The 138717-nt window shown below is 49.7% G+C and overlaps 5 protein-coding genes and 3 long non-coding RNA genes across 20 annotated transcripts in view; 4 read left to right on the top strand and 4 right to left on the bottom strand.

The window, feature by feature from the left end:
- The first annotated feature begins 3300 nt into the window (after window positions 1-3300).
- Window positions 3301-6119, top strand: PLA2G3 (phospholipase A2 group III). Of its 2 annotated transcripts, none has more exons than XM_066200094.1 (7): window positions 3301-3733; window positions 3807-3939; window positions 4015-4149; window positions 4254-4714; window positions 4826-4955; window positions 5066-5200; window positions 5363-6119. In XM_066200094.1, the coding sequence occupies exons 1-7, from the start codon at window positions 3301-3303 to the stop codon at window positions 5565-5567; spliced, it is 1632 nt and encodes a 543-aa protein (XP_066056191.1). In that variant the 3' UTR covers window positions 5568-6119. The 2 variants fall into 2 exon arrangements, with proteins under 2 accessions (XP_066056191.1, XP_066056190.1); XM_066200093.1 differs by having other exon boundaries at window positions 5360-6119.
- On the bottom strand, window positions 6115-14329 carry INPP5J (inositol polyphosphate-5-phosphatase J). 4 transcript variants are annotated; one of them, XM_066200089.1, is made up of 12 exons: window positions 13557-14324; window positions 12634-12744; window positions 11041-11149; window positions 10336-10452; window positions 10086-10261; window positions 9434-9545; window positions 8944-9053; window positions 8458-8647; window positions 8110-8247; window positions 7657-7749; window positions 7325-7429; window positions 6115-7191 (listed from the first exon to the last, which is right to left on the bottom strand). In XM_066200089.1, exons 1-12 carry the CDS (start codon window positions 14162-14164, stop codon window positions 6571-6573), a joined length of 2490 nt encoding a protein of 829 aa, XP_066056186.1. In that variant the 5' UTR covers window positions 14165-14324; the 3' UTR covers window positions 6115-6570. The 4 variants fall into 4 exon arrangements, with proteins under 4 accessions (XP_066056186.1, XP_066056187.1, XP_066056189.1 ...); XM_066200092.1 differs by having other exon boundaries at window positions 7026-7177; window positions 13557-14329; XM_066200091.1 differs by having other exon boundaries at window positions 7065-7217; window positions 13557-14328.
- A 3906-nt stretch (window positions 14330-18235) lies between these two features.
- On the top strand, window positions 18236-20039 carry SELENOM (selenoprotein M). The gene is made up of 5 exons (XM_066200095.1): window positions 18236-18509; window positions 18591-18626; window positions 18705-18739; window positions 19160-19238; window positions 19328-20039. Exons 1-5 carry the CDS (start codon window positions 18267-18269, stop codon window positions 19538-19540), a joined length of 606 nt encoding a protein of 201 aa, XP_066056192.1. The 5' UTR covers window positions 18236-18266; the 3' UTR covers window positions 19541-20039.
- A 647-nt stretch (window positions 20040-20686) lies between these two features.
- On the bottom strand, window positions 20687-42475 carry SMTN (smoothelin). 5 transcript variants are annotated; one of them, XM_066200085.1, is made up of 22 exons: window positions 42369-42475; window positions 37269-37429; window positions 36941-37034; window positions 36769-36847; window positions 36392-36675; window positions 34811-34913; window positions 34376-34605; window positions 34198-34249; window positions 32916-33014; window positions 32075-32398; window positions 31010-31113; window positions 28846-28962; window positions 27682-27840; window positions 27522-27597; window positions 27094-27258; window positions 26521-26583; window positions 26285-26348; window positions 25784-25954; window positions 25565-25685; window positions 25342-25493; window positions 23848-24019; window positions 21515-21604 (listed from the first exon to the last, which is right to left on the bottom strand). In XM_066200085.1, the coding sequence occupies exons 1-21, from the start codon at window positions 42417-42419 to the stop codon at window positions 23875-23877; spliced, it is 2814 nt and encodes a 937-aa protein (XP_066056182.1). In that variant the 5' UTR covers window positions 42420-42475; the 3' UTR covers window positions 21515-21604; window positions 23848-23874. The 5 variants fall into 5 exon arrangements, with proteins under 5 accessions (XP_066056181.1, XP_066056183.1, XP_066056185.1 ...); XM_066200084.1 differs by lacking the exon at window positions 23848-24019 and having other exon boundaries at window positions 20687-21604; window positions 42369-42471; XM_066200087.1 differs by lacking the exon at window positions 28846-28962.
- On the top strand, window positions 32383-55406 carry LOC136298935 (uncharacterized). The gene is made up of 2 exons (XR_010723415.1): window positions 32383-32961; window positions 53558-55406. It is a non-coding gene; the product is annotated as an uncharacterized lncRNA (long non-coding RNA).
- On the bottom strand, window positions 54663-59537 carry LOC136298936 (uncharacterized). Of its 2 annotated transcripts, none has more exons than XR_010723417.1 (2): window positions 59477-59537; window positions 54663-56031 (listed from the first exon to the last, which is right to left on the bottom strand). It is a non-coding gene; the product is annotated as an uncharacterized lncRNA (long non-coding RNA). The 2 variants fall into 2 exon arrangements; XR_010723416.1 differs by lacking the exon at window positions 59477-59537 and adding an exon at window positions 58979-59171.
- A 243-nt stretch (window positions 59538-59780) lies between these two features.
- Window positions 59781-110762, top strand: MORC2 (MORC family CW-type zinc finger 2). 4 transcript variants are annotated; one of them, XR_010723345.1, is made up of 26 exons: window positions 59781-59938; window positions 66138-66191; window positions 67622-67656; window positions 68625-68693; window positions 77333-77423; window positions 78968-79076; window positions 80296-80455; window positions 80537-80648; window positions 82408-82533; window positions 86758-86837; window positions 91596-91678; window positions 92558-92643; window positions 95534-95674; window positions 96093-96247; window positions 96375-96503; window positions 97750-97855; window positions 102925-103057; window positions 103368-103442; window positions 103557-103931; window positions 104336-104473; window positions 104567-104621; window positions 105394-105535; window positions 105861-106052; window positions 106147-106263; window positions 107618-107806; window positions 108659-110762. XR_010723345.1 is itself a non-coding variant. In XM_066199546.1 (26 exons), exons 1-26 carry the CDS (start codon window positions 59853-59855, stop codon window positions 108725-108727), a joined length of 3084 nt encoding a protein of 1027 aa, XP_066055643.1. In that variant the 5' UTR covers window positions 59782-59852; the 3' UTR covers window positions 108728-110758. The 4 variants fall into 4 exon arrangements, 3 of the variants coding, with proteins under 3 accessions (XP_066055643.1, XP_066055645.1, XP_066055644.1); XM_066199546.1 differs by having other exon boundaries at window positions 59782-59938; window positions 106147-106240; window positions 108659-110758; XM_066199548.1 differs by lacking the exon at window positions 59781-59938 and adding an exon at window positions 64684-64702 and having other exon boundaries at window positions 106147-106240; window positions 108659-110758.
- A 27562-nt stretch (window positions 110763-138324) lies between these two features.
- The window catches only part of LOC136298576 (uncharacterized), a 1196-nt gene continuing 803 nt past the window's right edge, over window positions 138325-138717 (bottom strand). Inside the window, exon 3 of the long non-coding RNA XR_010723338.1 lies at window positions 138325-138604. This is a non-coding gene — a long non-coding RNA (uncharacterized lncRNA). The remainder of the gene's footprint in view (window positions 138605-138717) is intronic.

Genomic DNA, 138717 nt, shown 5'->3' with positions numbered 1-138717 from the left:
CCTAAAGCCCAGACTCACACTGAAAATACCTGATGGAGCCAGCTGTGCTTCTGCAATGAGACTGTGGCAAGAGAGAAGAAAATTCTGCCTCTGTAGTCCCTTCCTCCTATAAAATTGTATTAAACACTATATCCTAGAGGGATGGCTCTTGAAGAACTCTGGGCAGATGCTACATGATGACAACCAGCACAGCCTTCCCAGAGCCTGGGGCCAGGCATGTGGGCTGTCCTTGCCCAGGGTGGCCTGAGCACCCATGGGCACCAGTGCCACCCCAGCCTGAACCAGTGCTCTCTCTAAAGCCAGGACTGCAGGGTGCAGGTGAGTTAAGCCCACCACCCTGGCCTCTGGCCCAACAGGGTAGCCAGGGAGCAGGCAAATGCCACAAAAGCAGCAGAAGAGCCTGACTCCCACCACATCACAGTGCCACCATCTCCATCAGGCTGATGGAAAGCCTGAGCAGCCTGATGCAGCAGGCTGGGGCACTCCTGGCTGCTATGTGTTTAGGGTCCCCACGCAAGTGTGATAGGGTGGTACTGGCGTGGGGTCTTGGTGCCAAAGGATGGGATCCAGATGTGACAAAGATGTCACATGGGGCCACAGCTTGACCCAGGCTCTCCTAGGCAGTGACTGGGGAGCCTCAAATGGAACATGGCATGCAGAAGAAGGAGGGAAAAAATTGCTTCACCAGCCCACTTCTGCACTCGTGCTGACCCAGTCTGGGACCCACTCCCCGCCCTTGCTGCATGGACCATGACTGCTGGCATCTTCACCAGAGCTGAGTGCTCCCCCACTGCAGGCTCAGCCCTGAGTCCTTGGCAGCTTAGCCCTGCACTGGCCTTGTTTGTGGCCTTGAGCCACGTCAGCGGAGCCGGGTGCAGGGCTGGCAATGCTGCCTTTGGAGTGGGTAGCCCAGGGCACAGCCTTATGTCCTCACTGTCCAGCCAGACACCAGCCTTGTGCCAGCAGCTGGCAGCAGGGCAGTAGCTGCATGGTTACACAGCAGGGAGCTCTGCTGCAGAGCCAGTCCTGTAACCCACTGGCTGCTTGGGCGGTGAAGGCCAGAGCATTGGACATCCCTCCTTACCCCGTGTTATCTTCTAGACAAACCCAAACTGGGTTTGTGTCTCTGACACAGTCGTGCACTTGTCAGCCAAGGCTGTCCTGTGCTGCCCCATGAATCCCTCCTTGTGGGGCCCCACGGGACTGCCAATACAGCCCAGGCACAGGGCAGCCCTAGGGGCACTGGGACAGGAACACAGCACAGTGTGGCAGAGCCCATGGCAGCAGGGCTCTGTGGATCCCTATGGGTGAAAGGCTGGTTCTGCCACATCTGGGCTACCCTGGAGCAGAGCCCTTCCCCAGCCTTGGCATGCCAGTCCCAACCTGCCAGCCCTCACCCAGCTTCACAGACACAGCTCCCAGGACAGGGGAGACCTTTGTGACACCTGGGGCGATGTCGTGCATGGCATAGGGCAGCCCTATCACAGCCGTAGGGTGGACTCTGCCCTGTCTGCAGTGCAATGATGTCAGGGAAAGCCTGATAAGGTGAGATAAGCCTACACTGCCAAGCCCCATCCATCAGCCCCCAGTGCCCCTGAGTTAGGGTTAAGGCATATGGGACTCCACAGACTGCCACCCCTGGCACCCCCAGGACATCAGTAGGGCAGAGCATCAGCCTGGACACAGACATGACTCCAGAGTTGCCCTGGAAGAGAGCCACACCAGAGGAACCATGGCTCCCTCCCTCCCTCCCTCCCTCCCTCCCTCCCTCCCTCCCTCCCTCCCTCCCTCCCTCCCTCCCTCCCTCCCTCCCTCCCTCCCTCCCTCCCTCCCTCCCTCCCTTCCTCCCTTCCTTCCTTCCTTCCTTCCTTCCTTCCTTCCTTCCTTCCTTCCTTCCTTCCTTCCTTCCTTCCTTCCTTCCTTCCTTCCTTCCTTCCTTCCTTCCTTCCTTCCTTCCTTCCTTCCTTCCTTCCTTCCCTCCCTCCCTCCCTCCCTCCCTCCCTCCCTTTTCAGGCCCTTCAGGCAGAGAGGTGCATCTGGACTTCAGTGGGCCAGTTCTCCAGAGCAGGGCCAGCATCTTTTTGGGATGCAGCAGGATTCCCACACCCACTGGCCACCCTACGCAATGCTTCCCTGGGGCACTGGGGCCCTTGGATAGGTGCAGGGGTGAGCTCTGCCCCACAGCCCACCTATCCTCCCAGGATATTTCCAGGGTAGAGGGATCCTGATTCCCAGGGGGATATTGTACCAGCATAAGTTGGGCCACCAGCTGGAAAACAGCTCTGCAGGGATGGACCTTGGGATCCTGCTGGGCACCAGCTAAGCAGTAGCCAGAGATGTGTCCTTGTGGCAGCAGCCCAAGCTGCACCAGGCAAAGCTGAGCAAGGAGCACGAGGGGGACGCCATGCTGCTCCAGCTGGGATCACCTGAGCAAGGCACAGACATGCTGAGATGAGTCCCGCAAAGAGCTGTGATGGTAGTGGAGTGACTGGAGCACCTGTATTGTGTGGAGTGGATGCAGGAGTGGGGTCTGCTGAGGCTGGAGCAGAGGAGTTTTGAGGGGTCCTGTTAATACACAAGTAGGGAGGGCGCAAAGACACAAGAGTTTGTCTTTTCCCAGTGATGTCCAGTAATGGAACAAAATGCAATAAGCACAAACTGGGACATGGGAGGTTCCTTCGAATATCAACTTTGTACAGTGAGGGTCAGGCAGTAGTAGGAGTTGCCCTGGGGGGCTGTGGTGGCTCCATCCTCAGGGATTCTCAGCACTCGAACAGGTGTGGTCCTGGGCTATGGGCAGCTTCTGCAGGGGCTGGGCAGAACACTGCTCTGTGTCCTGACTGCACACACGGCGGATACTTGAGCAGGGACATGGCTACAGCCTGTGCGGGGCACACACATGGTTGGGCATGCACGGCACATGGGCATACACTCACACACGCGTGTATACGTGTGCTTAAGGTGAGTGTGCAGGCAGCTGTCCACCCCTGCACACACACCTGTATCCAGAGTCGTGAACGTGAGAGCACACTCATGAGCGCCCAGGGAGAGAGTAGGGTGGGGCGCGGGTAGTAGGGGGTGCCCAGGATGGGGGAGTGCCCGGAAATGGAGAGTGCCCTAGATGGGAGCGGTACCCGGCATGAGGAGGTGCCAGAACTGGGAACCCTGTCTGCATCCCGCCGCTCTACCGGGCGGCGGGGCGGGGCCTGCGCGGCACGGGCCAATCAGCGCCGGGCCCGCCGCCGGGCGCGGGATTAAAACCGGGCGGGAGGGGGGGGGGGGGGCGGGGCGGCGCGCGCGATGTGGGCGCGCGCGGTTCTGGCCTGCGCGGCGCTCTGCGCATGCGCGCGCGCTTGGCTCGGCGGGGCAGTGTGCGCGCGGGAGGCGGCGGGCGCGGGCGGCGCGCGGTACGTGGCGTTCCTGAGCGCGGGCGCCGGCACCGGACCCGCGCTGGTCGAGAGCGTCTGGGCTGCGCCCGGCCGCCTCCGCGCCTGCTGGGCCCGCCGCGATCCGCGCCTCGCCCGCGCCTTCCGCGCCGCCTGCGCGCAGCGCCCGCCCGCCGGGCCCGGGGCCGCGCTGCGCCGTGCTCTGTCTGCGCTGTGGCGGCGCCGCGCCGCCTGCACAGACCCCCTGCCGCCGGGACCGCAACGCCGCCGCCGCCGCCGGGGCTGGACGCTGCCAGGAACGCTGTGGTGCGGCGCGGGGGACTCGGCGGGGAACTGGAGCGAGCTGGGTACGGAGCGGCGGGGGGCAGCGCGAGCGCCCGGTCTCCCTCCGCGGGGCCGCGCTCATCGGCGCCTCCGCAGGGCTGTTCCGCGGCCCCGACCGGTGCTGTCGGGAGCACGACCAGTGCTGGGCGCAGATCATGGCGCTGCAGTTCAACTACGGCATCCGCAACTATCGCCTGCACACCGTGTCTCACTGCGATTGCGACGCCAGGTGAGCCCCGGTGCCGGGGCCGTGAGGAAACGGGGGGCCTGGGGATCCGCCCTCCTCACCGGTCCCTGCCCGCAGGTTCCGGCGGTGCCTGCTCGCCATCAACGACACCGTCTCCAACATCATCGGCGTCACATTCTTCAACCTGTTGGAGGTGCCATGCTTTGTGCTGGAAGAGAGCGAGGAGTGCGTCCAGTGGCACTGGTGGGGCGGGTGAGTGCCCGGGGGTGTCCCGGCTCTCAGCATGCCCTGCCCAGCTGCCTCCTCGGGCACGGCTTGGTTGGTGTGCGGGACCTCACGGCACGTGGTGTCCGCAGGTGTGAGCGTTATGGTGTAGTGCCTCTGGCCAGGATGGTGCAGCAGAATCAGTACCACCCCAGCCTACCGGCGGAGGAGAGGGGCGCTCCCACTGTGCAGCCCCCGGGCAAGGGAAGGAATTTCTCTAGAACAGGGCGGAAGCGGCTTCAACAGGAAGTGAGGGCAAAGCCTGAGCGCCACCAGGCACGGAGACCTAAGACAGCCCAGCAGCCACAGGACCCAGGTACCCCTGCATCGGCCAGGGACAAGGCTGAGCTCACAACCAGGCACCTAGCAGTGCACTGGGGGCTAGAGCCTGGCCCTGCAACAGCAATGACAGTGTCAAGACAGGATCTGGTTGGAGCAGAGCAAGGAGCTGGAATCTTAGGACGCTCTTGGTATGGCAGCATTGGACCCAGCCCAGCCACAGCAAAGTGCGGAGCCACCCCCGTGCCAGCTGTGAAGGGACACAGGCAGCAGGGTGAGCTGGTACTGTGGGCAGCATGAGCACACTGCAGCTGGCGTGGCCCAAGGCCTCAGGCCGGTGGCGGTCATATACTGGGGGTGCCCCTTACCTCCCTGCTCTCCTCAGGCCCGGGCAGGGCGTGCAGGTGCAAGAAGCACCTGCATAAGTGTGAGCACCAGATTGCACCCCATGAGGCAAGGTACCAGCTGCACAACGTGAACAACAAGGCACTCCTCCACTGCAACTGCACATGCAGGTGTGAGGCCAGGAGGAAAAGGGCACTGTGTGCATACAGTTGGGGAGCACAGGAGGTGGGATGCCTTCCCTGGCTGGCACCTGCTAACATATGCCTTCCTGTGCCTGCAGGCTTGCACAGTGCCTCCACAGGGCGAGGGACTGCAGTGACATGGACATGGCTGTCCTGGCTGACCACATTGCCATGGACTGTTTTGTTCTCAAGCTGCCTGCTGCCTGCAGCCCAGGCAAGGGGTCACAGCACAGGTAAGTGGGGAGGTCAAGAGGCCAGGGCCTGGGTGGGGCAGGAAACTGGTATCACAAGCATTGGCCCCTGCTCTGCTGTTCACAACTAGGCTGCAGAGCAGGGGCAGTGGATATTGGTGCTGCAGGATTGCAGTGATGTGCACAGTTTTGCTTCTCCAGCAGCTGTAGCACGGTGGCCAGGGCTGTGCTTGTACCTGCACGGCAGCTCAAAAAGATTCTAAGACGCTGGAGCCCTCTGCGTGCAAGCTCCAAGGCCAGGCATCCACACTGGAAGACACGGGCCAGGGGAGGCACCCTCTGGGGGCAGTGCCAGCATCTGGTCATAGAGCAGACACCAGGTGCTTGGCCCCACACAGTGCTTCAGTGACACCAAAGCAGCACTGCCTTGGGAAGGAAAGGGAGGGAGGAAGATATGCTGTGCAGCAGCTGCAACCTGGAGCTGCTTGGGGTCTGGTCCTCAGGTCAAAGGATGGCACTGCGCATGGCTGTTGGCATGACAGCATTGAGCTGGGGACCACAGCCAGAGCAGGCAGAGGGACTGAGAAGCCTCTCGAGCTGTGGCTGCTATCCATGAGTATCAAAAGCTAGGGGAAAGAAATAGGATGGCTCAGGAAGGGGAAAACTCATTGTCCTTCTTCCCTGGTGTGCTCTGGGGCAGGGGGGATGGCAGGGCACCCCACCCCTAGATTGATGACCCTTCAACTGGGGGGCCTGAGCAATGAGGTGTGATCCTAACCCTTTTGCCCAGGCAGGTTAGGAGGGCTGGAGTCAGTACCTGCATGTGGCAGAAGAAATAAAGGGTGATCAGAGCATGGTGTATAGTGGAAGTGTTGAGCCTGCTGTCCCCCTCTTGATGCTGTGGCCCCCACACCAGGGCTGATCCTGCCCCCAGCAGTGAGCACAGTGCAGCTGGGGTGGGCAGGATCATTTATTTTGTCACTTGCACTATGTTCAGGCTGGGCACAGTGGTAGAGCAGGGAAGGAGCAAGCTTTGATTTCCAGGGTACCCTGTAGTGGTCCTTGCTCTGTGCCCATCACCATTCCTGCCAGAGCCCTGCCCTGGTCTCTAGTGCCACCTCAGGTGTGAGGCCAACACTCCACCCATGGGACAAGAGTTCTGCACTTTGAAGTTCATGAGGGGTTCCCCAAACTGCATTAGACCAGTTTTTCCCACCCTCCCCGTGTCACCTCACAGCCCTGCCCAGGGCAGGAGCTTGGACTGGAGGCAGCGAGGGGGGGCCTGTACCTGGAGGCACACAACAGGGGTGAGGAGTCACTGCAATAAATAAGGGAGGAGTGTCTCAGCAGGGAAGTGGCAGAGGAAAGCACACAGCAAGCACGCTATGGGGAGGAGGAAGGGAGTCACTGCATCAGCGGCCCATGGCACAGCTAGGTCTATCCAGTTCCTGGGGGCTGTACCCCTCCTTTGGGGAGGTGCCACAGCCTGCAGGGCTGGTGGGACTCATTCTCTGGCAGGGGTAATAGCCCTGGTCTACACCCTCCCGCCGCCAGCCCAGGGCCTGGTCAATCATCTCCAGGCGCAGTGCAGGCAGCAGGCCCAGGCTCCGGGGGTCAGCCCTGGCCAGGGAGCTGTCAGCAGAGACACACCGGAGGCCACCTTGTTCCTGTGCAGTCTGGTAGAACAGGCTGCCCTCTGGGCTCTCTGCTGGCTGTCCCAGCTCCTTGCTTTTGACTCCGTGGTGCCCCAGCTCCTCCTGGGACAGATGGATGGTTGGGATATTCTTGGGGAGGCTGCGACGGCCCTGGGGTGAGGGACTGCGGCTTGTACCCCTGTCCCGGCTTGATGGCCGCAGGATGAGGCCCTGGAACTTGGCCAGGCTAGGACTTCGGCTCCGGTGACGTTTCATCTTGCCCGGGCTGGGGCTACGGGATTTGGGGGCCAGGAGGACAAGTGTACTGTCATCCTCTTCTGAGCTGCTGCCTGAGCTGTCCGTAGAGCTGCTGCCCTCCTCTGACCTGGGTAGGGAAATCTGCACCCCTGCATCAGCACTGCCAGCTGACCATCACAGGGGACTGTTGGATTCCACACCAGCTGGCCTCCCTCATCCAGAGACCGACCCCCATACCCATCCCCCCTCCCCATCACCTCTTGGCTGTGCTCACCTGGAAGGGCTCAGTCACACCAGCGATGCTACTGGAGGTGTTGCTGTAATATCCAAGGATGTACTCGCCATTCCCCTTGGGCAGTGCTTCCTCAGAGAACATCACCTGCAGTCCAGAGACACCTGATGGGCACTGGGGTTGGCACAAGGGTGCCTCCTCCAACCCCAGCCAAAAGCACAAGTCTCTGCTGCCAACACCATGAGCCTGCCCCAGGCTCAGCAAAAAGTAGTAACGAGGTGCCTGCCTCCTCCATCCAGGGGCTCAAAGAGGCCATTGTGCCCCTACTGTGGGGCAGAAGTGCCAGCAAGACAGCAGAGCTGGCCCCACCTCACCTGTGCACACAGCTGCTTCTCCAGGCAGCGATCCCCATCATCACTCCTGGCCCAGACATAGGACACGTAGTCTTTGGGGTGCCGAAAGCCCACCTGTGCACAATAAATGGGAGAACACGAGTGAGTGGGACAATACGACCCCACTCGGTATTATCACTTCAAGTCTCCTGTTGCTCAGCCCCCTCTGCTCACACAGGGTGTGCGGTGACCCAAAGCTGCCTTGTACCCCCCCAGGTGTGCCCTGGGGTCCTGTGGGGCCCACAGAGCAGGAGGAAGAGGGAACTGCTGGACCTGAGGCTCCTGAAGCAGGACCACATCATGATGCCAGGGTAAGGGAGGGCGCAGCTCCATGCCCTCACCATGTTTGCTGGTGGGGGGTAACTCAGAAGGGACCCCACAGTGCTGTGCAGTGCTCCCCACTCCCTCCAGCCCCAGCAGCTCCCAAGCCCCTACCCGGTAGAGTCCTATCCAGTCCCAGGAGCTCCGGTGGAAGCCAACAGCCATCTTGTACCTGACAACTGCTTGCTGAGGCCTGCTCCACTCGTCAGCCACATAAATCTCAACCAGGGGCTTGTCCACCTTAGAAGCAAACTGTCAGAGACAGAGGTACATGGTGAGCAAGGGCATGGCAAAGAGCTGCCTCTGCTGCTCAGGGCCCCCATGCATACACCCACAGCAGCCGCCAGTAAGGGACAAGGCAGCTGAGCCTGCCAAACAGAAGTAAGCCCCCTACACATAAGGCTGGGTATTCCACTCCTGCAGCTCCTACCTGCATTCCCAGCAGCGCTGGACAGTGCTCACCTGCACAGCAAAGATGGCAGCTACTGGCTTGTGGTCGCTGACAGTGTATTCCATGTGACTGCAGTAGCACAGCTGGCTCACTGATAGCACACCCTGGCTGGGCTGGTGCCCATCTGTGCCCAGCCCCTTCCTGGGAGGTTTTATCTTCCACAGGATGCGGTCGGTCCAGGCAGGTTTTCGCTTCTTGGCACTGCAGGGCACAGAGGGGCATCTCTTGCCTGGCAGAGGCAGTGGGCTCTGACCCAAACTGCGTCCGCCTGGCACTACAGCACATGTGGACAGGGGAAGCGCTCATCTTGGCACTCAGCACAGTTGCAGGGACAGACCTGCACTGGCACCAGCACCGCTATTGCATCCTAGTCCAGCCTGTACCTGCCCCCACATGGCTGCTCTCCCCACCCATCCACACCAGCACCTACACTGGCTCTGAGCCCCATGGTTCCTGCATCTCTCAGCCCCACCTCATGCCCAGCTCTGCTCTCCTACCTGCTGTCATACTTGTTGGTGCCCACATCAAACTTGAAAGTGGGTGGGAAGTTCAGGGGTCCCTCCTGGAAGCCTCTGAGAACAGGCCACGTGCTTTTGGCAATGTTCAGCTGTGGGGAAGAGGGCACATCAAGGAGCACAGCAGCCCCCTCCGCAAATCCCACCAAAATCTCTCTACCTTCACACACTGTGACAACTCAGCCCTTCCTGCCAGCTCCCACAGCTCTGTCCATTTATGCCATCAGCTAGTCTGTAGACTCAATGCCTCAGCTCTTCTTCACACACTGATGAGGGAAGTGTGCCCAGCTCCATCCAGACTGACCTGGGACTCTACTATCCCTTCCTCCCCCAGAGATATGAGAGCCAGGGCCCTTTCACATCCTACAGGCTGCAAGAGGACACGCTCTGTCCCACAGCTCATGGGCAGTTTTAGGGAGAGTCAATGACTGCTTGGGATCCATTGTAGGCTGGCAGCATGCCCATCCCTCACCTGATCCTTCTCCCAGAGCTGGCTCAGGACATTGCTGTCAATGGCATACTTCACAAAACAGATGTCCAGGCTCTCGATGCGGAAATTGAGGTCCCCAAACCAGAACACGAGGCTGTGGATGGCAGCAAGGATAATGGGCTAAAAGGGCTGAGGCTACCAGAGCCAGGGACAGCAGGGTAAGATGTCCCCAGCCTGGGGCCAGCCTTAGCCCACAGCACAGATACTCTTGGGAACACTGGCACAGGTCAGTGCTCAGCCAGCATCCTGGCCAGCTGCTGGGATTCTGTAGGTACGACCAAGCACCACTAGCCAAATGGGCCAGAATTCCCCAAGCTGAAACCAAGGGTAGTGAGGCACCCACTGGATTCAGATCGCACAGCCAGGATACCAGGTCAGAGCTGGCCCCTCTGCCTGACTGGTCCCAAATCCCAACAGTGCTAGTTAGGCAGGAGCTGAATGTGGTGAGACCAAGAACCCTCTGAACACCTACCCCACCATGCTGAGTCGATGCTGGGCCAGCTCTGCAGGCAAGACCTGATCTCCAAGCTGTGCTGGGACGCAGGGGACAGACCCCAGACCCTACATGGAGGTGGTCAAGGACTGGGACTGGCACTAGAGCCCAGACGGGGGAGCAAAGTGGTGGGGTACGCACTCATGGTCCAGGATGCCGTTGGCCGCAGGCCCCTCAAACTGCTGCATGTGCAGTATGGTGGCAAAGTCCTCCTTGCGCTGCTCTGTCTTCTCCAGGTGTGCTGGCAGGTGGCAGTTCAGGAAGCAGATCATGTGGCCGAAGACGGACAGACGAACACTCACCCCACCTTTGTTGCCCTGCACCAAGAGGATCCCATGACTCCTTGGGAAGCCAGCCCCTTGCAATCTCCCCCCCCCAGAGCCACACTCACCCAGTATCCCCCCAGCCCTGTCCTGGTGCAGTCTGTCTGGATGTCCTGTAGGAAGGGCAGGTGGTAGTATTTGGCAAACACCAGTAGGATCACACCTTGCATCCGCACTGTGCTGACCTGGAATGGGAGCAAGAGCTGGAGTAGGATGATAGAGAGCCTGGGGACAGGAGGACAATTTCCCCTGCTCCAGGCCATGGGGCAGCACCTCCACCCTTCATGTGCTCCTCCATCCCACAGGTGACTAACAGCACATTTTGTTCAGAGATCTGTGCATACCCTCCTGAACACTGACAGCCAAACCTGAGCCTCAGTGATGCTGGGCTTATGTATGCCCTGAGGCAAATGCCTTTGGAGAGCTGAACCTGTCTGGGGGTGCTGAGCCTGCCCTGAGTCTCACAGGCTGCAGCCAGCAGCACCAGCAGGTTCCCACATTCACCTCCTCACCCTGGTTCAGTACAGGGGGCAACACAAACTCACCCAAAGGACCAGAAGGGAAGCATTAGTGCAGGAAAGGCAGCTGGGTGGACAAGCCAAACAACTTGCTGCGTGAGATGCAGCAGCGGTCCCTGCTGCTTGGATGGCTGCAGACAGCCAGCTCTCCCACCACACCTCCCTCCATCCTGCAATCCAGCTTTCTTTCCTTGTGTCCCAGCTGTCTGGCAGGCAGGGAGAACACCAGCTGCCAACTCCTTCAGGACTCCTTACCAGGATGAAGTGGAAGGGGCTCAGCACATCCATGAAGAGTTCACTCCACTGATCCGTGAAGAGGGCATCCTTCAAGCGCTTATTTATCTTGGAGTTTACCTCCTGCAGCCTGGGAGGAAATTTACAGGTCCTTCAGCCACACCAGGAAGGCATCTTCAGCACCAGGAAAGTGTCCCAGTTAGAGAGAACTTGGGAGAGGTGCCAAAGCACAATGCTGGGTAGCAGGACAGGATGGGAAGGGCAGTTCAAGGGAAGGCACTGATTTTAAGAGCACAAACCAGCCATGTCCTTGGTCCAGTGATTCTGGGCCATGTGCTGGCAGGAGGCACAAGTGGCCCTGAATCCAGGAGGCCTTGGCCCTTTCTAAAGCAGAAGCAGTTATGCTGCACAGGGTTGAGCAGAAGCCTGAAGCCCATCTCGGTGTGCAAGAGGGGCTTACAGGGCCTCTCAGTCTCTACAGAGAAGTCACATCCCGACAGCATGAAGTGTCCAGATGTACTGAGCTGCATAGTTCGGAGCAGCAGCAACCAGGAAATTAGTAGTGCTCCTCCCAGCTTGGCAATTAATGAAGAGAGGGAAAAATATCCATAGAGGACAGTGCAATCAGGAAACATCTTGCCCAAATATATCAAGTGCTTAGAGCACAGAGACACAGGTCAGAGGAAGGACACCAGGCAGAGATACCAGGAAATGAGGAGTAGCAGGATACCCTGCCCAGACCTGGAACATGGTCCCAGCAGGTCTCTTACTGTCAGCTACACCCCTCACCCCATCCATCCAGCTCAGGTTGACCTCTGCCACCCACCCAGACCCATTGCACTGGCCTGCAAGGCTGAGGGGACTGAGAGGCCAGCTCAAACACAGCATCATGGCTCCAGCAGCACCAGCCCTTACACCACTATGCCCCCACAGCTGGGAGCTCAGGGGCAGTCCGGGAGGCAGATCCAGCTCTTCTACCTCATACCTATAAGCAGAGGCTGCTTCCTGCTCCCTGTGCAAAGACAGCATATCCCTGGCCTTTGCAGGAATTCACACACCACTGCAGTCCTCAAGGGACAGCTGCCCTCACCTCATCAGCCTCACCACAATGCTGTGGCACTGCCCTGCCAGCAGGTCTGTGTAGCAGGGGCATGAAGCCAATCCAGCCTCAGGAGGACAGCAGATCTACGCCCTTGCGGCCTGCATACCACATGCAAAAGCAGAGGAGGAGAATGTTCCCAGAGGATTTGGCCAGGTGAGTCAAATACCTTGACAGACCTGGCCCAAGGACTGCCACAGCTCACAGCAAGAGCAGGGCTAACTTGGCCCAGCACAGCCAGCCTTAGGCTCAATGAAGATTCAAGTCTAATCAGTACTCAAGGATTTCAGTTCCTCTCAGCACTCCCATTTTACCAGGAGCTGATTCTCCATCACCTTTTCTGACATGCTGTCATTTGTGATGCACACCCCTCCCTGCACCCCATGCCCCAGGGGAGGCTGAGGCTGCAGCTCTTCCATTCCTTGTCTCCCAGGGCTTTGGGGATTCCTCCAAAAGGGGATTCGCCAGAGGAGGGGAGGGGAAGGAAAAGGGGGAGCCGCACCTCATCCTCTTACCCAATGGCGATCATGTCCACATCGTTTGTCTCGCCTGTGTTGAGGTGCAGCAGGGACGTCACATCATTTGGGGGCATGGCTGTACCTACATTCCAGGTGACCACTGTGATGCTTGGGAGGACAAAGGAAGAACAAGCTAACACAGGAGCTCAGAAGGGTTCCTTGTAACCCTGTTCAGCCCCCAGATCCACCAAGGAAGCTTTTTGATGGCAACAGAAGTAGCCAAGTCATGGCATATACACCAGGTCCTTAACTCCCGTATTAGGCAGACAGGTCCTTGCCTCCAAGATCCCCCAGGATCTGCACCTGAAATTTTAGAAACCAGCACAAAGAACCCTCGTCTTCATCACTACCAGCTGACACAGACAGGCTGCCAGACAGGGTGTCTCTAGAAGACTGCTTCCCCAGCTTTCCCCAGGAAGGCTCAGGCCTCTGGGGAAAAGGACCTGGATCTCAGTTCCCATTCCCAGCCCCTGCCAGCCACAAAGGCCAGGGCAGCGCATGTGACAGCAATGCTGCAGGCCCGCAGCAGTGTCCTTCACCAACGCAAAGCCACATCCGTCACAACATATTAATGCCAGTGCGCAACGGGCACCAGCAAAGGGCCCGCAGGCTCTTTTGGTAGCGACAGGAGGAGCCTCAGTCACAGGGGACACGTTCCAATAGGCAAGAAGAGCAGAGCCACACTAGCCGCAGCGCTCGGGGACAGTCGGGGCAGGTGGCACTCACTTCACAGTCGGTGTCTCTATCACGATATCCCGCACGAACAGTGGGCACCAGGCATCCTCCCCGCCGGGAGTTTGCCTGCAGCCCTACACCCTAATCCTGCTGAACCCGCCACAGCGGGAAGAAGAGGCAGAGCGGGTGCTGCTCCCGCGGCACTGCAAGCCCCGTCCCCGTGAGCGCCCCGCAGCTCCACTCACCGGAAAGCGCCGTCCTCCGGGGCTCGTCTCGGGCAGTCCGGCAGCGGATCGCAGACGTCGCCGGGGCCGAGCCGGTCGAGGGGCCGGGCGAGGACGGGCAGCTCAGCCGGCTCCGCTCGGGGGGTCAGGCCCGCCCACCCGCCGGCGAGGAACTCGCTGGACAGGGCCTTGGGCAGCGTGGAGGCGCGGGGCACGGCGGGGCCCGCCCAGGCCGCGATGTGGTCGCTGGATTCCGCTTTGGGCAGCATCTCCCGCCGCTCCGGCGGGGCCGGCGCGGGGAAGGTGGCCCGACCGGAAACTGCCGGGGACGGGGGGCCGCCAGGGACAGGGGGCAGCAGGGCCGGCAGCGGGAGACCCTCGCGGGGGGTCCGGGCCGGGGGCCGCTCCTCGGTTCCTGCGCGCCGCAAACAGCCGTGCCCGAAGCCATGCCCGTCCGGTCGGGAGCTCCTACGGCCACCCGGGACGCCGCCGCCGAGGAAAGGCACCGTCGAAGCCCCAGCGTCGGGCGGGAGCCGAGCCGCGCTCTCGGGGCCGCGTAGGGGGCCGGGTCGGGACCCCGCGTCTGCGGCCGAACCCCGGTCTGCGCTGCCGGGCCGGGCCGGGTCCATCAGCGGGAGGAGACCGGAGCGGCTCCGACCCAGCCCCGCACACCTTGCGGCCCCGACCCGTGACGTACCCGCACAGTGACGTCAACACCCGCCACCTGCGCGGCGCCTTAAAGGCGCAGGAGCGGCCCCGCCCCTTGCTCACCTGCCGCCCCGCCCCGCTCACGTGACGGCCTGTGCCTCGCCCCCTCCCTCTGCCCCCCGAAAATCTTTTCCTGCGTGCGCACCTGCCCCTTCACACCACACCTGTCCTTGCGTGTGCGCACCTGTCCTTGCACATCTGTCCTTGCATGTACACACCTGTTCTTGTGCATGAACACCTGTCCTTGCACACCTGTCCTTGCAAGTGCACGTCTGTCACTGCACGTGCACACCTGCCCTTGCAAATGAATGCCTGCCCTGGTGCATTACTGTGTATATGACTGTGTTCACCACTGTAGCTGTTGTGTCAGCTTGTGCCAGATATGTCTGTGATCTGCTGCAGAGTGTTTGCACTGTTGGTGAGCACACACACTCTCGTGGCAGCTGTGTGTGAGTGTGTGTGTGTGTGTGTGTCTGGCTGTGTGTCTATTTACATGTGGGCTGTGTGTGCTTCATGCGCACCTCTGTGAGTGTACTGCTCTATGTGTGCAGCTGTGTGCAGCACTGTGTGTGTGCAGCTGTGTGTATGTGGCTTTGTGTGTAGGTGCTGCTGCATCTGTGTGTGGCAGTGCCCATGTACTCTAGTGAAGCACTTTGTATGGGCAGGTTTGAACACCTGCACTCAGGGTGCACACAGACACAGGGGTGCAGGTGACAGGTCCACCCTCAGCCTGTACCTGCCAGTGTCTGGGAAAGGCTGGAGCTTGAGGAGGAGGAGTACCCTGGTGAATTAAGGAGCGACGTGGAGGAGAATACTGGTCAGAGAGTACAAGATCCCTGGGACCCCGTGGGACTGAGTCAGGAGTCAAGGGACTGTGGGAAGTACCTCCTGCCATCGTGAGGGGGCACTTGCAATAATTTGTGATCAATGGTGGCAACTGGGAAAGGACTGACGAGAGTTGATGTCACTGCTAGTTTCTGGAAGGGTGTGAAGGGAGACTTGAAGCCAGTTTGCTTCACCTTCATCCTGGGAAGATGACAGAGCAGTAAGTTCTGGTAACCATCGCTGGGCACACGAACGACAACTTCTTGAGGGGTCAGTTTAGCTTCTCCAAGGGGCGGTCTTGCTTGGCCACCTGACCACCTTCCATGATGGAGTGAGCAGATGGCAGGCGTGAACAGCAGGGGACAGTGTTCACCTGCAGTGCTTGGAGGCGTCAGGCTCACCTGTTTCTCCTAGGGAAGCTTTTGGCATGTGGGCTGGATAAACAATTTGAGGCAGGATGACTGGATCCAGGGATGGAAGTCCTGTGGGAAGCCAGTCACTCGTGGTGTCCCCAGGTGTCAGTGCTGGGCTTTGGCCTGTTTAACATCTTCATCCCACCTGGACAGAATGACAGGGCACTCTCAGCAGCTGTACAGGTAACAGCAAACTAGGAGAGGCGGCTGAAAACCCAGAGGGTCTTGTGTCCATCCAGAGGGACCTGGATATGCAGGAGAAATGGACCACTGGAAATTTCCTGTGGCTCAACCAGGGAGCATGCAGGGTCCTGCCTCTGGGGAGGAACAACCCCAGCACTGGGACATGCTGGGGACCACCCTGCTGGAAAGCAGCTTTGCAGAGGGATATGAGGGGCAGCATCACATTGGCCATGAGCTCACTGTCTCCTCAGGGCAAAGCAGGTGAATGACATCCTGGGCTGCACTGGGGGTGTTGTCATCAGGTCAAAGGAGGTCATGGAAGCACCTGTGAGGCCACCCCTGGAGTGCTGTGTCCAGTGCAGAGGTCCAAACAGCAAGTCCTGGAGACATGGACATAGTGGAGGGAGTCCAGTGAAGGGCCCCAAAGAGGAATGGCTGGAGCATCTTTTATATAAAGATAAGCTGTGAGACCTGGGACTGTGCCTCCCAGAGCAGAGGAAGGTCAGGGGGATTTTCATCCGTGTATATAAATATCTGAGGGGAAGTGTAGAGAACAAAGACTATCGCTTCCCAGTGGTGCCCAGGGGCAGGACCAGAGGTCATGGGCACAAACTAGAATGCAGGAGAGTCCCTCTGCATGTCAGGAAACACTTTTCCCTGGACCCAAGCTGCTCAGGAAGGCGTGCAGTTTCCATCCTTGGATATTCACAAAAGTCAAATGGAGACTGTCCTGGGCCCCTGGCTCTGGGTCACCTTGCCTGAACAGGTGATGGGACAAGAGACCCCAGAGCTGTCTCCATCCTCAGTCAACCCAAAACCCCATGACCTGTGTCCAGGATGTGCTTGTGCATGGGTGTTTATGTGCAGCTGCAGTGGGGGGTGGGGTGGGGGGGTGTGTAGGGATTTGAGGTGGGTGTGTGCAGGTGTACATGATGGTTTGCACATGCATGTGCCTCAGACGTGTGTGTGTGCAGTGTATGCATACAGCTGGGTGCATATGTAGATCAGCATGTGTGCACACACTATCGCATTTGTGGGGTGCTGGTTGTGTCCCTGTGCACTGCAGTGTAGGCTGATATGTGCAGCTGTAGGCATGGCTGGGAGAAACTGGAAGGTGGGTAGCAGTGTGTGTACACATGTGTTGTTGCACAGACTGCATTTAAACATATATAGGGCTGTGTGCACACAGATGCATGTGTGTGTGTGTACAGTTGTGTGTGCAGGAGGGTGTGTGAGTGTGCACAGCTGTGTGTGAATGCACACACCCTGACCTGGGTGTCTGCATGTCTTTGTATATGTGATGCCAGTGTGCATAGTGTGGATGTGTGCAGTGTGGGTGTCATGGGGGTGTGTGCAGTGCACATGTGTGCGTGTGTGTGGTGTTGGAGTGTGCAGAGTTGTTGTTGTTGAGTGTTGGTCTGTGCATGTGTTGTGTGATGTTGGGGTGTGTGTGTTGGTGTGTGCAGAGTTGGTGTATGGGGGGTGTGTCTGTACTGGAGTGTGCTGTTGGTATGTATGTGCTGGCATGTGGTGTTGGGCTGTGTTGCTCTTGTTGATGTGTGTTGTTTCTGTGTCTGTCTGTGCACGGTGTGTGACTGTTCTGTGTGTGTATGTGTAGTTGTTGTTTCTGTGTGTTCTCTGTGTTGGTGTTGTTGGTGTGTATTGCTCTGTATGTGTTCTTGTTCTTGGTCTCCGTGTGTCGATCTGGGCACAGTTGGTGTGTGTTGCTGTGTGTGTACTCCTGGTGTTGGTGCTGTTGGTCTCTGTGATGCCAGTTTGTGCAAGGTGTGTGTATATTGCTGGCTGTGTTGGTGCTGCTGCTCTGTGTGGTGTTGACCTGTGCACAGTTGCTGTGTGCAGCTGGTGGTGGTGCTGTTGGTCTGTGTGGTGCCGGTCTGTGCACACTGTGTGTGTGTATTGCTCTGTGTGTGGTGGTGCTGTTGGTTTCTGTGGTGTCGGTCAGTGCACAGTGTAAGTTGCTGTATGTGTTGGTATTTTTGGTCTCTGTGTGTCGATCTGTGCACAGTCTTGTGTGTATTGCTGAGTGTGTGGTGATGCTGTTGGTCTGTGGGTGGCGCTTCGTGCACAGTTGGTGTGTGTGTGGTCGTGCTGTCGGTCTGTGTGGTGCAGGTCTGTGCACGGTTGGTGTGTGTTGCTCTGGTGGTCTTGTTGGTTTGTGTGGTACCGGTCTATGCACGTTGTGCGTATTGCTGTGTGTGTTGGTGCTGTTGGTCTCTGTGTGTCGATCTGTGTACGGGTTGCTGTGTGTGTTTTGGTGCTGTTGGTCTATGTGGTGCCGGTCTGTGCATGCTGTGTGTATTACTCTGTGTGTATTCGTGTTGCTGGTCTTTGTGGTGCCAGTCTATGCACGGTTGGTGTGTGTTGCTGTGTGTGTACTGCTGGTGGCGATGCTGTTGGTCTGTGCGGTGCTCATGCGTGCAGAGTCTGCGTCGCTGTCTGTGTGTAGTGTTGCTGGTCTGTGTGGTGCCGGTCTGTGCACAGTGCGCACTCGCGGGACTTACGCGCCACTCACCCAGTGGGCACGCCTTTGCGCATGTCCGTGCACGTGAGTGCGTGCGTGTCTCTGCGCGCACATGCGCGCATGTCTGTTTTTGCGTTTTTGTGCGCACGTATTTGTAAGCGCGAGTCCCTGCGCATGCGTGGTGCCGCGCGTGTGCGAGCCGCGCCGTACGTGGCAGCGTGGGGAGCGATGCGGGCGTTGCCGTCGTGGCCGTGTTCAGGGCTGTGGCTGCTGCTGACGGCGGTGCTCGCGGCGGGCGGCGGCTCGGAGCATCCCCGGCTTTCCGAGGCCGTGCTGCGGAACCTGGCCCGCGGCAAGGTGGAGGTGAGCGCGGGCGAGGGCCGCGGGGCGTGCCGGGGTCAACCAGTGCCCGCCGGGTGCCTGACGGGGTGTCCTCTCCTGCAGACCTGCGGCGGGTGACGGCTGAATCGCCTCAGGGAGGTACGTACCGGACTGGGCCGGGGCGGGGAGTCGGGGCTTCCCAACGCTGAGCCGGTCCTGACCGGCCATTCTCTGCAGGTGAAGGCGTTCGTCACCCAGGACATCCCGCTCTAGTACCCACCGGCGGCGGCTGCAGCGCTGGGGATGAGATGGGATGGGATGCAATGCAATGCAATGCAAAGGAATGAAGTATGGGAGGGGATGGGCTGAGGGAGGATGGGGTTTTGTTAGGAATGAAGGACAAGGTTTGGTGAGGAGTGGAGGATGGGTGGGTGGGGGATGTGATGGGGAATCGGATGGTATTACATGGGAAACAGGATGGGATGGTGTGCAGTGAATGATGGGGTGGGGGACAGAACAGATGGGATGGAAGTCAATGGGAGGTGAGAGAAGATGGGCTGGGATGGAGAATGGTACAGGATAGGTAGTAATGGGATGTGACAGAAGATAGAAGGGGATGTGATAAAAGATGGGATGGGATAAGTGTTGCATGGGCCTGACCAAAGCAGCCCACTCCTTGACACATTGCCCAGCCATAACCTGGAGATGAAACACCTGCCTGGTGCCGACCCTGAGCTTGTGCTCCTTAGCCTGCGATATGAGGAGCTAGAGGTGAGTGGGCAGTGTGGCACCTGCAGCCACAGGGCATGGGGTGGTCAGTGCTCCACAGGTGCCAGGCTACAGCCCCTGTCTGGGTGCAGAGAATTCCCCTGAGCGACATGACCCGGGAGGAGATCAACCAGCTGGTGCAGGATTTGGGCTTCTACCGCAAGGAGACGCCTGATGCCCCTGTGCCAGAGGAGTTCCAGTTTGCCCCTGCCAAGCCTCTGCCAATACTGCTGCCCCGCCAAGCACCCACCACTGATGGCAAGACCCCACCCAAATGGGACAAGGAAGAACGCCCAGACCTCTAGCAAGGAGTGCCACACTTGGGACAGGGTCCTGCAGCCAGTCCCCAGTGTAGGGAGTGAGAGTGTTACGGCAGCTGGGGATGGTGTCACAGGGTGGCAAAGGTTTTTCCTCCCACTATTGCTTGGTGCTGTGTAGCCTCTGTCCTGAAGATGCCTTAGGCAGATCCAGCCTCACGCAGGGGCTTGCTGGGCACTTGTGGGCATTCCGAGGGTCCTGTGTGCTGGTTGATGCCTTTCTGTCCTTGGAGCGCATTATCCCTGGCCAGTCGGAAGGAGCAGCATTCCTTGCAGTCCCTTGCCATGCCCAGTGGTTTGGGTGCTCCCAGCACTGGGCAGCAGTATCCTGCCTGCGTGGGACAGGATGATACCCTCAGCAGAAAGCACCAGGTGCTAAGGGTAGATGTGCTGAGTCCCAAAGGTGGGAGAGCTGCCCTAAGAAGGGGGCTTTACCCCCTAGCAGGGTTATGTCATATCCAGTTCCTAGTAAAGGCTTTTATTTGCAGTCATCTGCACTGTGTCATCTTTTCAGAGGGAGCTCGGTGGCACGTATCCCACCACACTGCTCTGTTCCAAGGACAGCTGGGTGCCCCACAGGTTCTCACAGAGGCAGGAGAGGATGGCACAGTCATAGTCACTGCTGGTGAGCCACAAACCAGCCTACAGACCAACTGTGCTGTTCCTGTGCCATCCCTCCCCAGCATGAAGGAAGAGCGAGGGTGGTGGGCACCATGGCATGGGATGAGCTGCTCTCAACACAAGGGTGCTGGGGGATGGGCACGAGCCCATCAGCGAGTCCTGCAGTGTTGAACCGAAGCCCCATGGCTGCACTGGCCCAGTGGGGACATCTGGCCCTCAGCTAGGGAAGGAAGTGGGGCTTCCACAGCTGCACTTGACCACAGCCTTGCCGGCCATGTGGGGGCTTTTCCCTGTGCCAGGCCTGGGGCGATGGGGGACAGTGAACCCTGGTCAGGGTGGCTCAGCTGTGGACATCATCATTGAGGCAAGGAGTAGTACATGCCTCAGTGTCCCTCCAGGCTGGGTGAGCAGCTGAGTTGCAGGTAGAGGGGCCAGCAGCAGCTGGACTGCCAGCGTTTCCCAAGCACTGTGGTGTGCAATATGCCAGTAGCAGAAGGACCTGAGCCAGAGGCATTGCCCTAGATAAACCTTTATTATCTGGCTGGTGTTGGTACACGTGTCAGCATGGGTGTAGAGATGTGATAGAGGGCCGAGCGGCACTGAGCACGCGGGTACCCTGAGCTGGAGAGGAGAGTGGGGGCAGTTGTCGCAGCTTGCTCTGTTTGCCTTGCACTCCCCTGGGACCCTTTGCTGCTGCCCCCTCCCTAGCCCACAGGTGCCCCCAATGTGGAAGTGCTCCAGGTGCACGTGGAGGTGGGAAGCAGGGTGTTGGCACGTTGTGGAGCTGTCCCCAGGGAGGTGACACCAAGCTGGGCCTACAGTGGGCAGAGAGGCTTCCTTGCAGGGGGCCAAGGGAACCACTGACAGGTGCTGCTTGCAGGATGTACCATGACCCTGGCTGGACTGTACAGCCCTGCTCAGCCACCGACCCATGAGGTGGCACAAGTCTGAGGGTACAGCTGTGCCTGGGCCACCCCAGGGACACAGGGATGGTGCCTGCAGGGCAAATAACTCCTGGAGAACAAATAACTTAAAAGGCTGGAGCATGGGTGGCAAGCCAAGGTGAGAACATCCACAGCAGTGGCCACCTGGCTCAGCCCACAGGGTCAGCCCAGAGCAGAAGCAGCTCTACCAAGGCACAGGTGTGGGGCATGCCCTGGGGGAAGAGTTCTGTCCCCAGTGCCACACCCATGGCTCCCCAGATCCTCCCAGGCAAGCAGCTCCCTTGCCTGCAGGCAGCTCTGGGATGAGGGCAGCAGTGGGGGTGGGCAGGGCAGGCTCTAGCACTCTTTCTGCCGCATGCGCAACTCGTGGCGACGCAGGTGGTTATAGAGGGACTGCACGTAGGTGAAGACGCACTTGGCGTCAGGCTTCTTCCCCATGATCATCATGTCTTCGACCTCCACCAGCGGCACGCAGTCCACCAGCATCCTGCAGAGATGAATCCTTCAGCGTGGCCTCAAGCAGGCTGCCCCATGTGGGGGCTGGGATGGGCACCCCACACTGCCCAGGGCCTGCTGGTATGGGCACTGTTGCCCTCAGACCTCCTCAGCTCCTTTCACAAACCTCCCATCCCACCCTAGTACCTACAGTCCTTCTGCTCCTGACACTGGGAAGAGCATGCGCTGTCTGCCCTGGGAGGTGCCTTCCTCAGGGCAGGGGTTTCCCAACTGTCTGCACCCTTTGCTCCCCTGGGTGCTCTTTATCCCACTTCTCGGTGCTGGCAGTCATCCCCTGCTAAAGCCATGCTTACCCTGCTCCTCCAGCTGATGTGGATGGCCTCTAGAGAGAGCCCAGCCTGGCTGCCAGTGTCTGCTGTGCCCCTGCCTCAAACCTTACCAAGTGGTTCAAGGAAAACAGGGGTCTTGGTTACATGCTGCCCCTTACTCCTGCCTCAAGCCCTGGCCCTGCTCTTCTGCCTCCCCCCAAGCCCTGCCAGCCTGGCTCCCTGCCTTGCCCTGGACTGGAGCCTGGGGGGCACCTGCTCCAGGCCCAGCACACCCTACTGCTGGAGTGGGCACTGCCCTGCCTCAGTTCACTCAACCTGGCCTATCTCCTCCTCTCCCTGCCCCACCACAATGCAGGGGTCCATGCAGGACCCAGCTCCAGCAGCTATCAGTCTTGTGGCACCCTGGCAAATCATCTGTGGTTGTGTCCCCATTCCCACAGTAGCCTTGGAGCTCTGCTGCTGCCCTTTTGGTGGGGTGGCCCACTCTGCCTTGCCACCCATCCAGTTCTCTGGGCCACGTCTCTCTTCAAGTCGGGGCTCCCTGGGTGCTTGAGGAGACTGACAACACATTTAGGAGTTATGATGAAAACCAGGAAGGGCATGGAAAGATCTGGCCACCTCTTGTCCTCCCTGCTGGGAGAGAAGGGGTGGGGGGCACAGAAACAACCCTGCCACTGCTGCCAACCCTCCTGGCCCTGCTCAGGTCCTGCACCCCTATCAGGCACTGTCCTCCCTTCAGGCTGCTGCTGGAGCAAGGGCTGCATTGGCACTGGGGGTGGTGCAGACACAAACTGGCAGCACCTGCTCCTGCCATGACCAGATCAGCTGATTTGGCTTGGACCACTCAAGGTTCTGCCCCAAGGTTCTGGGTGCACGAGGAGGATCCCCCAAGGCAGGGCTCTGTCCCCAAAGGCAGGGTGCACAAGGAGGGTCTGAACTCTATGCTTGCCACCCACCATGACAACACCCTCAACCCAAGTTCTGTACCTTCCCTCTCCCTCCTTGCAGTAGCCCTGCTGCACATGTTGGCCCTCTAGAACAGTCCCACCCCAAGGAGCAACCCCAGCCACTGCCAGCCCCTGGAGAGCACTAGGGCCCAGGAGAGCCCCTCATCCTGGGTCCCATGGCCCCAGCCATCCCATCAGTGGGCTCCAAGCCCACAGCCTGGCTGGCACCAGCCCCACCTCATGATTTGACCACTGTGGGGATGGGGGTGGGAGGTGTGATTCTTGGGGCCTTGGGAAAGCCCTTGCCACTGCCAGTCTGGCTTGGGGGGTAATGGTGGAGTATTGGCAGCGCACGGAGAGCGGCTCTGCCCTTATAAAGCCATTGTTTGGGCCCTGGTGTGCCAGCACTGTGCAGAGCCAGGGGAACTGGAGCTCCAGCGCCAGCCAGGATGCCCTGAGACAGGCACAAACACTGCAGGACAAGGCAGGACCTGAGCCCTGAGTCACATTTTCCAGGCTCCTGCTTCTGCCCATATATGAGCAGGCAGCATCTTGGAGCTGGGCATATATCCTGGGGCAGGGGAATGAGGCAGCAAGTGGAAGCAGTGATGCTGCAGCATCCTTGGGGACCACCCACACTCAGGCAGCACCACTCAGAACACCTTGAGTGGCATTCACAGCAGCAGATCCCTGGGTCAGGCTCAGCCATGGGGGCAGGGCTCTGTTCTAACTACTGCCTTCCCCACAGCTAGAGAGCAAACAGCACTCCAGGGTGACACAGTCCCCCCTGCCCAAACCCCCATAGGCAGTACTCCAGAAGACTTGTGCCAGCCAGCTGTCTCTGCCCAGCTCCTGCTGGGCCTTGTCTAGCATCACCAGGACTCGCCCCTCACCCACCAGCATCCCCCAGCCTCACCCACAGCTGAGGCAGTCAGTTCCCTGCCGAGCCCTGGTGGTGGTGGGGGCATGGGCAGGTACTTGGAGGGGAAGGTTCTCACCATTGGTCCTGGGGGGCTGACAATGGGCTACGACTTTTTGGTTTTTACCAGCCCCTTCTGGACCAGGCAGCGATAGAACTCCTGAATGTATGTGTACACACACTTCCAATCTGGCTCGCGCATCCGGACCATGTCCTCCACGTCCAGCAACTGCGGACAGTCCGCGTGCTTCCTGGGTGCAGGGAGAGAGAGGGGCAAGCCAGTGACCGCAGCCCAGTCAGGGAGGGGAGGAAGAGAAAACAAGAGACACAGATCAGTGCAGTTCCCATCCCACTGGCAGCTGCTCCGCTCTGGCATGCTCCAGGGATGCATGATGCAGGGGCAGGAGGGCTTGGGGCACCCCATGCCAAGGCCATTCAGTGATATTGGGGGGGCATAAGCAAAGGGGAGAGGGGCAGGTGAGTGGCGTGGAGAGGCGTGAAGTCCAGAGGAAAAGACAGATGGAAGGAGGAGGAGTAGGAGGATGAGTGAGGTGTTCTGGTGCGCCAGGTGCTCGGGGAGCGGGTTCCAGAGTGGAGCGGCGCTCTATATAGCTCCTATATAGACCCGCCGGGAGGATGGGGGGGGCAAGCCCAGCCCTCCTGCCCAGCTCCACTTGGAACCACGCAGCACAGCCCTGGTGCAGGAAGCTCGGGAGAGGACGCTCACAAGAGCTGGAGGAGGAGGAAGGACGAGAGGCCACCTGGCTTCCAGGCCGGAGAGATCGATGGCTCTCTCAAGTCCGCGCACCAGTTTCCCAATTAAGGCAAAAAATCCATTAACAGGAGCGCCAAGAGCCAGGCCCTTAGCCCCTTTCTCGCTCCACCAAACAGCACCACGGCACCCTGGGAGCTTGCAGGAGTCCCCATCTCACCCCACCACCTTGGACATCAGCAGGATGGGACCCCCACCCCCAGCCCTGCCCACCCTGGCAGGGTGCTGGAGGAGAGGAATGGGTGGGTGGGAGAGAGACAGAAGGAAGGAGAGAGGGGTTGGCTGCCAGCTCTCCAGCTGGGTGCACTCCCATCTCTCAGCACCCAGGAAAACCAGAAGCAAAAGGGGAAGGGAAGAGACTGGAGAAGCTGCAACGGTGTTTGAGCTCCTACAACTGTGAAAGGAGGCACCTGGCATAGGCAAACCTGCTACCCCCACAGGCTGCAGTCCCATACCTGGTACCCCAGGATGGAATGTACTGCCTGAAGCCAGGTGGGCTCATAGGGCTGCTGGTCAGCCTTTGGGTGCTCTGCCCCACACCCAGGAACCCAGACCCCATACCCACCCTTGCCACACCAGACTGGGCTGCACTGGCATCTTGTGACTCTACCCACAGGGCTGCTGCTTGCCCCCACAGCGCCTAACCTTGCTCCATTGCATGGAGGGAGTGACACCTACAGGCACCCACCTCCAGCACCATCACCTCCACGTGTCCCCCCTCATCCCAGCAGCGAGCAGAAGAGCCACCCCAAGCCACTCCAAGCCATCCCAAGTCCATACGATGGCAAGAGAGGTACTTACTCTGCAGAAGAGAAGGCCACCTCAAAGTTTTGGCGGCGGTTCTGGGGCGTCAGCTTACTGTAGTCAAATGCATCAGGGAAGAAATTGTGGACCAAGGCACAGAAGGCCATGCCATCACTCCAGCTGGATGAGAAGTTCTGGATGTCCACATGCTGAGAGGGCAACAGAGTTACCAAGGGACAGAGAGACTGGCTTTGGGACAGGAAGAGGACATGGCACCCACCTCATAGCCCCGGGTCTTAGCTCTGCACCAGTCCAGCAACATCTGCTTGATACTGTTGGCATTAGGCACACCAAAGCTGGAAGAGCGCTGCACAGTGGTCTGTGATGCTGCAGGGTTTGAACTGTAGCAGGAAACATGGGGTGTTATCCATAGCTGCAGGGTGTTGTTATTTGTGCAGCACTCACTGCCCTGGCCAGCCTGCCCCAGCCCCAGCCTCACCTCCCACCCTCCTTCTGCAGCTTCTCCATCATGGCCTTGCGTGCCTGTGAGGCCGATGTCTTGGGCAGGCTCTGAGCCTTCATCAGTTCCTTCTTCTTCTCCGCCTGACGCCTCTCCAGCGCAGCCAAGCTGCTCTGCCGAGAAGCACTCTCATCCTCACGGTCAAAAATGCTGGGAGAGACACAGGCAAGGCTAAAGGGGCTGTGGGCAGCCCAGGGGAGGGCAAGCAGTGGTCTCAGCCCATGGCCAGCCCTGGAACTCTGGAGACCTCCATGCCCCTGAGACAGAAAACAGGTGGCTTAAGGTCCTCAGCTGGCAGACGTATCTCTGTGCCCATGAAAGGGCCCATGAAAACCTCTGAATACAGTGAATATACCCCAAGGACCAGGAGACTTTGGGGTCACTTTCACATAGGGACACTGCAAGCTGGGCAGAGGGTTTGTGCAAGCAGATAAGTGACAGTTACCGTGTGGGGCTGTCCCCACAGGCACCTCTGCTCACCTGCCCGTCTTTTTGGATGAGGAGCTGTATGATGATTTGGTTTGAACGAAAGTGTTGTTGCCATCTGCGGAGAGAGAGGGGAAGGAGAGAGAGGCCTTGGGCAGGAGCTGAGGGCAGCTGTGCCAGGCAGGCAGGACTCTGCCTGCACCAGGGCAGCAACGGCTCAGCAGCCAGCAATGCCCAAGGGTTACACCCTGAGGATGCCGTGGGGAAAGGGCAGGAATAGACACTCTTACTGTCTGATCTCTTCACATAACTCGACTCCATGGTAGTAGTACGGGAGGTCTTGGTGCCATCGCCTGCAGGGACAAAGCAACAGGAACTGCTGGGCTGGGAGGAGCAGCACCCACAGACACCTGCTGCTGCCAAGAACCTTTGCACCCATGCAGTGCAACAGGGAGAAGTCCCAGGTGGTAGGGCCATAGGCATGGCATGCAGAGGGAGGACAGAGGCAAGCGCAAAGCAGCAGGGAGCTGGGGCATCCCTCAGCCCCTGCAGCCACTCAGCTGGGAGCCACCCAGGGACTGGGAGAGCACGAGTGTAAGGCCAAAGGTGCAGATGAGGCCCTGCCATCCTGACACAGTTGGAGATTCAGAGGGAAGTCACCAGAGCAGAACCCTTAATTATCCTCAGGCAGGCTCCGGGCAAGCCAGAGACTCAGCTCTGAAACACAGTCCTGCTCCCAGGCACAGTCAAGCCAGACTCAGGACAGGCAGTTAAAGGCAAAGGAGCTGTGGTGGCAGAGCACTGGGAAGGATTCTGCAAGGCCCCCAAAGGACTGGCACACCGCCCCCCAGCCCAGCCCATACTAGACTGGACGAGACGCTCAGTCTTGGTGACGGTGCTGCATGCTGAGCCATCGGCTGACTGAGTGCTTTGCATGGTGGTGGTCTCTGTGGCATGGCCAGCCCTTCCTGCCACAGATTGGCTCCTAGCCTCCTGCAGCCGCTGGTCCCGCTCCTTCTCCTGCTGGTCTGCAAAAACAAGTGGGAGATGGCATCAGTAGGGAGGCAGGGCAGAGGGCATGGTTCCTGCCGTACCAGGGGTCCTGCAGCTGCTGCTGGCCCAGAATTGGTTTGTGGGAAGGATTATGTCCTTGGCCGTGCAAAGCCAGGGGGGCAACAGAGGACCCAGCACATACCCTACTGCTTCCCCATGGCCAAACAGCCCCACTTCAGCACCCTATATTGCCACTACCACCGCTCTGACCCCAGCAGGGGTCACTATCCCTGAGTACCTCGTTTGTGCTGGCGTAGCTCCCGCATGGCATTTCGAATCAGCCGTCGCTCCTCAAAGTCTGTTGTCCGATCCAGCTGCAGGAGGGGAAAGTCATCATTAGCCATCAGCTTGAGGTCCCTTTACCTCCTTGCAGGAGCCCAAACCAGAGGAAGAGGTACCATCTTATCCAGAACATCCTCATCCTCAATCTTTCTCAGCTCCTCGACATTCAGCTTGCTCCTTCTCTCCACCTCCCTCACTTGCACTTTCTCCATGCCGTTGGGCAGCTCTGGTTCCCGCCTTGGTGCCTGGTGCTGCTCCACCACCTCCGGCTCCACCTGCAAGCACATCACCATGCAGATGAGCCCCAGCCAGCTTGGCACCCCCCACCTCTTCTCAGGGTCCAGGCCCTCATCACCCTGACACCTGCCCAGTGCTACAGGCAGTGAGGACCCTGGAGAGGATGTGCCACACAGGGCCTAAGTGCTTTCAGCCGGTGGGATGCCACAAGCATCTGCAGCACCCAAGGCAGGCAGGGGAGCATGACAATCTGCAATACCCCATGCCCCAGGAGGGCCCAGCAGTCCTTCTCTTCCTTCCAGTCTGGCTGCCATAATATCTCCAAATTCTCCCTGCCCCTTGGTAGGAGATGGCTGGGTCCTCCAGCAGGCAGGGGCTGCCCAGGGCTCTGGGCTGGGCAGGGGCTGTTACCCAGCAGTGGGCAAGGTGCTGGCAAGGCCAGTGCACACCATTAGCAGCACAGGGATTTCCATGGAATTAAGGGACTTAAGTGTAGAGAAGAGTGTGTGCAGGAGATCAAGAGCCTTCCCCCACATCCCTGCCAGGATCTAGGCCAGTTCAGCCCCTGCCCGAGCACAGCCAGGATGTTGGCAACCCCCCAGCAATGCATAGCATAGCAAACAGTGGGCCAGGCCCGGAACAGGGCACAGAGGCACCAGGGATGACAGAGTGGGGCCAGAGCAGCCACACACACACCTGGCCCCATCCTGCATCCTGTGGCCCAGTAATCGATCCAGGGCAAAGCCATCCAAAGGAGTTGATGCTGGCCACATACGCCCATGCCACCACCTGTGCCTAGTGCTGTGGTGGGGGCAAGACAGCTGCCTGTGGCCTCCCACCTGGCACACTGGGAATGTGAAACAGGTGGGTGCACAGCCCCGCCACAGTGAGCCTAAGGAGTGGCAGATCCCCATGGTGCCGTGTCCCCATGCACCACTGCCACAGTCACGCCTTGTGCCAGGGCTACAGGCACCCCCAGGAGCCCTGGGGGCTGGTGACACCCTCCCTTCCCCCTGTCATGGGGCAGGGCTGCCCACACTCACGCTGCTGTTGCTTCGGGAGAGATGCAGGGCTGATTGCTGGCACGTACTGGAGAAAGTGGGTGGATGGGCCACAGGGCCACTGGGCTCCTCAGTGCCCTCAAAGTGGGTGCAAGGGTCCTGTGCTTCCAGAAAAAGGGTGCTGATGTCCTCCCCGGGGGGCGCCTGGAGCCCTGGCGCCAGCAGATCAAGGCAGCGGCCCAGGCGCCTCAGCTCTGCCTGCAACTCCAGGTGCTCCCGCTCCAATGTCCGCAGTGCCTGCTCCAGCACCTGCACTCGCTGCAGAGCCCGCTCCAGTTGCCCCTCTGCTGCCCCATGGAATGCCACCAGCTCCTGCTGCAGCTCTGCCAGCTCAGCCACCCCAGCCTGTGCCAGCCCCTCCAAGCTGAGCCCCGGCATGGTGGTGGCGCAGGTGCTGCAGCGAGCCCTGCTCAGCTGTCTGCTGCCCTTTTTTAGGGGCCCAGGCACCCACACGGCTGGAGGCTGGCCCACTCCCTGCCTATGGGCTATTCTGGTCCCAGCAGCCAGGGGTCCTGTGCAGGGGTGCTGAGCCAGGCACCACACTTGGCAGTGTATCCGGTTGTGGGACGAGGTGGCTCAGCGAGTGGCTCCCCCCACATCTGGGAGGCTGCCAGGGCCAGATACCAGCCTGGGGGCTGTGGGACAAAGTGGTGGAGACCAGCCCTGATTACTGCAGTGCTGGGTGAGTGAAAAGCCCAACCACTGCTGTGTTCTTTTGCCGAAGTGCTTTCCTACTCTGGGCCAGCATCACTCACAGCACAACATCTCCAGCCCCACGCTGGCATCAATGCAAGGGCCTTGGTCACAGCATGGATTTTAGTCTTCATATCCCCATGCTGCCCAGTGCCTGCCCCATGGGGAGCAGGTCCCTGCACAGGCACAGGCAGCACCCCACCAATGACAAGACACATTGCCATGGCTACTTCCCCCAGGTCCCTGCAGCCTGCTGTTCTCTGACCAAACCCTACCTGGCAGGGCTGCCAACACCGCTGCCTTCTCCTCATCCTCCTCCCTGCCCACCCAGGGGCATACCTGGGGGCTGCATGTCCTGCCAGGCAGCTGACAGGTCTCAAGGCCCCCACCTCATTGGACAGACCCACTAATACGTTAATGAGAACTGACAAGTGCTTGGGCCAAGCCTGCCCAAGTGCATTAGCACAGGGAAGTCACCCCACCACAGCCAGCTGCCCACAGGCAGGACCTGGTGGCAGGTGTGGGCAGCATCTGTGGGCACTGCCAGTCTCATGGTGGCAAAGGCTGGGCTGAGGATGGGATGAAGCCACTGGTACCACAGCCACGAGTATGCCCCAGCCCACGAGCGATTCCACAACCACTGGAAGTGACACAGGCCACCCACAGTGCTGTTTCTGCAGAGGCAGCCAGGAGTGCACAGGGCCATGAGTGAGACAGAGCCATGTTTGACATCCTGGCTCCTGCCAAGGCGGCACACAGGCGCCTCGCATTACCCTAGATGGGCAGGAGCAGATTGAAGCCCTTGAAGGGCTGTCTCCTGTGTGCACCCAGTCCCAGGGTGGCCATAGCCTGCTCTCCCCGCAAGACACTGCAGAGGGGTTGTTTTTTCAGATTTTTTTTCTCCAGTTGCATCCAAGAATCCCTCCTAGGTGGACTGGGGCTTTGGGCACTCTCCACTCAGGATGGCATAGGAGGAACAGGCAAGACCCCAACCCACAGCTCCAGGGTGCTTTCAAGAACTTTGAGGAATACCCCACTCCAAGGCAGGCTTCCCAGACATGGCCAAGGTCCATCCCCAGGAGAAAAAACAGAGGGGTGGTTGCCAGTGGGTTTTTCCCTGAGCTGCTGCCACCCTTAAAGGTATTTAAAACAGAGAGAGACCCACAAAAGACTCCTTTGTCCCCCTCCACCCACCTCCCCAAGTGTCTGAGTACATGGTGGTATAGTCCAGAGTGCAGGGGGCTCATGTGGGGCTGTGCAGCCACACACAAAATCCAAGGGTCTCTTGATGAAAAAAACCCTACCAAAACAAAAGCATAAACCAAAACCAGACAGAGCCTCTGGAGCATGCTGCCTACGCTAACTCCTTGGTCCCTGGTCCCCACCCCAAGCCCTGGAGCTGCCAGGCAATGGCTAGGTGGGGCACAACCCCACAGACCCCCAGGGCACTCACCTTGGTGACATTGCTGCTGACACTGCTGATGTTGCAGATGCTGCTGACACTGCTGGGGATGGTGGTGATGCGGATGGGGGTGCTCCGCAGACCCAGAGTCACCTCTGCAAGGGGGGCAAGAGGCATGTGGGGTCTGACCCAGCCCACAGGCTCAGCCCCACAGCTGGGGTGTGACTCTGGCTGGGCTATCTGCCTGCCCCACACATCCTGCCCTGGCAGTGAGCACTGAGCTCTGGCACAGGGAAAGGGCTTTGGGGGCAAGCAAGAGATGGGGAAGTCGAGACCCCTCGCTGCCCTGGCTTATCATCTTCCCCAAGGGAGGGCACTTTCTGCAGCGCTTCAGCTGGAGCCAAGACCCCCTGGTGAGAAGGATGGCCACAGGAGCATCCTGAGCCATCCATATCTGCAGGCAAGCAGGGTTGGCGCAGGGCTGGAACAGACACGATGCAGCGGTGGGATGGGACAGAGCAGGATGGCGTGGGCTCCCCTGAACCAGCACGTCACTGGGGAGAGGATGGGGCAGGGCTACAGGGTAGGGCAGGGATTGGGGAATAACCCAAATATAAACATGGTAAGACAGTGGGGCTGGGGACAGGCTGCAGGGCCAGATGGTCACCCTGAACTGAAATGCCTCAAGCAGGTTGAGATGAGGGTTATCAGGCATACTTTATTCTTCTGGCAGCACCTGAGCTCAGCCTCTGGGCCGCCCAGCATTCAAATGCCATTGCTGCCAATCAGCACCCACCTGGCCTGGCTCAAACTGCCCACCTCCATCTGCCCATTTGTGCCCAGCATCTGTTAGTGCCCGACTGCCCACTGGCACCCACCTGCTCCACTGCCCAGCTATGCACATTGTCATATCAGGAGCACGGTCCTGTAGTGCTTACAGCCTGGTGGATGTCCACTGCCCTGTGGTGCCCACCTTCCTCAGAGATCCCCACCTTTTTAAGTCCCTCCTCCCCGCATGACACCCATACCCATCACTCCTACAGTGTCAAGCCTCACGACAGATGCCATCTGCCCACTGGACCTGTCCTGCACACCCTGTACCCCATCAGTGCCCACCTGCCCGCTGGCTGCCGGGGGTGGCCGTGATGCGGGGCGCCAGGGGCTGCACGCGCCCATCCTTGATCTCGATGGTGAAGAAGGTCTTCATAGCGTCGAGGCGGGAGCCGGCAGGGCGAGGGGCCGGGCGCTGCTCTACGCCGCCGCCGCCGTTGCCCCGCGCGTTTTGAGCGGGGGCCGGCGGGGCCGTGCGGGGGCCCCGCTGCCATTGGGCGGCCCCGGCCCGCCCCCCCGCGCCGCCCGCCCCCGCCGGCCCGAACCGTTGTGCGCGCTCCCGCACCGAGCCGGCGGCGGGGGAAGGTGGGGGTCCGGCGGGGCGCGGCGCTGCGGGGAGGGGCGCGGGGTCACCGGACTGGGGCCGCCCACGCGTGTCCCCGCCGGGACTTGGGCCCGCACCATGCATGCAGCGCCCGGCGGTGCCCCCTGCGATACACGCTGCCCCCCATCCTGGGGTGCCCCCTGCTATGCATGTAGCCCCCCCCTAGGTTACCCACAAGACGCACAGTGCCCCTGGAGTGCCTGACTATGCATGCAATCCCCCACGGTGTTCACGAGACGTATTGCTGCCCCCCAGAGATTCCATCATACACCCAGCATTTCCCAGGGTGGCTGCAGCCCCTCAAAGCCTTTGGTCCCTCCCCCCACTGCTGCCGGATGCTTGTGCATATCGATGGGACGGAGGGAGGGAGGGATTCTGGGCAGGAAACAAAAGAGCAGGTGGGCAGCCAGCAGCATCCTGCGGCATCCTGGCACTGCGGAGCTCCGCACCTGCTCAGGCTCCACCGGGGAAATCCTGCCACCGGGAAGCAGAGAATGGAGGCAGCCACCACTAGGATCTTACCCGTTGGGCCAGTCAAGCAAAGGGAGGAGGGCGCCAGCTCCCACCGGTGAGTATTCAGGCGAGCCGGGGTCCCCATTATCTCCTGGGTGGGCACTGATGCTTGGGAAGAGACAGGCCAGGGAAGGAATGACACAAAGGGAGCAGAGGGTGAGCATGGCACAGGTGCTGTTGGCATCTCCCCACCCCAGCACGGCACCCTCCCCATCACTCCACACTCCCCAGAGCTTAGCGCCAAAATCCATCAGCATGTGTAGGCTGCCCTACACCCCAGGCATGGGCTCTGTCCCGCAGTGCAAAACCACACTGTAGAGGAGAGTAGGCTCTGTGCCCAGCAGTGCAGTGGGGGTCCCTGGGGTCTGTGTTGAAAGGCTGGGATCACCCCTGTCCTCACTAGACCCTGGCACAGCATTGCCTCTGGAGAGACGTTGAGGGAGCCAGGTGGCTCAGCCTTCAAGGGTGCAGGCAGGGCTCTGCCCTGGGGCTAGAGTCATTGTTGCCCATGGAGGGAGGGGGGCTCAGCTTCTCAGAACCCAGGTTTGAGCCCCCTGTGAGGCAAGGGGGGGTGGGTTGGGTCCTGCACACTTTCCTCTACCCCAGGGCTGTGCCATGCTGCAACCCACAAACCCTAGCATCTTCCCAGGGCTTCTTCCTTCCCAGGAGCCAGCAGACTCCAGGGGCTCCTCAGAGGGACAGCAACCTCTGCCTGCTAGGGCAGCACCCCTGACCCTGGAAGCAGAGCTGCTTTTTGGTTTTTCCCTAATTTCCTCCTGGCACAGCCATGGGGATGGTTTTCCCAGCAGTAGGAAGAGGGCAACTGCTGGCCACTGGAATCCCTCAGGGCTGTGGGGAGGCCCTGCAGGGTGCTAGGCCCGTGGTGGGGGTGGTCAAAACCAGCCATACACAGCTCCCAGCCTTATTGGGACAAAGAATGCAAAAGGCCAGGATTTGCTACTGGCACTGATTCCCTTTCATGGCCCTGCAGTAACCCGGCCAGAGTGGGAGCCCCAGTAAACAGCCCGCCTAGCACCCAGTTCCCTGGCTGGGGTGGGCATTGCCACCACTTGGCTAGGCAGCAATTGGACCCCAGCTAAGGGTGACCTTTGGCCTGGCTATGTCCTGCACTCACATTCCTGACCCAGCACATGTGGGCTGGAGTCATGTCCCCAGGGCTGCCTGCGATGTACATGCTGCAGGACAGGGGAGTGGAGGGGCCCTGGGGTGGCACTGCCCAGCTGGCAGGGGGCCACGGCTCTCAAGTCACCCCCTTCAGGGCTACACTTACCCACTGATGGCCTCTCGTGTCTCCCACCTGGCCCCAGCACCCCAACATGAAGCTGCGGGAGTAGAGGGGCAGAGCACTCAGCTAGGGGTTACACGCAGTCCCCCCATCAAGTTGCCTTCACCCACAGACTGCCAGCCCTGGGCAAGGAGGGCAGTGGCAGCCGCCACAAGTTTTATACCTGGCTGCCAGCACTGGGCTGGCCTGGGATGAGTTGCTCCCCTCTAGGGCTTTGCACCACACTGGGCTCTGGGGCGCTGGCAGGGCTGCCCAAATTCCCTTCCTTCCAGGCTGCCTGGGGCTGCCCCTGGGGCTGGCCTTGCTGCAGGTCCTCACCACCATCCTCAGGCTCTGGATTGGGCTCTGGCGCTGGCTGCAGCTCCAGCAGCACAGGGGTCCCCAAAACCACAGCTGTGGGTGAGAAGAGGCTCTGCTTGGGAAGCCTGCACGTGCCTGCAATGCATCCCTACTCTGGCAGCCCCTCCAGGCACCTGGCTGCCCTGCCCACCATTGTGAGGTGGTATGCCCTCAATCGTCCTGCAGCTGGCCAGGCACAGCTCTGGTCGCAGGCACACACTTGGACAGGATTTTGCCATGGACATTTGTGGGGACTCACCCTGAGCACTGGGTTTCTGGGGGTCTCCTGCCTGTTGGCTGCACGGCTTCTGCATTCCGGCTGGGACATGCTCCTGCTCCACCACATCCTCTCGCTTGCAGGTCTGGGGAGAACAGAATCAGCCCCGCTCCAGTCTCTGACTGGTCCACCATGGCCCCTTCCAGCCAAGGCTGTGGTCTCTTCGCATGCTATCCAGGTCCCTGCCTGTAAGCTGCCAGGAATTGACAAGCCAGTCCCTGCACAGGGGTCACAGCAAGAGGCTCGCAGGAGGACAAGTGTCCCCACACCCTGCTGCATCCTGTGGGCAAGGGAGGGAGACAGTGTCTAGTGAAGGGGGACCCCAAACCTTCCCCATGCCCCCAGCCCAGGCATTCCAGGGCTCTGTGATACAGGGAATACCCAGTTTTACATTACCCTGTCCCCATCTGTAGCACCTGCAGCTCTGCTTGGCAAATGATGAAATATTCTGGACACAGGACCACACAGAGGTGATAGATGTGTCTCTGACATAAGTCTGAGCAGGGTTAGGGTGTCCTGGTGTCAGCTAGGGAACAAGGTGCCGGTCCTGGCTGTGCCAGTGCTTCTAGCAGCACCATGACTCTAGGGCAGGGGGAGACAAAGAGGTGCCTGTATCCTGAGGGGGGACAGGAGAATCAGGCACCAAGCCCAAGGATGGAAATGGCCTTAGGTTTGTAGTCATCAGCCAGACCCAGCAGAACAGCCCTCTCAGCTGCTCAGTGATGTCCCAGCCCTGCCAGGACTTGGGGGCAGCGTGCCAGCACATCCGGATGGGGAGGCAGACAATGCTGAAAGGTGGCACAAGGCCACATCCCTTTGGCAGTCTCCTGCTACGACCCCGGGGCAGGTGGAGGAAGAAGCAGGGTTGGACAGAGGCAGATAGGGGAACCCACACCTTCTCACCTGGCTGTGGGTACACCCATTGCTTCTCCCCTTCCCACCCTTACCCTCAAAGGGCAACCCCACAGGGTTGGGTGCAGAGATGTCCTACCACCACACTCTGCAGGGTCATCCCTGCTGCACTGGAGTCACATCCCTGTGCTCATTACTTCAAGCTCTGCACATCAGCTTTTCCTTCCCCCATCCACAAAGCCCCCAGCTTCACTCCAGAATGGGCCCTGGCCTCTCGAAGGCTGGCAGGAACAGCCGTCACGAGAAGGGGTCAGGGAATCAAGGTTTCTACCCACGCAAGGAAACTGCTGCATGAGAGATGAATAGCTGCTGCCTCCAAAGAGCCCCATCCCCAAGAACTGGAGCAAAGATGGGTGTACTGCATGCATCAAGGGGCTCCCAGATCCCCACCAGGTTGCATCCTTGGGAGAAGCCCAAGGGGCACCCTGGCCTGAGGCCCCAGCCCCGGCTCACCACTTCTGGGGCCACACTGACACAGCCCAGCCACGTTTCCCCTGTCCCCAAAGACCCCAGTACCACCTGCCTCAGTCCCTTTGGGCAGGAAAGCACAGCTTGACCAGGGCTCTGTGCTCTAGACAAGCTGTCATGGGAACCCCAGGAAAGGGTGAAATCTTGAACAGTCCCACCCCCTGCAGTACTCTACACACTCACCGCTGAGCCTTTGGGCTCCTGGGCAGGGTGCTGCTCCACAGCCTCCTGGTACCCACTCTCCTCTGGCCCAGCCAGTGCCGGCTCTGCATCGTCCTGCTGGCTGCTCTCCCCGCTCTTGTCTGTGCCTGGAGGCTTGGTACTGCCCTTACCACAGCTCCCTTCACTCTCAGTAAGGGCTGGTGTTTCAGCATTGTCCCTCTGGACAATTTTTGTTTCCTCAAGCACAGTGGGGGGCTTGCTGCCATCCCTCCGGCTGCTCTGCACATTCCCAGCCAGGGTCGCAGCTGGATGGGAGCAAAAATGATGTTCAGGAAGGAGCTGCCCACATCCCAGACTCTCCAGGACATCCACCCCAGAACATGGGAATTGTGCCTCACCTTCAATCTCCTCAGCCCGCAGCTTACGGATGGCAGCTCGGATCAGCTTGCGCTCCTCATACTCACCTGCTGCCCGCAGCTGCAAGAGGGAAGGACCCAGGAAAGAAGCAGGGTCAGCCCCAGCACAAATTCTATCCCAGCAAACAGTCTGCCCTGGCACACAGTTGCTCACCAGTTTTGTCAGTTCCTCCACGCTGGTGATGGCTTCGAGCTGCTCAGACAAGGCAGCCAGGGCTGCCTGCTGCTCCTCTTCCAGGCGCTGGGACCTGAGCAGGGTGAGAGTGGTGGCCATCTGGGAGCTGCCATGGGCACTTGCAAACAAAGTCCCCAGCTGGCAGATCCAGGCAACAGGCCCCACCATGCACCAAGCTGCTCTGTGCCAGGCTGCTCCCACCCTCACGTTCACTCAAATCTGTCCCAGCCACAGCGGGGCCAGGTACCACAGCCCCCTTCTCCCAGGGCAGAGGTAGGGAAAAATCCCAGCTCCCAACAGGACTCACTGTGGCCAATTCTCCTTGTCATCCTGTCGGTGGCTGCTGCGTTCTGGGCGGAAGCGCTTGGATGCCAATGTCTCCTCATCCCGCTCCAACTCCTGCCGCTGCAGCTCCCGGATAGCCGAGCGGATGCGGCGCCGCTCAGCCAGGTCCAGTGTGACCTCCAGCTGGGTGCACAGGACAGGGCTCAACACTGGCTCTGGCCACTGAGCCTCTGTCTCAGCCCTGGTGCTGCCCTCTGCCACACTACCATGAGCTGCCCACGCTCTGGACAAAGGCGCTCTGTGTGTGTGGCACCCACATGCCCAGTGGACGCTGCCTGGCACTGCCAGGCCCTGCAGGAAGTGGGCGGGGTCCCCCCCAGGGCAGGATGCTGGGACCACCCATGGTGAGGAGGGGCTGCCATGGTGGCACTGAGACCGCCTGGCATGTAAAGATCAAGGAGACTAGCATGTGAAATGAACACCCACCAGTGGTGCTGCAGCCTGCAAGGGTTGGTGCCGTGCAGCTCTGACCCTCCCAGTGCCACCAGCTCTGGAATGATCCTCCTACCCACGCCAGCCCCTCCTGCAGCAAATGGACAGGAGAGCCCATTCTCTTTCCATCCCATGTTCCCTAGGAGGTGCTGGTTGGAAGGCTCCCAGCATCCCACCAAGGGGTCATCTTGTCCACCCTGCAGCCCTCCCCACCCTCATCCACTGCTACTGGATGGCAGGCAGCTCTTGGAAGCAAATCCATGAGTGGGATCTGTCCTAAATCCAAGTCCAACCCTTTTTGTGTGGGAAGCACAGCCACAACTCTGCCACAGGTGCCCCCCATAAACATCTCACAGGTGCTCCTCAGCCCGCCCAAGGCCAGCATCTGGCATGGGCACCCAGAGCTGCTCCCTATCTTCCAGAGCAGGTCACAGCCCAACCCCACTACCAGCTCGTTTTTCCAGAGGGCCATGAACACACTTCCTGATGTTCAAGGGGCAGAAGGCAGCCAGATCTGCAGTGAAAGGCCAGCCAGGGCAGGCATGGCCTCAATATCCTCACACTGTCCTGCTGTAGGACATCGATTGGGAACCCAGGAGGTGATTTCTCATGGAGCTCGCTAAAAATCCCGTGACCAGCAGCAGCTGCTGTCACCATCAAGCCCCATCCCAGTGGGAGAAGGCATGGCTGTGCCACAGGACAAGAGCATCAGTCCCCTCCCTTCCTGTCCCATGGGCCACTGACAGGCCACCCATCCAGGCTCTCTGGGTTCTGCTGCAGCAGGGATCCAGGGTCAGTCCCTCGACTGGACCTGAAGTGAGCCACACTGGGGGTTCCACACCACCACCTGTATGCAGACTTCTCTGCAGAAACTCTGAGAAGCTATTGCTCTTTGACCTCTCTGCTTGGAGTTTGGAGATATGGGAGGGTATTCCCATCTGAGTGAGGCCAGCAAGCACAGAGCAGGCACAGAGATGCCATGTGCCGCCACCCCAGCAGCAGCCAAAACTATGGGCATCCAACCCTTGCCAGCTGCAAAGCCCAACAAGGAGCATTATCCTTCCCCAAGTGGGAAGATCCTGGTGGTCAGGACTACCAACCCCTAGGGCAGACCAACTCTAAAAATACTTGTAACCTCCACAAGACCTGCCTGGAGCCAGGGTGCTCTTTCTCTTCCACCCCAGCAGCCCCCACCATGCAAGCAGGCAGTACCATCCCTTACAGCATCCTGGCTAGAGCTGAGGCCTGCAGCCCATTCTGGGCTTTTATCCAGAGCAGGCACATCTGCCACCACCAGGTCAGGCAAGTGGCAGAGAAGAGCAGGAGCCATGACACTGCCAGAGCAGTGGGGAGTGTTAGAGAGAAAACCAGCCCCTCCAGCCTAATGGGCCTCTCATTTCTCGTCTGCCCCAGATGGCTGCTAGCATCCCAAGGATGCCACTACAGTGGGTACAACTAATACCAGGACAAAGGCATGGTCCAGAAGCAATGGCAGCTACCCTGGCCAGCCAAGAAGCCTGGCACCCTGCAAACAGGGCAGCATCGATGGGCTGTGAAGTGGTGGAATTTGGTTCAGCTCAAAATGAGAGGCTGGAGGCAGAGCTTTGTGGTAAGGACAGCTCTCCCTGCAGCCGTCCAAAGGCTTTGAGGACAGGAAAACAGTCCTCAACTGCATATGAGGTGGCCAAGGCCTTGGTCCTTCCCTAAATAAGTTGCTGGCAGTGAGTGGCTTGGTCCCAGAACCTGGGTCAGGGCAGTAGGGAAGGTGGGGGAAGGGAGGAGAAGGGACCTGCACACAGCAACTGCAGAAGTTGTGAGTGCCAGGAAAGGGGGACACAGTGGGACATCAGACCTGCAGACCGTGGTGCAGGAAACCTGCTGGCACCAGTGTTTGTGGCACCCACCTGCCAGCTCTGGGGTCTGCCCTACCTAGGAGGCTCCAGATGGGACCAGACCTGCACCCTGGTCCTGCAAGGCTTCTCCCCACAAGACAAACGGCAGAGCAGGAGAAAATGCTTTATTCCAAGCCCACGTCAGCAGGGAGCTGGGATGAGGCAAATGAGCAGCTTTGGAAGTTCCGTGGCCAGTGGCAGGGGAAAGCATGATGGAAACCACAACAGCTGCAAAGGGACCAAGGGGCCCAACCCTGCCAGCGCAGGCAGACTCAGGGATCAGCACATGCCGGGGCCCCATGGGCCCTGCCCAGCTGCCAGCAAATTAATGGTTCCAAGCGAACACCCTCCTTGGCACACAGAGTGCCTTTGTGAAAGGGCACCGGCACAGCACCCATAGGCTGCTTCCCCACTGGTGCCCAACACAGCAGTGCTCAGAGCCTGGTGCAGTGGGCAGCTTCTCCAGGAGGGCTACTTAGTCCAGCATCCATCCAGCACTTTGGAGGCTGGTGCCTGGCCACGGGAAACCACTTCGGGACACTGGATGAGCCTGGCACATCAAGCACCTCCTACAGCTCCAAGCTTCACTCTCACCTTTGGAAAGAGCCATGGGGAGCATGGCTGCCCCCCAGGCAGAGAAAAGCAGGAAGGACACTTGATGACAGGGATATGGCAGGGATGCAGTGCTTCTCAGGGCTACTGAAGATTTGCCAAAGGCTACTGCGTATAAGAAGAAGGGGATCTCATGGCAGTGACCTTCCTAGCTCAAGCCTGCCCTGCCTCTGTCTCCAAAGGTATTTACATCCTCCTTAATTAATCAGACTAAGAGTTGGAGGGGCTGGAAGAGGGAACCATTCACCAGCTCAAGGCCAGCAGGCCTCAGCCTGGAGCTCAGTACAGCTGTGAATGCTCAATCTCTTGCTTCCGAACATCCACCTAAGGGCGACCCTGCAATGGCACCCACCCCATCTACCACAGCTCCCTCTGGCTTCTCCAGGCCCTTGGTCATTCTTATGCTGCACCACTGATTCATCCCTACTGGCCTCCCTGTGACTGGGATACCAGTGGGCAGCTGGGGAGGGAATCGTATGGGTGTCTATGGCAGAAGTTGCAGGACAGAGGCTTCCTGGCAGCTCCCAGCCCAGCCAGCACAGGAGTGAGGGGGCTGCAGGGACCTCCTCAATTCCCCAGTCTCCTTTTTCCAGTTTCCCTGGGGACATCAGATGCTGCTGCCAAGGTGTCACTTGGGAGAAATGAGGAGAAGCAAGGCAGAGTGGATGGCTGGGGAGAGCAGAGAAGAAGGGAGGAAGCAGTAGGAGAGGCAGTTTTCCCTTATATGGACTAATCCTCTTCCAGCTGAGTGGAGCCAAAAACCTAACCAGAAAAATAATTCTTTCCCTGCCTCACATCAGCTCAGCTGAGGCTTTCCCCAGCCTGTGCCACACAGCATAGGGAGATGTGGGTCACAAGCACAGTGCTGTGGTGAGGCAAAGCCTCAGCATGTCAAAGAAAAAGCATCCATAGAAGCAGTGCCTGCTGCAGGATGAGATCCACCTCCCTGGGCTGGCCGGACACCAGGAACCCATCACCGCTCCTGGGGCTCCATCTCAGATTAGAGACCTCAGCTGGGACATGGCAGAGCTGGAGCACCGGCAGGACGGGGAGACACCCTGACCACTCATCCCCAAACCTCTGGATGGGTGGTCCATCGGCTTTGACATCACCCCACAAGAAGCAAGTGAGCTCCTCAGCTCGAACCACGGGCAGGTCTGCGTGTTGTTACTCAGAGCAGGCTGAGGGTGGCAGGACAGGAGGCTCAGCCGGGGGCAGCCCCCCGTGCCGACCCACGGCACAGCCCTCCCTTCCCGCCGGCATCCCGACTCTTTCCTGTTCCAGCAGACCTGCCTTCCCGGCTGACTCAGCTTCCTGTTGTGACCATTCTCCATCGCTGCCCCGGGCCACCCCGACTCAACCCCCGGGGCAACCAGCACAGCCCTAGCCCTGGGCCGGGAGTCCCTGGGGTTACCCAAAGCCGGGCAATCGTAGGGGCTTCCGGGGACACTAGCCCTGGCTAAGTATCCTGAGTCCCGTCTTCGGGACACGGAGGCCCTCGTCCTCCAGAGCCCACCGGGCGCGGCAGTGCACGACTACGGCTCTCGCTCCTGGGGCAGCGCTCCGGTCGGTGCCCCAGAAGCCGCCGCGCAGGAGGGAATGGGATGCAAAGCCATGCAGGCAGAACCCGGGAAATGCGCCTGGCACGCCGCCAGCCCTCGGCAGTGCGGGAGCCCGCAAGGGGAAAGCGGGGAGCAGGGAACTGTGCCGGCATCGGGGAACGACTCCCTGGGATCTGCCGGTGGAGAAGATGGAGCCGATACAGGCGGTACGGCCGGGCATGGTTGCGAGCAAAGGGCCAGAGCAGCGGAGCCAGAGCCTTCGGAATCATCGGAGTAGAGCGGAGACTCCTGCTGGAGCTCACCCAAGCCCGAGGCGAGGCAGCGCGGGTCCTCGTAGGTGCTGCCGCCTGGAACCAGCGCTGAGTCCCCAGCACTACATCCGCTCCCAGACATGGCTCCGGAATCCCCAGGCCGAGCGACAGACCCGGTCCCGTTCTGCCCACGCCTTGGATAGCAGCCCCCGGCCCGGGGAGTTCAAGGAGCCGAGGCAACTCCAGGCACGATCGGGCCCTGGAACTGCCGTGCACACCGTACCCCGAGCCGCGGAGCAGGCGCGGGACTCACCAGCTTCCGCAGCGCTCCCTCGTCCATCCCGAGGAGGCTCTCCTGGGACATCCTGCCCGTCGGGCCCGCGCCGCTGCGGCCGGGACTCGGTGGCGGCCGAGATAACAAAGCGCGGCCGGGGCGGCGCGGCCCCGCGCTGCGTTCGACTGCGCTCCCGTCCCGTCCTGCCCCGCCCCGCCCCTGCTCCTCTCCGCAGCAGCTTCGCTCCACTCCCGTTGGTGTTCCCAGCAGCGCCGCCGCCCTGCAGCTTCCCGCCGCACCGCTGCCGCCAGCCCGGCCCGGTCCGGCCCAGCCGGACCATCGGGTCCGGCACCGGTATCCCGGTGCCTAGCCCTGTCCTGGCACCGTGCACCGGCACCGAGACGAGCCGCCGCGCTGTGCCGTGCCTTGCGGCTCCGGACTCACTCCCGTCCCCGTCCCCATGCCGGGGCCAGTGTAGCAGAACTTGGGCCTGGCCCGTTGGGATGGCACCCCAGGGTGTATCGCTACCCGCAGTGTCTCCGAGCCCCCTGGCAGAGAGCCACCAGCACCTCCTGCCCAGAGGCCCTTCCCACCGGGCCCGGGGGATCACACCATGGGATGCCCCTGCATGTACTAGGGAGGTGCTTGAACTGCTCCCTGACACTGCTGCAGGATTAATGCCCAGGACACCCCCCAAAACCTGCGAGGGCTCCCTGGGGATGTGTTGTCCCACCCCCGACATGGTCCCACTGCTCGCTCCAACTCAGAAGCTGCTTGTGGTGTCCTTGTTCTTACATCCTGTCCCAGGTCCCAGAAGGCAGTGCCAGGACAGCCAAGCCCTGGTGTCTCCCCGTGGAGAGACTTCCCCTAGAGACCCCAAGCTCCTTACCTGCAGCTGAAGTGCAGCCCTGCTCTGCAGAGGACAAACTTGTTGGGGCTCAATCTTGTTTCCGGGCAAACCCCAGAAGTATACCCTGGAGAGGACTAAGTACCTGACATAACCCAGATGTGCTGTGGGCTCTGCAAAGCAGGCAGCTGCCACCTGCTTTGAGCTCCTAGGTGAGGGAGAGAGGTGCTGCTCCCTGCCTTGACTGGCAACCCAGAGACCAAGGGGCTTCTCCAGAGGAGGTCACTGAGATTTAGTTCACTGCTCTTCTGGGAGTTTCCAGCAATCTGGGAAGATGGATGGGATGGAGCAGGACCACAGCATCATCTGACACAAGGAAGGACCCACCACTGTAGGCCAGAAAGGTGGGGTGTGGTAGAGGTGCTTAGAAGGTCCAGCAGTTTCCACACTGGAAGTGTTGGTTCAGATGTCTCACTTCGGGCCCGTTTGGCAGGGGGGGTCTCCAGCTGCACTGGCATCCCAGAGCCCTCTGCTCCCCTAGGTTCCTCAGCAGCTCTCCACTCTCCAGGCCTGAGCAGCACTGGGCTCCACTGGAGCATGACAGCCACTGCTCTAGCAACTACACCAAAGTCAACCCCTCTAAGCACTGTGCCCTCTAACACAACATCACATTACCCTCTGTCAGTCTCAGCAACATAATCTTCACTTGCTGGATGATCCCTGCCATGTCTGCCACAGAGCTTTCACACAGGGGTCTGGGGTCTGCACTGCCCTGTATCACTGCTGTCACACAGCCCCTCAAGGACCAGGCACCAGCACACCCAGGGGTCTGCATCACTTGCAGCTTTGCTGTCACATGGGAGCAGGCACTGCCACATACCCAGCTCCTGGCCTTCAGGCAGCACAGCTGACAGCAGTTCATCTGCCCTTGAGGTATGGGGGAAACCCCACTGCCAGCATTCAGCTGTTGAAGGTACATCGGGTTTGTTCCCCAGCCCCTCTACCAGCAGCAGCACTGGGCAGAGCAATGGATACTGATGCGTGGCTGGCAGCATGGATGGTGGCCTTCCCACATGGAGCACCCAGTAGCAGAAGCATGCTGAGCTGTGTGGATAAAGTAGCCTTGGGTGAACAGCTCTCAGCATGTGCAGCGGCACTTATACTGCCTATGCTTCCATAGGTCTGCACCACTCCTGGCTCCATCCCCTCAGGCAGTGATCCTGTCACATCCTCACCAACCCACTGCCACATCCCCAGGATCACCACACACCACACAGAATATGCAGAGCTCCCTAAGGGTGAGGTGGGCATGCAGCCAGCCAAGCACAGACTCCAAGCAGACCTCCTTATTCTTTGAAGTGGAGCAAGAAGATATTTACAAACCCCTCGGAAAGCCCAGGGTTCCAGCTCCAGGCCTGGCTCTGGGAGGGCTGCAGGGAGGCTGCCCTGTGCATTGGTGCAGGTTAGGTGAGGGAGTGATCTCACTGGATTGCAGCAATCACAGTGCTCTGTCGTGTGTTCTGTGCTGACAAAGGCGGTCGTATTGCCCAGTAGATGGGATGAACCTGCATCAGGGGGCAGAGGCCTGGGTGGGTGCACAGGTGGTGGGAGCTCCCCAGCCAGGGGATAAGTGCAGCAAAGGGAAGAGGGGCAAGAATTCTTTGGGTTCCCTTTGGGGATGCTAATGTTAAATCCCCGTGATGGAATTTTATTGTGCAATCATGTCTGGAACTGGTCTGGGCACCTGCCTGACTCAGGGATGGGACAATGCAGACAAGGGTAGGAATGTGACAGTAGTGCTAGGCGGGGAGAATTCAGTCTCATTTGGGGCATAGCTTTTCCTCTGGGCACAGAAGCACAGTATGGGGCCAGCATTACCCTGCTGTTCTGGCAGCACAGATCCACTGGCAGTGCAGGGCCACACAGGCTGCAGTGGGCAGAGGAGGGACCTGGAATCAATCTCTTCTTCCCCCCGAAGCTTTCCTGGTTTCATGCCTCCTCTCCTGGGAACTTCTGACACCCACACACCTTTGCCAACGCCACCTTCTGCACAAGCAGTACTTTGTGACTGCTTCCAAAATCACAAATTGGCTTGACCTGGCTGGCCTCAGTCCCAGAGGAAGTCAGGGAAGGGGGACCTGTCATCCCAGGAGGATGTTTGGGCCAGGCACCCACTCCTGGCTGACTGAGGGAGGAGGAGGAGGAGGAGGAAAAAGGGGAGGAGAAGGAGGATAGCTCTTGGCTTCACTGCACTGTGCCGTTCGCCCATGGCGTGCACATGTGAAGCCTGATGCTGCCACTTCTCTATGCTGACAACAGGGCAGCTCCCAGAGGGCACCATGCTGTTATCAATAGTGACATCATGGTGGTAGAGTTTTGGAGCCCTCAGACCTACTTCCCAGGGTCCCCCATGGCAGAGTACCCCCATGGTTCCCAGCTCCTCTGGGAAGGAGAGAAGGTCCTTGAGCTGCCTGGGGCTGCAAGAGAAGTTGGGCTCTCCCTGCCTCCTCTTCCTCCTTTCGCTCCTGAGAATTGCAGCCTTGGGTGTGATGATGTGCCAAAATCCTCCTTGACAGTAAGTCTCTGGGAACTATGCAGCTTGTTTAGTTCGGAGGCTGGCATGAAGAGAGGCCAGAGCAGCAGGACCTGGAGGGCAGAACCTGGGCATGGGCACACCCCAGAGATGGGGCAGGACAAAGGATGGGTTAAATCCTTGGGTTTAGGATTGAGGCTGGGCAGCACAGAGTGGTCAGGGTGATGCACAGGAAGGTGTCTAGGGACACACAGTGCAGCTGGAGGGCAGCAGCAGCAGGAAGGCAGCAGTATGGCAGCTCTGCTGCAGCCAGACCAGCCACAGGGACCACCTGCCTGCACAGAACTGGTGCCACTTGCTTAAGACAGGGCACTTCTGCCTAAACACATCCCCTTTTCCTAGGCATGATTCACACACATCCTGCTGGGAGCCAGAACAGGATCAGGTATGATGGCTTCCTTCACATTCTGCTGCTGGCAGGGGCACTGGGCAGCCTCCTATCTGCCCAGGGGTACTGCTTCATCTGGGATAGAAAGGAGCCATGTGACAAGGAAGGTCCCACTTTTGGGGTGCTACATTGCCCAAGGAGGATCAGTGCTGCCACATACACTGAGGGCTCCTGTGAGGTTTTTATCTTCTCCGTGTTAGAGCTGGGATTAATACACAGGAGTCGCAGTTTCTTGTTTGGACTCAGTGCTCATTAATTCTTATCTATATTACAGTCTCACCAGTCGTGAGCTCGAACTAGCAAGATAGAAAATGGAGGTGTCTCTAACTCTTTCCAAGGTTATTTAAGCATAAACTATCCAATAATAAGATGACACCTCTATTATTTATACTTTCAACCCAATAATTGACCACACAAGGTCTGCAATGCAGACCTTTTTCACCCAATTAGAAAAAAACATCCGAAACTAAGAAAAAGAAGGTGAAGAAGGACTTAGACAACACCCTAAATCCTCCATATTGCCCCATATATATTACTATATACTAAAACCTTAAATCCTAAGTTTTTCACTCTGTGAGATCACACAATACTATTCAAAGTACACACCCACAACCCCAGTGCTATCACTCAATTTCAGAAGTCTGTTCCACAGCCTCAAGTCAAATGTAGTACTTGCTTGAGGGTCAAGTGCCTTTTAGCACAGAAAGCCTGAAATTTTCAGTTTCCAGAATTCCAACAGGCTCCAGTTGTCCCACTTGGCTGGCCTGTACTGGGATCAGCATGCAAAATGCACACATCACTTCTCTATGAGTTAGAAGCAATTTTCCCCAGGTGCAGATCTTGAGGGCTGGATCTCTGTTGTGCCTCTTTGCCTGCATGGAGGAAGAGAACAGGCAGGCCTATCCATTTATCTGCAGGCTCTTGTCTGTTGCTCATGCTGGTACAGAAGCAATGCTGGTGAGTACTTGGGGGCTCAGCCTGCTCAGGGCATGCACCTCTGCTTCTGGTGGAGCCTCTCCAGAGGGTAGATCCATACAAAAGGTGCTGGGTTAGTGCCCATGCCCACCCTGGTCCAGCTCAATTTCTGCTGAGGGGGTTGCAGCACTGAGGCACTGAGCTCCTGCCCCACCACAGCTTTGGCTTGTAGGAGTTAAAGCCTAGATGCCCCAGGAAGGAAGGGAGAGGGAAACACCCTCAATACCCAGCACTGCAGGAGCCCAGGGCACTGAACAGCACCCTACAGTGTAGGATGAACCCACAAACAGGGCACCATGTCCACCAGGAGCAGAGGGAGCCCACAGGCTGCCGTGGAACTAGCATCTGCTCAGGACATGACTCCCCAGGCAGCAGCCTGCTCCCTTGTAGTGGGCCCAGAGGACTAGAGTGCTTGAAAACTGTCAGGGCCTTGGTGTCAGCATCTCCAGTGACCACAGGGCTGCCAGCCTGCAAAGGAGTGGGAACCTCCCTTTCCTGTTGTGTGCTGGCATTTCCAGATGGATCTGTGCATGGCAACATGTGTACCCAGGCTGGGCGCGTGGTCTCTGTCCTGCTGCACAGCCACTGCTGCCAGGGCCTGCAGAGGCATTCTGTGGCACCTGAACTTCCCATGGAGCTGTGCCCCTGCTTAGGTGGCACTGGTAGGCTTCAGAGTTTCCCCTCCCACCTGCCCAGACCAGGGGGGACTGACTCTCCTTGTCTGACTCTCCTTCCTCCAATGGGTTGTATCCCTCCTGCCGTGCTGACCCACAGGACTCTCATCCTGCTTTTCTCTGCACCTTGAGCAGTGGTGAGAAACAGGGTCCCCGGGGGACCTCAGCTCCTGGCCCCATCAGAAGTTCCATCTGGAGCTGGAGAGAAATATCTTTGTGCTATCAGAGCAGTGGGAGGCTCCAGCTCAGCTGCAGCTCTGGGAGCTCACATGAAGCCCTAGCTGTGTGTTACACTGAGGGACGTGGCTTCAGTATTTCCAGACAGGACATTCCTGAGAGGTGACCTGACATCAATCTCCCCTCCTGCCTTTCCAATTACTTTGCCACACTGAATGAACACAAGTCTTTTTTTTCCCTTTTTGAGACACCTCAAAAGCCCATAAATCAAATGTTGAGATCTGCTGTAGGCAATAAATGAAGGATTTGGAAAAAGAACAGAGGTTCAGGAAAGATGCCACTCCTGGTCACTTACCCCTAAAACTCAGGCTCCAGACATCTCCACATACTGCTCAGCCTGGAGAAGAGAAGGCTCTAGGGAGACCTCATTGTAGTCTTCCAGTACTTAGGGGGGCAGATTATGATAGGTTATAGGGGAATGGTTTTAAACTGACAGAGGAGACATTTAGATAAGATGTTAGGAAGAAATTCTTCCCTGTGAGGACGGTAAGGCACTGGTACATTGCCCAGAGAAGCTGTGGCTGCCCCATCTCTCTAAGTGTTCTAGGCCAGGTTGACAGATCTTGGAGAAACATGGGATAGTGGAAGTGTTCCTGCCCATGGCAGGGGAATGAAATGAAATGAGCTTTGAGGACCCTTCCAGCCCGAACTATTCTGTGAAACTTACCAACCTTTTTAGGGCTTTCCCAGAAGACTAGAGCAGCCACCTGTATCTCCAAGAATCCTGCCTGTCAGTTAGGAGTTAGGGGTTTTGACCACTAATACGCTGGGAGGCAATCAAGGAACTGTGTTCCAGACTACCCTAAAAAATGGCTTTATTCACAAGCTGTATGTCAACAGCAGGACAACTCTTCTTGCAGGCATGGGTTTGGGGAAGGTCCCCCAAATCACTGGGACTAGAGACCAAAGTGGCACTACTGTGCCACAAACAAGGCCAAAGACACCTGGGTAAAAGCGGCCAAACTCCCTGGACTGCCCAGGTCCTCTCGGCAGCCTTGTGCCAAGGCAAACAGACTGCTTGTCCTGGAGCTGTGACACTGCCTGCATGGAAGGAGACACAGCCCCAAATGCAGGATTCAGCATGGCCCACACTCACAGGCTGGCTGTAGGCAGCCCTAGCTATGGGCAGCCCTGGCTACAGGCACAATTTCTCCTCCAGGACTGAGGAGCTGGGGACAAATCTGCCTCAGTAATAAGAGGTTGCTCTCTTCTGGTCACTGGCAGCATGGAAACTGCATCACAGGCACCAGTGCCATATGACTCCAAGAAACCTGGAAACGGTAATGTTATGGAGCACCTGTACATGACTAGACCTGGTATTTGCTAATGAGCAAATTAGTCTTTCATCACATGCTGATGAAAGACTGTTGGGTGTACCGCTCCCAATGGGTCATGTCCTACCAACTGGTGGAGGGTCTGGCTGTGTGTCACACCTCTGGGCTTTCTGCTGCCTGTGGTTGGTGATGGCTGCCCCATGCTCCAGGACTATCATGTCCTTATAGATCAAGAGGATGAGCTTTCATCTGCTGCTCTCTGGTGACGGCTCTGTTTGCCTCTGCACCTTTCTCAGGCAGGGACCCTTCTTGTCTCATTTACCATGTGAACTATTTCAAGACCAGACCCTTTTCTGAATGCATTTTGTCCTTATAAACATTTGATTCTCCCTGGGACAGTCACAAGGAATTAAGAAGATTTAGAAAAATATTCCTGAGTATGCTCTTCAGGGCTGCTCCTCCCCAGGACCATCCTTCTCCTTGCCTGCAGCTCCATGCTGTGTCCTCTTGCACTACCCAAGTTTTGTAGGCTCACCATGACGAGATATTTCTTGTCAATGCTGCACCTTCTGTGTGCAAACATCAGATGTTTTCCTAGCTGTAATAAATCTCACTAGTTACTGTTCTTTTCCATTATTTTTATAGCATTTCATAGACTTTTCTCTGATGCATAGCTGGCTGCACTACCAACATCCTTTTCTGTTCCCTACTTGCTTTGCATAAGCTTTGCTTTCTGATACGAAAGCTGTAGACTGGAGACCAGGAGTGTCAGGAGCAAAACTCTCATGCCAGGGCATTGCTTCTTGTATTCCTGTCTAGACGGCTTATGTAAGAAAGAACCGAACAGCCACCTGGTCAGGAATCTTCTCTACCCAGCTGTGACTCTGCCAACTCTTGCACTGGACTCTTAATCCTTGCTGCTATACCTAAAATAGTGTAGGCAGGCTGAGCTGTTGCATTAAAATGCCCTGTCCACACAAAATGAGATTCACGAAGCTTTTCACAGAATCACAGAATAGAGATGGAAGGGACCCAGAAGGATCATCAAGTCCAAATCTTAAGTAAATGGCCCATAGAGGGATCAAACCCACAGCCTTGGAGTTACTAGCACCATGCTCTGACCAACTGAGATTGCTAGTACTCCATTCAGCATTTCACATGTGGTCTCAAATTAACTTTGGAGGTGGAAGATTAATTTATCCGCTGCAAAGCCAGTATGAACAAGTATGCAGCAAAAGCTCCCACAAGCATCCCATGATGCTCTGCTGGGTCCCTGCTAAGTGCTTTCCCACCCTTCCCTTTTCTGGAGGTCATTCTCTTAAGTCCCAATTTCAGTCACTGAACTAGGGTCAACTGCAGCTCCATCATCTATGGTGGTTACAAACCAGCACTTTGCTTCTTTTGACTCATTTACAGCGGTCAAGTGCATCCCAATCCAGCTACTTTCTTCCATGATATTTCTTCTCCCTCCTCAGTGGCATGATGGTACACAGAGAAATCTTAAAATAACCTTTCACAAAAATTCTGCCATTCCTCACAAGTCGTGCCCGCATTTCGATGTCCCTTATTCTGTGTTTGGTCCCTCAAGAAGCTGCTCTGCCTGCCACCCAAACCATTCCTGCAGCTGTGATACAGGACACAAAAACCAGCTGTCAAAGCAAAGCTTCTCCCAATCTCTCTGCAGCATTTATGTTTTGTTCTTAACACCCACACACCTTTATTATCCTGCATATCAGAAGGTGGATGTTACAAGGCTCCTTCTCTTCTCCCAGTACCTATTAAGATGTTCCTGGACCCAAGTATACATGGTAAAGTGAACCAGCAGAATAATGAAGGATGTTATAAATATCCACCAAGATCATAAAATGGATCAAAGTCTCCATCTGATATTACAAAAATTCCTCACAATTCTTAAGATGCTCCTACAGTGGACTTCTCAAACCACCCCATGGAAACACAGCAGGTACTGCCAGACTGGTAACTGAGGAAACACCACAGAACACACTGAATTGCCAAACTTCCCACTGAAAGCAAAAAGAGTAGGCATTGTCCCACCAACTACCATGTGTGACAGACACCATTGCTCCACATTCCCTTGACAACCACATTGTATGCCTACCCTTGTGGCTAAGCCTCAGTGGCAGCAAGAGCCTCCAGCTGGTCTAAAACCCGTCAGCTACAGCTCAACGCCAGGTTGCGGTGGTGGGCTCCCAGCTGAATGTGCTTCCCTGTGCTGGGCAGAACTTGCACCAACTGCATGCTGTTACTTCTCCTCTTGAATCCTTTGGCCTTTAGTCCTCTTATCTTTCTCCTTGTTTCAGGGATGTGCTTGCTCGAGAGACACCCAGCTCCTACCAGTTACTGGCATCCCAAAAGGAAGTTAGGCTTCACCCACCTGCATACCTGGAAGCTGGTGCTTGCTTATTCCAACAGCTTCAGCCCAGTAGCCTGACTTGAGCTCTGCCACAAACTTGGGAGAGGGGAGAGCATGGCCAACCACTTGTGTGCTCTGATGGCAGTCCTGCCAAGGTGCATCCCTTGGTGCAGGCTCACACTCCTCTCTGCCTGGTGTATCTTCAGACCATGAATCCAGCAGATACTTGTGAACATTGCAGAGCCCTGGGTGCAGGGCAGAATGTTTCTCCATAGCACGGACCATGTGGTGTGCCTAAAACCACTTAGGAAAGGTGCATCCTTTCTGCACTATGAAACTGGGCAATACCTTTGCCATCCAGAGAAGGCAAGATGAGGGAAGGCAAGCCCCTCAACAAGCAAAGGCTTTGGGGAACCTCAGGGAGGAGCTGGCAGGGACAAGTTCCAGTTGTGGCACTTGACTCACACTGCCTGCTCTTCATCATGCTGTGCGCTCTGGGGATCCTACAAGCTCTGACATCCCACGGCCTCTCTTTCAAGGGCTGCCCCTTCCTGGCAAGTGACCCCTTCCCTTCACAGCTGATGCAAGGGGGTTTCGCCTCTGCCCCCCAGTTGTCCCATCCTCTTCCAATGTGCATTTTTTCATACTCCTCATTCTTAGCAGATAAGTCTGTCAGATGGAAAGCTTTTCCCAGGTTTAACTAAGGATAACTTTTCTCCCCCTTGCTATGACAGTGGCTGGATTAAGACTTTAGCTACATGTGAACAGTACAGGGAAGCCCTCATGGCCAGAACCTGAGCCATATAATCAGCAAAGAATTAAATCTCTATGAGGCAGGGGAAGGAAGTACTATCTTAGAGCAAAATATTTAGATTCTGTGGAATATTGGCCAATTAAAATATTTTTCTTCAAATAGAACATTTATAAGAACACTGAAATAAATATCTGAGAACACTGTATACCAAAGCCTTGAGTAATTCCTGATGCAAAAGTGTTCCCTCATTTTTCAGGCAGCTTCCCCATTTAGTGTTTGGAGTTGGGGTGACTTCTGGTGGGACTGAGTTGCACTGACAGGTCTGGTGGCATGTGTTCCTGCTGCCTGGAAATGGTGAGGGTCACCTCCCAGTTTGAACCAAATGTCTGGGTGTGCTGGAGTGTAGCGGGTGCTGGAGTGTGAGATGTGCTGTTGACTTCAAAGACCTTGCCAGCAGGAGCTCGGGAAAGGGCCTGCAAAGCTTTTTCTGGGAAGTGGAAAGGCAGTTTGTGATCTTCCTCTGTCTTTCAGTCTTGTCTGGAGGGCTGCAGGTGGATGTGGACACAAATGAAAATGCCTTAAATGGCATTTTCTGAGATTCTGATGAACTGAGCTGCTAATTTAAGTCACACTCACTGCTGCCATGTCAGGGGACTTGTTCAGTGATGCTGGGGGTCACATCCCACTACCATGGCTGCAGAAGCAAGGCAAACCCACCCACAGAGCCCTAGCAGATTTGGTGTTGTGCTCCCAAGATGATGCCCATCCTGGCCCGAAACAGCCCCGTCACGTGCTCTGTCTCCTATTCTGCCCCCATTTCTCCCCACCATATGAACAACCTAGCCCAGTTCTTTCTCTCTCAGGCTCAATTTTTGCTGATTTTGCACCCTTGTCCAGTGACTGTAGCCTTGGTGAGTGATTCCAGTCAGGCAGCACTGCTGATACTCTCACCCCTTTGTCTAGCTGTTTCTTGCTTTTTGCTCAGCCCCTGGACAGGGCTGGCCTCTCTTTGGCCTGGCAGTCACCTCTCCATTTAACCTCAGCCCAGAGCCATATACCTCCTTGCAATTTTGCACTACTGTCAGTAATGTTGGTATTTTCCTACATTTCAGCCACTGCCACCTGATGCAACACCAAAACTGACTTTCAACGCAGACTGGAGTCTCTCTTCATTGGCTTTCACACACCCATTATCCCATAAGCAAGTAGGAAACAAGCCACCACGACACTCCTTGTGAGCCTATGGATACTCTTGTTCTTCCTTACATTAGGTGGGGCAGGATTAGGGAAAGAGTTTGGGAGAGGCACACGGGCAAAACCACTTTTTGTGGCAAAACCACAAAAATCCTATGTCTTTGTGAAATATTATGCAGATTATATATTATGCAGATCACCAATGCAGGATGAAGAAGCAGGGCTTAGGATGTATTGAACAAGCATGATGACATCACACATCCTCCAAATGGATGGGATTATAGGTTTGATGAGGACTGGTCAAACCATCACAAGATGATCCAACTGTACTGATAAAACATTTCCTGAGTTTGTTTCTCTTAAAGAAAATAACTAGGTTTGGATGGAAGATCTGAGTGACAAGAAATAACTTCAGGGCGAAGTTGTTGAAAAAAATGGCACTGCCTCACAGATTCTTCTTTTTTGGCCTCCCAAGAACTTCCCAGCTTCCTGACAGTCCCAGCTCAGGCTAGAGACAGCCTCCAGAGCTGTGTACTGACAGAGCATTGACAGCTTTTTCCTACAGTACTTTTGCTCCTCACACCATCTCTTGACTGCCAGACTGATCAGCTTCTCACAAACCATGACATTCCAGGGAATATATTACACATCTGTGAAGTTCCCCTTATTCTCTCCCAGCAAGGCAGTCAGCCCTTCATGTTGATGAAAGATTCCTGTAAGGCAGAAGGGCAGCCCAGGGTTCTCATGCACCTTGCATTTGTCTAGAGCTAAAGCTTGGGGAGATGAATGCCTTCAGAGATGACAAAAGACATTTGATCCACGGTGGCATTCCCAGCACATGCTGAAGGAGCAGTTATCTAGTCACCACTGACAGACGCTTTGATGGGAATGATTGGCAAAGTCCTGATCTCTCCATAGCACTCCCCAAGTGTGTACTGTGCCAGACATGGTGACACATCTGTTCATCTCTTCATTGGTATCACAGCTCAGTCTACTTGGATGCTGCTTCCATGAGGCACCCAAGAGATTACCATAAGCTTTTAATTGTAAGAGAATGTTTTTGGTTGTTTTCAAGATGCCAGACTGAAATTACCCGAACTGTCCATGTCACACACACATCCATCAGACTGGGTTAAACAGATATTCTGAATTGGACCAAACCCACAAAAAACACAGTCCACGTATTTCAAATGAGACAGGGAAAACCATTCATGAAAAGAATTGTACTAGTTAGTCACCTTATAAGAAGCCTGCACACCTTCTTATGTTTGTTGAAGCCACTAAAAACATCATCATACAGTTAGAGTTCAGAGCAGAATGTCTCCAGGCTTGGGTTCTTTGCAGCATCCCTGTTGAAAACCATCCAACCTCAACCAAACTATCAATTTCTGACAATGAGTTCATGCCATCCATAACTGTCAAGTTTGTGAGTAAAATCCTTGTAAGACACCATCACTCCTTTTCTACCATCTTCTTGTAGGCTCTTCTGCCTATCATTCCTGCCAAGGCACAGAGTAGGCCTGAGGTGGTGACATAACGCTGTAACAGCTGTGCCATTTTTTTCATGTTATTAATTCAATAATCAAATCTGGGCTCAGGACACTGGGAGCCTGACTGGTAGTGGAGGATCCTCCCTGTTCACCACTCCACTGACAATTTACTCCAAGATGTCTCCCCGCTCTCACCTAATCTTACCCTTTCCACTCTTTGGCAAACTCATTTACAAAGTAATTTCTGACAACCAGTGTCTCACTGAGAACAGTACCTGGACTGAAATAAGGAATTTAAATCCATGATGTGACTTTCCATAAAAACAAAGTATCAAGAGGCTGACACCTGGCACTACAGAAAAGGTCTCTGTACTGTTATGCCAGTATCTTCCACATGTTTAGCCACTCATCTTTGAACATCTTGCTCTGCATGTCTTGTAAGGACTGATACACAAACTCTTCACAAAACTACTGTTCCAGAGAAGAACTGCAGGATTTAGGCTTCCCAATGTAGGAGAAAAAGACACACTTCCATGAAGAGAGGTCTGACTTCATGATGCTTACATTTAGTCAGCAAATTGCTCTGCTACTTGATGTCAATGATGGAGAGGCTGGGCAGACGTGGCTATGAACACAAGAAACAGGGCTACCCCAGGTCATACAGGGAATAACTCCTTCCCAGGAGAAGCCAGGAGAAAAACACTTCCTTCTAAATGCTTGACTTCAGGGTTGAGTTCTTGGATTGTACTGAATTGACATGGAGATGCAACTCGATGCAAAAGGTGGAATGCTTTTGATGCTCTTTGAAGCAGTTCTTCTGTGTGAGTGAGACTGGCATGCTCTATCTAAAGGAGAACACTCCACGCTGGAGGCAGCAGTGTTTCACGGCACAAGTTCCCATTCTGTAAAGGGAGACAATGAGAACTCGTCACACAGCAGAGGCAGCATATGGCATGACACAAAACCAAAAAGCTATGAGGCAACATGATTTCAAGCCCATTAAAGGAAGCTGCTCTGAAATTCTTTCTACAAACTCAGGGCAATGGAAAAGAGATCCATGCCAATCTGGTTGCTGGGGCTTGCAACTGCACCCAATCTTCTTAGAAGTACCAAGGTGAACACTCAGTAGAACAGCACAGACCTAGAACTTCAGCAGCTTCTGTCACGACACAGACAGAGGACCTTGCATCCAAAGCCAATGCCATTTTTTCCTTCCAGGAGAATGAAGGATAAAGGAAGGACCAGTTAACACCTGAGGATTACTAGTGATGTCTCAGATTTATTTGTCATTGCCTGCTTATTTCACCTGACACTGAAAACCTCATTTCTACAATGCAAGGATTTACATTTTTTCATGGACATAAACACAGAATCAAGCTACAAACAATTAACTTGGGAGACCTCACAGGCATGTGGAAAAGTCACTTCGCTGCCCTCATGGCACCTTGTCTGGTGCAGAATCTAGTACTTACCACTGCATTTAGTCCTTACCACTGCATCAAGTATTGGCTTAGAAGGCTAGCTTCTTAAAAAATAAGGGAGCAAAATAACAATTGCTGACTCAAGGCCCACACAGGTGTAGAAGCATTTACCTCCAAATTGCAGAACAATTGCCACATAAATAAACTCTTCAATGACCTCAGGCCATGGCCTGGACTCTAGTGGAAAGAGGCTTAACAAAATGCTATGCCAGAGTAAGGACCCAGCGAACACCACACAGGACTGCACAGGAACTCACACCACAGCCTAGAAACATAGATTTTGAACAGTGTGGAATCAAAAGACTAGTTTTACAAGGGGACTTGGGGATTATTTCAGAGTAAGAAACTCAGCCTCAGGGTTAAAGAGCAGTAAAGTTTGCCCCAAGCTCAACTTGTACAGGCTGGATAAACCAACCCACAGGTTGTTTATGAGGAAAGTTATGTGCACCAGAGCAAACTGCTGCCTTGTACTGCACTGGAGACTTCAAAAATGTCCAAGTTAACCTACTGCAGAACAGCTAGGGAAAGTGTAAGAATTAAATTCTCATCTCGCTTGTGTAAAATTGATCATCACCAAATGGCAAGATTGTAACGAGCAATTTCCTTCCTGGGCTTGCCAAATGAAATAGAACTGCAATGTACTGGTCTTCTACCAAGGGCCAGATGGAATGGACTGGCATCCAGCCAGCCCATCCTCAGAACAGGTCAGATCCCATAGGAGCAGCAGGAAGGTGTTCAACTGCTCTATCCACAGCACTGCAGTACTTGGGTGATGTTGTCCACCTCTCCAACATCAGGAAAGAAACACTGGTTCCTCCCTAAAGGATGATGAGACAAAGTTCCTGGTAGGTACAGAGACATTCTGATTACCTAAGAGGACAAGGTTGATGTGATGCATAAGTTCAGGTTCACATCCCTCAGGAACATGTTTGGGTAATTACTTTGCCCTTACACTGACAGGATCTTAAATTGCTTTTGAACATCTGCTGCTGATATTGACTACAATGTGACAAAATAAAAGCCGAGCACAAGAGATGATGCTACAATCCTTAATAGACTCATTGATTGTCATAAACCTAATACACCTAAATAGTTCTCAACCGTAATTTTCCTAATTCTTTTATGCAGTTCAATGTCCTGCTGTGCATAGCTTTTCAGAGATAAGGCCTGAAAGAGCCACTGCACACACATGCAGTGATTTTTTTGATGCCTTCACAAGAACACACAGAGAAATCCCTTCCAGGAGGAAAGATAAAACTTGCTGGCCTGAACAGGCCAAACTGAGGGTAAGCAGAGTTAAATACTGTTCTGGGAAGTGAAGTTTTCAGGCCAAAGCTGCAGACTTGTGAGCTCAGGCTCACACACCACTGGGGATGGGGGTCAAACAACTCAAATATGTAATTCAGGTTTTAGCCATTTACCAATCATGACTAACAGATTTAACTTTTCACCACATATCTTAGATACCACAGAATCACAGAATCATGGAATGGTTTGGGTTGGAAAGGATATTAAAACTCATCTTGTTATACCCCCTGTCATGGGCAGGGACATCTTCCACTAGGCCAGGTTGCTTCAAAAGCCCCATCCAACCTGGCCTTGGACACTTTTGAGGGATAGGTGCAGCCACAGCTTCTCTGGGCACCCTGTGGCAGGGCCTCCCCACCCTCACAAGGAAGTTCTTCTCAGTGTCCCAATAACCCTGCCCTCCGGTAGTGGGAAGCAATTACCTCTTGTCCGAAGTCTCTCTCCAGCTCCCTTGGAGCCCCCTTCAGGTACAGAAAGGTTGCAGTAAGGTCACCCTGGATGCTTCTCTTCCCCAGGCTGAATAATCCCAACTCCTATAGCCTTTTTGTTTTCCCACTGATGAATTCGATTTTATTGTTGGAAAATTATCAGACAAATTTTAAATGCTTCTTTTTTTTTTTTTAACAAAACCTTTACCTTTTCCCTGTGGTGCCCGATAAATAAAGTATCAAATAATGTTTATCCTTTTAAAATCGGTAATCTTACATGTTTTATTCTTGCTGGACATTCTTCAAGAAGAAATCTGCCACAATAATTTCTGCACAGACTGAATTCCTTCAGATTTTGGATATCAAGTTCAATTATCCAAGACACAGCAGACACAAATTGTCCATTTCAGAAGGACAATTGAGGGTGTTTTTCCACCGAACAAGTCAGATGCTCAGACAAGTATTCCTGGCCTTCAGGGTTCCTGAGTTCAGGCTACATTTTTTTTTTTGGGGGGGGGGGGGGCATGGTGGGGGCAGGACAGAAGTAGACAGCCCCTGAGCTCAATCCCTTCACATTTCAAGATGAACCAAAGGCACAGAATTAAAACAAGACTATTTATGGTTTTACACACCCTTTACACTAATGGTTTTTCGTAAGTACGGGCACGCTCAGGAGCTTCTCCTCGGTGACTTCCCAGAACCTTCATCAGCGCAGCAGGACCAGCACCTGCCGAAATCCGCGCGGAGCCTCCGTAAGAGTTCAGCAGTGGGATCCTTCCAGCCAGATGCGCCCCGGAGCCGCTCCCGACATTCGGGACTGGCGGGCCTTACCCGCTCCAACAGGGCACCCAGCAGTCACCGCCAGCTGGTGCCCACTGCGCACGCCGCCGGCACCGCGGCGATCGGGCCCCCCGGCTCTGGCGTGTTCGCCCAGGGCTGGATGGGGATCCCGCTCCCCGGCCACCTCACCACGCAGGCCGGCCCCACCACACCCGCTCCCCCGTCCTAGGAGGCCGCGGCGGCGGCTGCCGCGGCGCTGAGGCGCTCGGCTGCCGCCACGACGGAGCCTAGAGGAAAAAGGGGGTGCCGCAAAGTGTCCCGGAGCGACCGCACACACCGCACTCACCCACCTCCGCCGCTCCCTCCCGGCCACGCGCGCCCGTCACGCGGCGCCGCAGAGCCCACATTGGCCGCGCCAGGGCACTTGCATCACGTGCCTCTTCTTGACCTATGGGTGGCAGCCGCGTGGCTCCGCCCCGCGGAGGCGGTTGCGGCGGCGGGTGCGATTCCAGCGCGGCGGAGACAAAGCTGGCTCACGTCGGGCCCGCGCCCGCGCCCGCGCTCGCACCCGCATCCGCGAGGGGGCGGCGGGGCGCGGCATAACGCAGTGCAGCGCAGCGCCGCGCGGCGCCGGCTGCTCACCCGGCGGGGGCTGTGACCAGCAGGGGGCGGGGAGAGATTGAGGCGCGCGCGGCCGCCGGTGCATGCGGCGCTGGCCCAGGCCCGATGGCGGCCACTGCAGCCATGTCCCTGGGCAATTACAGCAGCCTGAACCGGGCCCAGCTTACCTTCGAATACCTGCACACCAACTCGTGAGTACCGGCTGGGTTGGGGCGGGCCTGGGGCACCTGGCCTGCTCGGGGCCCCGGCTCAGTGCGATGAGATGGGCCTGGCCGAAGCCACGCGAGCCGGTCTGGCTGAGCGGCCCCTGCCCCCGGCCAGGGCGCCTCGTGGTGCCTCCGGGGACCGGCTGTTGTACCGCGCGCGCGTCCGCGGATCACGGAGAGCCGGTGCGTGGGGGCAAGAGGTCCCGGGAGAAATGGGGAGGCCCCTTGGGCAACTAAACTCACACGGCCAGACCTCTGTGGAGCAGTGTGTGTGAGCTGCCATACCGGCTACCATCCCTCTGCAGCATCTGGCTTTGTGTGTCACTCACTAAGTGTTTCACAGGCTTATTTTAACAGGATTATGATACTCTTTTTCCAGTCAGATTTTTATATGTCGCCAGTGAATCCCCCAAAATAACATCTCTTGAGAAGAGGCAAAGCCATTGTTTAAAATGAGTTTCTTCTGAGCGCGTGTCTAGAAAATGAGAAGCACCATCAGGAAGCGGTGCTTAGCTGGGTCAGGCACCCATCAACCATCACCCTGTCTGCTGCTCCTAAGCCTTGTAATGCCATGTGTAGAGGAGATGAAAGAGCTTGTTCTGCCTGAGCTGGAAGAACTCTGGAACCATTTGGCATTGCTTCATTTTGATCAGCTGGTCACCGGCATAAGATGGTCTGCTGATGTTCTGTGGAAAAGTTGACTTACCATCTATTGTTCTGTCCATCAATAGAAGAAAAAATAGAGTGCAGGTTTCTCTTTTTGTTGCCCTTTTCAACATGTGAAGGATCACAGTGGCCTGCAGCAGTCTAAAGATGGCACAAAAACATGGGCAACTTGTTTTCAAAGTATTTTTGTCTGGTTCTGTTGGTAATGAGATACGTCTGCAAGACCAGTGCAAGAGGAGTTAAGACTAATCTCACTTACATATGCCGAGACCATTACAATCTATTTTCAGAAACAGGAAAATAATGGGCTTTGAGCGGGGGAATGAATCTAGTAATGGTTCCATGTCACATTTTGGTCTGCTCTTTAGCTTGGCTGGTAGCAGTTGCATACGGAGTAAACAGTCGGTGACCGAAGACGGACAATTCTGAGTCATGTTGCTATTGTTGATTTGTGAAATTCTCATGTCAAGCTCCCGAAGACAATCTTTTTTTATGGATTAGAAGACCATGCAGATGATGGTCGTGCTCTGTCAGCAGGTTGTGTTTGCCTGCAAAGCTCTAGAACTCTGTCCATCTTCATAAGAAGATAAAGCCTGTGCTGTAGAAAAGACTGAGTTGTTGCTGCTGCTCTCAAGTATATTAAAGCCACTTCATGCGGCCGTTGTGCTTACGCTGCTTTCTGCTTGTGGTGTGCTACATGTCTGCAGTGATACCTGCATTACTGAAATCTTGGGAGGAGCTGGAAGCTAATGCCTGGATAAGCCAAAGTCAGAGCTTCTTGTCCATCATGAACGAAGAGTCTTGAGGTTATAGGAATCAGTGCATAAGTCAAATGTTTCCCTAAGAATGGCAGTGGGAGTAATGGAAGTCATTATAAAAACAAAGAAAACAGCAAACTAACATGTAACCTCTCCTGTTCCTGTGGAAAAAAAAAGAGCAAAAAAGAGCTAATCCCAAAATCAACCCAAGGCCAGCATAGGGATTTTGGTAGAGGAGACTGGTCTTTTGAACTGTTCTCTCTTGCAGAGGAAGAGCATCCTATCTTTGATAAATTCTAGTTCAGTGCTATGCATGTTCTCACAGTCAAGGAAGTGGAAATTCTTTAAATTGCAGTGAAAGATCAACCATCTGGCTGTTAGGGTGCAGAAGAAGTCCATGTTTTGTTTTTTTTTTTTTTTTTTTTCCCTTCCTTTTTAAGACTACCTTTCAGAAAGACCATCTTTCCGTATGTTGATCTCAGAGTGCTCAGTCTGAAGTGCTTTGCAGGAGACAGTTGATTAGGTCCCTGAGCTTGAGGACCTACAGCAGATCTTTCTGATAGCAGCTTAATGCTTACATGTCTGATGGCACATTGAGTTGAGCCTCCAGCATCTACATGAATCAATTCAGTTGCCATATTTTTTTAAAAGTAAAAATATCACCGTGCTTTTCCAAGTGCTTTACTTGATGAATAGTTGAGTGGAGATAGACTTCTAGTAAGTTCTGTAGTGATGAGACAGAGGGTAATGGCTCTAACCTAAGAGTGTATTCAGACTAGATAGAAGGAAGACTTTCTTCCCTGTGAGGGTGGGGAGGCCCTGGCACAGGTTGCTCAGAGAAGCTGTGGCTGCCCCATCCCTCAAAGTGTCCAAGGCCAGGTTGGATGGGGCTTGGAGCAACCTGGCATAGTGGAAGGTTGGACTAGATGACCTTTAAAGGTCTTTTTCAACCCTTATGTTTGTATGTTAAAGTTCTTTTAGATCCTAGAATGAAAATCAGTGTGTGTAAGCACATGAAAATTACATGTGCATTGTTTTATGACTTTCCAGAGTTACCGGCTTGCCTTCTCATTGGTTTCCCTTAACAATTAAATGCTGTTACATTAAGATACTTCCAAAGTTATTAATTGAGATGATGCAAAAAATATGACAGACCAGCCAATTTGTATTTGTATATTTTGAATATTTGTAATAAAAATTTGAAGAAGTTTGTAAAAAGTTGAGGACCTGAAATTGTCTTCTAGCAGTTGGTAGCCTTTAGCTTGTAACTTGTGTGTTGTTGTGTAACTAGAATTGTCCTGGTGAAAACATTTGGAGTGGAAGAAGGTCACTCAAATAGACTTCAAGATGACTAAATGATGGACTTGAGGAAAACTAGTAGTAACAGACCAACAGTATCTCCCTGCCCCCTCCCAAGCTGTCCACACTTTTCCAAGAGGGAAAATTTCCCTCTTCTTGTGCTTTTTTCTGTTTTGGCCTGAAACAGAGTGCATTACTTAGAAAATGGCTGTTGTTCCTGACACATGTGCCAAAATAAAACATTTTCCCAGATGTGCCCTCCTTCAGAACAAAAGTGAAGTCTTAAATTTCTCATTAGTAATTAGGTACATGTCTGCAGGGTCTGGAGTCCAACTAGGTTCAAGCAGGAGGTTCCTGTAGGAGCTCCTCACAAAACAAGCTTTTCTTCCCTTGGGGCAGTACTTCACCAAATGATTCTTTGTAGAGGTGTTTGAAGTTGGTTGTGTTTTAGAGCCATCTAACTTGACCTTTTGTCACCTATGTTTCAATAAATTGCCAGTGTTGGACTTCCCTGTTCTATTCCTTGTCAAGCCTCCAGTTCTGCATAGAGCTGGCTCAATTGGAAGATGCACACTGTGGAATGGTCCAGGCCAGTCTTTGTCTACCCAGATGAGCTGTTGACACTGTGGATTTTGATAATACTTTCCTCCCTTCTATATGTTGTTTCGCCCCATTGTATGGCAGTAATAGTTGTATTTTGGACGCCCTGGGGCAGGTTGTTGTTGCCTCTGATGATACCTATCTAAAATAAGCTCACCACGTTTTCAGGTTACTTGCAAGCTCTGATAGATTTCATTTTGCCAACAGCTTGTCTTGTTTTTTTTAAAGTTGTGTTGCAAGTGAAATAATCTCAAACTTTTTTGGGGAGGTGTGAGAAATGGTCGTTGATTGATCATGATGGATGTGAAGTATTTCAGGAACTTTTGACTCTAAGGCAAGATCATGGGGCTTGTTTGAGATTAGGTGATTGAATCAGGCCAAAGCACTTTGTGTGATTTTAGTTAGATATTGACAAGTATCTTCAAATTCATAAATTGAAGATTTTTACAGTGTATATTCATTTCTGTTAGTGATGAACAGCTGGAGTGAATTTCATTGGCTTGTAGCAAGGTTTCCCTTTGCTTGTGTCAGCACAGGAGGCTATAGGGGAGATGGTCGAGATCAGTACAGTGTCAGGCTATGTGGAGATGTTTCGTTTTGCCTTTCTTGTCATCTATAGGTGTGTTGTTATCAGTTGTTTTGTTCTAGCATCTTTCTTTGGAAATCCTAATTTTTATCTTATTTGCGTCTTTTCTTTGATGTGTTCCTAAAATTGTGGAGTAAAAGGAGCTCGTGAAGCATAGTTACTAGTGCTAAAGCATGCATTTGCTTATGGGTTACTTCCTAAATAAACTTCTGTGATGTTGACCTGTGAAGCTGAATAGACGCTTATAAACTCAAGAGAACACTTGAAATCTGTAATCGTCTTACACATCTACTCACTCACTTCCTCAGTGGGATGGGGAGGTGAATCGTACAGGGCTAAAACACGTGAGCTAAGAACAGTTCAAAAATTGGAGTGAAGAAACATTTGATAATAATAGGAAAAAGAGAGGAATAAACCCCAAAAGTCAAATGATGCTCAGTACAATTGCTCAGCACCCACTGACCCATGCCCAGCCTGTCCCTCAGCAGCAATTGGCTCCTCCTGGCCAGCTCCCCCAGTTTGTAGAATAAGCAGAACATTCTGTGGTACAGAATATTCCTCAGGCTGGTTTGGGTCAGCTGCCCTGGCCATGCTTCCCTCCTGCTTCTTGTATAGCTGACTAGCATGGGACACTGAAAAGTCTTGACTTAGGGTATGCATGGCTTGGCACCAGGCATCAGTGTGTTATCAACATTATTCTCACACTAAATCCAAAACACAATTCTGTAACACCTACTGAGAAGAAAATTAACTCTATCCCTGCTGAAACCAGGACTGCTGGAAATCCTGTTCAAAGGAGGGAACACCAATATTGTGTTTCTGTGGAAGCTTTCTGATTAGGTAGGTAAGACTTCCAAACACCGTTCCCATTGTTCTTTTCTCTGAGGGAAAGTGGAGATATGGAAATCTCTGTTCACATGGTTTTAGTGATAACTTTGAAGACTGATATGTTTTCCTCTAACTGGAGCTGTGTTGATGGATTCAATGTGATCACCCTGAAGACGGATATGAAAGCTTATTTTGTGGTTATTAACAGTGTGGACAGCTATATATTTCATGTGTGGGAAGTACCTATATGTCTGTTCTTGGAAGGCTGAAAATATGAACAAATATCTTCTCTTTGGTTGTCTGTTGGCTGTATATGGGAGTTTTATGTAAACTGAAATATGTTGATAGAACTAGTTTCTGGAGTCTTGGTCTCTTCATTGAACAACCTAGAGGAGCCGCAAATCCCAGCAACTGTTTCTCCACGTCTTTGCTGTTAACATTATGGTGGATGTGGCTCATCTATGTTTGAACTAATTGTTAGATTTTGAAGTTAGGTTTCCAGCTTGGGCACGAAGTGGAGATATGGTATTTATGTTGACAGACAATGTATTACAGTGACTTTTATTAACTGCTTAAATTTTTCTCACCATCTATATTCTTTCAATGTTGAGGCATGTAACTAATGGCTTCCAAATGGGAGCTGCTTATAAGAGGTGGCAGTTAAGAGGCTGGAAACTAAACGTGTCTCTTGAGATACTGCTGAAGTGGTAGCTGGGTTCATGATTTTAGCATTAAGTTGGGAAGGTGGTGTGGTACAGTGGTGTCAGAAGACTCTTTCTCTGGATTAGTAGCAGTTGCACCTGCTGGACGTTAGCTAGGATATGGAAGCTTTTTTCTGTCACAAGTAACTTCTGCAGTGGGACTGTTTGCATGGGGGAGACTCACCTTGTTCATATGTTGTTCATGTCTTGTTGCCGAGAGCGGCTGTGGCTACCACATCCCTGGAAGTGTTCAAGGCCAGATTGGACAGGGCTTATAGCAAGATGTCCCTACCCATGGCTGGAGGATTGGAATGAAATGAGCTTTAAGGTCCCTTCCAACTCAAACTGTTCTGGATTTGATGATAATCCTCATCTGGCCATATTTCCTTGTAGGCAGTATTTAGTTCCCATGAAAAGACCTGTCAGTGTGGCGAATAAGGACTTCCATGAACTATTCACTGGGTCATAGTGAATGACCCAGTGGATCACCATGTTCTGTATTGTGTCTGTGTACCTGCAATATGTTTTAGACCATAGTGAGCTGCAGTTTGGGGCAGACTGGCTGCTGCATGGCTGCTTCTGGCAGAGAGTAAATCTCTCGTTCCTAGTCTGCTGTCAGCCAGACTGTAGTGTTTTACCTATTTGACTGGATTTGTTTAAAATGTAGCTGAGATTCTCATTCATTTAAAGGTCTCTCTTTTTTAAAGTGTTAGTGTAACTCTGCTGACTTGTGTGTTTCATTGCAGAACTACCCATGAGTTCTTGTTTGGTGCCCTTGCTGAACTTGTAGATAATGCCAGGTATGTACCTGACACTACCTAATTCCTGAGGTAACTTTAGTTAAGATCTAATTCACCTATGTATTAGTTGGTCTTAAGCAATTTCCACTTCTAGTCGACTTTACAAGAAAATAGAAGACATTGCTGCAATTTAGTATGAATATTTTGCTTGCTCCTCTTACATGGCCACAGCAAACCCCTAAAAAAAATTATTCCTGGAAAGACAGGTTTGAATGAATCCTGGAACAACTCATATTGGAAAGGAAATTGATAGCAGACACAAGATAGATTTAAAGAAAAACTAGTCTGCCTTTTTCTGTAAAGAAATTGCTAAAATATATATACAGGAGCTATGAATTTTCTGATATCTAAATAATTGTATCAAATGTGACAATAAAAATCAAATCAGAGTGGGATAATAAAAAATAGAGCAAGAATAGCTAAAGAAATTTTGACACTTGAGACACAGTCTTTGGAAATTGCAGGTGTTGGGCCACCTGTCTCGTGTGTGTGGGGAATCCCTGCTATAGCAGCCTCCCAAATGCTTTTCTGTTGAGCTGCAGGAAGTACTGTCATGAAGTACTATGGAAATATTTTGGGATTGTTTTCTCTCAAATGTGATGTGTCACAGTGCACATTTTGTGATGTAAGGAGCTGAAACTGGGGCATTTTTGAGCTGGAAAGTTTCTGTTTAGGGAATCAGCCCTGCTTGTGTGTGTGTAAGCTGATGCTGTGTTCAGGGTTGCTACAAGATAATAAAAAGTAGGGTCTTTGGGGGTGGTTTTCCCTTCACCTCTTGGTTTCCCTGGGCTATAGTGAGGTTGTCTTCTGGAGGGAAGGTAGCTGGGCCGGGCTGGAAGTACACATTTGAAACAAAGTGCCTGTGGCATTTCTCAGGTGGGGTTTTGTTACAGCACTACAGCTCCATGCCTCTAGTCAGCAAGCCAAGGTTGGTTTGACGGCAGTAGTGCTGTACATGCTGTACTTTTAAATACAGAGAAGTATGCAGTGGGTGAAGGGCCTCACTTCAGTGATCTTGTAATGACAGCTTTCTGTAACAATCTTGAATGTATTGGGATGGAGCTTTATGTGGAGTTACTAACCCTTTGTATGCAGCTTGACAGAAAAACTATAGGTGTTGTTTGTTTTGTACAGGACGGAGCTCAGAAGTGTGTACTCATTTGATTCCCAGCCTCAGAATGACTTCCTTTAAAATGCCAGTGGTACTTCCTGTCACCAGAACTGTTAGTGTGCCAGTAATGTCCTATGCTGGAGTTTAGGTTCAAATAGACAAAAAGAAGGATAGTGTTTTCTGTTGGTGATGACTGTGGGGCCTCTGTGGACTTTGATCTGTGCAGCCATTTCTTTTGGAAATGATTGTACATGCCTGGATTTTTAGTTTCTTTTTTGTTTAACATTTGAATAACAATTGTGGTTTTATTTCTTTGTAGAGATGCAGATGCCACGAGAATAGACATTTATACTGGTAAGTCACTCCTGCTGCTTCCTTCCATGTCATCAATTAAGTCAGTAGTTAATTTGGATTTAGACTGCAGACGTGTGTTGTCCTTGACAGGATAAGAGTGAGAGTGCTTATGCCCAATCCTGGGGTGAGTAGTGAGCCGCTCCAGAAAGGAAAGACAAGAAGTTGAGGGGCTGGAGCATATCTAGAGAAGGGCAAGGGAACTGTAGAAGGGACTGAAGCACAAGTTTGATGAGAATTGGCTAAGGAATCTGGAAGGGCTCTGCCTGGAGAAAAGGAGGCTTGGGGGGGCCTTCTTGCTCCTACAGCTCCCTGACGGGAGGGTGCAGCCAGGTGGGGGTTGGGCTCTTCTCCTGGGTACCAAGTGAGAGGAAAAAGAGAAAACAGCCTCAAGTTGTGCCAGGAGAAGTTTAGATTGGCTATTAAGAAAAATATCTTCTCTGAAAGTTAGTCAAACACTGAAACAGACTGCCCTGGGCAGTGGGGGAGTCACTATCTACCCATATTTTAAAAATGTGTACCTCTGGTATTTAGGGACATGGTTTAGTGAACTCAGCTCTGTTACATTTGTGGTTGGACTAAATGATCTTAAGGATTGTTTCCAACCTGAATAGTTCTATTGTTCTACCATTTCTTCTGTGCCATAGTGCCTGTTGTCTTTCAAATAGGAGTACCTTTACAAATGCCTTGGGGAAGCTATTAAATCAGCCTTCATCTGAGGTCAGGTGAAGTGAGTTGCTGTTTGTAGTGGATCCAAAAAACTCCACTGACACAATACAGTTTTGTAGCATAGAAGTGAAGAAGTTCTTAATCATTCTGTAACAAGAATCTGGTGCTCTTTCTTACAGCTTAGCCGTATTGCAGGTATAAAAGTCCCATTTGTTGTGTTACTTTTGTTGTTAACACTGATCAAGTTTTATGGAACTTCTAACTTCTGCTCTTGGGAGCAATGAATAACTCTTCCCTTGCAGAGCGACGGGAGGACCTACGAGGTGGATTCATGCTATGTTTTTTGGATGATGGAACAGGAATGGATTCAAGTAAGTGACAGAAAGTTACACTTGCATTTGCAAGCTGAGGTTTCATGTTATGGTTTAAATTCAATTAGCATCTTAGTTCCATAGAAAAGGGCATGTTCCGTGCCTGTATACATGTTCCTGCCTCTCCACTGGCTTTTTCTCACCATATTACATATCAAAGCATTTACGTTTTCCATTGCAGAAAACTAATCTGGTCAAAAGGAAATTGTTTTGCTGCATTATAGAGTTGGGTCAGCCTGGCCTGAAGTTTCCCAGTATACTGAAGTTGACCTTAGGATGGAAGGGAGAATAGTGGAGCAAGAAGGGGGAACAAGCACAAGCTTTGATGGCATAAGTCTTTTCCCCGTCTGGCTGACAGGTGATCGGTTTCTCAGTTGTAATCAGGTGTGCCATGGCAGAAATTAGAGGCTCTGCATTGAAAACAGTTTGCCATTGTTTCATCATGGACATTGTGTCTGTGATCAATACTGGACAATATAAAATCTTAGTAATATGAAAGGAATATTACAAATATATTTCTGCCTTGAAAGTATTGGTCTAAATTAGTGTTGTATCTAGCAGGAGAAAGCTAAAAGCTTTTCTGCTTTTCTTTATCATCAATAAGCAGACCTTTGAGTCTTGAGGACTGATAAATCATCCTGTGAGGAGCTCTGTACAGGGCAGAAAAGTTGGGTGAAACTGGGAGGTGAATTTGGAGAAGACAAAGGAAATGGGTAAATAAGCAACAACTAACATTTTTGCACTGATTCTTCAGTACTTTAAGTTCCTCTTGTGATAGTTTAATCCCAGCTGGCAACTCAGCCCCACACAGCTGCTTGCTCCTCCTCCACTGGGATGATGGAGAGAATCAGAAGGGTAAAAAGTGAGAAAACTTTATGGGTTGAGATAAATACAGTTCAATAAGGCAAACAAAAGCCATGCATATCACACAGCAAACCAAGGAATTAATTCCCCACTTCCCATGGGCAGGCAAGTGTTCAGCCATCCCCAGGAGAGCAGGCTTCCATCATGTGAAACAGTGACTTGGGTAGTCAAATGCTGTAAGGCCACATGTCCCCTTCTTCCTCCTACTTATCCAGCTTTGTCTGGTGAGCACTACACCAAGTTGCATGAGGCTTGGAGCAACCTGTTCTAGTGGAAGGCATCCCTGCCCATGGGAGGGGATGGAATGAGATGGTCTTTAAGTCCCTTTCTATTCCAAACCATTTGGTCTTTAAGTCCCTTTCTATTCCAAACCATTCTAGGATTTTATGATATTTTCTGGAATGCACTGGATCAGTTGGGGTCAGCCATCCCAGACTTGTCCCTTCCCAACTCCTTGTGGGAAGGAACTTGTCCCAAACTCCGGCTTGCTGGTGGTGCAATTTGAAGAGCAGAGGAGGCATTGATGCTCTGTAAGCTGTGTTCAGCACTAATGATAACACTCCTGTATTAGCAGCACTCTTCTCTAAAACACAGTCCCATGCAAGTTAGCATGGAGAGATTGAATCACAGAATGTGTAGGTTGGAAAAGACCTTCAAGATTGAGTCCATTGAGCTCTATCCCAGCCCAAACCAGTACAGTCATGAGGCATTTCATTCAGTTCAGTTTGTGCTTTGGTACACAGACTTGTGACTTCCGTAAAGGAATTTGGTTTGAACTCTAGGTACCTTCTGTATATTCTTTGGAATACAATTAAGGATGCTAAACAGGTCTTCCAAGAGTACTTTTCTGCCACCAGTCTAACTGAAGGAAACAATAAAGCCCCATCCATAAAAAGGAGCTCTCAGATTGAAGTGTGACCTTCTCGTAATCTTTAGGTTCAGGGAGAGGAAATACCACCTGCTCTGCCTGTGTTGAAAACTGTGTTTTTATGGAAGGTGCCAGATGTCTTTTCTAATGCCACAGAATTTGACGTCAGCTTTTATACCGTTTTTGCTTCTGTATAGCTGTTTTTGTGACAAAATGGGATTTAAATATTTGATATTGTCATGGTTTCAGACAGTTTAAGGGGGATGCTCTGAAATTAGTTACGTCGCCTTAGTTTTAACCAATCCCTTTCCACAGGAAATGAATTTGTATAAATACAAGTGAAAAAAATAACAGTTTACTAACAAGTAAAACAGCAACAGGCACAAAATAACAGTAAATAATCACTAGATATAAAATTGCTAAATCTCATGGATTCCCTGGGGACAAAGAGAAACTTAAAATGGCAGAATGACCCCTTTCCCCTAGATGACACTTGCCATGGACAACTGCCTGTGGGGAGACAAAGTGAAAATGGCAACAGCCCTCCCTTTTATCTCTCTGGTGGCAGCAGCTCCATCAGTGTATGCGATTGACATGCTCCGGTGGCTGGTACTTGATCAAGGACTAGAACCTGTGGAAGGGCTTCACCTTCCTCTTGGCGGAGGATGACAAGGCAGCCAACTAAGGTGGCTCAGACTTCGTGCCTTCTCACATTGGCCGGGTGCTGCTGGCGGCTGCAGCAACTGCAGGGTGTGGGGCCTCTTCACTCCTCCCAGCACCATGCTACCGCTGCAGATAGATGTTGCAAAATTCACTCTGAAACAGTTTTTGTTTGTGAAATGTACCTTCTCATTTTGTAGCAACAGTTGCTACTGTTGTGAGCACAGAAAACTTACCTGAAACAACCCCCTCTGGCGGTCAGAGAGAAACAGAGGGGGAAAAAAACCCCACAAAGCAGAGCCTCTGCCTTGAGCAAAAGCTGTGAGGAGAGAGAGAAAGCTCTGCCTGAGAGCCTCGACTTTGAAGAGCTTGACACTCGCTTGCCCCGACCCCCAACCCTGCGGTTCTGATTCTGGCTGCACTGTCAGGTCTTTAAGAGACTATCAATTTTGGGCACAGATGGATATGGAATACAGTAATACTTGGGTTACCCAGGACAGCTATTAAGTGGCTTCTTTTGACTAATCTTTCAGCTAAATGTTGAAGAATTTTATCCTGATAGCCTGAAATGCTCAGTAAAAAAGATTGACAGATGCTGTGAGTTGCTGGGGTATTTCACAGCACTATGCCTTGTAAATGGCAAATATCATGTAATTCATGTCCTTTGACTGTCTTGATGCTTGTCCAAGGGCAGCCAGGTGAAAGCTCTGTGTGCTGCACCATTTGCCTGTCAGCATGGACAGAAGCAGCTAAGGAGAGTTTTTCATTCAAACTCCCTGCATGGGGCCCTCTGGGTCCATCTCCGACTGTAGGGATCTGAGTTTTAATTTCTTGTAATGGAGGGTCTACCAGTTTTAAATATATCCTGAAGATGTCCTGTCTGACTTTAAGAGATGTCAGTAGAAAATCTTTTATTGGACTTTTCTTCCTTTATACAGACCCTACTTCAACAGAAATCATGGATCTTGGGAGTGTTTTATTTTTGTGCATGATAGCTTTAATTAAAAATTGTTTTTATTGTACATAAAGCTGACATGTTAAAAAGTATAACTCCGTGACTTACTGTAGTGCTGTTGAAGCCCATGCTAGCCTGGAATCTTCCCAAGTCAGCTGGAAGGATGGCTTGGAAGGCTGGATCTGGGGATGATCAGTGAATAAACCCAGTTGTGTCTGGGCACTTCTAAATGGAGGGAAGAGCTGAAGGGCTCAAGCTAACTGTTCTAGTAACACAATCTCTATGTTATTCTGTCTTGTTGCTGTTCTCTTTGGTCTTGTTCTGTCTTGGACAAATCTAGATTTGTCTGGCAGTCTCTGAAAACAGAAGGGTATAGTAAGGCTGTTGGTCAGATTTGAGTGCTCTGTCTGATGGCTTCTGATTAGCAAGCCAAATGACAACTCCTCACTTCTAAAACTTAGGATTGTTTGTGCAGTGATGCCTGCTGCAGTTGCTTTCAGTACTCACTGCATTGGCTCTCTTAATGATCACTCTGGGTTGTGTGGTCTCAAGATCAAAATACATTTGTACTCAAGCTGCAAACATCTCACATTATAATCATGAGTTTTCATAAGATCTGAGGATTCAGTGGTGTCACAGGACAGCTCTTTTCAAGGAACCATCATGTTCTGCTGAGAGGTATCAGAATTGTAGAGTCTTCTGAGTTGGAAGGGGCCCACAAGGGAGTCTGGCTCCTTTTCCTGTGCAGGACATCCCAAAATTCCATCCTGTGCCTGAGAGTTGTCCAAATGCTCCTGGAGCTGTCAGGCTTGAGACCATGACCACTGCCCTGGGGAGCCTGTTCCAGTGCCTGACCACCCTTTTGGTGAAGAACCTTTCCCTAATTTCTAATATTAGAAAATATATTATTATCCAGTAAATACCCTCTGCCCCCAACATAGAGAATAATAGTGCTGGCCCAAAAGTTTGGCCTTTTTTGTGAGAGGCTGGATAGGAGTCCATAGAAAACCAAACAATAGATCTCATGCAGCACATCAGATTTCTCATACTATCACTGAAATCACTACTCAGGCTTGAAATTTTACCTAATGCCTGGTTCTGAAAGTGCTGTGTGAATTTAATGAATCAAAATACAGCTTGAATGATTCAATGGATCTACTTGTATGTTGAGAAAGTATAGCAGCTAGTTTAGGAAGTGACTGTAGTTTTATTCTTAAGCAGTTAAAGAAAATAAATTTCTACCTGGCATTTTCATCATAGAAATCCTCAGGTTGGAAAGTACCTCAAAGATCATTTGTTTCAGCCTTTCATGGGAAAGGGAAGAGATGATTTAGCACCCTGTCTCTCCAGTGATGGGGACTCCACCATGTACCTGGTGAGGTTGTTCCAGTGATTGATTAAATGACTGATTGAGCTCTAAAAAAATTTCTTTCTTATTTTAAGAAGAAAGCTCTCCCAGTGCAACTTGTAACTATTGCCTCTTTTTCATGTGGCTCCTTGGGAAGGGAGAGCCTCCATCCTTTTGGTAGCTACCCTTCAAGTACTGTAATACTATGATGAAATCCCCCCTGGGCCCTTTCTTTCTTCTCAAGGAAGGAGACCTAATTCTCCTCACAGGGCAGATTCTGCAGCCCTCTGATCATCTCCTTTGCACCCTGTTCAGTCTGTCTGCATCTTTCCTGAATTGAGGAGACAGAACTGGACACAGTACTGTGGGTGGAGTAGTGCTGACAAACACGAAGTTGAGTGGGATAATCACATTTCCATCTCTTTGGCAATGTCCCTGTGGATACAGTCCAGGATCCTATTTGCCTCTGTTGCTTCTGTGGGACACTGTTGGATCATACTCAGCTTGTTGTCCACCAGGACCCTTCCAGCCAGGCTGCTCCTCCCAACCTGCAGATTCCAGTCTGTGTTGGGCTCTTGGTTTATTTAACCCTGGGTGCAGGACTTTACATCTCCTTTCAGACACAATCTTGCTTGCCCACTCTTCCAGCCTGTGCAGGTGTCTAAGAAAAGCATTCCTTATATGCCCAATTTACCTCCATCAACAAAGCTGGTGAAGTTGCAAAAACACCCCAGTATCAAGATCCTTTATGGAGATGTTGAGCAATGTAGGGCACAGCATCAATTCTTGGGGTCTCAACTTGTGACAGGCTGCCAGCCAGAGTGAAAATCATTGATGATCACTTCCTAAGCATGACCCATGAGCTAGTTCCCTACTTGTTTTGTATACCACTTGCCTGGGCTGTGTCTCCCCAGTTTGTCCAGGAACAGGCTGTGGTAAACTATGTCCAACATTTTGTTGAAGTCCAGCCAAATAACACCCATTGCTCTCTCCATATGGACAGAAAGTGCTGCCTTGTAGAAGGTGATCAAATCAGTCAGGTGTGACTTGCCTTTGTAAATCTCTGCAGACGTAGCCCAGTCACCTGCCTTGTCTGGCTTCTTATACTTTTAAAGAGGGCTTGTTCCATTGCTTTTTGAGATTGAAGTAAATATATCAGGTCTTGCTTTTTTCAACTGTATTTTTGAAATGTGGAAGCTCAAAACAGCTTTTGTTTTAATGGAAGCAGTTAATTAAGTAGCAGTGTCCTGGTTGCTTTATTAGGTCTGGTATTTTAAAAACACTGTTTATCCAAGACTCACAGTGGTGAGGAACACTGTTCAATTGGAAGTCCAATTGTTACTTTAGAGTGTGCACACACTTGTGTGTGTGGACAATGAGTCTTGGGGGCTGCTTTCAGGGGAACAGTCTACACAGTTCTCAAGAGAAAATTTGTCTTTAACCTTGTTTAAGGTTAAATCTTTAACCTGAACATTGATATTTCCTCTGAAGTTGACAGATTTTTAAAATAAATTACAGGAACATGTATCAAAGTGATTTGTCAGTCACTGTCTTGTTTCTAGTCATTGCCCCAAGTGGGGATGGTGTTCTGTGTTTGTTACAGTGACAAAGGATCTCGCAGCTTCTCGCTTCTTCCCCTCTCCTCAGGAAAATTCAACTTGGCTTTAGGCTAATTTCCCCCAGGTAGTGAATTAAATCCTTTAGCTCTGGGATATCTTTCGAGGATGCTGTTGAGTCCACTGCAAATATTCCACCTAACATGAATATAGAAGATGATTTTGTGGAGAAGGCAGGTAGTATAATTTTCTCTGCTCAGATTGGAACTTACTTTAAGCATTCTCAGCTGAAGAACTTGGAGATGCAAGAGAACTCTGCTTAACGAGCAAAGTGGGGTCTGACTTCAGGAGCACTCAGGAGCTGAACAGCTCCATCCACCAGTTCCTTCACCCAGGCATCCTGTGTTTCTTATGAAGAATCCTTTTGTATGTGCCCTTGATTTATTGGGCTTTGAAGATCAACCTGCTATATATTGACCATCTTAAGCAAATTTCTTCAGCTTCTTTTTTCTCTTTGTTTTGTGTAGATCTCCCTCCCCCGTTTTTCATGCTGGGGAGTTTGGCTTTTTTTAATCCAGTAAATCTGAGGCACAACAAAACAAAAATAGTGTGACTAAAATAGTCAAGTGAAACACTGCCGAGAGCCTATAAAGAGATGGAAAAAAATTAATTTCTATCTTGATTCTTGGGAGGATGTAAGTATTAAATCTCTCCAAAAGACAGCCTGAGGAGAGGTGCTACCTCACAGTCCCCTTTGCTCAGCATCACCTTCATCCCTCTGCCCTGAAAGAAGAGTCACGATTGGGTGGTTTCAGACATTCAGCATTGAGTGATAACCATCTGGTCACCTTTCCTGAGAGGGGAAGTGCTTTGGATAATTACTCTTTACCCTTTTTAGACTTTCTAAAATTTTCTTAAAAATAGTTACTGAAAAATGTTTGTAGAGCAAAAAGGTTCCAACTGTCCTTCTCTTTTTAAAATACCTCCTACCTGCTTTCCTTAGCAGGCTTTAAAAATAACACAGAAATAGTAGTTGGAGTAATAATAATAATAATAATAATAATAATAATAATAATATCATCATCACCAACATCTTTACCCAGATCTCAAATACAGGACATTCCAGTGTTTTCTTTCTTTGGCTAGAAAATACTACTGTAGGCTGAAGGGAAGGGAGAGGTACCCTTATCCAGTCCAAAGCTGTTTCTGGACTGGCTGTGGAGCTCCACTGAGAACAACTGCAGTTGAGGCAGCGAGGTGTTTGCACAGTTGTTCTCCCTTATTTGTGTCTTTAAACCTGAATATAATTTAAACTGAAAATGGCATTCTGTCACCAGCTCATTGGTGTCATGTCAGACCAATGGTGTTAGTACTGAATATTTTACTGTAAAACTGGTGAATGCTGTTAGGCCTGTGTGTGTCTCCTGTGTGCTGAAATCTAGCTTGTCCATGGGCTCAACCTCCCTGTAGTTGCCTGGTGGGTTGAGTGATGTCTTGTGCTCCCTTATGGCTTGTGTATGCTTTTGTTTTTAGCCCTCACGATAAGGCACTCTGTGTTCCTTTTGTCTGGAATTAAACTTTATTTCTCCTAGTAAACTCTGGTGAAATGATTACTATCTCTTGGGGAAAGGGCAAGGAATCATTCTGTCCTAGGGATGATGTGAAAAGGCTTTATCCGTTGAACAATAGAAAGGCTGAAACTGAAAATGACAGACTCTCTCAGCTGTAAAGCCATCGTGCCTTTGATTTTGTCCTGTGCTAATGAAATCCTCTGCTAATTGCTGTAGGACCTGCTTGTGTTGACTTTCTCCCCAGCTGTCCTGTTGCCAGGGCTCCAGCAATCTGCTGCCAAAGTTAGCTTGTACCCTACTAGTGCTTTAACTAACCAGAGTGTTCAGTTCAGAAGAAATAGCAGTTTTTATTCTCGATTCCTGACCTTTTTAATAGTCCAGACTTATGCTCTAATGCCAGTGCTCTCAAGTGTTTGGTGTCAGTGGGACATGGGGTGCAACACACCCACTGCATCTTAGGGTCTTAATTTATGAGAACTGACAACTGTGGTGGACACAATAGACCATTTTTGTGGATTTTTTTTTTTTTTCCAGAAGAAACATCTTCATGCAGTTCAGATGGGACAGTGAACTAGGCCAAAACTTAAAACTCTTTGTCAGCATCCTGGCACCTGTATAAAGCTTCTGGTAACATCGGTGCCCTCAAGCAGCATGTAGCTCATGTGGTACAACTTCAGGATAGGTTCAGCTTGGGCTTCTGGCATCTTTTCTGGCCTATTTCCAGTGATGAAGGAGTTATCTTCCTTCTTTATCTAAAATGTGTGTGTGTGTCTGTACACTGAAATAAGCCTTTTTTGTTCCCTGTCTCTTGTTGCAGGTGAAGCTGCCAGTGTTATCCAGTTTGGTAAATCAGCCAAGCGATCACCTGAGTCCACTCAAATCGGGCAGTATGGGAACGGCTTGAAATCGTAGGTACAACAAGAGCCAGCCTCCTGAGCTTGGGGAGGTCATAGTCCAGGTGATCGATGTGCTTTTTGCTCAGAGGTGTATAGCTTTTTTCCCCATTTAAAAAAAAAAAAAGGCAGAAGAACTCCAAGATTCTCTGGTTTGGTAGACAGGAGCTCTGTCAACGTCTGCTGTAGTTTTCCAGTGGCCAGGAAGGCTGATGACAGTGATTTGGCACTGTTTGCATAAAGCAGAGGGTACAGGTCAGAGCTCAGGGAAAATAATGGAAGAGCTGGAAACAAAATGGTAATCTCCCTGTTACAGTCAGGTAGTACAATTTGAGCAAAATAGTGCTGAAGTCTTTCAACAGGAAACTTGTCTGGTGCAAGGCAGATGGACTTAAACCTTTTCTTTTTGTTCTTAAACCAAACAAATGCAGGGAGAAGGAGAATGATGAAAGCAGTGGGAGGAGGGGTGGGATTAAGTGCAGAGGAGCGCATGTGGGAAGGGAATCCTACTGGCTGGAGTGGATTTGCTAGGAAAGAGGAAGAAGTTTGCTGTGTCTTTGGAAAAGTTACAGGGTTTCGTGACTTACTCTGGCTGTTCTGCTTTGTGCTCACTCATGTGGCTTGATTATATGCATCCTACTGGTAAATCAGTGGAACTCTATAGCCTGGGGGGAAAAAATCCAGGATTAGGAGATCTTAAGCCACTGTCGGTTCAGCTGCAGTGCAGGACAGATCCCAGATCCTGACTGTATGCCTCCAGGACAGATCTCTGTCCTTTCTTAACTTTGAGCAAGAGGTGTACTGTATTGTATCTGAGAAATGCTGCCTGAAGCCCCAGCATGTGAAAGGTAGGTTGTGGTATCACTGTGGTATGGACTTAAGCCAATCTGAAGAGAAATGCGCTGGCATTACACTAATACTTCTTTCAATGCAATGTTAATTGCTATCTGTTAAGGTATTTTGGATGAGTTTGGTAACAGAATAACTTGGTTGAGAAGATAGAGAAGATGCAAAGACACTATTTGGGATAGGGGAGTGGGGAGGAAGAGGGGACTGTCCCTTTTGGTGACAACAAGATACTAAGCTGCCTTAGCTGAAGTGTCAGTGAGGCTTTAGTTAGGTTAGGAAATGAATTTTCTGTCTCCAGACTGCTGCACTTGATTTTAGGTACAGTGAAATGAGGAATGTGCTTGCTTTCTCACTGACATTTCTGCTCAGATTTGAAGGTTATTGTCACATCTCACCTCAGTTGTCTTTTTAATTTTTTTTTTTAATTTTTGTTTAACCTTTCTACATAATATGAGTCTGCAAAGCTGTGCACCTTTTAATTGCGACTGGTGTTAAATGTTTTGAAACATTGTGAAAATGCCCAGATTGTTATGACTTCTGAAAGGAATGAGATGTTTAGAGAGAAATGGTAGTTGCTGTTTGAGCCCTTCTGCCTAACCTGGTTTCGGCATCACATAACTGAACATAATGGGAAGAAAGCTCAGTAATGTGGTCTCTGTTCTGAACAGTGGTACATCAGGTGTAACACACAGTCTGACCTCTGTCTGCAGGGGTTCCATGCGGATTGGGAAGGATTTTATCTTGTTCACTAAGAAAGATAACACCATGACTTGCCTCCTCTTGTCACGGACATTCCATGAGGAAGAAGGCATCGACGAGGTTTGCATATGCTACTTGTAATGTACTTATATAGTGAATGCTGCCTCATCTGAACTTGTCCAGCTCTCACAGAAGAGTCTGTATCCGGGCTGGTTGTGACTCTGGTGGGGTCAGTGTGTGCTTTTCTTTTGGGATTATGCTTGTAGGGCTTCTGCAAAATCAACAGAATTTTTTTTCTTTTGGTTTTCATTCTAATTTAGAAGTCTCTCTAGAGTAGTGCAAGTTTGATGGGCTTGTTTCAGTCATTTAAAGGTGTGCTTGTGCTAAGCTCAGGACATGCCCACACATCTTGCATTTTCCTTTTCCCACAAAATTTGAGTTTGAGATATGTTTAGTTTTACTTCTCTGATTAGATTTTGTGTAGAGAATTAAAGGTGTTTGAAGTTTCTACTCACAGGTCATTAACTGCAGCTCTGTGTCTTCTTACAGATATTTTTGATTTTTAATAAAAAGTCAATGTAGTTCTACCTGTGAAAAACTTGTATATTTTAATAGATAACTCAGGCATTGTTGTTCCAGGCAAGGTTGATAATAAAAAGTTCTAAATTAGCACTGGGGTGGTATCTCAGAAAGCACCTTCCATTGTGAGGGAGGGATTTTAAGGGACCTGTGCAGAGAAGCTGGAGAGGGGCTGTATGTGGTGGTAGCCAACCCGTGACTGAAGCAGGTTGGGAACAGTTAAGTAATTCTAGTTCCCGCAGCAGCTCCGGCTACTTTTTTGACTTGACTACAGTTCTGGAATGGCATTTGTGTCCTTGATGTGCAGCTGCAGTTTATAATTCTATCTGTAATTTTGCTCTAAATGGCAGAAACCACCTTGCTAGCATCCTTTTAAAAATCAAAGACTGAGATCAGGATAAATATTAGTGGAGGATATCTGAGTTCATGACAGAAATTAAGCCAGGGTGGTTTTTTTTAGTATTACCGAAGTTGCTACATGGGAAGGGGAAAAAGGTTATTGAGTGTGTGAGTAGCCAGTACTATACATATGACTTGGGAATGGTTCACTCTGAGACTGGTATTGTAAGAAGGCAACTCAGAGGCTAGCAAAGAGGGTCTGTGAGCATTTGACAGACCTGCAAACTACTGAAAAGCTGGAAAGGATTCTCATGGTGACTTAGGGGGCTGTCAGGAGGGTAAGTCACTGAACCATGACCTGCAGGAGGGGCTGACTGGAGTGGGAGAGCCTGAGTCACTCTCAATACAATGGGATTTGCAGGTCATCGTTCCCCTCCCCACGTGGAATGCACGGAGCTGTGAACCCATGACGGACAACATGGAGAAATTTGCTATTGAAACGGAGCTCATTTACAAGTATTCCCCTTTCAAATCAGAACGGGAAGTGATGGACCAGTTCAATAAGATACGTGCTGAGAAAGGTACATGTGGATGGTGCAGGTCACAAATGAGGTATTTGGGGTTTGGCTGGGATTCACCTGGTTGACTTGTTACTTGCTCAGGCACCCTGGTGATCATCTTTAACCTCAAACTAATGGATAATGGAGAGCCAGAGCTGGATGTGACTTCTGACCCTCAAGATATTCAGATGGCAGAAACACCCCCAGAGGGAACGTAAGTGTGACTGGTGTAACAAGCCCTGATCAAATTTCGTGTAGAATTTGGCTATATACTGTGCATAGGGGTTTTTTAGGCTTCTCTTTTTGTAGTGAATTACAGAATTTAGAAGATCTATAGTTTGTTCTTTAGCAGTTTGGTGTCCATATGTGTGTCAGCCCATGGGTGTTGTGGCTGTGTTTGGGGTGGACACCTGCACTGGCTGATCTCAGCTTAGCCAAAGCAGCAGACTCAGTGTCATTTAGGCACCATAAAAAAAGAAGCCCTAAGCTATATGTTTCATTTTCTACACCTATCAAAGATGCTTTCTTCAGAATGAGAGCTGGTTGTGCATCACTGCTGCTCCCAAACTGCTGTTCAGACTTTGTGGCGAAACATGAGGTGTTGTGCAGGTCAGCCTCTCTGGGCGGATGGTACAGGAGGCAGGTGGGGTGTATCATCACATCAGGGAGCAGGGAGCACTCCTCCTTGCAGAGGGGCCGCAAGTCACAAAGATGTGAAAGACAGTAGTTAAGCTTATCACAGGGTGGAAAATTGTGTAGTTTTGGGGTTTTAGAATGGAGGTGAATAAGGAGCAAGATGGAGGATTCTGGGTGGTGCCCTGAGTTGTTGTTCTTCTCCTCCTTGGTCTCCATCTTCTGCTGTGATGGTGGCACAAAGTAGTTCTAGGAGATTGGGTTGGAGTAGAGATGACCTTTTTAGTATAGGTAGACACATTTAGTATAGGTATTGGCATGTAATTGTAAACAAGAGGCACGTAATTACCAGTATAAGAGGGCAGTGATGCCCCACTGGGGGGGAGTCACACGTTGCCTGCACTGCTGAACAGACCTTGGCTGGGCACAGAGAAAATTGTAAGATAAGAAATAATAAACAAAGCAAGAAACCTTGAGAAACAAGAACTTGAAGACTCTGCTTTATTCTGGCATCTGGCTCGGGGCTTTCCAGAGGGCAAGAGACGCTAAATCACCTGAATCTCGGATGAGCAACCCGAGAAGGGGCAAGAAGGATGTGTTAAGAGGGCAGCTGGAGGAGCACAAGGCCATGTTTAGAGAGAGCTGAGTGTTTGCTGAGTTGGTCACCTGTAGCCTGAAAATGAAAAAATGAGCTGAAATGAGCCAAATACGTGATTAAGTACCAGAGCTCCGTGGGCACACCTAGCAAGCTTTACCTTTTTGATGAGATGACATGCTTCTTCCTTGAAGTGCTTGAATTTTCCATAGGAAGTTTCAGACCCTGTAAAGCAGCTTTGAATATGTATTAGAGTGGTGATACTGAGCAAATTCCTTGGGGGCCCTCTAAGGGATCTCAGCATCTTTAATGCCTTTTTGTAAGGCAGGCATGATTGCCACTGATCACTGCCTCTTTCTTCTGATGTTGTGGTACCATGTGTGTCAATGACTAGTGCAGGTTCTGTCGCAGCATACTGCTGACTCACTGAAAGGTAGAAAAACTCTGGTAGGTGGGCATACTTTTAGTGTTAAATAATCCAGTTTATAGCTTTGGCCATTATTATCCAGATGTATTCAAACTCCCTCTTCAGGCTGCAGTAACATGTTTCAGTGTCTTGTAGCAGTAGTTATGATGTACAGCTCAACAAAGAGTGTGGAGAAGACAAAGGTAGAAAAAAAATTAAAGAAAAGCTTTGCTTAATGTAGCTTCATGGTAATTAAAATAGAAAGACCTTTTCTTACACCTGCCTGTTTTGGTGAGAGTATCTCTTGGGCTTGTTCTGAAGTAGATGGCTCTCTTGCAGCAAGCCGGAGCGCCGCTCCTTCCGTGCCTATGCTGCTGTGCTTTATATTGATCCCAGGATGAGGATCTTCATCAATGGACACAAAGTACAAACCAAACGACTCTCATGCTGCCTCTACAAGCCAAGGTAAGTGTTGTATCCAAAATCTGTGGATGTGTGGGACCATTTGGAGTTGGAGAAAAGGTGTAGTGTTTTGCTCGCCAGGTGTATCCTGTGTAATTCCATACCTAACCTTAAAGCCACAAAATAAGACCATAAGAGAATGGCATGTGCTGTTGACATAATGGGAAGAGAGATACATAGAGGAAAACCTAATGCCTTTGAAAATTGCATGAGTCATTGGTACAGTTTGGCACCCTTTCAGACCACACAAATTAAGATCCTGGTTGTATGAAATGCTATACTCACACAAAAGTGTTGGGTGACTGTGTTGTTTTTTTGAGCAGAAGAGGGAAATACATACGGTGGGTGTTAGGATTATTTTCAAAAAACTAGACTGAGTGCTTTGAAACATGTAGCTAATGTAGCTAGCTTTTACATGTAGCTAATCTAGGTTTGAATAGAGATTGAGAAAAAGCTTTCCCTATATTCTTTTTAAATTTCTTGAAACAAAAAATGTGACAGTGAGCTGGAGTGTACTGTCAGTTGGCTGAACAGAGACTGGAAAAAGTTACTGGGATGGGAGGGGAAACCTGTATTTAAGTCTGCTTGAGGCAGATTCTCTGGGAGCACACAGTCTGCATTCTCGATACCCTGGCATAATTTATTTGAATAAAATCGTAGTAATTTTGTAGAGTATTTGTGGATTTTTTAGTATAGCGTTTTGGGCTCACTCTCAGCCTACCAGGCACTGTTAGCAGCCACAGGCCAGTGTCACACCACTGACAATGCCTGAAGAGCCTGGTTGGTTTTAAACTTAGGCTTCCTCAGCTCCTTACGTGAGACTGTGTGAAATGGTACCAGAAACCTCGCCAAAATAAGAGTGTTACACCTGCTGTTCCTCATGCTGGCCAGGCCAGTTGTTTCCCTGTAGAAAGCAGGGAACTTGCCACTCTAAATCCTCATTTACTGGGTAGAGAATCTCTGAATTTCCAGATTTTTGACTGTGTTTTACCTACATGTAAGGGCCTTGTGCTCCTTTCTCTTGTGCTGCAGTTCATCAAAAGTACTAGGGAGAGAAACCAGAGTAGGACACAGGTTTTTATCTCGTCAGAGACAAGCTTGTTGCAAGACTCATAGACAGGATGCCATCATTGTGGGTGATGCTGCCAGCATCATGACAATATTAGATGTCCCAGGTCACCCCAGATGTTCATTTACCTCAGTGTCTTCATTTTCAAGTCGTCAGTAGTCTGTTCTAAGGAGCCCCAATGGTTTAGTGCTGATGGCAGGTCTATCTCACAGATCTGCTTGTGCCACATCTGAGCAGACTCCTGTAGATCTGCTTATAGTGATAGGCTAGTCCAAATTCCCAAACACTGTAAAGACATTTACATTTAAAATCCCTACTCCTGCAACAGAACAGTAAAGACTCTGCAAGGCCTTCTTGTAGAGCACAGTGTAAATCTTCTCAGACTTGTGGCAATTGTTGTGGCTTTACTGGGCCACTCTGGAGAGTGTCCAGACTGCTCCCTTCTGGCTGGTCTTCCCGATGCCACCTTTGGACTCCAGAACCTGCATGGCGAACTGGACAAACCGTCAAAGCCTTCACTGTGGGTTCTGAGAACCAGCACAGCACTTGGGGTAGATGCCACACTGTGCCCTGGGCAGGTTGAGGAAACTCAGTCTTTTTCCTCAGGAGAGGTCAAATCCACCCTGGGTGGCCCTTTCCAAAGGGAAAGCCAGTAAATCAGTCCTTCTGAAAGTGGAGTTACTCTGCTTTTACTGCCATAGATGTGGGGTTTTCTTACATTTTTCTCCCTGTACCTGCTGAAAAGGGTTGCTTATGCCCTCACTTTCCCTTTAGAGCTGGAGCCAGAGCTCACCATCCCCATTAATATACTAGGCTTTGTGTGCTCTGCAGGTTAACACTGGGTTAATCCCTTGCACTTGTACAGTCACTGCTTTGTGTGTGAATGCACAGGGGCAGGGACCTCCATTATGGTGCTCCGTTGGGGTCAGCTGATGTAGCAGTGATGCTCAGCTCTTTAGCATGGCTGTATTTCTGGCCCAGTAGCCTGGGCCAGGTAAGTGTTGAACTTTCCCGGTCGAGCAAAGGGATGGGGAACAGACAGTGGAGGTGCTGCTGCCTTACAGCCTGAGTAGCTGGTGTGCTTGTGTGGGACATCTGAAGGGCTCTTTTCTTTTAGAGGGCGCTCCCTACTGCTGTCAGTCAGGTTGCCTTTATCTCTGAAGGAAAAGCCTGGAGAGTGGCTTGTCTACAGATTCCAGTGTTGGTGTTAGTGGACCATGAATGGAAATCCACTGTGGATTTAGGGGATGTAAGTGCCTTTACTGAAAAAAAGATTTTGCAGCTCTTGCAGTATTTTTCAGGAATAACAGTGCACCTTCTGAGCAGGACACTTGTTTTCTGTTCATCACCACCCCTGTTTCTGTGGGAGAGGCTTCTCCTCACCTTTCTGCAGCTGATAACATCCTGGTGGCAGGGGTGGGCTGGTTTTGTGCAGATCCTTCACCAGCATTTGCAGTTGTGTTACCACTTTCTCAGCTTCGCTGGGAATGGCCTGTGTCTCCTGAAGGATTGCTTCCATCTCTTCTCTTCCCCAGTACCTGTTGGAGCTTGTTTAGCAATATGGGCTGTGGAGGTAGAAATAGCCAGGCCACATGCAAGGCATGTGCCTCCCCGAGGACACTCAAGGCAGTTGGAATGAGTGTCTTGAAGCTGGTGATGGCTCATAGTGCTGTCATCTAGGACACCCCACAGTTGCCTGCAGTACAAAGGAGTGCTGTCTCTACAGTCCCCCCAAGTGCTGCCCTGCCCTCTGAGCTGGGCATGGGAGGATAATTCAACTTCACTCTGCTTCTCTGTCTTTTTATTTTCTGCTTCAAAGTTAGGCAGATGTGGGTGAAGTAATGTAGCTATGCCAACATATTGAAAGCAGTCTGTCTTTTCAGAGTCTGCTGTCTCCTGGCCCCATAAAGCTTTCATCGACCTTGCTTAGGTTAGAGATGGTGCCACCAAAATCCTGACTCTGTAGATCCTGACATGATGAAATCACCAGCTGTGATTTCTGGAAGTCTTAGCACCTGCCTGCTTTTTCCCCAGGGAGGAAATCCTTATAAATAGCAGAAAATGAGTTTAACAGAATGTATTTCTGGGAACTGTGCTTGTGGTATTAATTTTCCAGATTTGGGAGCAAGGGCTTCCTGTTGGTGAGACTATGTCTGATTTCAGTACCGACATCCGTGTGTGCTCACCCACAGAAACAAACCTAAACAAAACTTTTCATCAGTACAAGGTTGTTTCTCACGAATCCTGACAGTTTATCTGCCTTTTGGGGGAAATTTTGTCTCTCATTAGGATCTAAGTGTGATTCCAATTAGTTGGTCAGTCAAGTGTCACATTCCCATGTGTTTTTGCCTCTCTGCAAAAGCAGCATTTCTAGTGGCTTTTGCTTTAGCTAAATACTGGAAAAGTTTATCCCATCCATTTGGGATGGGATTCTCCTCTTGGTATATTCAAAACCTCGTCTCTTAAGGTGATCTGAGTTCCTGCAGGCTCTGCTTGTCCTAGGTATCATCTTTCCTCAATATGTACTTGGAGGTGATACACATCCATGAGCTTCTGCCTCACAAACACCCATCTCTCACTCTGCAGCAGTCAGTGAATTTGGATCTGTTTTTAGCATGTTGTGCAGGGAAGGTGAAACAAGCTGCTCCATCTCCAGCACAATTTACAATGTTGTGAGTTAGATGTGAAGCACACAGAAGTGTCCTGAAACTTGAAGTTCTGGTCTAATTGTTCCTCTGCTTTGAGATGGACCTGTCAGACTGCACCTGTGGACAGCTGTTCACAGGAAAGGTTATTTACTGTGGTGGGACGGTTTTGAGAAGCATTCCATATATATTCACTCCTCCTTTCTATTTGTGAAGAAATCGTCTCTCTAAGTCTTGAGATTTGCTACAAGAATATGGATATATTTCACCCCCACAGGTTAATGCAGAAAAAGAGAGGATATTGTGGTTGCAGCTACCACTAAATCATCTCTGACTTAAAAAGATTTTGCCTAGCTTCATCCAAAAACGCCCAGTTCATGATATGTAAACCTCTTCCATTTATTCAATCTGTTGGGGAGTAGCATGCGGGGACCTTGTTCTCTCATGCAGCGATGAAATTTTGGTTTGAGCTTACTGCTGAGTTTGCTGATTAATAAATTTTGATCATCACAGGATGTACAAATACACTTCAAACCGTTTCAAGACCCGTGCAGAGCAAGAAGTGAAGAAAGCAGAGCACGTGGCGAGGATAGGTGAGTTGTCAGGGTATGCGTGTGCCCTCAAACCCTTGATTGCTGTGACCTGGGTTTGCTTGCCTCTGGGATCATTGGGATTGCTCAGAAACTAAATTATTGCAGCAACTGCAGATGACACAGACTTACATTCATGCAATGGAAGGAATGTCCATTGTTCCCAGAGACCATTTCATCTGAGTAGCAGATGTACAGGATAACCCTTGGAGTCCCAGCAGTTTGCCCCCATTCCAGCAGAAGCCTGGCTGAGCCCTGTCACCCTGCAGTTCTTCTCTCACCTTTAACATATTTTGAGCTTTTGGTTGTGTTTTCTTTCTGTGCCTTTCCTGTTCAGGCAATTAAAAAAGTAGATTTTTATTCTGTCACTTAAATGTAAAGGGATTGGTCTGGGTGTACAAGGGAGCCTTGGTTTGTTTGGTTTTAACCCTTCCAGGCATACCTTTTGTCCATCTAATCTTCCTTTCCTGTTAAGTCCTGTAATCCTCATGGAAAACTCAGTTTTTAATGGATATTCAGCATATAGAAATCACACAAGCATATAAATACAGCATTAAACTGTATTATAACTGCATTAAATCTCCAGAAATTTAACATACAAAGCAGCGTCCTTCCCTAACCCTTGATGGAAAAATGCTGTAGTGAAGGAAGAATCTTGGAAGTTGTAAGTGATTTTTATGTGACCTGTTTATTCTGGTAGGTTTCATAAATCAGCTGCATAAATCAGGCATTGTAGGCACGTGACCTCTGTCCCTGTGTCAGAGCTGCTTTAGGCATGTCTATGTGTGGCTGCAGGTCAGATGCACAAGGGATGATGCTACATTCAGCCTGAACAGCGTCACAGAGGACAGTGTGACTGTGACTGTGCCCCAGAGAAAAGCAGCAGAGTGAAATGGTGTGAATTGTCATGTTCCCTGTTCCTCCTTTAGGAAGTACAGCCTGGCAAGATAGACTTGGTAAAATGAAGCTTAAGAAGATTTTATTGTGTGCCTCAATCCTCATAGGGAAATTTATTTTTAGATTGAGTCCTATAGCCAGGGCTGGTCTTAGCGCACATTCCCGTTGCTTTGCAAGAAGATGCAAAGAGCAGGATTTAGAGAGGCTTCTTCCCTGAAGCAGTCGATGAGGCTTTCATGACACTTAAAAGTGGAGTTTAGTGTCTGGCACTGAAAAATGGTGCCCATTGTTGTCGCAGTGCTGAGAACAGGTCCCATTGGCACTAAAATGTCACATGTTGCCATCACCAAACCAGCCTGGTGTCTTTGGGTGTGCAGAGGTCACTGAACCTGCAGTGTGCCCAGGTGGCCAAGAAGGGCAATGGCATCCTGACCTGTGCGAGAAATAGTGTGGCCAGTAGGACCAGTGAAGTGATTCTTCCCCCTCCCCCCACCCTGACCTGGTACTCAGCGCTGTTGAGGCCACACCTAAAGTACTGTGTCTAGTTCTGGGCCCCTCATTTAAAGAAGGACATTGAGGTGTTATGAGTGAGTCCTGAGAAAGGCAACAGAGCTGGTGAAGGGTCTGGAGTGCATGTCCTCTGAGGAGAGCTGGGGTGGTGGAGAAGGAGGCTCAGGTAAAACTACCTGAAAGGAGACTGTAGCCAGTCTTGCCTCTGCTCCCAGTCACAGGATGAGAAGACATAGACTGAAGGTGCACCTGGAGAGGTTTAAGTTGGACATTAGGATTAATTTCTTCACAGAAGGGGTCATTAGACACTGGAATGGACTGCCCAGGAAGGTGGTGGAGTCATCATCCCTGAAGATGTTTAAGGAAGGACTGGATGTGTGGTGATGTAGTGGTGTTGGTCACAGGTTGGACTCCATGATCTCAGAGGTCTTTTCCAACCTAATTGATTCAGTGATTCTGTGAACTGACCCAGTGCTTCTGGTGTGCGGTGATCACCAAACCAACCCAGTACTTCAGGAAGCACAGGGATCACAGAATGGGCCTGGTGCCTCTGGGGAAAAGAGGGTGCTGAGCAAAGGGCTTAGGACACTGGTGAAAACTCCCAGCTGACCTCAGACTGTTACTTCAAGATTGGGTCACATGGAGCCTCCAGGACTAAAACATGCTTGGAGCATTATCCTCAGGGGCATACATCTCATTGCTTTGCTTGTAGGAAAATAGATTTGATCTGTACCACCAAGCTTTCTTGTTCTCCTGCTGGTAGAAATTATTAATTTCTCATGGTCGCCAGTACTCCAGAGGGATTCTCACCCAGGAATGATTTGCAGTTTGCTCTTTTAAACCCAGGAGTGCCTTGTGAGAAATGGTGGGTCTCAGCTGAACAAAAAGCAGTTCCAGAATACCAGAGATACCTGCCTGCAAGGAATGTGTTGGAAGCAGTCAGACTGAGAGATTGCTGAATCTCTGGAAGTAGCTTATGAGCTTGTGGAATCAAAACAGGATAACCAAAAAATAGCTGGAGGGGGAAGATGTATGGGGAGAAGTGACTATTGGTGACATGGCTTTGGCATATCTAAAAAGAGCCATGGCTCAGGAATGAAGACATATATATATTTAAGATGAGGAAAAGCCACTTTTCATTCCCCAAGAAATAACTTCCTGCCTCATGCAATTAGCTGTAGTTTTCACATCCCTTAGGTGAGTGGGTGGACCTAGGAAAAAAGTACTGTTCCTGGGCAAGGTGGCTGTGAAAGACCATCACCTGCTTTCTGTGTTCTTCTGAACTGAGACTGAGTACTGCACTGAGGCACCTTGGCATTGCCGTTGCCTCGCTTCTGGAAATCCCCTTCTGAAGTTCGGAAAGCAAACAAGTGTAAGAGATGAAGAGTCACGGAGGTGTCAAGTACTGGAAGCTAACAGCTCTGTGCTGCCCTAAGTATTATTTCAGGTTTTTTCGGTGTGTTCAGTGACCTGCTTGGCAGTGCCATGGGTACACTATGCTTGTCTCCTGGGAGGATGTGTATATGCATTCCGGCTGCTGCAGGCTGACAGTCGCAGGACACACATCTTTATGCCTTGGGGCCCTAGCCCTGTAAATGCATTGGTCCCTGTCGGTTATCACTGCGTTAGGTTTGACCCGTGCCCTTCTGGGTTACCACTGTGTTCTTTCCACTAGCCACAAATATGTTTAGTCCACCAGCAACTTCCCTACAAGCCCTGGTTGAAGTGGACCAAGTGCTTTAAGCAGCCTTCAGCTTCCTGTTGGCTTGATTTAGTCAAGCTGTCTCTGGGTGACAGCTAGTTACACAGCACAGTCCTTGGTAAGCAACTGTGAACCCCAGAGCATGCTGCTGTGGGAATGAGTTGAAAAAAACTCCCAATTGGACACTGTGTAAAAAGGAAAAGGGACTTCACAATGGTCTAAAGGAACTGACTGGCTACAGACTCCAGTTTTCTTCTGGCTGGCAACCGAGTGCTGCTTTTTGGAGATCTTTTGGTAATCCCTAGGTGCCAACTGCTATCATGTCATCTTCTTCCTTACCTTGTCCTGTGTAAATCTTAGGCATGGTCACTCCTCCACTGGTATGTTTCCTTGTTCAGAGTGTCTCACAGCCACAGTTTATCTCCCTATGAGGAGGGCAGGGAGGGACATGGCTTCTGGGCATGCTCTAACCAAGCTGCTGCGTCCCCAGATGTGGGGGTGCAGGTATTGTTTGCCTTGGTGTGAGCTACGCCATCCCTCAGCATGCACCCGTTGTATTGCCAAATTACAGAATCACAGGATGACTTAGATTGGAAGGGATATTAAAGCTTATTTTGTCTAACTGAAGAGGCTTCTCCCTGAAGCCTTCTTTGGGCTGAACACCCCCAGCTCTCCCAGGCTGTGTTGAGAGCAGAGGGGCTCCAGCCCTTGGAGCATCTCCATGGTCTCCTCTGGACTCACTCCAGCAACTCCAGGTCTTTCTTGTGCTGGGCCCCAGGGCTAGAGGCAGCTCTGCAAGTGGGGTCTCACCTGGGTGGGGCACAACCCCTTCCCCGGCTGGCCATGCTGTGGGATCAGCCCAGGTCATGGGGAGTTCCTGGGAGTCAGTGCAAACAGCTGGAGCACTGCCAGCTCTCACCCACAAGCACCTCCAAGTTCTTCTACTCAGGACTGCTCTCAGTCCATTCTCCTTGCAGAAAATGAGGTTTACTGAATGAGTCTTTAGTGGTACAGGGGTGCTATGTGCCTATCGTCAGCATTCCTGTTCGCCTAGGAGAGAGGCAAAAAGGGGATTGATTTCCTTTTAGGTGGTAAGTTTCTTGCATGCAAGGATCACACGCAGGGTAAGTTTTCCAAATGCTGAGTCCTATTTAATGTGTGGCACAGATTTGTCTTTTTTCCAGGCAAAAATTGGCAATTATCAGAGATAAAAGCGTTTCTGAGAGTAGTCCTTTCCTTTAATGTCTGCAAGAAAATTACCTCTTTGGAACTCCTTTTCAAGCCTGAACTTAGTCCTGGTTTTGTGAGAATCTTTCTCTGAATCACATTACCAGGCAGAGCAGGCAACGCCATGGGCATCTTTATACTTTCCAATTCCTTGTTGATTTTCTCACAACTCCTTCCTTCAAACGTGCTTTTGCACAGTTTATCTCTGCTATTGTGCCACTGTTGACTGTGACCTCTGAGCATGTTTAAGATGCCGTGTCAGTTGGATGCTCTTACACAAGGTTTGATTTTTGTACATTTTTGTGTTCTTTGTACCCTTGTACACTTCAGCAAAGGCCCTCTGGAATTGCTCTCCTTGGGTGAATGCCTGATAATGTCTGTCTGTACCAATTCGCTGATATCATCCTTGTCCCTGTATGTTTCAGCGGAAGAGAAGGCTCGTGAGGCGGAGAGCAAAGCCCGTGCCCTCGAGCTACGCCTCGGAGGGGATCTCACGCGGGAGTCCAGGGTGAGCCTTGTGCTTTTGGCAGCGTGTTGTGTTTTGGGCACCAAGGGATGGTTCAGAGCACTGGCAGTGGAGTGATGCTGACTGGGCAGCACCCCATGGCAGCATGCTGTATGCTGGCTAAGCAGGTGGTGGCTCCAGTCAGCAGTGAACTTCCAGCAGCATTTAGGCATCTCCATGGCCTCATCACCACTGTATGTGTTTCACCATCTTCACATGGTATCCGGCCCAAGTGAGAAATGTGCTGGCATTCCCCTGCCTACACCCCTGATATATCCTGCTTGGGAAGGTGACCTCCAGACTCCAGGTGCTGTTTGCTGATAGCTTCTGTGGAAGTGGCCCGGGGAACAGAACTAGAGCTATGGGCTTTTTGGCTGTTCCCTGCTGCCTCTGCAGCTGTCTCTGAGGCATTTGGGCAGGGGCTTTTGGAAAGGGCCTCTTTGCTTCCTTCCAGTGGTACTGTGGCTTTGAGAGGGGCAAGGCTGAGCCCTGGTGCCAGGAGTTGGGAGGAGGGCTGGCAGGGACACCAGGAAGGTCAGCAAGTAACACCAGTTTAAAATCACTGAGCTTCCTATTGGTACCTCATGGAAACAACAGTATCCAAGTGCCCTGGATCTTTCCTTGTGTTCCATTGCCACTGGTTTCAATTTCCTTAATCCCATTTTTACATATAGACGTTTTTTCTCCAAGCAACTGCGTAGCTGCTTAAACAACCTAGCATAAGTGTGCCCTCCAGGTGGAGTCACACTGGTTGTCACAACTACCAGTTGTGACTTCTTTACATTTAAAACATTTCTCAGCTCTTCCTGAAAGAGCAGAAAATCACAAACTGAGTGAACTTTATGAATTTCCCATCTTGACTTTGACAATGCCTGTTTGCAGGTGACACTGCGTCAGGTCCAGAACTCGGCCATCACCATGCGGCGGGAGGCTGATGTCAAGAAAAGGATTAAGGATGCAAAGCAGCGGTGAGTGCAGGGGCTTCCAAACTCTGGAGTACCTTGGCTGTTTGCTCCAGGTGCTCATGAATCTCTCCTGCTTTGCGTGTGTGTTTGGTTCAGCTCAAAGCTTAAATATCCATGGGCATCTTACATGCCTGGGCTGTTAAACTAAGCAGCTGGGACACTATTCTGGTTACCTATGCTATTCCCCTCTTACTTGCTGAAAGACATGTGCGTCTCTGTATTGGATTGTTTGCTGTAGATGTTTACCTGGTTTTCACATCAGGTTTTTTCACTCTTAGGCTTTTTCACCTGCAGATAAGATTCAGACTGATGAACAAATGTTTGCAAGTTGCAATGAAACAGCTTCAGGAATTTTAAGGATGTTTTCTAAAAACAGGCTGAGTTTTGGTGTAGTCAGTGCAGTGAAGTCCCAAGGCATTCTTCTGGCTTAGCTCTAATGGCAATTAACTTTGATTTTTGATGTACTCACAGGAATATTTCATATACATTTGTTTTGCATTTCTCAAATGAAGTGAAAACCAGAAACAAATGCTCTTAAAACAAATGCTGAATCTGAGGAAGTTGGGGATTTGGATACAGCACATCTCCATTCCCACCTATCTGTGTGCATGCTCATTTACGTGGCTGCCTAGGTCAGAACTATCCCAGACTTGTTGCCAGGTAGATCTAATGCATCTTAAGATGCTAAGAAGAAATAAATAAATGCAGCTTTAGTTTAAAGTGCTAGAGCTAGGATCTGAATGATACAGAAGCTTGTGAGAGAAGCTGTTTCCTTCAGCTTCCACAGTTTTCCATCTACACCTTGTTCTTTAATTCTTCAGTTTGGTGACAGTAGTGTGCAATGAAAAATTTTGTGGATAGTTTTCTGCCCTTCCTGCCCATGGGCAAAATACGTGTTCCTGTTACTAAACTGACCAGCGAAAAAAATGCTCTGGGCAGGTACATGGCTTTCCCTGTGTCCCTGCATTCATCACTGGTGATCAGAAGCAGTTCAGAGGATCATGCTTTTCTACAGCATTGTACTTCATTCAGAAGACCGAAAAAAATCTTGAAAGATGTGTATAATAGGATAGCTTCTGTACTAACCAATACCTGCTGTCTTTTGGAAAATTCTTGAGTTACTGAGGATGTCCTAGGATAGTTTTCTGCTCTTTCCCTGTTGCTGGGTGCAATGAAAGAAGTGCTTTCTGGTTTCCAGAGGCTGCGTAAGATCAAGTTGGATCTGAATTCAGACGATAGGACAGGTACTAAATTTCTAGTAATGAAATCCCTGGCTTTTGACCCCCCACTTTGTTTTTCCATGATTTGGATGATAATTTTACTTCCTGTCCTCTCTGATAAAAATGAGGAGATGTCCTTTTTGTTTTGTAGGTGAGTACATGCTATTACCCGAAGTATGAGGCTCTACATTCTTCTCCAGAAGTTAGAAAAAGGAAGTGACTCCCTGATATGGGTGTTTTGCCACACTTGCCTCATGTTCTTCAATCATGTTGTCTACCTCAGTGAGCTGAGACCAAAGGGTCACACTCCAGCTCTGCGGTTGGCAGTATTCAAAACCCCTCTTGGCAAAGGTTTAGATTTAAAATTACTGAAAGCTGCTATTTCAGGTGTTTTCCTAGGAATGTACTACAGTCACCTGTTTTAAATGAAGGTGTGTCACAGGGTACCGTTGCATCTGTGTGAGGGAGGATGGCCCTAAACAAAAAAAGAATATGAATTTTATTTATTTTTGGGATTTATTTTGCAATGTTTCACCGTTAAGACAGACTCAGACTCATTGTGTAGGGTTCATGTGTGCATGGCTCAGGTCTTCCTAGTACTTGATATTAGTAGACAGTCAACAGAATATTTTGAAGAATTCCACTATCTTCAGCTAACCATTTAAGCAGAAGTTAAATTCCTCATTAAGACAGAGTACATAACTGCAAAGGACTTGATGGGGGCGGGTGGTCAAAATTGAGAGGGGTAGGCAGGACAATTGTATAGTCTCTTCCTTGCAGTAGTTACTGGTTTGGACCTCACACTTGAGGGATACCTTCATCTTGAAGCTGCGACTCCTTCTTATGAAAAATCCTCAGCATGGATATCAGGGAAGCTGTGGAACCTGATTAATTTAGTATGTTGAAGAGCAGGACTTCTGTTTGTGAGACACAAGGATTTTGTTTCATTTGTAGCACAAAGAGATCAAAATCTCAAGGTTTTTTGCCTTGATGGAGATAGAATTCCTGGTAACCAAAGATTCAGATTTAGAAGTCCCTATGGGCTCACAAATGTCCTCGAGGCCAACTTCTCTTCTTTTGTTGGAGTCATCTGCTGCATAGATAAGAGAGAAATCATGCAAATTGATATCCTGGCATTCCAGAATAAAAAGCTCTGCTTGGACCCTGTGTTGTATCCTCCAGCTTTCCAACTTAAGGAGCAGTCTTGTGAAATTTGGAATTAGAAGAACTTTCTAGAATCAAAATATCAAGACTGTAGTTTTGTATCGAAATCTGAATTTCCATGCTTTATCTAGAGAGGGATATATAGCTGGAAAATACAAACCAAAATAGCATGGGAAGGGACCAATCTGGATGCAACAGTGCTCTTATAAAACTAGTTCATAGAATATAAACTGAAGTAAAAATCAGAATCCATTCTGAAGAAGAAAACATATTCAAATGAAGAATTAAATTATGTGTCCAGCCTAAATTAGTATCTGTATTGCGAAGTTATTGTATTTTGTTCATATTTGGTTGTAATGCTCTTTCAACAAAAGTTTTATTTTTTTCAGGAGTAGCAGTTTACAGGATTAATTTAATGCTCAAGGGTACTAGACTTGCCTCTCTCTAACACCAGCCAATAATATGCTTTATTTTCAGCATCTCTTCAGACTCTCTTTTGTCTCCTACAGGGCGCTGAAGGAACCCAAGGAGTTGAGTTTTATCTTTGGGGTGAACATTGAGCAACGCGAACTGGACGGCATGTTCATTTATAACTGCAGTCGTCTGATCAAGATGTATGAGAAGGTGGGCCCACAGCTGGAGGGTGGCATGTGAGTCCTGCAGATTTTTCTGCCATCTTTTTGCTTAAGCCTAGCACATATCTACATCTGACTTAGGCTGTTCAATAACCATGTTCTGCATTAATCATTCTTCATGAGCCTGAGGCTTGCTCATTTTATCAGCCTTCAGTTTGCATTCTGACAAATAAATGAATTTGATACTGCCTAATATTTCCCTAGTTTCTTGATAAAGAGTTCTCTACACAAGTTTTAGTCATCCCTTCAGCGTATGAGGTGCTTGGCTTTTGGTGCCGATGAGTGCTGGTAGTAATAGTGCCTCATTCTAAAGACATGAAAAATAGGTCCTAACACCAAATACAAATATTTGAGCCCATCTTACATTTTGTGTGATGGTTCAGGTTGCCAGCCTGTCAGTTTAATGTTTGCAACTCTTGTGTCCCTCTTCCAGGGCATGTGGAGGAGTGGTAGGCGTGGTGGATGTGCCCTATTTGGTTCTGGAGCCAACCCATAATAAACAAGACTTTGCTGATGCCAAGGAGTATCGACACTTGCTGAAGGCCATGGGAGAGCATCTGGCTCAGTATTGGAAGGATGTTGCAATAGGTAATGAAGCTTCACGATTACTAGGGTCTGGAAGGAGAAATTTGGGTGGCTGGAGGGCAGCCGAAAATGCAGATGATGATCTTGTGGTAATGGCTCCTTATTGAGCAGGATGTGGTTTGTTTTCCAGCCCAGAGAGGTATCATCAAGTTCTGGGATGAATTTGGTTATTTATCAGCAAACTGGAACCAGCCTCCATCTAGTGAACTGCGTTACAAGCGCAGGAGGGCCATGGAGATCCCCACTACGATTCAGTGCGGTGCGTCTGATCCAGCTGCTTCTCTCTGGGGAAGGTGGGGACACTCCTGGCTGCAGATGGGGGCAGTTACATGTATAGGAGATTTGGGATGGCCTGTCACAATCCGTTCCTAGGGCCTGTCTCCTCTGCAGTTTGCCTTTGTCTGCACTCAGTGGTACTCTTTGTCATCTTGGCGTAAGGCTCATTTCCTGCACAGTTCACTAACTGATCTTTAGGTGCCCTGACAGAGCAGGGCAGGTATGGCCAGTAGCAGTGTTGAGAGCAGGCTTAGAAATGTCATATGAACTGGAACTCATCAAAGGCACTCATCCCAGCACCAGAGTAAGATCTGAAACATCCTCACAGGCAATGGGAAGTGGCCAAGTAATTTATACCCTGATGCACTGGCCTGCACTGTGTCAGCACAGAGGGAACCTTTTACACTTATCTTGGAATTTAACCCAAGTTCTCTTCTTTTCACCTCTAAACAGCTCTGGCTTAGCCCTTCTTGGGGTGATGGGAAGCTTACCACCATCACTTTGTCACCTGGAAGAGGGACACCGAACTTCCTTATATTGTCCCCAAGACTTAAGGATGTGATTGTAGGAAGGAATTTAAGGCCATTCTTGTGGAATTATTTGTTAGGCTCTTCTGCCTTGATGGTTGTCTCAGTCTTTTCAAGGTTCTTCTGAAGGAGGAGAGGCTTTACTCTCCTTTTTCTTGTCTTCCCTTGTTGATATCCTTCCAGAGCCTGATTTAAGGACATTTGGATTTTCTTGGCAGAACTTGATTTTGTGAAGCTGTTGGTTTTCTGGTAGGCCAGCAATACTCTGGAATACAAATTTGTGTTCCTGGTTCATGAAAAATTTAATAGATTTTTTTTTTAGTGGGTAAGTCACTGATTTGTGTTACTTTGCTATCATTAAGAGACAGTCTGACTGCTGAGCTGAGCTGTGATGTCAGGACTGGCTGTTCAATTCAGTGTGTATGTTGCAGCAGGAGTGTGAGGTCCTCTGTTGTTGGTTGATGCCAGGTTTCGTTGCATTTCTTGTTAGGGTTGTCTTCGAGGGTTTCATTCAAGCATTTTGTGAACACGAAGAAAGAATTCACTCTATATATTCTGTGACTGTCTCACTTTTTTTTTGGCTGCTAGTCTTACTATTGTTGGATACACTTTGGTGTGGTCCTTGGGCATTAAATGGGCTATGGGAAAACAATTATGTGCTCAGGCTGTGTATTTCTGACTTGCAAAGCGTCTATCTGACAGATGTCTGTCTGAAGTGGCGGACTCTCCCATTCCAGCTGAGCTCAGTGGAGAAGAACTACCCTGACAGCTGGGTGTGCTCCATGAACCCTGATCCTGAACACGACAGGTAAGAATCAATATTAAGACTTTTCTGCAGGATGCCTTATTCCGCACATTTGGAGCTTTTTTTCTGGTTGTCTGTTCTTTGAAAACATTTGGAGGGATTCTGTACCTTTTAGGTTGTGCTCACAGTCTGTGAAAAGGCAGGAGTGGCAATTGTGTAGGGAGCTGAATGCTGGGTAGGCGTTTTTGATGTGCGAATTGCAGAGGACATCCTCAACAACTGACAGGTGACACCAAACTGGGAGGAGCAGGTGACAAATCAGGCAGCCACAGATCCATCCAGAGGGAGCTGCAGATGGGAGAAATGGGCCAGCAGAAAAGTATCCTGACATTCAACAAGGAGAATGCAAAATCCTGTCCTTGGGGAGGACAGCCCCAGCACTGGTGTGTGCTGTCCATCCCAGAGCTGAGCAAGCTCAAGGCATTCTCATCAATGTATACAAACATCTAAAAGCAGGCTACAAAGAGGACAGAGCCTGGCTCTTCCCAGTGGTGCCCAGTGGCAGGACCAGACACCATGGGCACAAACCGGAATGCTGGAGTGTTCCTCTGCATATCAGAAACACTTTTTTGCTGCGAGGGTGACCAAATCCTGGCCCAGGTTGCTTAGGGAGATTGTGCAGTCTCCATCCTTGAAGATACTCAGGATGTGGTCCTGGGTTCCTGGTGCTCAGTGGCCCTGCCTGAGAAGGGTGGAACCAGATACACCCCAGAACTGCCTCACTGAGCCTGTCAACCAGTGATATGGTGAAATTTGGATCCTCGATGGTTTTTCTGCACTGGCATCAGAAATACTATTGTAGGTTTAGATTATGTTAATTTTGCCATGGGCAAAATAGATGATAGTTGGAGAACTGTCATGGTGCAGGCTGGGAGTTAGGTGAGTTCAGGGGAGCCTTGCAGTTGTCTTTATTGCTCTTACTGCTCCCACCCATCAGACACCAAGTTGCAGGAATTCCACTTGGTTGGGGTGAGCCCAGGAGGGACATTTTGCCTGCTTGAGGGAGCAGCACAATGGTTCACTTTCCAGTGATGTGTGTTACAGTTACAAAACGTAGGTAGAATCTAGTCATTTATTTGATTGAGGAAAATGATTGCTCTAGGCTACTTCTCTGTGGAGAGCAACACTGCAGGAAGCCAGTTCTTGTCTGTACTGTGTAAGGAAGGGAAGCTGCTCCACTGTAACTCAGATCCCTTGGCTCAGGGCTTAAAGACAAAGGGGATGAATCCAGGCAGTAACTTTTGATTGGAATAAAAAATTTAACATCTATGGCCAAAAATTTTACAGAATATTGATGCTATTTCAAAGTATCGACTTCCTGGCTTTTTCCTTTTGGTACCTCCCAGTGGAAGAATACCTGTGCTGACTTCCCTGTTTGCTCCATGTGTATGTAGAGCTCCTGCTGTAGAGCTCTGAGGAATGTGGCAGTGCTGAAGATGTTCGTGGACAAAATGCTGGGGCAGGGCTGAGCCTGGAACCTAAGAACGGGCTGCCACATCCCCAACCCTTCAGGTGGAAGCAGTAGCAAGGCCCAGAAGATGTTGCTTGTAGACACACACAAACACAGACAGACAGTGTATGTACACGCATCTGGCCCCCCAGATAGCACAGGTGGGCATGTGCAGCACTCCCACAGTGAAACTGCTCTAGCAGTTTCATCCTTTTCCATCTTGGCTTGTCAGGATGAAGGCCCACTAGTGGAAATAGTCATGTCTATACCTAGCCTCCAGATCTTGTTCCTCTGGTTACTTACATTGGGATAGACAGGCCCTGAGGCCTGCAGTCCCAGGGGTGAGGTATACAGACCTCCTTCTGTGGTTACACATAGCACACACACACTACAGACCTCCCAGTGTCTCACAGTGGGCATCTCTCTGTCTTGATTGGATTGGGATCCTTGCTCTTCCCAGGTGCTTTCTGCCTTGAGACACCCAGAGATCTGCCTCCATCCCTATACCCATCTCCGTCAGCTGGGCAGAACTCACCTGTGCCTCCAGTAATCAACTTCTGTGAGTCACCTTCAGACATCCCCTTGTCTGCTCCCAGGTAGCCTCCTGGTTGGCTCCTCTGGCCTGACATTCTATGGCTCATGTTCATTCAGTCACAGCAGCTAGAGGCACGCAGGTACTGTGACCAGTGGTCCTACTACATCTGCTAGCACTTGCACTCCAGTAAACAGGTGTGCATGCAGAACAGAGGCCCTCACCTTAGAAAGGGGGAGACATGGAGGTTAGTACACAGAGGTGTACTGACCAGCCAAAGGTTTATGTACAACTAGCCCTTGTTATAGTCTATTTTTCTCATGTTTGTTCTTCCCAAATAATCTCAGTCCTTTTTTGGTTTCATCCTGTTGGTCCAAAAAATGTTTCAAAGGGCTGCCCGCATTGACCAGACACCAGGACTGAGGTGGCCATAGGCTAGTCCTGGCAGGACCCCAAACAAGGTTTCTGACCCTCTCAACAGATTTGCATTCCTCAATTCCCAGAAAGCCCAGTTCACATCCCCTGAGCTGCCTTTGGGCCTCTGGGCTTGTGGAAATGGACCCCAGATGAGCTGATAGCTTCTGGGATGGCAGCTCCTGGGATGGCCTGATGGTAGCCATGAAAAGGTGTTATTCAGGTCCCCTAACCTGCCATTATATTTGTGCACTTCTGTCTGCAGATGGGGTCTTTATTATATCACCTACCAGGAACTTGATTTACTGATGAAAGATTTTAGATTTTTTATTTGCAATACCTTGAAAATTGGGGGTGGGTGGCTGCATTTCATGTGAGAACATGTTGAGGTGTTGTTTGGACTGAATCCGAGTGTCTCTGCAGTGTGTGCTGTGCCATCCTACATCCCCCAAGAAGGAAGCTGGGAGAGGGCAGGTGGGGCAATTGCCACTGGTGAGCCAAACTTCTAGTCATTTTAGCTTCAAAAGAGATCTCAGGAGTCTTGCTCTGGAAGAATAAATAACTCCAGGACATTTTTTGATTAAATATGCTTACATGTGCTTTCCAGCAGCAAGTGCAGTTGTGTCCTTTACATGAAGCAGAAGTTGCTCCAGCACTCCTCTGGTTTTTGTCTAGGGCCAGTTCCAAATGCTGCACTGTTGGTCCTTGTGCTGAGTTTGGAACCTTCACATCTGTGTCCTGACCATTCCAGATATTTGTAGTGTCTGAAGGATGACAGGATTTGAGAAGCGCATGGGTGGGGTCCTTAAGCTTTTGTACTGTGAGAGTCTGTGCAGGGTCTCATCCAGCCAAATTGGAAATGAAGCAATGTCTCCTGGCATCAGAGATCATATGGTAGTTTTGGCTGCCTCAGCGCAGTGTCCACTGTTGGCACTGAGCTGTTCCCCACCCTTCTGGTTTGTCCACCTACACTTCAGTGACTGCTTTGTGGCATGGTCTTCCAGATCATGGGAGCTGAATTCCCTTCTCAGGCTCTGTTACGGGAAGCAGTCTCTCCCTCCAATGCCACTGTCTGTACTGAGGTCAGCACCAGGTGCCAGCATCGCTCACTTTGGTACAGAGAAGGCAGTGTCTCTGGTTCACACTCTGAAATAGTGTCAGGCTTGCTTGCCTCTATTCTCCCATGTGATATCCAGTTGGATCCTAAATGTCATTTGAATGGGTGGTTGAAGCACCAGATGAAGATGATTGTGTGTCTCAAAGCTCCTTGAGCACCACCAGAGTCTTGGTTTTCGTCCATTATGACTACCAAGATAATTCCTCTGTTCTGATTTACTGCCGCCAGTGATGAAATCTCTGGGTTTGGATGTCATGAGTAGTCTGAATTTTTCTTGTTGCAGAACTCAAGATACTTTCGTTCTTTACTGTGCTGTGTAAGACACAGCTTGGCAATGCTTTCATAGCCTTGCTATGAGCTGGAAGACACATTTCTGTGCTGGGACACCTGTTTATGGTGCCACTTATTCAACTTTATCTTTGGAAACTGCAGGTTTCAAGTCAGGCAGTCATTTTCCAGTGATGACACATACTTCCTTAGCCAAGGAAGTAACCAGTGCTTACACTGGTTACACCCCAGCAGTGCTTCAGCTGGGAAGAGACTGATGGAGAAGGTGCTGCTTGTGCTTCTTCTCGTTCACAAAGCTGATCAGTGTGTATCTGGTAGATAGAGATCTTGATAAAATCATCTCTCCCCAGATTCTTGGAGCTTTGAGTGTTCTACAGAGAGAGCAGGGTTCTCCCTTTACTAATAAGACTCACATCTGCAGGTTAGCAGCTTGGCTCCAGTTCAGTGGGATCTGCTGGATCTCTTGTGTTGTAAAGGGGCTGCTTTCCTGCTTTATCTGCTGCTTTGCTAGCTCAAACCATTCTTCCGTGACCTTACTCCAGCAGAGCTGATCCTGGTCTGTCTTTCCATGACTCCGCTTGGTGATAGGAGATGAGCCTGGGCTCAGTCGCCTCTTCCTCCTCTGGCAGTGCTCCTGAGGGCCAGCTGCTCAGCCAGCACTTCGAAGGGGTATTTCCTACCTCTGTTTTCCTTCTTTCTCAAGGTCTCTTCCAGTATTCTGCACCTGAGAGGACCTGGGAGAGTAGGATACTCACCACTCTTGTAGGCCATAGGCTGAACAGGATGGAAAAGGCAAATATCTACAGGATATTGCAAAGGACACTGCCTGGCCTTGAGTGGCAAGGCAGAAAGCATCTGAGGCTTGGAAGGCTTGTGGTAACGTCTTAATCATGGGTTTCTGGTACTATGCTTTCCTTTCTGAAGTCTGTAGAAAGGAGAACTGATACGAAGAAAATAACCTGATAGGAAGGAAAATTTCTGAAAAAGTCTGGAATACAGATGCAGTACAGAAGCTACCAGCTGTCGTAGCTCCTGGGCTCTAAATTGGTGATTCCCAGCATAAATGCCTTTTTTATTGACAACTGTGCTTTTGATCCTTAATTCATACCTGTTTTCCAAGATGAAAACCACTGCTTTTGAGATTGTGGCTATTGCAGAAAGGCAAGTGGCTTTCCTGCTGCATTTGGAATGGGATGTTGGGATAATCCTGTGTGAGATGATACAGGTTCTGCTGTCCTTGCTGAGGCTGTCTTGCATTCCCTCCATGCTAGATGTGAGGCAGCAGAGCAGAAACAGAAAGTACCACTGGGAACTCTAAAAAAAGACATGAAATCAAATGAGGAAAAGCAGAAACAACTGACAGAGAAAATCCGCCAGCAGCAGAAAAAGCTAGAAGCTCTGCAGGTGAGTCTGGAGGTCTCCAGCTAAGCAGAGCAGGTGTGATGGACCTCCTTGTGCAAAAGGCTGCCGCTGAGTCTGAAACCAGCTATGCTCTTTCATGGGGCTGGGGCTGTTGTAATAACAGAAATTTACCATCTCACCTTGCGTTTAATTTTCTGTTGGGAAAATGGGAATGACAGCTGAAGGGATATCTCTTGAAGGACACAAAACACACCATATGATTGTTGGTTTTAGCCTGGAAAACTGCTGGGATGGGTTCAGGCAACCTCTGGCAGCTTGTAAACATGACCTTTCTGATTTTTTTTTTTGGTAGAAAACCACTCCAATTCGATCTCAGGCTGACTTAAAGAAACTTCCTCTGGAAGTGACCGCACGGCCTTCAAGGGAGGTAAATGGGATCCTGCTGTAGGCTTTTACTCTTCTGTGCTTCCTTAGCTGTTCTGAACAGCAGTTCTCCCACTCTTCTACCTTTCCTCTCTCTCTCTGCCCTCCTTTGTTTCAGCACACCCGAACTCAGCGCCCGCGATCTCCTCCTTTGCCTGATGTAATCAAGAATGCTCCCAGCAGACCACCAGGATCTTCACCTCCTTCCAAGTCCTGCTGTCAGCTGAAAAAGAGCTCTTCAGACCGTCCAAATACCGGCTCTCCCAAGCTAGCCAGTATGCTCTTCAAGGAGGAGCCTAGCACGTCCAGGACACACCATCACACTGTGACAGCTGGGAAGTCTAACAGCACTATAAAAACTCTTGCCAAACCAGGTACAAGCATGAAGTCCCTCTCTGGCCTGCAGAGCCCCAAAAGCCCACGTGAGACACCCACTTCAAAAGCTGCCAGGGTTCCAGCAGTAAGGAAATCTGCCTCTGGCAGATGTGTACAGGTAAGAATCAATGGGCTGAAATCTCTCAGCTCCTCACCCACTGTCCTGCTAAGCCTGTCTGCTTTGTCTTGTGTATGTGCACTGTGGGTACTGCACAGGACAAGAGGACTTTTACATTACTCTTGGGTTAGGGTGCCATTAGGGTGCCATTTACACCCCTGGAGAAGACTGGTCCCATCTCTTTCCTGTTAGACCAGATTGTTTCCCCAGGAAAAAAAAGTCCATGGAGTGGTGGGGTGAGCATTTGCGTGATAATGTAGCACCTCTAAACCTTCCAAAAAAACTAATTAACTACCAAATTAAATAGTGGATATTGGGCTTTTTTTTTTTTTAACTTGGCTGCAAGAAGGTTTTGGTTGGAAGCAGGCTGGAATTAATAGCTAGAGCTTATTCGCTTCCTTCAGGCGTCCAGCACTCGAAAGAGGGCCTTGAACATCCCAGAGGATGGGTCTGAGGAGGGGGAGCCCAAAAAGGAGAGGACAAAACGAGGAAAATTTTTGGCAGTGAAAGAAGAGAAGGATTCTAATGAGGTGGTGGTAGAGGTGAGAGTGTACTAATTTCTCCAGCAGAAGGTATTTGTCAGGTGTTTATAATCTCAATGGGAGGCAACTAACGTGAACTCTCTCTGCTCCCAGCTCACAGACAGTGCTGGAGAGGAAGAGTTGTTGGAACTGAAGAAAGCACAGAAAGGTGAGAAATGAGCCCTTGGGCTGCCACCAATATCTGACATAGAAAAGAACTGTTGCACCAGTTAAACGTGTGATTTCATTAATGAGATTTTTAAATAAGAAATAGTGTAAATTTGAATTCCAAACCCCAAGATTACTCTAACTTGCATGAAACATTTTGGCTGGGAACCCATTGGTTAGACCAGAGGCAGTTGTGGCATGGAAAGGTCTGTGATCGACGGCTGCATCACATTGTCGGGTGGGGCTGGGCTGCAGGGTGTAGCTGATGGCATGTTCACACTTCCTGAGTGGATCATGCAGCCATGCCAGCTGGAAAATTCTCAGGACTGTATCCAGATCTGCAGCACTGCTGTGAGAGAAGAGGGACTGGGACACCCCAGGAAAGGTGATAGCCAGGGTGTTACTGTACCATCTGCTAGATCAGGACATCTTTTCAGCATGCTTCCAGGGAGCTGTATGGAACATGACCGACTAGGGACATATGGCAAATTGTCCTAGAGACCATCATGAGACTGTAAAGCCCATGTCAAACAGCTTGGAGTACAGGAGGAACCTTCCATCTGGAATTGCCAGCTCATTTCCATGCATCTTCATGTTTCTCAGCAGGAGCTGACTTGTGTGCCCATTGTGTTTTGATGGTGTCCATACTGTTTGAGGGCATTGTCACGGGTTCAGGTGTGCTTCCTGCTGAGGTGCCTGAGTCTCTAGAGCTCCTGTAGAATGTCCTTTCCAGCAGCTGAATGTTTGCAAACACCTTTGCTTCCCCCTCACAGATAAGGGGCTACACGTGGAGGTGCGTGTGAACAAGGAATGGTTCACAGGCCGTGTCACGGCTGTGGAAAGGGTCAGGCATGCAGTCCGGTGGAAGGTGAAGTTTGATTATGTCCCTACAGACACCACACCAAGGGATCGCTGGTAACTATATCAAGCTACTGGATTTTGGAGGCTTGTTTTGTTTTTGGGAGGAAGGGCCTGTTTTATTGCCATTAGATACTGAAGACAAATATGCTGCTGTCATGTCAGGAAATGTGTGAGGTCAGGACTGTCCAGGGCTTCATAAGGAATGGGCATGACAGACTCCATCCGTCTGTCACTCTGATGCCTGCCCTGGAGGCAGCTGTTGTGTGTTTAGAGGTCTGTGTGACACTTGGGTACGCGTTCTGATGAAACTGTTAACCATGTTTCAGGTATGTCCAATGTAGAAAAAGATTCCTGACATTCCCTTAATACTTTTTCTCAGGGTAGAGAAGGGCAGTGAGGATGTAAGGCTTATGAAGCCTCCCTCTCCTGAGTACCAGGCTCCAGACACACAGCAAGAAGAGGAGGTGGTCATGGCTGAACCTTCTATGTCGGATTGCATCAGAACTGAGCCTGACACCACTGGTCCCAGCAGTAGCCAAGAAACAGTTGACTTGCTAGTCCAGATCCTTCGGTGGGTTCACCACAGACTTTGTGAGCTCTGCAGTCTGATTGCTTCAGTCTGTTAAACTCCCAACTCTGGCTTTGTGTTTTGTTTTCCTCCACAGGAATTGTTTGCGATACTTCTTGCCTCCAAGTTTTCCAATTTCCAAGAATGAGCTGAGTTCCATGAGCTCAGAAGGGTTGTTAGCATTTCCCTTGGTGAGTTCAGTACTTCTAGAAAAGTAAGTTTGTTTTTCTTCCCCACGCATATTCCATTCTTATGGCAAATGTGCATCTTGCTGATGCAAGAGTGCACGCTTGAAAAGATAATTTGGATCCTCGGCAGACTAACATAGCTGAGGAAAAGAATGAGAGCTCTGAGAAGTGCCTTGAATCTTGTAACAGTTGTCTGAGGATTTTTCTAATTACCATGCATCTGTGTGGGAATGCTGTTGCCTACTACTATCTTAAATTCTTAACCATTGCTGTTAAACTTCTAAAAAAAAGAGACCAGGTTTGAGGTTTGTAGAAGCAGGAGGTAGACATATCTGCTTGTTTTGCACCCAGCCTTATAACTTATTTGGAGACAATCTTAAAAATTATAAATAATAACAAGTAATTATCCCCAGATTCACATAATATTCTGAGTTGGAAGGAAACCACAAGGATCAGGTCCATCTCTTAGGTAAATGGCCCATACAGGGATTGAATCCACAATGTTAGTGTGGATTTAATTCCTTTATAGACTATTTACTTCAGTGTGAGAGAACATGGAAGCCAACCCCTTCCCACTTTTCCAGGAGAGCAGGTTGACTGCCAGTGGGTCATCTGCACAGCTTAAGACTTTTGACCTCTGTTTATTTGAGCACAGGACAGGTGGGACTGAGTTTCCACCAGCAGCCTGGTACTGGGAGGACCAGTGCTGGCTGGAATGCAGGGCAAGGAAACTGGCATATCTGACTTTTTCCTTCTCCAACATACCACCAACAGAGACCTTTCCAAAGAGGCAAATAAAAAGCTGCCTGCAGATGACCACATGACCAAAGCCAGTTCTGTTTTATACTCTCACACTTGCAGTGTGTGTATTGGCAGTCTCTCTCTTGTCTCCTCCCCTTCTGTTAACTCAGGCATCTGCTGGCATTTGCCAGAGTTACCACTCCTGCTTCTTCCACAGGACACCTTGGTTGTGTCAGGGGTTTTTAGTGAGTGTAGCTGTCACTACCTTGCAGTGAGAGGCTGTGTTGTCTGGATAATCTGTACCAAGGATACTCAGTGTACAGGGGTTGTCAGTCCCGCAGCATACCTGTGGGTTTAGGCTTTTTAAAGTACACTGAACCCTTAATCTAAATTCAGGCGGCTTTGGGGGCAGTTCTAGTATTGGAAGAATGTGAAAAGCTGTGTGAATTCCGTGCTGGCTGGTGTAGGTAAATCAGATGTAAATATGAGTGTGGGCAGTGCATGCAGGGGCATGCCATGGGGAGGATTTGATCATGGGGGCCAGGAGTTTGAATTTTCTTCAGCCTGTGAGTGCACATGTTCTTGTGAGGCTTGATGCTTTCTCTTAAAGTGACTTCTGTTGTGTTTTGTCTACTACAGAAAGAATATTTTAAGCAGTATGAGGTGGGTCTGCAGAACCTGTGCAATTCATATCAGACACGTGCCGATGCCCGAGCCAAAGCCTGTGAGGAAAACCTCCGCAACTCAGAGAGGAAGCTGAGGGAAACAGAGGAGAAACTGCATAAGTTGAGGACTAATATCATGGCCCTTCTGCAGAAAGTGCAGGAGGTGGGTGAGGAGGAGGAGGAGGAGTGGCAAACCCTGAGCTGCTTCAGAGTAGCCACCTGGCTCATCCCTTCCATGCATTACAAGTGTTTCAGTCCAGCGTCTCACTGGGCTCCAGCTTCCTCAGCTGGGAACAGCCTGGTCTGTCACTGCCCACCCCTGGGATCCAGACTCTGGGAGTCCTCATGTGTATTAATGCTCACAGAATGATTTCTCATGGGGTGTACATAATGCACAGGTTCTGTTTGTTCTCTGCCGTAAGGCTGCACGAGAATTTCCCTAGGCATAGGCAGTGCTCAGCAGGGAGTTCTGCCCTGTTCTTGGGCAGATTCTGAACTTCATATATAGAAATGTAAACCTTTAAACAAACAATATGAAAAAGTCTTGTGGTAAAATTAATATATTAGTTATACTACCAAATTAAAGTAGAAAATATATCATTAAAACATTTCAATAAATAAACTAACTTTAAATTTAAAAACTACTTTAATAAATTTAAGATCAACCTGGAAAAGCTACTGAAAGCATCTGGAAGCAGTTGCTCCCTATTAGGAAAATGTTATGTCTGAAAGAACCCCAACCAAACCTGCCTTGACCAAAATCAGTACAGTAAATCCATCACTTGAGTGCGTTGTTTGAGCATGAGGTGCTGATGGGTTTCCATTGTTGTCTTTCAGATACTGACAGGGAAAGCTGGGGGTGCTATCACTGCAGCTGTCAGCAGCTGGAGGTTGGGGCATAGAGGCTGAGCAGGCCAGATGTAACAGAGGATGCTAAGCTGCTCTGGCTTCTCTTTTCTTGCACTGTTTTTCAGGATTCACTTCTCACTGGTATTCCTTGTTGCTTTGGTTTCAGGACATTGATATTAATACAGATGATGAACTGGATGCATATATTGAGGACTTGATCATGAAAGGAGACTGAGCAGCTCCAGTACAAGTCCTGGAAAAGTGCAGAAGAGCTGGCTGCTGCAAAGAGTGATGTGGATCTCTGTGTGGGGGGACTGGGGCAGCTGATGAGGAGACAGTTTTTTAGACAGTGCTCATGTTGGTGTACAACTTGTTCCCATGACTGTACATGAGAAACATTCGTGCTGTTGGCAGGAAAATTTTAAACTTTGTAATTCTCTGAATCTCTCCCTTTTGTTTATAAATATTTATTTTTAAAAGAAATGGGAACTGTTCCTGATACAATGAGTGTTTTTAGTGACGTAGAAGTGTGAGTACCCCTTCTGCAAGTTGAGTATATTAATACGCTAAACCTGGGAGCTCAGAGCACTCTGCTTAGCCTACTGGTTCTCCAGTAAGAACCTGGCAGCAATTAAAAAATAAGCCTTGAGTTGTGGCAGAAGAGGTCAGGATGTCTTTGTGGAAGGTACTGGACTTGGGCTAGAGGAAGCCAAGCCATGAATTGGAGCTACAGAAAGGAGATGTCCATATATGAGTGTGAGCAGAGGGGATGGAACCTCAGTGGATCTCGGAAATTTGGCACTGCACCTGCAGTGAGCTTCATGAACAGGAGGTGAAACTGCCACCATTGTAAAAGCTAAGAGGCTGAAGGTCCTTCTAGGAAGAGGATCAGCTCCTCAACTGCTCACACTGGGCTGTGAGCATCAGAGGAAGAATGCTGGAGTTCAGGTTCTCTGCTTGCAGTCACTTTATCACTCACTTCTGCTGCTGTTTCTTTGAGACATAATTACAGTGTCAGAAGAACTCCTTGACCACCTGACAATAAAGTGTCCCCTGTTCTATTGTTACCCCCTCAGGTTTGTGTTGCTTTGATCAATTTGCTCTACCAAATATTTTTATTATTAGAGATTTCTAATTATTAGAGGGAGGCTATTTGGAGTCTTTAGAGCTACACTGCTGATTGGCATCTGGCCCTGTGTCTGCAGCAAGGAAAATACCTGTCCCTTATCCTTCAACTGCAGCCAGCTCCTGGTAGGCCACTTGATGTCAAGGGGACTTGGTCAGAGTTTGTGGGCTGGCCAGCAGCTTCTCAGACCTGCTAGGACAAAGTGTCTGTGGACTCATGATCAGACTAGAGTCCCCTGCAAGCCAGATGGTTGGAGAAACATGGTGTGAGCAAGAGGTGGGTACTCTCTGTCAGGGAGGTCAGGTGGAATGGACCCTTGGAGTTGCCACCTGGATGTGTAATAGATGTTTTGAAGAAAACCCTTCCCAATTAAATACCTGTTGCACAGAAAATCTTTGGCACTAATTGTTTATAGTCCTGAAGAAATCCCAAGTTTCTACACACCGCGGAAGAGGGAGAAGGCTTTTGCTTATTACCCGAATTCCAGGTGCTTGTCACAGCACACGGTGAGACTGCTTCCCTCCAGAATCTGGGCCTGACATCCCTCAATAAATGAAGGTAAGGAGTATTCTCCCATCCTCATACACCTTCCTGCACAGAGGGGGCAGCGTTTCTTAAACAAAGGAACAGGCTCTACCGGTCTCTTGTTTCCTCACACATACTGGAGGTTTGTTAGCTGTGATGATACACTGCAGTTTCTGATGAAAATAATCTGGAGAAGATGCATTTTTTTTTATTAAGGTGAAAGAAGTCTTCATCCTTCGCAGGAGCCAGCAGACATTCTAGAGGAGATTTTGTTATATTGCAATATACAACAAAATAATAATTTAATATAATTTTGTTTTATTGCAGCTGCTGCTTTACACAGGCTGTAATTTCTTCCACCAGAGGGCACCAGTGTGGGGCTAACAACTCTTACACAGTTCTTGAGCTTCCTGGCAGAGTTTGGTTCCTTACTTCTTTCATGTTATGAAAGTGCAATTGTTTTGAGGTTTGGGGTTTTTTTCCTCTGCTGTGTGGAACTTCTCATTTCTAGTTTTAACTCCTGTTTTTTAATGCATTTAATTTTTTTGATGTTCTACCAAGGTTTTTTGCCAGGAAGAGCTAGCCAAGCATTTAAGTGCCAATAAAACAAGTTTTTCATTCTCAGACCCTTTTGGGCAATCCTCTGCAGCTGCTTTTTTTTTTTTTTTTTTTTTTTTTTTTCCCCCCTCTAAATTTGTTAAGCAAGTCTGTGTCACATGAGGTTTTAGAAGCACCTTTAAAACCCATAGGCTCAGAATGCCTCCAGAGGGGATTCAGACAGCTGGCTCTGAATGGGATACACTCCAGAGCTATATCAGGTGGTTCAGGGCATTTCCCTGTTTAGCTCTTAAAATCAGGGGTGGACATTGCCCCACAGCTCTGCACCACACATCTCTCCCATGAGTGTTCTTCCCTGTGTATCACACAGGGATGTCCCTGTCACATCTTGAAGGATGGTTCCTGCTGCCATCAAGAACCTGTCCCCTGCCTGTAACCCTGTCATGACACCTCCGTCCTGCAGTTAAGCCTCTTGATGCCTCAGGTGTGCCCTTAAGTCTTCCTCTATACTTTCAGCTGTTTCTTACAGCAGAAATACTAAGGACATGAGTTTCATTTCGCACAACATTCCCCATCTCCTCTCTGTGGCCAGCTTAATCCCTTCTTTATGCCTTCCATATTTGAAATTCCTCCCAGAGCTGCCAGCTGGGTATTTCATGCCAGCTCACTTCTGCTGCATTTTTCCTTCAAGCTCTACCACATTCCCTTAGTGTCTGCTGAGGGCAGCAGGAAGAGCTGTCAGATGACTGACATTCTTGCCTGCGGGAAACTAAAGACAGTGTAGCAACGAGGGTCACTCTGGGAGAAACCAAGTGGGTCTGGGAAATTTGCTAATTCTTGATAATTGCTGTGGATTAAAATGCTGTGGAAATGGACAGGATACCCTGTGTGCACAGCTCTGTAGAGGTGTAAAGTAACACTGATCTGGTTTGAATGGAGAATACTGAGGGGTGTGGGTGCATGCACTTTTGGAGGTGTTCATTGTCCCTGAAAGTTTCTCAGTATCCAGAGTTGCTTCTTAGCAAGGAAATGAGGAGCATTGTGTGGTTCCTGTCTTTTGGAGCACTTCTTGACGCACTTTCTGTCAACCAGAGCTTTCACCTTGTCTTGGTTTGAAAGACAAGAAGGCAAGAAGGAGGCTCCTGCCTCCAAAGTTCCTGCCAAGGAAGGCAGAAACGTCCCTTGGAATGGAGACTATCACCCCCTTCTCTCTGAATTATTGTAACTTTGAAATTAAAGGACTTTCAGCAAAGATATGGGGAAAAGGAATAGCAGTTCTTTACTAATATGTATAACAAGGCAAACAAACAACAACTATGGCATTAACAACAAACAGACCCAGAGACCCAGTCCCAGCCTTCTGGCTGCAGGCACCTTCCCCTTTGGTGCAGTTCTGGGCACGGCCGGCAGGGGCACTGCTGGCTTCCAGGCAGGGCAAGGTGGTTGCGATGATTCTTCCGCGGCTGCAGGGGGCGCTGTGGTGCAAGATTAGCTGCTTCTCGTGTAGTGGTGGACATGCTGGCAGAAGGGATGGAAAAAAGGCTTGCTCCACAGACCTTCAGGGGCAACTGATCCCAGTTCCAGCAGGATCCTACTTCCAGCAGGAACCTTGGAAGCAGCAACCTAAAATGGCAGGAATGAGCTCACCCAGGATAGCAAGCAAGAGGCAGCAGAAACTTGACATCTGTAGCAGGAGCCATGAGGTGTCCTGGCAGGCAGGGGGTGTGGGATTTACAGTCTTGCAGAAAAACCCAGAGCAGTAAGTGGCCAGCTAGCTGCTAGCAGGCCAGCTCCTGAACAGGGCCAGGAGAAGTTCCCTTGGAGGCAGAAGGGGCTCAGAGATCCTGGGGTTTCTCCTGAGGCACCCAAGCAGACAGTGGAGGGTCCTTTGGTCAGGAAGGGTGCTAATAAGGTCCCAGTGCAATGGCCGCTCTTATGAGCAGAGCTCCACTCCTGGTGGAAGGCAGCGGAAAACAGAGCCCCGCAGTGGTGGCAAATTCTTCCCACAGCAACGACAGTCTCTTCCACCTTCAAAAGCCAAGCAAGAGAGCTAGGAGCACAGCCCCATTTTCCCCAGCCCAATTCTCTCAATATCTGCCCCTCTGAGAGAAACCCTCAGGTAAGAGAAATGCAGCCAGGTGCCATCCTCCCCTGAGCTTGGCAACCTCTTTTGTCTCTCTTAAGTACCGATTATTATATTTTCTTAGTGACAGATAGGACAAAATTCATTGAGAAAAAGAAACAAAAGCAAAAAATACTATACCCAAACTCCCCCATTAAAGGCACCATCAAAGCAATTGCCATCACAGAGAGCAGTTCGTGTGAGTACCTGTCTCAGTTAGGAGACAAATTCTAGGAGAAAAATGCTCTAAAATGAATGTTTTTTCTCAAAAGAGAGCAGGCTTCAACAGCTCCCTTTCTTCTACCAGTGACAGAAATGGATACCAGGGGATAAAAGTGGAAAAAAGAGGAATTTTTTATTAAAAAAAAAAAAAGGGGTGCCTACAAGACACAGGGAAAAAAAAAAAAAGAAAAGGAAAAAAACCCACCAACCTTACACCATACCCTCATCTCGCCGCGTGGCTGAGAGGCAAAGATGGTGACTGCCCTTCTTTGTCTATGGAGACAGGAGGAGAATAAAGTTCACAGCAGCTGGGAACCTGTTGGATTTCTGGTGTGGGTCTTCTTGCAGCCGCCAAAGTTGGTGAGTTTAAATACTCTTTCTTGTGTTGGTTCAGCTTGTGAGAAACAACACCTTTAAAATTCGAGAGTTTATTAAACTTTAACAAAATACAACAAAAGATTGAATAAGGAGAAAGAGCAGCACTGGAAGTCTCTGATCAGCAGACACGTGCTTGTCTACAAAATGGATGTTTTGCCTTTTATACTATTAGCCCCCCCCCAAAGTGTTGTCAGTCAACTCCTTTGTTGTCCATTGGTGGAGATCACTTTCTTACATCTTGATTGGAGGTCAGGTGTTGTTATACTGCACCTCTTAGTAACAAGCTGGCCATCCCCAAATACCTGGACTACCAAGGCCATCCCATGACAACAATACAAGGGGAGGGGGAAAGAGGACTATGGGAGGACATATCACAATAACATAACTACACATTCACAACACACATAATATTTATCCCTTAATTGTGAGATTAATTTCATTACTCATCTATTAAAAAACCCCCTTCCCCTTTTCTGTAAGTCATTTGGCTCGAACTACTAACTCAGTTTCGATTCCAATAATCTACTTCTCAAAGTTGAAATTTTTTAATGAGTCACGCTAACTTCTATTGATGTGGGTGAGGACAGTGGGAACAACAACAAATATATCTCAGGGTTTCCTTACGCACCCTTACTGATGAATTGGCTGGAGCAGACAAAAGGGGATCTCAGAGGTCCGGTATGGCTTTTTACCTCCATCTACCGTGCTTATGGGATTGCCACCCATAGCAGATGTATCTTTGTGGTGAGTACAGAGACCAACTTGGTCTTGCCCTCTAGTCCCTGTTAATTGCACCCATATCGGGTTTTGAAGGAAAAGATAGTTGAGGAATGATAGAGGTCCGGTATGGCCTTTTTGCCCACACCTTAACATGCCTGTACAGGTTTGCTGCCCGCAGCAGGGTGTCACGATCCGCTCACACAAACGGGGTTCGTGATGGTTCGTTTTAGGGATCTCAGAGCGCAAAAGACACAGTGGGGGACAAACTCAGTTTACTCAATCACAAATGCACCTTTATTTAGTGCCAACAAATGCGATAGTGGGGAGAGAAAAGAGAATAGTAAGAAAGACAGAAAAAGAGGGGAAGGGGATTATAGCTACCAGCATGGAGGGTCGAGTCCTCGAGGCTTTTGAATATGCCTATAGACGCGAGTTTCTCCAGTGGGGTGATCACAAAAGTGAGCGGGGGTCTCCAGGGTTTTTATAGTCCTCTCCGAAGCGACAGGCAGTTGGCCAAACAGGTGGGGGAAATCATTGCAGTGTGTTCATTTAGAGAACTCAGAACAAGTCGGTCATCAGCAGGTACAGTGTCAACCAGTACAAGTCAGCAGGCACAGTCACTTCACCGTGACTTGCCCATTGTTTCTGCTCAGGTTCTGATGTTCTGATGTGCGTGCTGGGTTTTTCCATCGAACACACCTGCAGGCAGCACTTGGCCAACATCCCACCTCAGCCAAGCCAGAACTCCTGTGTTGAGATTTTCAAGTCCCTTTTAGGGGTTTCAGTCTCTGTCCTTGACAATGGTCGTGAGGCAGATGAGGGATCTTCGGACCGTCTCTTACACCACCCCGTGACTCACGATTGTTGTCAAGAGAGCTCCTTCAGCAGGGTTCCGTAGTCTTGCGAAGTCTTCAGGACTCGTCCATGTTAGTAGCATATCCCGGAAAAAAAACAAAGACAGTAGAGAGTGTGTGTGAAAGAGAGAGAGAGAGAGAGAGAGAGAGGGAGAGAGGGGGAGGAAAAAATAGAAAAAGGAAATAGAAACAAAACAAAATCAATCAATATTGATTATAACAATTTTTTCAAAATAATCAAAACAAATCATAAAATTAACAATTTTCAAACACCAGCTTAATTTTGATTACAACATAACAATTAAAACAACAATAATCAAAACAAGCAACTAACAATTTCAAATTAAATTGCTGTTGGAGGTCTAATTTTCGCTGTTAGGGTAGTATGTCTCGTGTCAATAACTTTGGGAGTGTCTCAAAAGCGGTCTTGACTCTTCATCATTTTCCAATTTAGGATGTATAAAATGACCGATAAGACAAAACCAATCAAAACCAAAATCAAAAGAACAACAATGGGATGACACGCTTTGTTCAGGATACCTGTAGCTGTAGGTGACCACCCAAAAAGGGTATCCTACCACCTGTATTCAGCATCCTTTTTGACCTTTTCTATAACATGATGTATTTTTCTCACATTGTGATGAATAGTTACCGGGGTTTTCTGTCTGTTTTTCTTGATCTTTTCCAAAATCTCAATTAGGTCCTGATGAAGCAACAATTGCTTCACCAAAGTAAGATTCATCCCAATAGGGGGAGGCAATAATTTGTGCATCACTGTATAATCAGATTGTAAAAGGTGATAAGAGGTAACTAGGGCTATGTACGAAAAATCACATCCTGTAATTTTGGTAAAGTTACAAACACAATAATTTGAATGATTCTTAAGATTCAGTACTATTTCTTCTACAAACACTGCATCACAAGCAGTTTTAAAGCAAGCACACCCATTGCCTATATATATTAGCACTGTTTCAGAAGTTTGGTTAGGGTGAATTTCAAAGTGGCAGATATTTTGTTCAGTGTCCAGAAATATATCTTGAGCTATAATTACATTAACAATATCAAGTGCACCAAGACATTACATATGGTTATTACAAAAGCTGTAACTGTTGGTATTGGGGTTATAGGTAAAGTTTACTAATTTCCACCAGGATTGGAATTCCTTTTCAAAATCATTTGCATTGTCCCAAATTATTTTCCGAATTTCAGTAGGAAAAGTGCCTTCTTCTCATTCCATTATGATTGAGACAACAACTGTCTGCATCCAAAGCTGTGTCTGGATGCAGCTAAGAGCCAAAGAAACATTGTTTTTTGTAGCACCAAGTACATCAATTATCATTTTGTGATCATTCACATTTACCTTTTCCCAATTTGGTATTATGTTTGATAGCAACCACTGATGTGTCCCCAAAACTCATAAGGATAACTGCAATGGTTGTAATTTGGTCAAATCCCTAGTTTTAGAAGCCAATTTGTTCATTAATACCTCTAAATCAATACTGTTCAAAATTTCCAATTTAAAATATTTATCATGGTTTATATGGCCTTCATGTCCCTCGGAGTTCTCCTGTAAAAAGTAAGCACAACAGAATCTGCCACCAAAAGGCAGAAAGTTAGAATGATGGAAATTTTCCAGTGTGCATTTATTCAATACTCTTTCCCTAGAGCATCAAAGTTTACCCATGTGTATTTATTCAGAGGGGGTTTTAGCACCAGTGGTACCTCTCCCACTGTGGGGAGGTTCACCAAAACAGGTTGTCCAGGGTAATGTGCTGGATTCTTGGAATCACTTGGTCCCCGTAGTGAGGGAACTATGCTTGGAGCTGTTGGGCCAAAAGGAAAAGCATCAGTAAACCAAGAATTTGCTGATTGTTCGGGGGAAAAGGGAGGGGTAATGACTGAGGCGGGTTTGTCTTGGATGCTACCCAAGTTTTCTGCTTCTTGTACTGCCAGTTTTTTCACAGCTCCTTCAGTTATTGAGAAGATGTTACAATAATGTTCAATCTGAGCACACCACTTTCTTACTGAGGCTGTTTGGGCCACCCCGTCAGGTGGGGGAGTCCCAGTAGTGACTGACTTAAAAACTTGGAAAGGCCCTCTCCAAACAACTGGTTGTTGTTGTACAATCTTCTCTACTTCTATGAGAGCTAGGCTAACCACAAACAAGCCTTTTTCCCAGGTAATATACCTCTTTTCAGCATCTCTGAAACCACGGGAATAAAAACCAACAGGCCATGTTGGACCACCAGGACCCCACTGCCATATGTGTACTGACAACCCTGAGGAAGCAAATCCCCATTCTACCTGAAAAGGATCTGTTGAGTGTATAGGGCCTAGGGCCTGATGAGCTGTGGCTTCAAAAATCAACAATTGTAATGCTTCTTCCTGAGAAGGGCTCCAGTCCCATTTTACTCCCTTTCTCAACAAATCATAAAGAGGCCTGGCAAAAATTGAAAAATCTGGAATGTGTTTTCCCCAAAACACTAATAATCCCAAGGCATGCTGTAGATCTTTCCTGGACTCAGGCACTTTAATTTGATCTAAGGAGGTTAGGGTACCAGGTGGGATGCATGTCATACCTCCTTTCCACCAGATACCCAAAAATTTTGCTTCTTGATAAGGTTTTTGTATTTTCTCTGAGGGGATCTGCAAACCAAGGCTTTCTAAGCGGGAAGTTATTTTCTGCTGAACACCCCCCACTTGCTGTGTCTTATTGTTTAAAACTTGTGCTAGGGAGTGCTGTGGCTTGTTGCCCAAGGTTTGTGGAAGAGGAGGTGTGTGGGGTTGTCGGTTGGATGATTCCAACACAATAGGTTTGGGACAGGGCCAATTAGAAATTATTTTAGCCAATTTATCATACAGCAATTTATCCATTATTTCTCGTGGCACTCCCCTTTTCAGTCCTAGTGACCACAGCTGCTGCCGGTTGGAAATTTGTTTTCCCTTTGCTGATTTTTCATTAGGAGAGGCAATGTGCCTGACTCCTCTGGGTTTTTCTGGTTTGTCCTCTGAGTCCTTCACTGGTCCATATTTTCTACTGTAACTTATTAACTCCTCTGCTACTTCACTCCATGTCCAAAGTTTATAACTGCTGTTATATTGTGTGCTAGGAGTTGTAAAAGGTGAGGAGTCAGTGGAACCAGTTCGATCTCTTGTATGTCTGAGAAATCTTTCAAGTCTATCTACCGGAGAGATAGATGCTATTGTTTTTTGAAGAATTGCTGTTGGTTTAAGAGACTCTGGCAAACCTCGAATTAGGGGGGTCATAATCTCAGGTTTGACAGGCTGTTGCATTGATGACTCATAGCCAGAGATTAATTTTCTCTCATGTATCATTTGCAAGCATGCAGCTTTGTGTATGTTTTCTAGGAGTTGGTCTGAGGTGCCGACTATTGTCAGAGGGTCGCCCCTCTCAAGGGGGTTTAACCCCCCTGCCCAGTAAGCTGCACACTGTGTCAGGGACCATGGAGCACGTGTGTTTCCTGTTGTTAAGAAAACTCCATGTCCCCAATAGCCACTTGCTTCTTGTCCATATAATTTAATTTGGTCGCCCCCTGTGAGGGAAACTCTAAAAACATACTCCGTCTCTGATTCACTAGGGAGGCGGGAGTATTCTTTCTTTAATTTAGCTAATTCAGTGGCTGTGTATGGTATTTCTTTGGTGGTTATGTGGGGATCACGATCTTCTTCATATATATAATTATATTCTGTTTTAATGAGAGGTCTCAAGTTGGAGCAACAGTGTTCCCCACAATTTTGCATGTGTACTCATTCTTTCTGAGGGTATATTTGTTTAATGTTGTATGTCTCCTTTCCTTCTATTTTTCCGTCTATGGGTGAATCTGCAGATTTTAAGTTTTTACTTCGCCCTTCTGCAAGGGAAATCTGCAGCAAATAATTCTGATTTCTTTCCTGTTCTAATTGTTTTTGCAAAGCTTCTACCAAATTTTGCAGGGATTCTATTACTGCTTTTTCTTCACTTACCCGTTCAAAACGGGTTTCTATGGCTGCCGAAAGACAGGCCCCCAAAACTGAGCAAAGAATGGTTTTATTTCTGCCCAGTTTGTATCTAGCATCATGTTGCAAAGAATATATTCTATCTACAATGTTTTCAAAGTTAAACCAATTATTCTGTGCCCACCTTTCTCTGTCTGGAGAAGGTCTAACACCATGTTTTGCTAGCAAAGCATAAAATGCATTCTTATGTTTCTCACTCATTTTGTGAAGGGACCAAAACCACTCTCAGGGAGGTACGCTTAAAGTTACACCAAAGGCACAGCTAAAACTGTGTTTCCCTTCGGTTCCCTGGAATGGGCGAGGACACCAAAACTGCCTGGGAGGTTCACCTTAGTTACAAATAGTTGTCTTCTCAACTACACCAAGCAGCCCAAAACACACAAAACCTAACTACAGTCCCATCTTTTGCACAATGAGATCTTTTTGTGAAATCCTGATGACAGGGAGTGCTATTCGCCTGGGTGTATACAGTTTGCGGGAGTTTTCCCTCACCCCCCTTGCTTTCTAACAGCGCTCACCAAAGTGGGGTGCTAGGTGCGGCTGAGACAAGGGTCCTTCCCCTGTTACAAACTATATAAAACCCGCAACCCCTCTGTCCATCAAGATCCTGTCCGTGACGCCAATTTAATGTCACGATCCGCTCACACAAGCGAGGTTCGTGATGGTTCATTTTAGGGATCTCAGAGCGCAAAAGACACAGTGGGGGACAAACTCAGTTTACTCAATCACAAATGCACCTTTATTTAGTGCCAACAAATGCGATAGTGGGGAGAGAAAAGAGAATAGTAAGAAAGACAGAAAAAGAGGGGAAGGGGATTATAGCTACCAGCATGGAGGGTCGAGTCCTCGAGGCTTTTGAAGATGCCTATAGACGCGAGTTTCTCCAGTGGGGTGATCACAAAAGTGAGCGGGAGTCTCCAGGGTTTTTATAGTCCTCTCCAAAGCGACAGGCAGTTGGCCAAACAGCTGGGGGAAATCATTGCAGTGTGTTCATTTAGAGAACTCAGAACAAGTCGGTCGTCAGCAGGTACAGTGTCAACCAGTACAAGTCAGCAGGCACAGTCACTTCACCGTGACTTGCCCATTGTTTCTGCTCAGGTTCTGATGTTCTGATGTGCGTGCTGGGTTTTTCCATCGAACACACCTGCAGGCCGCACTTGGCCAACATCCCACCTCAGCCAGGCCATAACTCCTGCGTTGAGATTTTCAAGTCCCTTTTAGGGGTTTCAGTCTCTGTCCTTGACGATGGTCGTGAGGCAGATGAGGGATCTTCGGACCGTCTCTTACAAATGCCCTCAGTTTAGACTCTAAATGGAGGGGTGTGCAATAAGAGGGTATGACATTGACTTTAACATCACTCAAGTATGTACTGAGCTCCATAAGGACCAGACCAAAACTACTCCACCAGTACCAAAGAAGGCTGTGATCACCAAGGTGCCGATTATCCCAGAAATAGAGGAACAAATAACTCCTATAATTACCAAAATTGGGCCATATGCTATTAAAAGGACAGGAGTTCAGAAGCTGATAATTAACCCAAAGTGGTCTTTAAAACGAGTTGAAATGGGAGTACAGGTAAATGCTTCTCATGTTCGGCCAGAATGTGCTCCATTTCTTGAGAACTCATTTATGGACTGGACCACTTGGCTCCAAAAGGGTGTGCCTTCTAACTTTAGAAGTAAGAGGGATCTCACCGGATTGCTAGGAACAGGGTTGGGAGTACTAAATACCATAGCTTCTGAAGTACTGATGAATAAATTAGCCTCAGTAGGGAATGATTTAGTTCAATTACAACAACCTTTGCAATCCTTCCTACTTGCACTGGGTAACAATCATTGGAAATTGACCCAAATACTACCAGAATGGGAAAACACAGAAGAGCGAGATCATGAGGCAATAATTAATGCACTAGGTACAGCTAGTGAAAACATTTCGCTGGCTCTAGGGTGTACTCAGGCACAACTGTGGCTGCAATCAGTGGCTGCTGCAGTTATCAGAGAAGGTGGAGAGGGAACATTTCCTGCTGAAATTCGCAAAATTGTCTGGGACAATGCCTCTGATATGGAGAAGGAGCTTCAGTCTTGGTGGGTGTTAGTCAATTTCACCTATAACCCTGAGACTAGTATAGTGACAGCCTTTGTTTTAACCATACACGATGCCTCAGTGGACCTAATACACCCAATAGTGCCCTTAAGGGTTAAACCATGAGGGAGCCGTATTGTACCCTTCTGAACACAGGATGTGGGCACGAGAAATTGAAGGCAAATGGCAAACTGTTAATCTAGAACCCTGTACTGCAAGGTGACAACTAGGATACATATGTGAAGGGACATTAGAAGGTGACAAAGACATTTGTTTGGATACGGACCAAAATATTTGTCACTTTGAAACATATCCAGGCAAACAGAAAACTTCACTGGTGTATACAGGACAGGGGTGTGTCTGTCTAAGGACAGCATGCCCCATCATAAGGGTAGATAACCAAATTGTAAAAGAGACACAATTCAATTTGTGTGTTTGTAATTTTGTTAGAATTAAGGGATGTGATTTCTCCTACCGAGCACCTGTAGTATCACATCAATATATAAAGACTAACCTAACCACCGTGGAGAAGATACTGCCTGTGCCCATAGGAATGTATCTGACTTTAGTCACTCAATTGATGAGACATCCTGAATTGAGAGAAATCTTAAAAGAAATTAAGGAAGGGGGGAAAAAGATGTTAATTACAATACACCATGACACAGAGACCATCAAAGGAGTTTTTAAAAGGCTTGAGGAACATGTGTCTCATCATTGGTGGGATGAGCTTTTTGGGTGGTCTCCGACAGCAACCGGTATACTAAATACCTTAGTCCACCCTATAGTTGTGTTACTTTTTTAGTTAGTATAAGTTTAGTTTTATCTGTAGTGATACTTATTTGGAATTGGAGAATGCTACGAAGAGTAACAGCCTTAACTTCACTATCGAAAGCGTATGGATTGGTCTTGAGAGACACTAGTTGTACAACTTGGATAGATGAAGAAGACTCTATATATTGAGTAAAAGAATTTACTCACTTTAAAGAGGAAGTGGGGAAATGAAACGTTAATTTTGAAGAATTAAGGATTTTAGTTAAACCAGATATTGCTGAAGTAAGACAGATAGACTTCCCTTTTGATAAGCAGAAGCTGGATTTAAGGAACTGATAAATCATGAGGCCTGTCAACTTATGTTTGTGTATTCTGACTAATCAATAGGCTTCAAGAAGGACAATGAATTCATAAATCAAATACTCCTGGGAAAACAGGATTCAGTTGTCACACAACACTAAAAGGTTAAAAAGTCAAAGCGAAGAAGACTCACTTACTTCATCATTTTGAGACCCTGCCCCATAAAAAAGACCACCGACCCATTTCAAAGAACAAACCACGCATGCTTAATAACTTTTGGCTAATTACCATATGAAGCGGGGAATGGGATGTACTAAAGTCATGAATACACATTTGTGTTTTGGGTATTCAATACTTCTGTACATAAAAAGACCCTGTGATCTTCTGTAGGTGCGCGTGTGTTTGGGAGCTATCCCGCACGCTGCCCGGCGTCGTAATTAAACATACACTTTCTAACTTTAAACTGTTAGAGAGTCTTTTGTCCGTCATAGTTGGATATCGGCATTAGGGCAATATTCATATTTTTTTTAATAATTCAATGGGGTAAATGGTATTTAACAAAACAGACCTTTCAATAGGTACTAGATAACAAGGTAACCAGTATTTTAACTGAGAGAAGGCACTTTACAGTAGAAATCCTTAACCCAGTTTAGAAACGTGTATTTTATTTCTTACATTATTGTACACAGATACAACATAAAGGCACAGCCTAAAGCGTTTTACTGCATCTTCCCCTTGCCAAAGGTTTCAGCTGCCCCAGCTTAGGAGAAATTGAGGAAGAGACAAGAGAAAGCAGCTAAATCCTAAGGAAAGTGCGCAGCCCTTCCCTGCTCTTAAACTCAGGCTCTTGATTGGCTTTAGCTGTAGACAAAGTCAAAATATGCCTTAAGTGCCTTAAGCAAAGAAGAGACTCTATTGGTTGCTAGAAAAGCCCTAAAGTCCAGTTCAAAGTTCAGTAGCATTGCCTTTTAGAAAGTTAACTAATTCCTAGACATAATATAAACATAACAGAGCATTGCTAACATTGCTAGACACAATAGGTAGGCTGTAGGCCTAGGCCTCCTGTAAGAAATAACCCCATTGTCACACAACTGTCTTACACCAGGATAGGTGCAAAAAGACAGGAATTCACTTTCTTATTTATCTTTCAGATTACGTCTGTCCTGATTAATTGTTAGAAACATATAGAAAGAGGTGCAAGTACATAACCTAGAATATCAGATGTATTTATGCAGACTTCTACAGCCATTTCCAGAAACACGTTCTTTCAAGAACTTCACTCTCTTTTCCAATTTCTAGAATAAAACAGACTGGGACAGACTGGAAAACTAAACTTCACTGTCCCACTGGCTCACAGTTTATGAGAAAGTGTTCCTAGGACACTAATTAATTTTCAGCTGAATCTGATTAGTGCAGTTGCTGGACTGCAGAGCCTTGTCTTGTACAAGTTACAACTGAAAGCACAAAATACTGGAGGGGGGAATAAAATGCCTCCTTTGGTTTCTCCTCCATTCAAAGGTATGGATGTGTCACCCAGAACACTTTGCCACTAGCTCACCTCTACTAACGTCTTGATACAGATCTACGACAATATCTGTAGGCCAATGATACGTGAGCTAATTTATAAGCAATGAATCATATTAAAATACATTCAGGTAATAAACGTATATGTTTACATACAAAACCTTTGCTGAAAAACACTAAACAATAGCAACAAAATTGTCTTTTCTCATTTTTTGACAATATCTGGATCAAAGAAAATACACACCATGACTAAGCTCTTGATTTTGAAGGCTAAAATGGATTTGACAGTAAGGGCCAATGACGCCTGGCACTTGTTTACACTCGAAATCTCTTTAACAAGATGCAGTCTCTGTTGGCTAATGTCTTGGTTTGGGAAGACAGGTATCTGCCAGGTAAAATTACAATCAGAGGCTCTTTGGCAAAGATTTGGGAAATAGGAATAGCAGTTCTTTACTGGTATGTGAAACAAAGCAAACAAACACAACCCCCCCCCCCCCCCCGTCCCCCCCCGTCCCCCCAAACAACTACAGCATTAATGACAAACGACAACAGTACCAAGAACCTTGAGGGCTTTGTTTCACAAAACCCAGGGCAGTTTGGTTTCGGTGTCCCTGCAGGATCCTCAGAGCACCAAGCTGAAACAGTGGAAAAGTCCCGGGCTGGTAGCTGGGATGTCAGGGTGTCCCGGCAGGCAGGGGCAGGATGTCCCGGCAGCGCAGGGGGTGCAGGGTCACGCTGTAGCAAGAGGAGCAGCGCTGAAGAAGCCGAAGGCGAGGCAGGGCCTGGACCAGCTCCCACGGATGGCAGAGAAAACTCAGGATTCAGGCCGAACCGGTGATAGTAGATTTCCCAGGACTGGATCCCTTTGGTCACAGTGAAACTTTTCCAGCCAGCAACAGCCGTTCTCTCCCTCCCCGAACACCGGAAAAACCAAAAGCCAGAAGCTGCCTCAAGCTTTGTCATTTACCTGCGTTATCTCCCCCTTCCACCTTTGTCCACCTCTTTGTTTCGGTTAAGTACTCTCAAGTATCCAACACTTGGTCTCCTTGGTAACTTGTGGGGAAAAAATTCTTTAGAGAAAGAAGGAACAAACCTAACCCCCAACAGCTAACTTCTTCACTATTGGAAATTAGCAGAACTCCTGCACTGCCACAGTGACTGTAACATGTTCATGGTTTGTGGGGACCTAAAATCTCTCTGCTTTTTTTTCCTTCCTGTGGAGAGTGTGATCGACAGCTGGCTAGCTGCAAAAGGTTACATAGACATGAGAGAGCTTTGCTGAGCACACAGGCACTCTCATGAGAACCAGCAAGGCAGCAAGGTTCACATGTCCTTGAGCACAGCTGTTATACGATAACAAGACCTTGCAGTTGAAAGATATGGGGGAGAAGTACGGTAAAACAAAAACTTACTCAAACTATGTAACCACAAAGAAATGTAGAAAGAGGCGTAGCTGATCTTTAGGCTGAGCACCAGTCCTGAGCTTAACTTTTGCAATATGCATGAGCCTTATCAGTGTGATTATAAAAGCATTGTGTGAATTAACAATAAACGAGATTTGCCGATCACTCATATTGAGTGCCACATTTCTCCCGCCGTGGATTTCCCACAAATGGTGCCCCCGACGTGATAGAACACCATGGTGGGACGGCAAATGGTTCGGGTCCTTTAGCAGCGAGGACGGCGAAAAGCACCAAGAAAAGAAAAGGAGGGTGCTGCGCCCTGGGTGACCTCATTGGAGAGTCTAGCCGATACGTGCTGCTGGACCTTGTAAGGCTGCAACAGCACTGACATTCATTTATCATGGAAAGGCAAGCAGCGTATGAATTATTTACTTCTTTTTTGCAACAGCCTAGGGTTAAGGGAATTGATTTGCAAAAGGAACTCCCTGAGCTGTTAGCATATGGGTATGCTCAGGGTATGTTTCAAAATCCCCACACAGTTCATGAATTATCAGAATGGCATAAGTTCGGGAATAAGTTATGGGAGGCAGCTTTAGATGATGATAAAACTGCTAAGAAATTAGGGAAATTGTGGCGGGTGGTGCACAGTGAGTTGTTACAGTATCAGGCAGAGAAAAGGGCACCAACTCAGGCTCAGCAGGCTCAGGATAAAATTAAAAATTATGACGGTTGGTTTGATTGCCCATTGCCCCCTGCCGTGTCCTCAGTTCAACTGCCACCGGTACTGGCACCCTATTCTGCTGGCTCAGCCCCTTCGACTGCCACAGCATCGGTACCATTTGACCCAGTGCTAGAACCCCCTGCCCAAAGCAATGAGCCGATCCCTGGGGCTGAAAGTGACCTAGTGGGGGCCATTGCAAGGGAGCGACGAGAAGCCTGGGCAGCTGTAGCAAAACATCTTATGGAGTCAGGGGATTCTGAAGCCGCAGAGGTGGCAAGGGAGATTGCCTGTCCGGTGGTATTTACACCAGTGGCAGGGGGTGGGCTGAATATGACAATAACTGCTCTTGATTGGAAAATTTTGTCTCAGTTATGAGATACTACAAGTAAATACGGGGTTACTAGTGAGCCTGTAAGGCAGATGCTGGATTACATTTGGACTACTCAGGTATTGCTGCTGAATGATTGCCGCTCTATAGTTAAGCTTATTCTTACACAACATCAACAGCTGTTATTTAATGCACATTGGCAGGCACTCTGTCAGGAAAGTGTAGCAGTGAACAGGGGACCCGGTGATCCATTGCAGGGCGTAACTCTGGAGGAATTAATGGGGCTTGGTAATGTTTTGAGAACAGAAGCACAGGCAACTCTTGGTCCTTTTAAGTGTTGTGAAGTGATGCGTCTGGTGCGGCAGGCATTAGACAGAATTAAAGAGCCAGGTGGGATCCCTGCATATATGGGAATAAAGCAAGGAAGGGATGAGGCTTTTGGACCGTTTATAGATAAAGTAGCTAATGCAATTAACCAAGCAGGAGTTCCTGAGTTTATGAAAAGTACACTATTAAAACAGTGTGCGCTGCAAAATAGTAATCAAGCCACAAAGAATGTACTAAATACTCTAGGGGCTAATTGGTCTATAGAGCAAGCTCTGGAGCGAATGTCCAACATGCCCACTGGGGGTCAGGCTTTGGTGGTTGATGCTTTGAGAGAAATTGGACTAGGGTTGTAAAAACAGGCAGAGGCTACAACACAGCCGGTACTTGCCGCTCTTGCACCTTTACAAGCAACGGTAACCAGCATGCCACGTCCAACCCCGAGTGGTGGGATGCATTGCTATCGATGTGGAGGAGCTGGTCACATACGGCGAGACTGCCAGGCAAACAATGTCTGGTGCCAAAACTGCCAGTCGGACACACACAGTCTCAGAGTCTGCCGACGTCGCTCGGGAAACGGGAAGACCAGCGCGCCCCCCAGCCACCATGCTCGACACAAGTAGCTGCTGCCACCAACAACATGCAACAACCCTCAGGCCAGTTACCCCAGGAAGCCTCGGCTTGGACTTAGCAGCCACAGTAAGGATAACTTTACTGACTACCCAACCGGCAAAGATACCAACGGGAATAAAAGGACCTATAGTAATAAAAGGACAAGCCATGGGAGCCCTATTATTGGGTCACTCATCTGCTACAATGATGGGACTGTTCGTTCTACCTGGAGTAATAGATGCTGATTATACAGGGGAGGTCTGTATCATGGCACACACTAATTCTCCCCCAATTCAAATTGAAAAGGGACAACATATAGTTCAGCTGGTACCTTTGCCACAAATTACCAAGGCTTTACCTCCACGCCATGCTCAATCAAGAGGTGACCAAGGTTTTGGCTCCTCTGGAGGAGGTACCCTGCTGACTGTGAGCCTACACGATCAGCCAAGGCGTACGGTGTCCATAGAATACCAAGGGGAGCAGAAAAGACTTGGAGGTCTTTTGGATACCGGTGTGGACACTAGCATAATTGCTCTGGAATATTGGCCGCAGCATTGGCCACTACAGTCGAGTACATCCACAGTTACAGGGGTTGGTAAGCAGTGGCCTTTAAAACGGGAAAGTCTAGAGCAAGGCCATTTGCTGGTGCGTGAACAATATGAGAAAGGACATTTACAATTGTCAACAAGCCCTTGGAATACACCTATTTTTGTCATCAAAAAGAAATCTGGCAAATACAGACTGCTACATGAATTGAGGGCCGTCAACCAGCAGATGGAGCCTATGGGAGCATTACAATCAGGACTACCAAATCCAGCTATGGTACCAAGGGAATGGGCCTTGTTAATTGTGGATTTAAAGGACTGTTTTTTCACAATTAAGTTACACTCCCAAGATACAAAACGGTTTTCCTTCACCCTGCCAGCTTTAAATCATGAAGGCCTAGATCAACAGTTTGAATGGACGGTCCTACCGCAGGGCATGCACAATAGTCTGATGTTATGCCAGCTGTACATTGACGCTGCACTGCAGCCATTGCGTCAGAAGTGGCCAGAGACAATCATTTACCATTACATGGATGATATTTTGTTTGCTCAGCAATATTCGTTTACAGATAAGCAGGTTCAGCAAATTCACGTCAGTCTTAGGCGTCAAGGTTTGGTTGTAGCCCCTGAAAAGGTTCAAACTTCTGAACCCTGGAAGTATTTAGGGTGGACAATCACAAAACAGACAGTGGTGCCACAAAAGCTACAGTTAAACACATGCCTTGAAACGTTGCACGATGTACAAAGGCTGCTTGGTGATTTGCAATGGTTACGGCCTGTAGTTAGTATCCCAAATGAGTGCTTGGAATCCTTGCATCCTTTGTTGAAGGGAACTGACCACTCACAGCCTGTGCACATTACTTCTGTACACAAAAAAGTTCTCCACGACATACTGGATTGTGTAACACAGGGCTGTGTAAGGAGGCGTGATCCCTCCTTACCACTTGACTTAACCTTTTGGTGTGGCGAGTTACACCTAATGGGGGCTTTAACCCAAACAGACGGAAGAACGGGGGAGGCATGGGCCTTGGAATGGTTATGTCCCCCACTACAGCAACACAAAACCCTTCTCCAAAGAATTGAAATTCTGGCTTCTTTGATTAAAAAGGGTAGGGAGCAAGCGATACAGGTTTCGAGCTCTGAACCTGAACAAATACGGGTACCACTAAAAGCGGACACTTTGCAATGGTACCTGCATAATAGCTCTGAGTTACAGGAAGCTGTGCTTGAGGCAGGAAGTATAGTCACTATGGACAATGTTCCCTCTGCAGCACTTAAATGGGTAGGGCAGTGGCATTGGATCCCACGACCAAAGAGAGTACAGAAGCCGCTAACAAATGCTGTTACAGTTTACATGGATGCAGGAAAGAAATCTAGGACAGCTGCAATCACCTGGCAGAAAGAAAAACAGTGGTATCATCACATCTTTCAGGCTACTGCAAATGACGCATTACAGAATATGGAGGTATGGGCTGTTGTATGGGCTATGTGTTAATTTAATGAGCCCCTCAATATTGTTACTGACTCACTCTATGTTGTAGGGGTTTGTATGCGCATAGAGGAGGCACTTATTAAGAAGGTTCAGAATCAGTGGCTGTTTGAGTTGTTTATACAGCTGCAAAGGGCTATAAAAATGGGAAATTATCCTTTTACTGTCCTTCACATTAGGAGTCACAAGTGGGATGTTGGTTTGGGAATGGATAACGCATGAGCAGACAAGTTAGTGTCAGTTACCCAAACAGCACCTATACCACAACAAACTATGGCTAGAGAAGCTCATTCTATATTTCACCAAAATGCCCGAGGTTTCTGCAGGGAGTTTGGCCTATCGCTAGAAGAAACTAGAGCAATTGTTAAGGCTTGTCCTGTATGCGGTTATCACAATGAGGGTTGTGGGTTAGGCATAGGGGTTAACCCAAGGGGTTTGGGTGCAAACAAAATTTGGCAGATGGATGTAACACACGTACCTGAGTTTGGTAAGTTGAAGTACGTGCATGTCACTATTGACACTTTTAGTCACTATATATGGGCCACAGCACAATCAGGAGAAAAGGCTAAGCAGGTGAAAAGGCATTGAAGTAGTTGTTTTGCAGTCATGGGAGTACCGCAATGCATTAAAACAGACAATGGACCTGCTTACTGTAGTAAAAGAATTGCCCAGTTTCTGCAATTTTGGGGCATAAAGCACATAACGAGTATCCCTCATTCCCCTACTGGGCAAGCTATTGTGGAGCGAGCTAATGGCACATTGAAAAGGTATTTATCAAAATACTCAGATGTTCGAGACCCACAGGAAAAGTTGTCAAAATGTTTGTTTGTGTTAAATCATTTATGTGTTTTTGGGGACAGCAAAAGTCCTGCTGCTATTCAGCACTACCAACAGGAAGAAACAAAAAATAAAATAGCTGTGTGGGTAAGATACAGGGACCCTAAAACTGGTCAATGGCAGGAGCCAGCAAAGGTGCTTTACTGGGGCCGCTGATATCTTTGTGTTTCAACCCCTACAGGTTCTCTGTGGGTTCTCAGTCGCTGGATCCGTCCTGCTAATGACCCTACAGGAGTGACAACGACATCGACTCCTTCGGTTAATACAAGAACCGCTCCAATGCCTTAATCAGACTTTGGGTTGACGATATATTGTCACCCATCAAGAGGAACTTGTATCCCTTATCCACAAACTTTCTCAAACAACAAAGAGACTGACTGTATTGACTGTATGTTACAAGTGTGGTAAACCTCGATGTGATTCGTGGGTTAAGATTTTTTGTGGGGGATGTCAAAAACAGTGGTGGGTGTTTCAGCAGCGTTTGTCAACATTATGGTGCCCTAATTGTTCCTTTATCTGGCATAACTATACGTTGCAAAAGGCAGTACAGAGCTATACTGGACAGCCAGGGTGAGAGGGAATACACTTAATTGAAGACTTAGGGGCCAGAGAAAACCTGCAACTGCTCTGGCTGTTTGACAAGGCAGTACGAAGAGTGACTGCTTTGCACAGCAGCCATGTTTTGGCAGCGGTGTGTAAGCAGGGAGTGGGGATTCCCCAGCAATGGCAGGTGGCACCTGAGAATTGGGATTATATGTGCTGTCGCTGCCATCTTAGAGCCAAACACAGGCAAAAGCGGAAATGAGGTAGAATCGATTTGGGTTCCCCCTCAATCAAAAATGAATATTTGGGTTACACTGGCCAATCTTACCGGACAAGATGCCATCTGTTTGTCACTTTCTTCCCCTGGAAATCCCTTTTCCACATGTCTTGTTGGAGTACCTGTTGATAATTGGCCTTGTCCTAGCGCAGTGCCAAGTTGTCAGCCTAGCAGTCCACAAAATAATGTCGACAGGTGGGATCAATGGGCTCCTTATTTCCCTGGGATAACGCAGGAACCACAGGAGCTGGAATTGTTGGGTTCGGTGCGGGCTGATGCTTGTGTTTGTTTTAACCATAGTAGTGTTAATAATATCACGCCAATTATAGTTAACTCTAGTTTACCTGTATACCAGAATGCTTCAATGTGGTGCAATTATACAGCAGCCAACCTTTCAGTATCATCTTACACTCCCATTGCACTGCCAGTTGGTTATTTTCTGATTTGTGGCAACCGAGCTTGGCCTGGCATTCCGTCAAAATTGAAGGGAGGACCATGTACGATTGGATGACTATCCCTCCTCACCCCTAACATGTCTATGATTTTTAACATGAGCCGGTATCATCACAGAACAAAAAGAATGACTCATGCATTTACCCATGAGTTCAGTGACAAAGCAGACTTTTGGTCGCCAGCAGCAGGAATTGCAGCGTCATTCCTAGCCCCCAGAGTGGCAGTGGCACAGGCTCTAGCCACTCTGAATAAGCTAGGTTGCTGGCTGGCTAAGCAAACCAATACTACTTCCTTAGCACTTTCTAGCTTATTGCTTGATGTTGATTCAGTTTGCCACGTGACCTTACAAAACAGAGCCGCTCTCGATTTTTTATTGCTTGCTCAAGGACATGGATGTGAAGAATTTGAGGGAATGTGTTGTATGAATCTTTCTGATCCTTCCATGTCAATTCACACTCAATTGGCAGAGCTTGGTCGGCTTACAAATAACTTATGAGTACAAACAGGGTTAGGTTTGGATGGCTGGCTAAAATCATTGGGTTTGGGTGCATGGCTATGTTCTATTGTCAAATTTGCTATAATGGTTGGTATAGTGATTCTTTTAGCTGTATTGATTTTACCATGTTGTTGTTTGTGCTTACAAAAAATGAGGCAAAGGATGGTGGATACCGCATTTAATACCACCCTTCTTGTCCAACAGAAAAACAGGAGAAGTGTGGAGAGTGTGATCGACAGCTGGCTAGCTGCAAAAGGTCACATAGACATGAGAGAGCTTTGCTGAGCACACAGGCACTCTCATGAGAACCAGCAAGGCAGCAAGGTTCACATGTCCTTGAGCACAGCTGTTATACGATAACAAGACCTTGCAGTTGAAAGATATGGGGGAGAAGTACGGTAAAACAAAAACTTACTCAAACTATGTAACCACAAAGAAATGTAGAAAGAGGCGTAGCTGATCTTTAGGCTGAGCACCAGTCCTGAGCTTAACTTTTGCAATATGCATGAGCCTTATCAGTGTGATTATAAAAGCATTGTGTGAATTAACAATAAACGAGATTTGCCGATCACTCATATTGAGTGCCACATTTCTCCTGCCGCGGATTTCCCACACCTTCCCATTACATTCATGGCTTTTCCTCCCCAAATCTTCAATATTTTCCCCCCTCATTATAAGAAAATTCCCTCTGTCCTAAAATCTGGGTGATGTTTTGAATGGTTAGATTCAAAGGGAGGATGGAAATTTCACTCCTAGCTATCACCAGAATTCAGAAAATAGTTTTCTGATTCTCTTGCACTGCCTGTAACTTCACTGTTATTGATTAGTCAGAATCCTCATGGCAAAGGTTAATTTAACAAGGATGCAGAGAGCAGAACTGCATCTTCATTGCCTAGACTAGAAAAGAACTGAGTTTTTCTGGTTATCCCAATTGGATCCCGCTGTCAGAGGCTGCCTTTAACTTGCTTTATTACCAAAACAGAAAGAGGGAGAATGATAGCAGGAAAACAGGGGAGAAAAATCAGAACATGCTGAACTCAATGGAAACAGTGCAGTTAAGATCAACTCCCTGGCTAGAGGTGCTGAGGGACAGATGTCTGAATTTGGCTGATCAGAATGAAAGAAATCAGCATAAGGAGCAAAATGTCTAAAAGTAGAATGGATGTAAAAGCAGAATTCTTTGCATTACAGGCATCCATTGAAGGGCATGAAGGCACTCTTTCTCTCATTACTCCACCTTATAATCCCAGCTGATACAAAGCAAAGTGCTACAATTAAAAATGAATTCATTTATTCTGAACACATTCCTTCCTTCATCTTTGTCTTTAACTTTGCCCTTAAAAGCTTTAACACACTTTTTTCACTTGACATTAAGCTTTCATTTTTTCCCTCCAGAGTTATGGCACTTCCCCATGTGATGCAGAGATATGTTCAAGTCAGTGCACGTTTTGAAACTGCAAATCACAGAATGCAATGCTCTGAGCACATGCTTTCCCTGAGACTTTGCTCTTCCATGTGCACCAGAAAGCTTCCAGGGGCCATTTTTGCCATTGAATACCAAATAAGGTTACTACTATGATGGGAGAAAAAAAAAAAGTCAATTATTACCCAACAGACAACATCAAATGCACAACACAGCATCACGTCATGGAATGATGATCACAGCTTGTGTGGGACAACTGTCAAAGCAAAGACTTGACTGAAAAATTCAGTACAGTTCGTACTGAATTTCAAACTTCAAGCAATATTTAGTTCTTTAAAAGACACATTAAAAAGGAAAGAATTCAGTAGCTACAAAGACAAAATTCTAGAGTTGTCACTGAATAATGACTTTCCTTGGGTGTTTTTTTCTAACTTTTAGATTTTTATCTTTTTTTAAAAATAGATTGAAATAAAATTTAAAACCCCCTCAAATACCTCTGAAATCCACTACCTAAATATTTAGATATACCTGTGCCCTTCCACATAAAAAGTTGTTCAAATTCACTTGCTACTATAATTGAGTTACATCATGCTTCATCAAATGTTGCAGTCACTTCAATGACTTTTTCATTTCATTTTAGGAGCATTGAAACAGAATCCTTGTTGTACAAAAATTTGGGTTTCACTTTCATGCAGAGGATCCAATACGAAGATAGAAAAGAAAATCAGCATATTAACAAATCAACTACTTTGCAGAGTGATTGCACAAAGCACTAGAGGATCAAGTTCCATTCAACAATTCACTTTCAATTTGGTGACAAATAATGATATACAATTCCTTTTCTATCACGTTTTGATTTCAATCTACCTACATGCATGGAGAAATATTCTTGCTAGGAATATGTAGGAACAAGGTTTAGATCTTCATATTGGTATAGGAATAATTTGATGCCTGCCTTTACTAGAGGAGAAAATGCATATGTTTGCGATAGTGATTGCAAACAATGTGCTTTTGTGGAAAATTCTTGCCATCTGGAAGGGTGTTAAATGAACACTTTGTTAGGTTATTGGTTTGTTTTGTTGATAGCCAGAGCACTTCTTTTCTATCTTTGGCATTTATTGTTCTTTTCAAATTGCTTTCCTCAGCCCCTATAGCAATACAATTTAACACTACTTCAAGCATATCCTCACTTGGGACTGGAAAACATTGACGAAGAAATGCATCACTTAATCATCACAAATTCCTCAAAGTCATTAGGATGGAACTTACTCTCCTATATCAGAGTTCAGTTGTCTGCTAGAAATACAGCAAGTAAAATTTAGCACAAAGAACTTGAAATGTTTATCTTTTGCTCAATAACCATCTTCAGGCCAGATGACACACTGTTAACATGCTAAGTCGGCCATTGTATTGATTACAAAAAAGAAGAATCAGATACACTTCTACAGATTTGACCTGAATTTACACTCACTAGTCAATGTTTTCTGCTGAAAAGAAGAAACTCTAGGAGAAAAAATCCTATTAAGGTAAAATTAATAACTTAGGTAAAAACCAAGTTAGGATAGATGAGACACATACCAAAGTTTTTCACGTGGGCAGATCTATTACTCAGCACTTCAGACCTGAATGTGAGCTTTGACCCAGCACAGCTTGGTAGAACACCAGGCCCAATTCGGGATCTCAAGCCAAAGAAAAACCAGATAGATTTTCATTCTTTATTTTCTGTATAGAGGGTAGAAAGTATGCTGCTTTACCATTTTCCCTCATGGAGAAGCACAGTTATTTAGCTCTTTGCACAGTGATACAACTTCAACAGCAGCACCTTACCCAGGCACTTAATTTTAAGCACACTATTAATCTAATTTGAACCAAACCAATATCAGCACATTTCAGCTTCAATGGTTTCATAAATCCTTTGTTACAAGCTGAGAGTTTCTGCAACAAAGTGGACTAGCCGGAAAGGCATAATGAATGGAATTTTACATCTATTCATCTGCAGATTTAGTCCAACAGAAGTTGCAAGAGCTGGATTTAGTTTTCCACCCCACGTGTCACATTTTTCACTCAATTAATGCAAGGAATTCTAATCTCTCAAATCTTAGTGTAATAAATCAGATTTGCAGTTTGATTCCAGTAAGTGGTTTCAAATAGAAGAAATTCTATCACAATTAACAGAATTCATGGAATTTGGTGTGTATTCCATCTAAATTTATCTGTCTCTGCATAGGTTTTCTCATCTCAGGGATTCACAAGAACATCAGACTCATGCTTCACATACAATTCTTTGTTTTATTGTTGGACTAAAAACACGTGCCATTTAGAGTTGCAGCTTCAGGATTTAGAATAGATTATGTTCTCCTTCAATGAGAAGTAATCGTTTTCTAGTCGTGTTTCCTACTCTGAAGTGAAAAAGCTCTAAAATACAGTTGGACCAATAAAACCCAATGATACAATACCTACTGCATGTTTCCAGCTGGAGTAGCATATGCAATTATCAGGAGTAAAAATATCTAGAATTCTACTATGCAATATTCTTATATGTGCATCAGTAGATAAATACAAGGTGTCTTACATATCTCTTTAAAATTAAAATTGTTGCATGTTCTAAAAAAATACTTCCAGACTGCCAAAATTTAAGAAGTTTTACAATTAAAAATGGGGGTTTATGAAATTATTTTACGTCATTTTTAATTCTACTCTGAAATGGTATAGCACTTATTTTGAGAAGAATCTGCAATGCAGCTAAAGTAATTTTTTATCTGTCACTAAAGAGAAGATGAACCTTTCAAATCTCCCTGGAAAAAAAGCATGCCTTTTGGCAAAGTTCTCACTCTGCTCTATTCCTCTTCGTGCTGTGAAATACATGAGCAAGTAGAACCAGAAAAGAAATTAAAAAACAAACCACACTACTTTGTATTTTGAATTTCTTGCTCACTCTTGTATCTGTATAATCCATAACTTGAATTTATCAAAAATCTAAACTCAAAATACTTGTAACAAAGATGAAGCTTAAAAAAAAAGAAAAAAAAAAGAAAAAAAATCAACTACTTCCCTGAAACAAATTCTGAAGTAGTTTGGGAAAGATAAATAGTTCTTAAAAAAACCCTACTCACTATCATGAGCTTGACAAGCTAAACAACATGCCTATAAACAGTCTGTAATTTTTCAATGTAAAATATTTTTATATCTTTCAATATAAAATATCTAATGTGCCAAATCTTATTACTATTAGAAACATATTGCTCATATAAATAAGAATTGGATCTATTGAATATGAATTTTTCGGCACCAAGATAATAAACACTGATTAACCAATACTACTTGAGATACTCAATTTTTTTCCTCTAAAGCAGTTTCTCGCATCCCGGGCTAGGAGATGCTCTTGTGATGATGCAGAAGCTTCTCTGGTTGTGGAGAGCCCAGAAAGCACCAGGGGCTGCTGCTCCAAGCAAGGCTACAAGAAACAGCCTCCCAGAGCACAAGATCTGCTGAAAAAGGGATTTCTCGCTTCCCAGACTAGGAGACACACTTGTGCTGCTGTGGTAGCTTCTCTGCTTGTGGAGAGCCCAGAAACAGCGCGGGGCTGCTGGTCCAAGCAAAGCTACAGAAAGAGCCGCCGAGAGCACTTAGATCTTCCTAAAGTGATTTCTCACTTCCCGGGCTAGGAAAATGTCTTGGTTTTGATAGACAGGTATTTGCCAGGGAAGGTTGGAGTCTCTCTTGGAATGTAGACATTTGATCCAATGTGGAATACGATGAAATACACTGCAAAGACAAGAACCTTGCACATGTTGATAGCAGCACGTTAGCCACAGGGCTCTCCAAACATTCTGAAGGAAAGGAACTGAAGTCTCCCAGCTGCAGCAAGTGCTGCTTGTTTTCTTTTGGACAGAAGGTGATCCTAAACCGGGACTAGAACAAAACCCCCACATGTTCAAGGACCTTCCAGAGTCCTGTTCATTTGCCCAAGCAGTCCTCTGCTAGATGGAAATGTGCATCTCCCTGCTGCTCTGGTATCAAGGGTCGGCAGGGGAGAAGATCCCACTTCAGGCTCCCACAACCCATCTCCAGGTTTCTCTCTAAGCCCTCCCGGTGTAGCAATGGATCTGAATAACTTGGGCCACTCCCTGTATCAGCCAAACTGTTTGTAGAGAAGACGACACCTGCAGTCTTCTTTTCCAGAGTTCTCAGGAATTCATCAAGGCTACAGGAACCACAACAGCTCTAAAAATAAGAGCCTAGGAAAGCCTCTCCAAGAAATGCAAAACTCAGATAGGAGACACATAGCACGGTGATGGACACTTAACCAATTAAGTGCCCTGAAAGATGCGTGCGTGCGTTCCTGCCTTCCTGCCTGCCTGCGTGATGGAGAAATAACTTAGCCGACCGAGAGAGACACCTGTACCCATGAAGAGTAGTGCTAGAAACTGGAACTGTAGCTTTATGTACACAAGAAAGTAGCTGCTGTTAGAAGCATATTGTTTCCTTCATTTCAGCAGCCCATTTTCCCCCTGTATCCCTGTGGCTACCTGCTCCCACTGCAGAACAGAAGCAGCACCCAGCCAGCAGCTCCTCAGTCCTGGCAGGTCAGCGGCACTTCCAGGAGCACACCAGACTGGCAGCAAACTGCCCAAAGGGCACTCAGCCCTAGACCCTTCAAACCCTCCAAAGTAGCTTGGCCAGGGGGCAGGGTCAGCACCAAAGACACAGACACCAACCTCAGGAGCTCAGGGTCTTTGGCGACAGCTCAGAGCAGCCAAGAACCTCCCAAGGAGAAGCTCAGCAATGCTCCCCAGCACTGCTACCCAAGGTGACCTACAGGGCCTGAGATCCAGCACCAGGGACCCTGAGCCTCACCCCCAGCAGCTGGGAATCCCCTGTCACAACCCAGCCCTGGAGAGCCCCCCCAGAACTGGCAATTCCCGCGGGTGCGTCCGCCCGCAGGCCAAGAGGCTCCGGCTGTGCCGGGACAGGGCCCAGGTCGGGCAAATGCTGCAATAAACAGGCGCACACAACTCCCACAGCGGGAACAGCTGGGCTCAGCCTCCTCCGGCGTCGCCCCAAAGCCTGGCCAGGGCTTCAGGAGCAATGCAGGAGCTGCCTTTGGCCCCGCTCCTCCCAACAAGGCCACAGGACTCATCTCAGGGCCCTGTCCGGCCTCTGAACACAGAAAGGTCAAGCCATGTTTCACTAATGAGCACGGACCTAGCCCAGAACACTAATGATCCTGGCTACCGCACTGCCGACAGGATACAAACACAACATCTGGGTTGAAGGCTCACCCAGAGGTCAGCTTTGCCTCAAGACTCTGCTTCAGGCCTCAGGCCTTCAGGAAGTCCCAAGGTGCTTGAACCTCTGCGCAAAGCCTGCTCCCATCTCCTGTGGAACCTCACAGATCAGGCAGCACTTCCTCGGCCCACTCCTGAGGCTATTTAGCCTGCCAGCAAAGAGCAGGGGCTGACCTGGGAATGACAGAAGGCAGGGAGGGGAAAGGACCCTTTTGCTTCCATCCAGAAAGCCAAAGGCCGTCAAAAAAACCCTCTGGTGAACACCTGAGCAGCACCAGGAGATGAAA

The sequence above is a fragment of the Chamaea fasciata genome, unplaced genomic scaffold (genome assembly GCF_029207755.1).
Source record: "Chamaea fasciata isolate MVZ Bird 193981 ecotype frontalis unplaced genomic scaffold, bChaFas1.0.hap1 SCAF_18, whole genome shotgun sequence".
Classification (NCBI taxonomy): domain Eukaryota; kingdom Metazoa; phylum Chordata; class Aves; order Passeriformes; family Sylviidae; genus Chamaea; species Chamaea fasciata.
The sequence above is the reverse complement of the archived record's forward strand: the minus strand, read 5'-3'. Positions and strand labels throughout refer to the sequence as shown.

Excerpts from the sequence above, each read along its gene's own strand:
- PLA2G3 (XM_066200093.1), top strand. The coding sequence starts at position 3,301 with ATGTGGGCGCGCGCGGTTCTGGCCTGCGCGGCGCTCTGCGCATGCGCG. Across the intron at positions 4,150-4,253 it reads CAGTGGCACTGGTGGGGCGG|GTGTGAGCGTTATGGTGTAG; the intron begins GTGAGTGCCCGG and ends TGGTGTCCGCAG. Across the intron at positions 4,956-5,065 it reads CACTGCAACTGCACATGCAG|GCTTGCACAGTGCCTCCACA; the intron begins GTGTGAGGCCAG and ends CTGTGCCTGCAG.
- INPP5J (XM_066200089.1), bottom strand. The coding sequence starts at position 14,164 with ATGGACCCGGCCCGGCCCGGCAGCGCAGACCGGGGTTCGGCCGCAGAC. Across the intron at positions 11,150-12,633 it reads GTGGACATGATCGCCATTGG|GCTGCAGGAGGTAAACTCCA; the intron begins GTAAGAGGATGA and ends ATTTCCTCCCAG. Across the intron at positions 9,054-9,433 it reads AGCTCTGGGAGAAGGATCAG|CTGAACATTGCCAAAAGCAC; the intron begins GTGAGGGATGGG and ends TCTTCCCCACAG.
- SMTN (XM_066200084.1), bottom strand. The coding sequence starts at position 42,419 with ATGTCCCAGGAGAGCCTCCTCGGGATGGACGAGGGAGCGCTGCGGAAG. Across the intron at positions 37,035-37,268 it reads GACAAGGAGAATTGGCCACA|GTCCCAGCGCCTGGAAGAGG; the intron begins GTGAGTCCTGTT and ends CACCCTGCTCAG. Across the intron at positions 27,598-27,681 it reads AGGATGTTCTGGATAAGATG|CTGGATCGGACAACAGACTT; the intron begins GTACCTCTTCCT and ends CCCCTCCTGCAG.
- MORC2 (XM_066199546.1), top strand. The coding sequence starts at position 59,853 with ATGGCGGCCACTGCAGCCATGTCCCTGGGCAATTACAGCAGCCTGAAC. Across the intron at positions 80,649-82,407 it reads GAAACACCCCCAGAGGGAAC|CAAGCCGGAGCGCCGCTCCT; the intron begins GTAAGTGTGACT and ends GCTCTCTTGCAG. Across the intron at positions 106,053-106,146 it reads TTGCTAGTCCAGATCCTTCG|GAATTGTTTGCGATACTTCT; the intron begins GTGGGTTCACCA and ends TTTCCTCCACAG.